The 143568-nt window shown below is 51.4% G+C and overlaps 6 protein-coding genes across 6 annotated transcripts; 5 read left to right on the top strand and 1 right to left on the bottom strand.

Annotated features, from left to right (window-relative positions):
• Positions 1–64794: 64794 nt before the first annotated feature.
• On the top strand, positions 64795–65325 carry LOC138520170 (ice-structuring glycoprotein-like). Its single transcript, XM_069632650.1, has one exon. It carries the CDS (start codon positions 64795–64797, stop codon positions 65323–65325), a length of 531 nt encoding a protein of 176 aa, XP_069488751.1.
• Positions 65326–65999: 674 nt separating this feature from the next.
• Positions 66000–67796, top strand: LOC138520169 (ice-structuring glycoprotein-like). The gene has a single exon (XM_069632649.1). The coding sequence runs from the start codon at positions 66000–66002 to the stop codon at positions 67794–67796; it is 1797 nt and encodes a 598-aa protein (XP_069488750.1).
• A 92-nt stretch (positions 67797–67888) lies between these two features.
• On the top strand, positions 67889–68515 carry LOC138520167 (ice-structuring glycoprotein-like). The gene has a single exon (XM_069632648.1). It carries the CDS (start codon positions 67889–67891, stop codon positions 68513–68515), a length of 627 nt encoding a protein of 208 aa, XP_069488749.1.
• Positions 68516–69055: 540 nt separating this feature from the next.
• On the top strand, positions 69056–71044 carry LOC138520166 (ice-structuring glycoprotein-like). The gene has a single exon (XM_069632647.1). The coding sequence runs from the start codon at positions 69056–69058 to the stop codon at positions 71042–71044; it is 1989 nt and encodes a 662-aa protein (XP_069488748.1).
• A 1177-nt stretch (positions 71045–72221) lies between these two features.
• LOC138520165 (ice-structuring glycoprotein-like) lies at positions 72222–74787 on the top strand. Its single transcript, XM_069632646.1, has 2 exons — positions 72222–73218; positions 73370–74787. The coding sequence occupies exons 1-2, from the start codon at positions 72222–72224 to the stop codon at positions 74785–74787; spliced, it is 2415 nt and encodes an 804-aa protein (XP_069488747.1).
• Positions 74788–75290: 503 nt separating this feature from the next.
• LOC138520164 (pneumococcal serine-rich repeat protein-like) lies at positions 75291–117934 on the bottom strand. Its single transcript, XM_069632645.1, has 9 exons — positions 117761–117934; positions 117407–117483; positions 79546–80620; positions 78263–79501; positions 77502–77992; positions 76965–77334; positions 76396–76886; positions 76002–76228; positions 75291–75952 (listed from the first exon to the last, which is right to left on the bottom strand). Exons 1-9 carry the CDS (start codon positions 117932–117934, stop codon positions 75291–75293), a joined length of 4806 nt encoding a protein of 1601 aa, XP_069488746.1.
• Positions 117935–143568: the final 25634 nt, after the last annotated feature.

Raw genomic sequence — 143568 nt, 5'->3', positions numbered from 1 at the left:
TCATGGACCGAGTCACCTACATCCAGATTCATGAGTACCTGGAATCTAACCAATTGCTTGGTATACATCAATCTGGCTTCAGACCTCAACATGGAACTGAAACAGCTCTAGTTGACCTCAAAAGCCAGATTGATGAAATCAAAGACAAAGGCAATGCAGCAATCCTACTTCTCTTAGACCTCTCAGCGGCCTTCGATTTAGTCGACCACGAAATCCTATGCAACCACCTATCTATCGCAGCCCACTTCACCTTCTCTGCCTCCGCATGGATACAATCCTTCCTGGCGAATAGAACCATGCGAGTCTTCTCCACTACAGCTGAGGCTGACCCGATCCCCATCACCTGCGGAGTCCCACAAGGCTCCTGTGTCTCCCCCACCTTGTATATTATATTTACGAAGCCTCTCTTTGACAAACTGGACCGTCTGGGTGTCATCTACACCAAATATGCAGATGACACCCAGATTCTCCTCACCATCTCAGGCAACTACAATGCGGACGTCACCCGGATCAACGAAATCTTCTCCATCATTCAGGCATGGATGGCCACCCACGGCCTCTGCCTGAATGATGAGAAGGCAGAGCTTCTGCTGGTCGGCTCCCCTAATAACTTATCTAAACTCAGTCCCAGCTACAAGAACATTATCATAGACGGTAACACCATCCCCATCGCTAAAAGTGTGAAAACCTTAGGTTTCCACCTTGATGCCAACACCAACCTCGCCAAACAAATCAACTCAACCGCCTCGTCCACTGCCTATACGGGTAAGCTAATCAGGGTTAGCAGACCCTTCCTATCCCCCGACAGCTGCCTCACTCTGGCCAGAGCACTCATTCTATCCAAACTAGATTACTGCAACAGCCTGTACGTAGGAGACAACCAATCTGTAACTAACAAACTCCAGGTTCTCCAGAACAATGCTCTACGCGCAGCACTCAACATCCCAAGGCGTGAGCACATCTCTACAACCAGGAAAGCGTGTAAATGGCTCTCCATACAGCAAAAAATTGACCTCAAAACTATCTGCCTCACCTACAAGGCCTTAAATAACCTAGCCCCACCATACCTCTCCAACAAATTCACTTTAAAATCTACACACAGAACTACTAGATAATCTAACTCCTTATGCCTGTTAGTGCCCAGATTCGCCCTTAAAAGAGCAGGAGGCGCTAGCTTCACTGTGCTAGCCTCCCAACTTTGGAACACCTTACCACTCAAAATTAAAACCACAGAATCCTTCCAGCTCTTTAGAAAACTTGTTATTGGCTGGTTACTGAACAAAGAGTAGCATCTACCCTCATCTCTAATATCTAACAGCCGTAATTATACCTGTATTATATGTAAATTGTTGTACTATGTAAAATGCTTGTAAACTGATATACCTTGTAATATAAATGCATATCTTATGCCTGTAACCGCTTCCTTAAGCGCCCTTCTACCTACGGGTGCGGAGCGCTCTACAAATAAATTAAACAAACAAACAAACAAACAAACCGTTGACCATAAACACGTCCGTCGGTGCACCTCCCTTGTGTGAAACCTCTGATACCTCCAGCACGTGTTTTGCCTGGCTGCTTTGCAATGTTGCTGAATTCTCCTCCTGTTCAGGTACTCTTCCACCAGACTCAATGTTCTGACCAGTCCAGATTCCCGACAGACTCTCGCAAAGTGTCCCTTCTTTTTGCACTTCAAACATGAATTGTTTCTCGCAGGACAGAACAGACTTGTAGATATATGGTGATTGCTCCCGCATTTGTAGAATTTGATTTCCCTGCTCGGGACTCCGCTGCAAAATCCTCTCACAGCAGCCACCTCACCTTCTTGTTTGTCCCCTTTCATAGATGACATGTACTTGTGGGTCTGTTCCATACTTCTTGCTGTTTCCACAGCTGACTCCAGTGACGCATCTTTTGACAACAGTCTCTCCTGAATTTTCATGTTATTGGTGCATCGGACCAATTGGTCCTTGATAAGTGAGTCTGTTAGCGGCCCAAACTCACACGTGTGGCTGAGAGACCTCAATGCAGCAATAAAGTTCTCCACTGGTTCCTGTGGATCTTGTACCCTCTGGAAAAGTGTGTGTCTCTCAAACGTAATGTTTTTTCTAGCTTCAAAATGGATTTCCAAGTTCCTCTCCGCCACAGAATACTGATCTAAATCCCCTTGTCCTTCCTGTGGGGGATCAGGCAGCCCATCATAAACACTTCGACCTTCAGTACCCACATTGTGGAGCAATATGGCCTCCTTTCTTGCTGGAGCAAACCCCCCCCCCCCCATGGCAATCAGGTAAGTGTCAAACAGTCTTTTCCACCTATCCCACCTTATTGCCAGAGTGCCCGGTTCAGATAGAAAAGGCGGCGGTGGGGCCATGCTTGCTGCTGCAATGTTACTGAGGTTACTACTCTGTTATTTTCTGTGGTGAATAACAAATCCTCCAGCCCTTTGATTTGAGTACCTTGCTGTATTAAGTGTTCATTTTCTTTCTTCTTATTCAGTACATATGTTTGTGCCAATTCTGTTTGTAAACAGGCCAAGTGTGCCCACAGAATCTGTTAACTTTTGAATCCTTTACTTTTTTTTTCTTACAGTGAAATTTGCAGGTGCTCCCTTGCCTGACCTACTACTGCTGAGGTTGTTTTCTCTGGCAATTGGGCTTGTTTCCTTAAAACCTGGACCTCCCCCTCTGGGCGTGCCCCCTCTGTCTGCTCCTCACCTCAGTATTCAATGGTAGCTGGTGGGACGGGTCCCAAAACAGATCGCTTCCATCTCTGCCTCAGCACAGCCTTGGGGCCTGAAGCAGCGCCAGGGAGACTGTCTCCCTGCAGCGCTGCAGCGCCGCCTTGCACTCCCGGCAGCGTGACCCCAATTCGTTGCAGTACGATCAGGCTATACTGCAGGGGCCGCCTTCAGCTGCTCCGCCCTTCGCCTCTGCTTCGCTCCGTTACTGGAAAGCAGCGGCCCCTGCTGCCTGTGCTCTGCGGGGGCTCTCTGCCATCCTCATCGCTAGTGAAAAGATGAGGACACACTGGTTCAGGTGAGCTCATGTGTATTTATTGAAGAGCCCCCACAGAGCCAACACCTGCCTCTCACTCTGTCTCCAACTGCCTCACTGCGGTCCCGTGGCAGCCACCATCTCGAACTTAAAAAAAAAGGTTTGTGTGACCGCAGCAAGGCACAGAGCGTGAGCAAACACGCAATTCTCTACATCTTCCTTGTTTTCGTCCATGCCTTCTGAGCAGGAGTTTCATTCTTTCACATGATTGTAACTAATGTCTGCTCATCCCAGTCCGACAAGACCTTGGCTTCTTGGGGCTGATCCAGCTTTGCCTTTCTGAGATTCACTTCTGTAATTCAATTGTTTTTTCAACTGCGACACACTGGAAAAGGCCTTTCTTTTCTGGTCCAGCTCTGCTATAACACATAGTGGAAACATCTATTCTTTACTTACTCCTATATATGTATATGTTGGCACTTGCTGCAATCTATTCACTACATAGCTAGCCTAAAGAATACTTTGTCTGCTTACGTTTCTTTGCATCTGTACACGTGTAAAATAACTTGATATGTTCATCGTTTCTGTAGCATAAGGTTCTTCATCTCGAGCCTGAGATGTTGCTTATCTTTGATACTTTCTTGATGCCTTCCAGGTGCGTCAGTTTTACTTTACATGACGTCACCAATCTGCTCGTTTGCTCCTTTTTCATGCTTCTTCCGGGATTTCATTCCAATGGCCATTATACTGTCTTGAATGGCTTTCTTAATGGGTACCTTGCTTTCGGGATTCTCCTTGGTATCAGTATTTTTTCACTGGTACTGCATGTGTTTCACACTCTGGTTCCCAACTTACAGGCAATATGGGCAAGATGCTTGAGGTGGGGGTACTTGGCTCCTTCTCTACACAGGACTGTCAAGTCTAGGTGTAGCCTCCATCTTTGTCTATTGCATGGTCAAGCCTACTGTAATGTGAGGCCTGGCCCTCTCTCCCACTGTACAGGACTCTGAGAAGCTGGGTGTGGCCTCCAACCTGCTGTATTGTGAGGCCTGGGCCTCTCTCCCACTATACAGGAGTCCTGAATTTGGGTTTATCCTCCATTTCTGCCTATTATATTGTGATACCTACTGTATTGTGAGACCTGGGCCTCTCTCCCACTATATAGGATTCTCAAATTTAGGCATTGAGCCAAATTGCAAGTATTAGTTGCGAGACATATAACCCACTAACCAAAAAGCTCACATTTCTGTATACTTAACTCACACAAAACCCACACAACCACCTCTTGCACAGCAAACCACACGCACTTTACCACACTCAACAACAAACAACACACAAGCCGCACCAACAGCACACAAGGACTGTCATTGATCCGATACTCACACCCAAGCTCAGCGCATGGTGAAAACTGAACTGAAGCTGCCAACAGGACACCACCTCTCTCACTATCCTACTCCCTCTTGACCCTACTAACCCACCCCGCCTTCTCGTTTACAGATCCGCCTGAGCGGCTGCGGACCAATTCCGTTGTTGACGATGCATGGTAGAAATACCCTTAACATTAACAACAACATTAACCTGCAACTGGAGCTGCATATTCACAAACACTGGATGCTCAGGTATTTCTGGTACTGGCAAATAAGCAGCCTGTTTCTCTGCAGTATCTGGCACATCATTCCTGCGGGAGATGAAGTTGTGCCGCTTGTGTGGGCGGCGCACTTGACAATTGCGGTAAGCGTATGTTGCGCAAGTGCAGCCATTAGTCTGTCTAACAACATGCATTACGGGATATTCATCTGCTCTACGAAACTCTCTCCTCAACCATCTTAACAATACTGAATGAACAGCTGTAAGATACGCCGAGTACGAATATATCGTTACTCAGCACTATGCTGCCTCAAGTGCTTCAATGAGAGTAATCAGTTCTGCTGCATGCGCTGAATGATGGCCTGGCACCCTCTGCTGCAGGACAACCTCAAACTCTCCTACAACCAAACACACCACTGCCGCTGTAATATGTCTCTGACCTGTCTCCTGGTCAATAGTTGAAGAACAATCAACAAAATATACTTCTATTTCATCAAGGGCATAATCACAGGCCTTAGGATTACCATCTTTTGGGGCTTCATAAGTGGCACAGTCATGTACGTTGTCATCATCAGTAATGGTCTCAGTCAGAAAAGTAGCTGGATTCACTGTTTTACAACAAACAATATGAATAGACGGGTTTGATATTATTACTTCATATTCGGAGGCCCCTTGCGTGGTCAAAGTGGATTTCGCACTCTCTAGTATCGCAAAAAGCATGTTCTACGTACAATGTTAGAGAACAACCCATCACAGTAGTTGCAGAATTCTTAATAGTGAAGGCTGCAGCAGTCAACTCTGGTTCGCACGTGAACTGTCCTTGCATTACAGAATCTAACAATGCCACTGTAATAGGCCAAAGGTTTATGCCCATTGTGCATTGTTGGGCCAGTACCGCAGTCATCATTTTACCGTCAGAATGTGAAAAAAAGATAAAACTCTTGCGTGTAATCAGGAGTAGCCAACACTGGAGTGGTGGAAATAACATCTTTAAGCTCCTGACACTTAGTAACCATCTCATCAGTAAAGATAATCATATTCTTTGTACGCTGTGTTTCCTGAAGCAATGGTTTGGTGTATGATGGATAATCAAAAATCCATGCTCTGCAATAATTACAAAGGCTCAGAAATGTCTGCATGTCCTTCATGGTCACTGGCTGAGATGTAGCACGCACTGCTGCTGCTCGCTCTGGTCTTACTCTCTTTCCATTCACAGAATACAACTGTCCCATGTACAACACTTTCTGGTGACAATGTTGCAACTTTGCTCAGTCCACCTTGTACACTTTGTCAACTAGCAATTGTAACAATGCTATAGAGTCTTCACTGCATTGGTGTTCTGTGCTGCTGCACACCAACAAGTCATTTACATGCTGGATTATCGTGCTAGGAACAGAGATATTGCCTAAATCTTCATGTGACTCCCTATTAAAGATACTCAGGGACTCACATGACCCTTGAGGAAGCCTAGTATGTGGGAATCGGCTCCCAGCAAACATAAAGGCGATAAGATACTGTAAATCAGGATGCAAAGGCACTGAGGAAAATGCATTCTTCAAAACCATTACAGTGAAATGAGTGGCCTCCAGAGGTATATTGCACACTATTGCAGAAGGATTTGGGGCCACTGGGAACTCTGCCTGTACAATGTCATTAAGAGGATGCAAATCCCGAATCATCCTCCAACTAGCACCTTTTGATTTCTTCACCAGATAAATAGCTGTGTTACAGGGTGAGTTTGAGAGTACTATAATGCCCTGGTGTAAAAGGGCCATAATAGTGTCATAAATCCCCTCTTCTGCTGCCTTCGATAATGGATACTGTTTTACTTGTGGCAACACAGCGTCAGGTTTCACAGTGATGCAAATTGGCGTAATACTTTTCAAATGTCCAACATCATGTGGATTGTTCCTCCGTAATTTATCAGGAACTTTGGGCAAATCTGCTGAGGTAAATGAAGGAGCCGAACCCACTAGCAACATGGGAAATACCACATGTCTGTACTGCATCATTATTTCCCAGGTAATGCACACTTCCAGTATTATTTATTCCTCCTTTTCTCTGTACGCAAACAACTCCTCATCTAAGACATTTTTCATTGGTCTCATAGGGTCAATACACACCACTGTATACCATTCCCTGTTGTTGCAATCAACTGCTATCGAAACAATCCGATCTTTGGCCACTAGGACCCCTTCTATATCCAGTTCAATGATGGTACCTGCTACTGCCTCTTGGGGCTGGGTGGGCCTGAACAAAAACCCAGAGGGTACTCGCCAATACTTGTTCCCCACTCGTGACACGGCACTCAGTAGTATGGTAATGTTGTACAGAAACAAGTCGGGGGCCACTGGTATCCCTCTTGCCACGGACTCAACACCTAATGCATGCAAAGTCAGTATTACCCTCAAGGCACACATACTGGGTGTGAAGCACACCACACCTCTTTCGGTGAACGAGATGGTCATGTTGAGCTTACTCAAGATGTCTCTTCCCAACAAATTGATTGGAGTCACAGTGGAAAATAGCAAGGGGGTCCATACTCATCTGCCTCGTATTTTGATAGGTAACTTTTTTGCGAAAGGTACCGATTGAACTGCCCAAGAGAAGCCCTGCGTGTCTATGACCTCACCTCATAGGGAGAATCCGCCCTCACCAATGCAGGATTTGGTCACCCCTGTATCGAACATAAAAATTAATGCTTTGTTTACTATTGCCACGCCTACCAAGGGTTCCTCTTCTGGGTCGGCAGTGGCTGATAGAACTGGCTACGCTAAGGCTCTCTGTGGGCTGTCCTAATCTGGGTACGTGTTTGGCCCCCGAAAAGACAAATGGGTTTCCTCCAACCACAGTGGCTCCTTGATAGTGAGTCACCATACCAATTGGAACAGTGTTCTTACTCAGAATAGGCGGTCCTTGTTGCTGTCCCTGATGTACAGCACATGACGGCACATTACTCGCTCCCTCCTGGGGCGACTAACTGTGGAAAAGTTGGAGGGGGAATGGCCAGGCCGCAGGCATTGGTACACCATAAGGGACCAGTGAAGGCATCAGTCTGTATGACTGCGGGCATGAACCTAGTCCTCATGCTGATAAGGGTACATCTGTTGTTGAGGATATGCATACCCCTGTCTACACCTACATTCTCTAGAAAAAGTACACATACGTCCATATCTCCAACATTGGCCTGTTCCTCCTCCGTGTGGTCCCATTCCTCCAGAGCCCCCTCGTCCTCTACGGGCACCCCAAAATTCCCCACTACCCTTTTGATACCCACCTTGATACTGAGGTTGGCACCACCTGTTTTCTTCTCCCCACCTGGGTGCTGCGTGCAAGTCCGCCTGAATCGCCCTACGATCTGCTGATCCTTCCATCTGCACTGCTGCTGCGGCTCCCCGCAAGTCAACCTTTGCTAACTTCTTTTGAACCAGTTTTGCTTCCTCGGCTTGCGCTCGCTGTGCTGTTTCCTTCTCCTTTTCTGAGTAACTAGGGGGTGTGGTAGCCACCAGTTTTGCATTAGAACATACCTTTAGTAATGTATGTTGTGGTATTTTAATCAAGCTAGATCGGTGTTCTAAACAATCACCAGTAACCCAACATGAGAGTATTCTTCAAGTGCTCACATGGAATCAAGTATAGAAACAAGTTTGGAATAAATCACAATCCTGTTCAGGGTCTCATCGGTATCAAAGAAGGATACATGACGTTAATTACATGTTATAAAGTAAAATAAAATGATGTAAAGACAGTTAAGGTGATACATGTCATTTTAACAGTACAAATAAGGGAAAGGGACAGTCGGTAAATACATAAGGACCCACATCAAGGCTGAACGTTGGTCTCTGACTTGTGTGACATCAGTTTTATACATATTGATAGATAGGTCATTACTTTGCAGTTGAAAGAACCATCCAATCAGTTCAAAAAAGCAACAAAAAAGAACCAAGAAGCAATTAGTCGTAATACAAGTGTTAAGGTACATAGGTGAAACTCAAAAAGGTCTTTAGCAGGAATTGTTCAAAAAGCAACTAAAACAAGAGAGAAACAACAGACAAACAATGTAAATATCTGCTAGTGAAGAAATCCCATTTGGTACTAATTCTAGATGGATGGATGTTCTAAGTGTGGAAAATGATTCTATGTTGGGAAAAAGAACTTCCCAGGGTTTAGCTGACGGACTGAAGGGGCTCCTGATGGACCCTCGCATGTGGAAACAAGGCACTCACCACACACAAACTGATACGCCAGACACGTGGTTGTATTCCCAAAAGCTAGGGTTTATTGCAAAGCAAATAGTCTCAGTTGGCCAACTGGGTCCCACGTCCCGCGACGTGTGTTACCAAACCTTGGGGGACGCAAGAGCCGAGAGGATCGTACAACAGTTACATATATACAAAGCAAGCATCTTACAATCAGTAGTGACACATCCAATACCGCCCTAATACATTTCCTTTGAATTGGGTACGATGATTGACAATGGTGACGAGTATGACATCTTCAAACATTCATTTAGCAACAGTTTGCAATTTCGCGAACCTACAGACATAAGTCTTTGTTTAAAAGAACATAATGCTTCTGTTTCTGCAAGCAAGCTGTGCGTAGGGGAGAGACACATCCCAGGCCTTGCTATCTCCTGGTTTCTATTTGTGTGCTGGCAGTCAACTTGCTCCCCAGAGCTCTACAGGGCTCAGGAAAGGGGGGCCGCAAAGAAGAGCAAAGAAGGGCATAATTCAAGTCATTTAATGTTCGCTTCTAGCATTTCTACTGTGTTTCCGAGACTAGCTGGCACGTGCTGTACTGATTAGAATGCCTTGCTGCTTACTTTCCAAGGATATGTGAGGGAGGAGACCGGGCATTTCTGTCTGAGTTACTGCGTTATGTTTCAACATGTCTCTCGGGGCCTTGCGTTATGCACCAGTGGAGCAGAATAATATTTCAGTGAAGCAGTTTTGACATGAAGCAAAAGGCAAACATTAGAGAAAACAAAATGGCGATTTCAGTCACCTTAAAATGGCCACACTTCAATCAAGTTTATGGCTACATATCTCTAATACTAAACAAATGAGGCGGTTAGTCTTTGGCCAATAAAGTACATTGCCTTCCGATCGAGGGGTGTCTACTTTTTCTGGACTGACAGGATGGCTGCTGGTCGGGCCTGCTACAGGAACGTCTCGGTTTACAGGTAGATTGCCTTCTTCTGGGCCGTAGGATTGTGTCACCCTTGTGTTTGTGTATCCGGGCTGTGAATAAAGAAAGAGGGGAGACATGTATCAATTGCGTCTTTCAGGAACTCTGAAGGGGAGCATTTGGTGTACTTGTTGCACAGAGCTTGTGGTGATCTTACAGAGGAGCCTTTCTGGGTGTTAAGCCTCGATTTGAGCTCATCCGTGGTCCACATGATCATATGTGGAATGAGGTGCTAAGCTGCCAAGAAGCTTAACAAGTAGGGATCACTGTTATGGCTGCTGGCGGATCTGTACATGTGATTTCGTCCCAGATTGGCGTGGAGAGCTTACAAAATGTGGCCCAGCATTAGAGGAGGGTTGATCATCTCATGGGCATTGAGGACTCCCTGTAGCCACAAGAGCATTGATCCTTCTCCTTTTCTTTCAACTGTTTACAATAATGAATAATAATAGACTGAATTTCTGCCCAAGCTTTTTGCCTCGGTCCTCAGCATCTTGTCAAGTGCCTTCTGCATCTCTTTTGGGAGCCCTCTTTTAATCACAAAATAGAAAAAAGGAATTGCTGGATCCCATGAATCCCCGGTCTGCACTCGCCACATTTCTTGTATTTGTAATATGTACTGTTACATCGTTACACATTGTTCGTTGCATAATCTACTGAAGATCCAGTGTGTCTGGCTACGCACACCGCAACATCACCCATACTTGGGGCCAGATGTTATCAAAGTGTGCCCCATCGTGGCTGTCGTCACCCAATTTTACATTTGTATACCCTGCTTTAATCCATACGTTATCAGCCTGGTCTCCCAGGATCGACACAAACTCTTTAAGTCCCCCACACCTAAAGTAGTCCTGTCTGTCTGCTTTTCAAATGAGTATATCCACTTGACCACCCCGAATGTAGGGGACGGGAGCGTCCTTATGGGATTAATTTTGTCCATGTGTGCCCAAGGGATATACTGCGCTCTTCCTGGGCCTTTATGCAGCAATGGAAACTGTGCCCCTCTGACTTTCCAACTATTTTTTTCCCAACCACCATTCTCTTAGCCACTGCCATTCGCCCATATCTGTTACATAACCTGGGTCCCCACAAACATTCTACTCATGGGGATATTACAGGTCTGCTTCGTCCAATTCATCTACCATGTCCCACTCCTCTTCCCCTTCATGGGTGTAGTTGTACTCCTCCTCAGACCTTGCTGTGGCAAAATCTACCCCCTTCTCTCCTCCTTCTGGCTTCACGTTTGTTTTCTATATGCATATCTTTAATAGCTGTACCATCCATTTAAAACAAAATGTCCCCTGCTCTCCATTCATCCACCCAGACAGGAGCCCGTTGTCACTCTTGTCGCACTAATTTATATTGCGCCAATTCACTTTCCGACTTCCTTAATGCATCTACGAACTCTTTCTAGGGTGTTGCATCATCTCCTTCCGGCCCTTTACTCCTCCCCATGGTTAACGCTGTGGGGTTGGGAAGATTCTGATTGTGCGCCGATCTAGGAGCTGGGGTGTCATAGTAGGAAATGGGGCATACATAGGATTTGTACATCCTGACGCAGCACGTGTGGGGTAGCATTGTAGTGGTGGAAATGTGTCGGTTTCCATTGGGGCCTTGAGGGTGCGCGGGATAGTAACTGCGGTGGTAACAGTACTGCGCGTAGTAGTCACCTCACAAACAGTTTTAGAGTAACCGGGGTGAAATCCTCTAAATCTTCCGCCATTTTTCTCAACTCCAATACTGCCTTTCTGTTTTTTAATTTCTTTCCCTTATATTTGGCTGTTAAAAATGTATGTTATACATATAACTAACAGCTTCTCTATTATTTGTGGCCTGGTCTGACCAGGGCTTAAACATCCCTCCTTTTGTTTCCGCACACCATTCCCTATGATATTTGAGAATCTTATCTCAATACAACAGAAGGGCACTACACATATAATCCAAATGAGTTGTTGATTCCATAATAACTACCTTTTCGAATGGATTGTGTCCACCCACATATTCCTCATCTTTGATATATTCAAGTCTGCTTGCAGCTTGCTTCAGAATTTAATTTTCATAGGGTCACGCGTTGTCGAGTCTTGGTCCTCGATGGCCGCTGTAGCATCCCTCCTGATGTCGATGCTGGTATATGAAGCACGCACACTGACCATTACTCAGGTCTGTTTTTTCCACATTGCTGCGTGCTTGGGAGCAACTCACCTCAGCGAATTTAGATTACATTTGTTTCATATTCCTCGAATATGTCCTCGACACCGAAGACAGGCTTCAGGCAGTGTTCAGACTGTGGACCCAAGATGTCTATCACAGACCCTCACCGCGTCTGTACGTTGTGCTTGGGGTCGGGCCAGAAAGTCGATGACTGTGGCTCATGTCAATCCATGACTGTAAAGGCCATGCGGGAAAGGAAGGGGAAACTCAATGCAGATAAGACCTCCCCCAAATCCCCAGCAGTTACTCCATCTAAAAGAAGAGCAACCTCCGAATCAAGACATGTTTCTCCTGTTAAATAGCGTCCTAAACACTGAAGACGTTCGGGTCCAGTTCACGACACACATCGTCCTCTTCTCAAAAGAAGAGTAAAAAAACAACATTATAGCTCCTTGTGGTCATTGTCATTTTCCTCTCCTGAAAAAGTTTTGTTTCCAAAAAAGAACTTGACTCTGGGGGAATTAGAAAAGTTCTGTTTGAAAGTGCTTGAAGTTTTCCAGAGGTAAGCTCCTCTGAGTGCCCCTCTGAAGGAGTCTGAGAAAAGAAGCCAGCCCTCAGCGTCTGACAAGACCAGTATGGAGTCTCGTTTGTCTCTTTCTCTTTAGACAGTGGTTCAGTTAGGGAGGCTGTGTTACCATTTCATGCATCCTTAAGAGTAAGGGTTATGGAAAACTGGCTAAAACCAGATTCTGTGGACCCTCCTTTTTTAAACAGGCACCCCACACCAGAAAGCCTGGTTGTTCAGGCAGCAATAGTTTCCTCAAAAGCTGCAGCTTACGCTTCTGCTCCAGCAGATAAGGAGGGTAGAAGAATGTACTCTTTGGCAAAGAGAGTATTTAGTGTAGGTAGCATGGCATTAAAATCAGCTAATGCTACCAGTGCCTTAGCAAAGTACACTCACACGCTTTGGGGTGTAGCTGCTCTTGCAGCAGAACACATTCCGGAGAGAGAAGAAAGAGAAGGTTTCTTAAGCCTAATACAAGATAGAAAAGGTGCCCTGAGGCAGTCTTTACAGTCCAGCCTGGATACGGTGGATTAAGTAAGAAAGTCCATGGCTGCCAGTACAGTGCTTAGGCGCATGTCTTGGCTAACAAAATCAGGATTTTCTGAAGACGCATGTTTACTTGACATGCCATTTGACGGGACTTCCATGTTTGGTGAGAAGGCTGATAGTAGCCTGGAAAAACTGCAAGCGTCTCGAGCTGCAGCAAACTCATCAGGGGCAGCAATCAGACAATCTTAATCTTCAAATCAACGATGGAGAGGACATCCTTTCCATTTTTATTCCTCTGTCTCTAGAGGAAGAGGTCAATTCTCATAAAGGGGCCAAAGAGGAGTCCCTCATGGAGGAAGAGGTAGAGGCGGAAGAACTCCCCTTTCAACACCCGCAGAGTTACCCTCAGCTGCAGGTGGTACAGCAAAATGACTCCCTCACCCATAAGTCTGTGGTAGGAGGCAGACTGTCATATATAAACTCCGGAGTTGGCAAAGCATAACTGCGGACAGATGGGTGCTACAAACGGTAGCAGGCGGTTACTGTCTTCCATTTCTAAAGAGACCTCCCGCTTGCCCACACAAAATCCAAATCAACCTTGATTCCAGATCTGCTCCTCCCACAGGAGATTCTCATCCTGTTGGAGAAAGGTGCAATAGAATGGTACCTTTAGCGGAGATAAACCAGGGTTGGTACTCACCCAACTTCCTGATATCCAAGAAGGACAGAGGAGTGCGACACATCTTGGACTTGAGATGCTTGAACAAGTTTCTCAGGAAGGACAAGCTCAAGATGGTAACTCTTTTGCAGATCCTTCAGACCCTTCGACTCCAGGATTGGTTGGTGTCATTGGACCTTCAGGATGCTTACTTTCATGTGCCAATACATCAGAAGCACGGAGAATACCTGAGGATCGCAGTTGGCGGTTCTCATTATCAGTTTCAGGTTCTGCCATTCAGGCTCATCTCAGCCCTGAGGGTCTTCACCGTGCTTATGGCAGTGGTGGCAGCAAGTCGAAGGAGGGAAGGAATTCACATCTACCCCTACCTAGATGACTGATTGATCAGGGTTGTTTCTCCAGAACAGTCTCAGAATCATCTCAGTCACACCTGCCACTTTCTGCACAAGCTGAGCTTCTCCCTGAACTTCAAGAAGTCCCACTTCTGAGGACTTTCATGATGGTATAAAGGTGGAAGAGGTGATCCTCCCAAGTCTTACTCTAAATGACGATATCCTCAATATATATCCTCAAGAGGACCAGTACTTTCTGTCCTATGGAGAATGATCTTAAGTCTACTTTTTTTTATCATAAGCAGCCTTTCGTTGACTCTGAGCTTTCCTCATATGAGTACAAACCAAGTCTCTGACCATTTTCATGTGTTCTCGCATTCGAGTGGCGGTTTGTGAGATTGGAATGTGGGCCTCCTCTCGTTCTTCCCAAGTTTCTCAGAGCATGTCTGAGTTATTCTTGGGTTCTCTTCCGTAGAGCAATTCAAAAAGAGATAAACCTGTGGAAGATTGGGGGTTTTACCTTACGGCGAATAATGCCCATGGTTTCATCCGGTCCCAATCCTTACCATCCTTGGCTACTAATTTTCGTAAAAATTAGTTTTAAGGTCTTATTTAATCTTTCGACCAGGCCATCGGTTTGTGGATGGTACACAGAAGTTTGCATGGTATTGATGTGGAGTAGCTCTTTGACTTCAGCCATAAGCTTACTCATATAATTTGAACCTTGGTCTGTAAGTGTTTCTTTGGGAAAGGCAACCCTGGAGAAATACGGTAGAAGATGCTTAAGGATCTGCTGGGTGGTGTTATTTTGCATTGGGAATGCCTCGGGGATATCGGGTTGCATAGTCTAAGATCACTAGGACATATTTATTGCCCAATTTAGATGTCCCTAGAGGTCCTATTATGTGCATGCCAATTCTAGAAAAGGGGACTTCTATGATCATTAACGGGTCCAGAAAGGCAGGTTATGGGATGTGTGTGCTAGTCTTTTGGCATATTTCCCATGTCTGGATGAAAGTTTTATATCGGCATGGATCCCCGGCCAATAAAATGTCCCACTAATATGCGCCTGTGTTTTAAATTGTCCTAAATGTCCTTAAGTAAAATGCGAATGCGCGATCTCTAGCACAAATTTTGGATGACTCTTGGGCAGGGACATCATTTCACCAAAATGCCAGGGGTAGCCGAAGTGACATCACCATACCACACCCCAAGAGTGACATCATAGGAAGTGATGTTATTTGACCACGCCCCTGTATGACATCACCAGAAGTGGTGTCATTTGACCACGCCCCCACGCGACATCAGAGGACGTGGCATCATAACGCATTATCCCTCAGTACACTAAGAAAATATGGTTACAATATCACTGTATTGTGACATTTCATACAAGAATGGATCATCATATGTAGCAGTGTTTCAAGGCCCATGTTGCCATGGGAAGTGTATGAACTGATACCAAGTTCCCAAAAGAACTTCAACAAGAGACTAAACATTCTGGCAGAGACCAGGGCACTCTGACATTCCATGAACACTAGAAACACAAACATCCTAATGAAATATGTAGGGCTTGATAACAAATTTGGTGCCAGAGTTCAGAAGTGAAACTGTGAAAACCCACCTGCTATTGTGTGGAGGAGGTAATTACCGCCCATACATCATCGTAATTCATCAGGGCCATACATCATCTGGCTAGTCAGATGGCATTTTTGGAAATCTCTACACTCTCCATCTATTGTCAGCAGGAAGCAAGGGGTTTGCCATTCCTCGACCCCCTTTTCCCAGAATGTCTGTTTAATGGAAAAGATCAGAGCTCCAGCCTTCATAGACTACCGCATGCGAATGCCGCCCTTGATTTTAGCCGCTTCACAATTAAACGCTGCCTGTATCCATTTCTTATGCACTTTTTACCAGTGAACCCAATCCGCTTTCTTGTTTCACCAGTTCCTGTAAATCATCTTTCTTTATAGGGGCCGCAGGAAATAGGTTTTCTATGAATTGTTGCTTTGAGGCTCTCCCAAAAGATGTTCAAGTCATCAACTTAGCCCGAAGTGCAGCCTCCCTCCTTCCTAATGGTTACCCTTTGCTCACATTTAGGACTTCTCTAAATGATGGCGCAGGGCTTCCAGAGTCCAGACCCTCCCTCGCTCTGAGGCCATCACGCTTGGAAAAGGACATAGCTATGTAGGGGCATGATTCCCTTTTGGGCAAATGGAACAAACCCAATTTGGGATGAAGGGAAATCTTTCTATTGTTGCCTTGCCGCCCCCCCGCCCCCCCAGTGTCTACACACCGGCAGCATTAGAGCCCCCCGCTGGTGAAGGCCTTCTCTGCCAAGGGTCGCCTATCCTGCAGGACCTGCGTGTAAAGCGGAGATAATTACCCAGTGCCAGGCTCCTGCCTCCAGGCGCTTTGCAGAATTTGGGTGGTAGCAGATACAGCTTCATACCTCTATCAAAGTGAAACCCTCACAGTTTGCTCCCCGGTTAAACCTCAATGGAATTATGAAGGAGAGTGATATGGGGGCAGGTGGGCTGATTTTTGTTGATGGCCCGTTCTAGCAAATATTATAATCCTATTGTGATTAAAGATCTCTTCTTCCTACTGCAATAATGTTTTAACGTAGAGCGTCATAGTCATGCTGGTGTATCCCTGCTGATGGGCGTTGTTTCCCAATTAAATGGTACTCAATTTAATGGCCTCTGAAGAATGAAGGGCAGAGTCGGCCCTTCTGGGATCTGAACTTGCCTACTGTACGGGGGCCGCAGGTGGAGGAGGCGATAGATTAATTTGAAAACTAGCTCAGAGAACGTTGTTTCTCGCCCACTTCTCTGTTCGGAAAACTGGAAAATACACTCCCATGTTTAACGTGAGATTTAAAAACCTGTAAAGTCGTTTTCCATTAAGTTGTTTATGTAGTGGAGTGTAAAATACTGTTTTTCTGTGAGTCGCATCACAATTGCGAAGTTGTGCACCACAGATGCACTTTCTTGTGCTCTGGCCAGGTCATGTGCACCATGTGTTGTGCGCAGTCGTGGAACGGCAGTCTCGCCTCGCAGTCCATGCTGACGGTCCCGAATTGTCGTGCCTGTGCCCCGGTCCTGTGCACAGTACATCGCAGGCGTGAATGGGCACAGACCAGGAATGCAGACATGGTGCAGAGCCACTGAACCCGAGAAAATATACTGCCTTGTTCCAACTGGAACTGCTTTTCCATAAACCGCCACAGCCCTTTAAACATACTCCTCTACAAAGACAGTATGAAATTCATTATTCGTAGTAGTATTTTCGGTTCCACATACAATGTCTCTTCCAGTTTCATTTATGTCAAGCCCTGGAATTTCAATGAAAAACATGAACTTCTCAACACGTCTGGCTGCTTATGGATTTATGGTGGCAGTGAGCCCCTCCAGGCAGTAATATACCATGGGGTTATTTTGTTTACACCTGCCGTGCTTCCTAAGGACACGCTGAAGATGCAAACACAAAAACTGACTAACGTTCTTTGTTCTTCGTTTTAATGCGCTCTATTAGCAATAGCATTTGTGCTTTAGAAAATAGAGGTTTTGCTTCTCACTGGGCGAGTTTAGGACTAAGCCATCTGCATCATTTCTTTTAGCCACTATCATCAGATACAAACAACCAGGAGCCACTCATGCCGCCGACGCCCGTCAACCCGGGCGCGGCAGTGCAGCCCACACACCGCGGCCTGGGCAAGGTATACGCCACTGTGTCTCTGTCAGAGGGAGGCCTTCAGGCCCAGTTTCTCTTCTCAGAAAATGGCTTGCCAGGCCATAAAGCACACCACATGGACCTGCCCTGACCCACCGCCACAAGCATTACCCAGCACCCAATCCAGCAGCACAGAGCACCCAGCAGCACAGAGCACACACCCCCTCCCCCGCCCCACTTACCATGTTTTCCCGTTTCACCACGCTGAGGACAGGAGGCAGCAGCTCCCAGAAACAAAACACACACACACGTGCTACTTCCTGCTGCTGCTCGTAGCTGTGGCCACGGCCCCTCCTCTGATTGGAGGAAATCAGAGGTCGCAAGAGAGAGACAGAGGTCGCTGCCCAATCAGCAGAGGTCGCTCGAGCGACCTCTGGCGACCCCTAAATGACGTCCCTGCTCTTGGGTATTACTAGTTGGGTTTTTACCAAACCTTCTGTGGAGGTTTCTCTCCTGTAAAGGAACCCTTGTTTTAAGAAGAAAACGGGACTGCCCTTTTCTTTGCCTTCCTCTTTCAAAATTGCTTGTAAAAAGCTTCAGGAGTGCTAGATCATTTTGCTGGGAAAAGGCCAGGTCGGGATAGATGGTAGGTTTGCCTCCCTTCCTTTCTTCGATGTCAAGAGATTTATCAGCTTCCCCAAATCCTAAATTACCTCTCTCTGTTTTATCTGGTTCACTTTCCTTAAATTGAGGGAATAGAGCTCTTTCCAAAATTCCAAGAGCAATGTGATCCATCTCCTCGACGTACTTCAAAAGGTACTTCTCCATGACTCTGTAAGACAAACTTCACCTCTCCCCTGAAGTCGGGATCAATAACGCCTGCTAAGACATCTATCCCGAACTTCCATGCTAAGCCAGATTTTGGGGCTAGTCGGATGTAGCACCCCAGAAGACTTCTATGCTAAGCCAGTTTTTGGGGCTAGTCGGATGTAGCACCCTAGAGGGGGTATGAAGACTGAATCCGTAGCTGTCACGCACTCACAGCTCCGTTCAAGTACGCCAGTCATACACCCCTCATCCTCACACAGCTCTCACACACGCTCTCATGTCCGGGGGGTGTCACGTGAGCAGGCTCATCTCTGGGGTCGGAAGCACCAAACAACCAGGTACAATAGGAGCTTTCCATACCTCCACTGGTGGCTTCCATGGCGCTTACGGGACAGCAACTACAGACAAATGCCTCGGCATTCGTCAACACAGTTCCAGCGTGCACTTCCTGGTCCCGGGTCACGTGACACGCTCACCGGTCCCGCTCGCGGATCAGCTGACACAGGGACACACAGGATTTAAACGCTGGACTCCCGCGAAACAGCGCTTCACAGCTGTTCGCACCGGAGGACTCTGTTCAGCTATTCTGCTTCTTGGATTCACGGCTTTTGACACGGATTTCGACTCTGGACCTTGCTCTGCTCTTCTGCCCCTCCTGACTACTTGTTTGCTTTGGAACGTTATCCGGAATTGCCTTTGGATTGCCCCTTACGGATTTTGTGTCTCGGATCTGGCTTCTCGCCATTCCAGCTTGCGCATATATCTCTGCAGGTTGGTTGGGTGGACCCTCGCACGACATTGGTCTTGATACTACTGGGAGGCCAGCTCACTTGATCACCCCCCCTCTCCACGAAGTACCCCAGCATAGGTATACGGCATACCAACTCTCCACATAGGTAAGACTCTGCCTTCTGTTTTCATCAGTGTGTTTTATTGTGCTCGCTTGGTAACTAATCAGACCTTTTTCTACAGCTGTCTGGGGTCAGCAGTTTCGTGGTACCAGACCGGCGAGGGAAACCCACCTGTGGCCCCAATAACCGCAGAGGGAGTGCTTTTACTCTTCCTCTGTGGTGCTTGGGGACGGAGGTTCCATACTCTGCACGACAATCAAGAACAGAACAGACTGTGAAGCCTCTTGTCGTGCGGAGTATGGAGGGTTCCGCGAATGACCCCATGGCGGCCTTAGTGCAAGCGATCACAATACTCAGAGCTGACATGGCCGCAGCAACCACAGCCCTTCATCAGCGGCTAGACACCCTCCAAAGCACACGCCACCCTCTGCCCGTTGATACGGAGTTCGGAGAGACGGTACCACCATTATCCACGCCCCGAGGCTCGACCTCGACTTCGCCCTCTCCCCTGGTTCTCCCTACTCCTTTCCCCCTGGCTGCACCCGAAAGGTTTCAAGGGGATCCTGACAAGTACCGCACGTTTATCAATCAGTGCAAGCTACACTTCCTTTGTCGTCCCACTTCCTTCCCCGATGCCACCTCAAAAGCTGCCTTTTTGTTATCACATCTGACTGGTACTGCGGCAGCCTGGGCTAACCCCCTACTCGAAAGCAATAGCCCTATGTTATACGACTTTGATCTTCTTGTAGTCGAAATGTCACGCATCTTTGATACTCGCCACAAGGTACAATCCCGGGATTTGGAACTCTTGGATCTCCACCAGGGCAAGGGAACACTCATTGAGTATCTTATGCGGTTTAACCAGTTGTCCGCAGAGACTTCCTGGCCAGAGGGTAAGAAAGCCGTCGTCTTTTATAAGGGCTTGAACAATTCCATGAAAGACGCGCTTACCGCAGTGCCTTCCCTGCCCACTTTGTTCCCTGATCTAGTGGACCTGGATCTTCAGATCGATGCCAGACGTCTTGAACGCCGATCCGAAGCCCGGTTCTCTGGTCACGCCTCCACCACTGTCTCTCCTTCCTCCGAGACTACTGCGGAGCCCATGCAAATCGGAGGGCTCCGTAGTCCGTTAACTTCCTCCGAAAGGGAGCGCAGGAGACAGGACAACGCCTGTTATTACTGTGGGTTACTGGGACATTTCGTAAAAAACTGTCCTCGTCGTCCAAAGCCCAGGACGCAGGGTTTTCGGGAGGCTCGACCCTAGAATCGGGGGCAGGATCTAGCACTGTTTGTCCTTCCCCGAACCCCTCGCCTGCCTTTGGTACCATCCGACCCCTTGCGGTGCAGGCTTTGTTACAACCTAGTACAAACAACCAACACCAAGTCACCATCATCATAGACTCAGGTGCCACTGGCAACTATATGGACATTTCTTTGGCCCTCTCTTACAACTTGCCGCTTATCAACAAAACCCGACCAGAGCAGGTACACTCCATTGATGGCAGCACGTTGGTCTCTGGGCCTGTTAAACACCAGACAGCCCCCCTTATGTTGATCGTACAAAACATACACAAGGAAACCATTAGTTTTGATTTGATTACCATGCCACAATACGGGGTCATCTTGGGTATGCCATGGCTACGGCTACACAATCCACTGATTGATTGGAAAGCGGGTACGGTACACTTTGAGTCGGATATTTGTCAAGAGTTTTGCCTATCGACTCCCCCTGGTGAGGATTCCCCTGCCCAGGTCCTTAGCTCCATCACGCATCTCTCCATGGAGGTACCCTCCACCTCTGGGCTCGATGCACACACAGTGGGTCTGGTTTCTGATGTAATTCCCGAGGCTTACCGTGACTATGGCGATATTTTTGATAAAAGGTCCTCGGAACTACTCCCTCCTCATCGGGAGTACGATTGTCCCATCGATTTGCTACCTGGTTCTGTAGTCCCTACGGGTCGTATCTATTCCCTGTCCCCGGGGGAGGAGCGGACTCTCAAGACATACATTCAGGAGTCCTTACGTAAGGGTCACATACGTCCCTCCTCGTCTCCTGCTGCCAGCCCCATTTTCTTTGTGCCCAAAAAGGAGGGTGACCTCCGTCCGTGTGTTGACTATTGGCGCTTGAACGCCATTACCAGGAAGGATCGGTACCCTATACCACTGATCACACCCCTATTGGACCGCCTCACACACGCATCCATATACACCAAGCTCGATCTTAGGGGCGCGTACAATTTCGTACGTGTGAGGATGGGGGACGAGTGGAAAACGGCTTTCTGCACTCGTTATGGGCTTTATGAATATCTGGTTATGCCCTTTGGCCTCTGTAATGCCCCCGCCACTTTCCAGCGCTTCATGAATGAGGTGTTCAGTGACATTTTGGACGTTTTCATGGTCGTCTATTTGGACGACCTACTGGTATGTTCACGGTCACTGGAGGAACATGTGGTACATGTGCGGGAGGTATTGAAGCGCTTGCGCACCTTCTCCCTGTTTGCCAAAGCCGAGAAATGCCACTTCCACACTGACAACATCGAGTTCCTGGGTTTCCACATCTCCCCTCAAGGCCTCGCTATGAACCATGCAAAAGTCAAGGCGGTTCTGGATTGGCCGGACCCTACTTCACGGAAAGCTCTGCAATCGTTCCTTGGTTTCGCAAATTACTATAGAAGATTCATCTCTGGGTTTTCTTCCATAACAGCTCCACTTACACTTCTCACCAGTCCCCTCGTCCCATTCAAATGGTCCTCTGAGCAACATTTTTCGTTCGACACTCTCAAATCCGCTTTTACCACGGCCCCTGTCCTTCAGCACCCCGATCCTGAATTGCCTTTCGTAGTGGAGGCAGATGCATCCTCTTTCGCCCTAGGGGCAATATTGTCCCAGGAGTGTCCCACTACTAAACGACTGCACCCAGTCGCGTTTCACTCACGCAAGTTTACGCCGTCGGAATGTCACTACACCTTGACAGAAAAAGAGCTTCTGGCGGTCAAGGAGGCTTTCCAGGTCTGGCGTCATCACTTGTTGGGTGCAAAGCACCGGGTCACGGTATTCTCGGACCATCAAAACCTACGTGACTTGGCGTCCATGAAGTGTCTGAACGGCAGGCAAGTCAGGTGGCACTTATTCTTCGCCGCCTATGATTTCACTATCACACACCGTCCTGGTTCATCCAATGGCAAGGCAGATGCATTGTCCCGTTCTCCTGGTGGTGTCTCGTTGCCTGCCTATCCCGAAACCTTGCTTGACAAAAAAAACGTCATATGCCTCTGTACCCCTTCTTTGCCTCTATTAGACGGCATCCGTTCCTGGACTACCGCCCATCCTTCCCTGCTTCCTGACTGGGATTTGACGGTGCGGGACGGCCTGCCCTTTTTCCATGACAAGCTGTTTCTGCCCACTTCTGATGCCCGGAACCTGGCCCTCGAATGGTCACATGACCTTCCTGTTCACGCACATCCTGGTCAGCATCGGACTCTCTCCTTGTTACAGCGGTGGTGCTGGTGGCCCTCTATGAGGAGAGACGTGGAGTGTTACGTCAGCACCTGCTCTGTCTGTGCCCAATGCAAGCACCGGAGAAGCCGTCCGTTAGGCTTGCTTCAACCCCTGCCCGTCCCTCCTCGGCCTTGGCACACTTTGTCGATGGATTTCGTAACAGACCTCCCCAGGATCCAGGGTTACGATACTATCTAGGTAGTGGTTGACTCCTTCACCAAGATGGCACGGTTCATCCCGTGCACTGGTATCCCCTCGGCCCCGGCGTTGGCAGGGTTGTTTTTTCATTCCGTCGTCTGTCTCTTCGGTTTGCCGTCTGTCTTGGTATCCGACAGGGGTTCCCAGTTCACCTCACGCTTTTGGCGAGCCTTGACCACGTTAGTTGGGATCCACTCCCGCTACTCTTCGGCATATCATCCCGAGACGGACGGCCAGACCGAAAGGGTCAACCAGACTATGGAACAATACTTACGCTGTCTGATCCTCCAACACCAACGGTCCTGGTTGCGCATCCTGCATTTAGCCGAATTTGCCTATAACAACGCAACTCATTCATCCACAGGGTTCACCCCATTCTACGCCTTGTATGGCCAGCACCCTAAGATCCTGCCCATTCCCGACTATTCGCTATCTGGCAATCCGGCCGCCTCTTCGTGCATCCGTGATCTCTCTGCTGTCCACTCGCAGACCCTGGTGCATCTCAGAGAGGCTCAGGCCTCGATGAAAGCCTCTGCGGATCTGAAGCGCTCTGACGCTCCTTCCTTTTCTGTTGGGGATCGAGTGTGGCTCTCGTCCCGTCACTTGCATTTGCGGGGTTGTCGCAAGTTGTTACCCCGTTTTGTGGGCCCTTATCTGGTCTCTCGGGTCATCAATCCGGTGGCTTATCACCTTCGGGTCCCTTCCTCTTGGCGGCTGCATCCTGTCTTTCACGTTTCTCTCCTCAGGCCATGTCCTAGCCCTACTCGTCTTCGCTTCCCCGCTGCCCCGGTTTCTCCGTCCTCTCCGGACGTTTTTGAGGTGTCTGCCATTCTAGGTTCCCGTCTTTTTCGGGGGGGTCTTCAGTACTTAGTGGACTGGGTCGGTTATGGTCCCGAGGAGCGGTCTTGGATCCCTGCTGGGGATGTCTCTGCCCCTCGTTTAGTCTCCCGTTTCCATAGGGATAATCCGTTGTGCCCACGGGGTCGTGGGCCTTTGGGGGGGGGATCTGTCACGCACTCACGGCTCCGTTCAAGTACGCCAGTCATACACCCCTCATCCTCACACAGCTCTCACACACGCTCTCATGTCCGGGGGGTGTCACGTGAGCAGGCTCATCTCTGGGGTCGGAAGCACCAAACAACCAGGTACAATAGGAGCTTTCCATACCTCCACTGGCGGCTTCCATAGCGCTTACGGGACAGCAACTATAGACAAACGCCTCGGCATTCATCAACACAGTTCCAGCTTGCACTTCCTGGTCCCGGGTCACGTGACACGCTCACCGGTCCCGCTCGCGGATCAGCTGACACAGGGACACACAGGATTTAAACGCTGGACTCCCGCGAAACAGCGCTTCACAGCTGTTCGCACCAGAGGACTCTGTTCAGCTATTCTGCTTCTTGGATTCATGGCTTTTGACACGGATTTCGACTCTGGACCTTGCTCTGCTCTTCTGCCCCTCCTGACTACTTGTTTGCTTTGGAACGTTATCCGGAATTGCCTTTGGATTGCCCCTTACGGATTTTGTGTCTCGGATCTGGCTTCTCGCCATTCCAGCTTGCGCATATATCTCTGCAGGTTGGTTGGGTGGACCCTCGCACGACATTGGTCTTGATACTACTGGGAGGCCAGCTCACTTGATCACCCCCCCTCTCCACGAAGTACCCCAGCATAGGTATACGGCATACCAACTCTCCACATAGGTAAGACTCTGCCTTCTGTTTTCATCAGTGTGTTTTATTGTGCTCGCTTGGTAACTAATCAGACCTTTTTCTACAGCTGTCTGGGGTCAGCAGTTTCGTGGTACCAGACCGGCGAGGGAAACCCACCTGTGGCCCCAATAACCGCAGAGGGAGTGCTTTTACTCTTCCTCTGTGGTGCTTGGGGACGGAGGTTCCATACTCTGCACGACAATCAAGAACAGAACAGTAGCAATCATTACTCTTTTCCCAGGGGGAACAATAGCTTCCCTACTGCTACAGATATCAAACCCTATTGATTCCTTTGTGGCGATGGAAGGGTTAGAGGCTCTCTGACTACCTTTTTGAAATTGTAGGTTTCCTCAATTTGTATCAATTGGCCACATCCCCTCCCTGACACCATATGTAAGGACCTCATGGTGGCAACAGTAAAGACAGACACAAGTGATCACAGTTCAAGAGTGTTTATTAAACTGTAAATGTAGGGTGGAAAAACGTCTAACCTAAACCTAAATCTAAGATGGGAGCAAGCGTCGACCATCAAATGAAAAATAAGGCTGTCCTTGTGGCGGCTTGTCAAAGTAAAAAGGCCTATACTAAAAAATCCTTTTGACAAATCCTTACAACTAATAATAGAAAGAGTGTGGGATAGGGTTTTCAATTAAGAAAGAAGTGTTCACAAATAATAAGTCAGGATGTGATTGCCAGGGGCCTCCCTTTCCCACATTTATAGCACAGGACAAGGTGGGTCTCCTGAGCACAGCACACACTTGAGCTTTCCCAGCACGTGCCGACAGTTCTGCATCAGCTATCAGTTTCTTCGATGGCCAAGTCTCCTCTAACAAAAGTCTCTTGCCTTCGAGGTCTGATGTTCTCAACAAACATACACAAAGTTTTATTCCACAAATACGTTGGGTGATGGCTTCACCTCTGGGTCCCCCTCTTGTGGGCGCAGTCCTCTCGCAAGTCATATTAACAATTTATTCAAACAGTTCCTTTCTCAGTGAACTTTAGGTGATGACTTTTCACCGCTGGCTCTCCATCAGCTGGGCTCGGAACCTATATGACAAGGGGGACACTTCACTTCCCCTTATCTTGCAATGCTTCTTGCTTTCTTGAATCTGAATATCTTTTTAAACAGTAGCACAGGTTTCACCAAGCGGGATTCATTTCCCTCAGTTTCTCAATCATATGTGGGTCAAAGACTTTTGACGGTACAGAGGATTTTACAAGACCCCTGTATGACCACTTTGACCTCTTCCGCCTTTTACCAAGGGCTTCTGGTTACGATAGTCTCTACCATAGGGTAATCGCCCAGAGTTCCTGCGTGAGCACCCACGTGGTGCCGGACCCCTCTGTTGCTGGTTTTCCCCCTCTTTCCTCAATAATATATTTATGCTTTTCAAAGTTCAAATTAGCCGCTGGCTACTTTTCTTTGTTTCACACAGTTCGGCTTCTTATTGATATTCCCTTCGACTCACCAGCTGTGATGAACCTCTGTGCTTTCTTTCTTTTTGGAATCGAGGTTGGTACCAAATAGACAAGCATTTCTCCCTGGCTTGGTAATCAGTGGAAGAGGGTCTCCTGTACCATTGACATCTGTTGCAACACACGCTGGCTATTGTTCGCAGACTTTTGATTCCTCCTGCAGAGGTTTCACGGGCCTTAGTCGGAAAGGGCAAGGTTGTTTCTCTCCTTGTCATCCTCTCAGTCTGCACCATCTTTCTTCTTCTCTTGAACTGCAGTGTTGAGTTAGCTTTTACGTTGTGCGGTCAGCCTTGCTCATAGTGTGCTCTCCTGCTCTACCTTTTATCCCTGTGGGGAAGGGAAAGGGCCATCAGGTGTGTGTGATTCCGATCAAGTTCCCTGACTTTGCCTGACCCGTGTATTGGGACATGTCAGATAAAACGGCTCTGGTGTTAGTCTGTTGTCTTTCGTGTTGTGTGAAAGTGTTTGTGTAAGAAAAGGGGGGTGGGCAGTGTTTTGGAATATCCTACGAGGTAGGATGTGGGAAAGGTGTTTATGGTGTTTAAAGAAGGGGGATACCCGTCTGTGACCCACTCCCCAAGGTGATCCTCCCGCACTGGTCCATGTCGGGAATTGGATCCAAAAGCGATAGCTGTGACTTGGCTACCTCGATGGCAGATCCCCGGTGACTAGACAGGGAGACACCTTCAGGTTTCTCACAGATGTAACAGATGTCAACGGTGCACAGGACCCTCCCACAGTTATAACCGAGCCAGGGTGAAACGCTTACTACTGTGGTACAATCCTTGACTCCAGAGACAGGAAACTACAAGGAGTTCAGCACAGCCAGTGAGTCGGAAGGAGAACCGATAGTAAACCAGACGATGTTGAGCGAAGGCTGCAAACAGCAACATGATATGAACTAAGAACTTGTGTACTAATGAACTTTAAATCCCAGGTAAAAGCTAGCTGCAGAGTGGTCCGGTGCCACGTGGGCGCCCATATGAAAGACTCTGGCTGGTCCCCCTTTTCTTGTGAACGTTATAGTACCAAGACACCATATGAAAGGCCAGCATAGAGAGTTAAGGTGGTCATCCAAGGGTCGGGCCGAAATCCCTTGTACAATCGAAAGTCCTTAACCCATTACCAAAGTTTTGACATTGTGAAACGGGTGTTTGGCCCGGTTGGGGAAAACGTTGTTCGAACGGTAAATGTGGGATCCCTGACTGGGGGCTTAAGAGAAAGCCTGACTGGGGGCTTGAAACTGTGTTAAACTGCCAAATGTGAACCCGACTGAGGGAGGCCAAAGTTGCTAAAAGGATCGGAGCCCAGATGAGGGGGATCCACGGGTGAAAGGAAATCACCCGAGGGGAAGATTACTGAAAGGAACTTTTGTTTTTGTTGTTTATAGCACATCAGGTCCTCTGAGGCAAGAGATTTGATGTAAAAGAGACTTGGCCCAAGAAGGCCCTGATATTTTGGAAACAAACTGTAAACTTGTGCTGAATAAGCCCAGGATTGTGCTGTGCTTGAGAGTCCCGCCATGTTCTGTGCTAAAAACGTGGGGAAGGGAGGCTCCAATTATACCATCCTGGCTTTTAATTTTGTGAACACTTCTTTCTTTCTTCTGAACCGTATCCCACACTCTTTCTTTGTATTTAGGTTAAGGATTGGCAATAGGTTTTCTTAGTATAGGCCCTTTTATTTGACAAGACGACAGTAGGACTGCCTTATTATTATTTGATGGTCGTAGCTTGCTGCCATCTTAGATTTAGGTTTAGATTAGGCGTTTTTCTCACCCATTTATGCAGTTTAATAAACACCCTTGAACTGTGATCACTTGTGTCTGTCTTTACTGTTGCCACCATGAGTTCCTTATATATCCTGAGGGCTATGTGGAGTCCATACCAACTATCCTAGTCTAACTGGGCTCCCTTATTCAAGTGTGCCTCGGCCATGACATGCTCGGGTGCAGCAAGGAAGGCAAAGAGACATACTCCCATCCTAAATTAACCCCCTGTTTCTACAGAAGGAACTGTGAGATAGGCATAGTATCAGAGTAGCTGGTCCGATAGCACAGCGAGTAGAGCGCTCCCTTTGACATCTGTGCAGAGCCTGCTGAGGCGGGTTCGAATTCCGGCAGGGCCAAACCCAGCCTTTCATCCTTCCGAGGTCGATAAAAGAGCACCGCACACCGTGGGTAATAAGCAGCGCTCAGATACCTGAGGGTTCGTAGCGCTATATAAATGCTAAATTATTAAATTATTATAAGAGAGACACAGACTCAAAAGTAACAGTTTGAAAACCTTTATTGTCACACTTTGTGGGGTTGGTGTAATTCCTATCTGGCCCCAACTCTAAAGTGGTTGTTCCCTCAACTCATGTTTCTAACGGTTGTTGATGTCTGTAAATCCAAAACCAAAGTTTGTCTGTGTCCAAACCTACGCTTGCCCTCACTCTTTATGTGATAGGGGGTGTTCTTAAAGGAAAAATGTTGATTCAAAAGAAAATGTAAACCACGGCTGGTTTCAGGTAGTCTTACAAATAGGTGTAGTTCTGCCCGTTCAAAATAGCTCAACTCAAAAGGGCTGCCCTTGCAACCTTCCACGTAGGGCTCTTGCAGCAAATCAATAAAGTTCACAAGGCCTCTGGGTCTCTTGGGGTCCCTTCCCCAAGATTCGATTCTTCTAGTTCCAAACAAAAAGACACAGTTCCTGTTAGGCCTTTCGGGGTTTCCTTCCCAAAGTCTAGGCCTCTCTTCACAAAGTTCAACAATGTCTTTAGTGGGCCTCTTAGAGTTCTCTTCCCCAAGCTTAGGCCGCTCTGGTTTCACACAAACAAAATGTTCCTCCTGTCAGGATGGACTTACACTGTGCAGTTCATTCCACAGGGTCATGTCAGAGACTTTTGAAAACGCTGGGTTCTTTGCTCCTCCCAGGTACGACCACCCTGACCTCTAACCCCTCTCCTTATTGTCTGGAACATTTTCCTCTTCTCTGCCTCTTTCACTTTGTCCTTTCTTTACTTTGTTGTGCACCCTGCACACCTTCTTTTCCTGTTGTGCACACTACTTCTCTTTACTTTTCACTGTGCTCTCTTGCACCCTCTTTCTTCTCACCATGCTCTCTTGCACCTTCGGTGTTTCCTGTGGGTCACTTGCATCCTTTACTAATGTTCGGGTTACTTTCACCCTCTTCATTGTCCCTTTTCACTGTTTCTTTACTGTCTTTCTCTGTTTTGGGTCGCTTGTGCCCCTCTGCTTATTTTCGGCTCACCCCCACGCCCGCTGATCTGCTTTTCGCACCGCTAGCCCACTTGCTCTGTCTTTCTTTACTTCTATGCCTCTAGCGCACCTTTCACTGACATTCCACTTTCCTTCTCTTGCTGCTTTCCAGCTTTCTCGTGCTTCCTTCGCATTTACATTTTTTTGCTTTGCTTTGCTTTCTTCTTGCTTTTACTCACTGGGCTCTTCCTTTCACGGTGCTCCTGCCACCCTCACGTTACTGAGTTCCTCTCTGCTTTGACGAAACTCAGCATCAGTAGCGCGGCGACGGCAAGCAGGTCAAATCAGTTCAAATGGGTTCGGGTCGGGGTCAGGGTCTCACCACCTGCCCCTCAGGCACCCCTGGGACTCACACACATCCCAGGGGAACCAGCACTGCCCTAAACAAGGCTGATAGACAGCCTTCCGTCCCACTCCGGCTCCCTGGAGACACGGCTCCCTCGCCACACTGCAGCCCTTCACACACACTGAGCCAGCGTCTAGGCATCCCGCGCAACAACTGGCCTTCTGGCAGCCTTCTGCTCCTTGGGCTCCTGGTTCCATCCAGCAACCCCAGCCCGCTCCATGACCCTGGCAGAATCACCCTTTATATACTGCAGGTGAGAGCCAATTGGAGTCAGGTGTGCGCAGTTGGGGAAAAGTGCCTGGCTCTATTAGTGGAACAAGTCAAAGGTGTTAGATGGTAGGCCTCACTTTGTATCCCTATGTTGTTGTTATGGGTAATCTTAATTATTCGCAGTCGCCTCTTCCTCGTTCCACTGCTTGTTGGAAATAGGGAGGGGGAGATGGGGTGTGATTGAAAATACCCCATTAGGGCTGAGGGAGAGTGGGTTGGTGTATAATTGGGAAAGGGGATACCATGTCTCGCCCTTGGTTATTCTCCTCCCAATCTCTCATGACCCTCCACTCAGGTGATCTTCCCTCGCTTGTTCACACCCAGGGTCGAGATCCAAAAGCGATGGCCATTCCCTGGCCACCTGAATGGAAGATCCTGGGGGAGTAGGTGGGAGAACACTGTCAGGTTTCTCACAGAACCCTTAAATTGATTTATTTTCCAAACCCCCAATCTGAAGGCATTGCTTCGCTAACGACAGCTGAGAAAAACACAAATGGCTTCCACAGAAGTATGTCATCATGGCAGGGCACCGCTAAGGAAGCTCACTTTGCTGGGGGTCTGATAGCACTGACCGTGCCATGCAGCAGATGCTCACACTCCTGGGGGTCTGATAGCACTGATGTGCCATGCAGAGGAAGCTCACAGTGCTGGGGGTCTGACAGCAGTGACTGTGTCATTCTGAGGAAGCTCACACTGCTGGGGTTCTGATAGCACTGACCATGCTATGCAGAGGAATTGCACGCTGCTGGGGGGGGGGTCTGATAGCACAGACCGTGCCATGCAGAGGAAGCTCACACTGCTGGGGGTCTGACAGCACTCACGTGCCATGCTTGTTGAGGAAGCTCATACTGTAGGGGATCAGGGGACCTGATAGCACTGACCGTGTCATGCAGAGGAAGCTCACACTGGTGGGGGGGAGGGTCTGATAGCACTGACCGTGCCACCCAGAGGAGGCACACACTGCTGGGGTTCTGGTAGCACTGATCATGCCATGCAGAGGAGGCTCACACTGCTGGGTGTCTGATAGCACTAACCGTGCCAAGCAGAGGAAGCTCACGCTGCTGGGGGTCTGATAGCACTGACCGTGCCATGCAGAGGAGGCTCAAATTGCTGGGGCAGTGGAGTTCTGATAGCACTGACGTGCCATGTTGAGGAAGCTCACACTGCCATCCTCCAAAATGAACCTACTGCATGGTCTGACCATCATTTCATCTCCTTTACTATTCAGGGGAACAAGACTAAAACACCCAGCCCACTCATTACCCCTCAAGTCCCGGCCAGAAACAATCGAAACCTCACATTCCAAAATCTTTTACCTCTGCTCCAGAACATCCTAGAGCCATCTAGCTACAAGGACCTGGACGCAAACAAGCTAGTTGACCTTTACACCAATTCAATTGAGACTGCTGTAAACAGCATCACCCCCATCAAACTCTCCAAAGCAAAACCAATAATAGCCCACCTCAACAAATGGTTTACTCTCGAAATTAAAATCCTTTGTAACACCAAAAGGGCAACATAATCAATCTGGAGGAGGCACCCAACCCCACCAACAAGGCGCTATTCCCCTCAGCTGCCTCCACTTACAAAACCGCTATCATCAAAGCAAAAAAGAAAATGTATGATAACCGTATTCTCAACGCCAACTACAAAACCAAAGAGCTCTTCAATATCCTCAGGGAACTTGAGACCCCAGCGCCACCATCGGACACTTGCATGAAAGATGCTGCATGGTGCGCTAATATTCAGAAACTCCATGCAGACAAGATTGCTTACTCCAACTCAAAATTGAGCAGAAAAGAACCAGCTTAGCCAAAAACACCAAACCTACCCCCACGCCGCCCCTGAGCATCCCAGACTGCCCACCCTTTTCTTTCTCACCTGTCTCGGTTAACTAAGTGGAAAGGATTATAAAAAGCCTTAAACCTTCCAGGTGTCAAGGTGATCTTTGCCCAGCGCAGTCATCCAGGAAGGCGCCAAGGACCTGGCTCCAGTCATCTCAGCCCTAATTAATACATCCTTTGAATCCAATACAGTACCTAACAACCTTAAGGAGGCACGGGCCATGCCCCCTACCTAGACCACAACACCCCCACAAATTATAGGACCATCACCACCGTTCCCTGCATCCTTAAGATCCTAGACCGAGTAGCCTACCTTCAAATCCAGAAACATTTGGAGGACTACAACCTTCTAGGCCTTAGACAATTGGGTTTTAGACCCAGACATGGAACAGAAACAGCCCTTCTGGACCTTAAAACCAAATGGATGAGGCCAAGGACAACGGTAAGCTTGCCCTGCTCCTGCTGTTAGACCTGTCGGCGGCCTTCAAACTTGTTGACCATCAAATCCTGACCGATCACCTCTCATCAGCAGCTGCCTTCTCGAGGAACGCTTCCTTCTGGATACAATCCTTCCTGTCCAACCGCACCACTAGGGTCTTTTCTCCTTCCGCCGCAGCAGACCCTATTCCCATCCTTTGTGGCATACCACAAGGCTCATGTGTCTCGCCAACGCTATACAACATCTTTACTAAGCTCCTCTTCGACCGTGTTGACAACCTGGCTGTCACATACACGAATTACGCCGATGACTGTTCCGATCTTGATGGTCGTGCCGATTATTGAATACCTCCGTCCCCAAGTACCACACAGACAGAATGACCAAATACTGTATGTGCAATCTTTGAGGCCACAGGTGTAGTGAGCCGTCAACTGGAACCAGGAAACGCCAGAAGAACCCCTTTGACCGCTGTAAGGCAATAGACGGTTATCAAACTAATGCAATATGGACACAGCAATAAGGAATTGATTGAAGCAAGGCTTACCTAGATGAACTGTGGACCAGGTTTTAATGCAGTAGGGGCAATCAGCAGAGACAGTGGATCGGGTTTCAGAGAGGCTAGGCTGGTAATTCCACACCTGGGCAGGTAGACAACAAGAGTCCAAAAAGAGGAGTCCAAAAACACGTAATGGGGTCAAAACCAGTTCAAAGCACAAGGTCCAAGCAAGGGATAGTTCGTTTGAGCAATCCGTGAAGAAGGTGCAGGGTCGAATATCTTTAGAAGCAAGCAAGAAAAGTTCCAGGGCAAAGGTAACAGATGAAGCCAGGAAGAAGTAGAGTATTCCAAAAAACAGTCCGTGGTCGTAGAGCCAATGAATCCTTGATGAAAACAATAACGCCAAACAGTCCTTACGAGAAGCAGCTGAGAAGCGCTGCCAACATGGTTTCCGGCGCTTTTGAATGTTAGTTGTAGTCACATGATGCAAAAACGCGGCAGCGTGGAAAATCACGTGATGGCAGAGGATGAAAGTGATTGACAGCAGTTCACCTCACTTGACGTGTGAATCACCGTGTTCCTCGGCGGTGCTGTAAGGCATACGAGAGTTTCCACGGGAGTTGCCAGGACAATGAAGGTCGGAAAACACCTGGAAAACCAGTCATCCTTCTCCAGTGTTGAACAGAAGGTCGTTTTCTTGTGCCCCGATGTGCAGTGAGAAATGTGCCAGGTAAATGTGGGCTGATCGTGGGTTGCCTAGTGGGTTGCCTAGTAATGGGCACACTGGGAGACGTGACAATGACACACAGGTTCTCATTATGCTCACAGGGTTCTATGAAGAGGATGCTAGACGGATTAACTAAATATACTTGGAAATCCAGGCCTGGATGGCAGAGCACGGCCTTTGTCTTAACGACGAAAAAACCGAGCTCCTGATTGTCGGCTCCCAAACATGCATCAACAAACTTGATGCCCGCTACGCATCGATCAACATCGATGGCAACCAGATTAAAGTGGCCAATGAAATCAAAACATTGGGAGTATACTTAGACTCTACCCAATCCCTCAAAAACCAAGTGAATGCCACGGCGTCCGCCACGGCATACACCAACAAGCTTATTAATGCCTGTAAAGCATTCTCATCACCTAGCAGCTGCATCACTCTAGCCAGGGCTCTAGTGCTCTCTAAAAGTGATTACTGGAACATCCTATGCCTAGGTACCTCGGAAAGGAACCTCAACAAACTCCAGGTCCTACAAGATAACGCCTTAAGATCAGCACTAAGCATCCCCAGAACCACACATATCCCCAGCTACAGACAAGACGTCCATTGGCTCCCTTATCGGGAAAGAATTGCCCTCCGCACGCTCTTTATGACTCACCTCACAAGTGCCTCTCAAACTCTGCTGCCAAGTATCTGGTGGACAAAGTCAACAAGCGAGCTGCATCTAGACCAACTAGAGCCTTGCACACACACTGCCTGTCTGTGCCCAGATTCCTCCTAAAAAAGCAGGGGGAGCAAGCTTCCCATTACTAGCTGCCAAACAGTGGAATGCCCTACCCCTCAGCATTAGATCAGAACCAGCTTCCTGGACCTTTAGAGCTAAAGTAAAGGGCTTGCTCTATGATAAAACGTCAGCATGATCGCCTCTTTTCATATTGGTACTGCATCCCTGATTCGACCTAATGTAACCTCGGTCCACCTGCACTTAACTTCCTCCTCTTCTTAATGTCTGAATTGTATGTATTTCTCTCTTCCTCCCACAAATCCTGTTAAGGCCCCGATTTCGTCTTACCCCCTAAACAGTATTTAAACTGTATATAAGCAACTATGTATGTAAGCAACTATGTATGTAAGCAACTATGTAAAACCTTGGGCGCCCAGTTACCTCAGGGTTTGGTGCGCGGTACAAATATAGAAACTAAACCAAACTAAACACTGCTGGGGTTAGGGGGTCTGATAGCACTGACTGTGCCATGCAGAGGAGGCTCACACTGCTGGGATTCTAATAGTACTGACCATGTCATGCAGAGGAAGCTCACACTGCTGGGGGTCTGACAGCACTGACTGTGCCATGCAGAGGAAGCTCGTACTGCTGGGGGTCTGACATCACTGACTGTGTCATGCAGAGGAGGCTCACACTGCTGGGGTTCTAATAGTACTGACCATGTCATGCAGAGGAAGCTCACACTGCTGGGGGTCTGACAGCACTGACTGTGCCATGCAGAGGAGGCTCACACTGCTGGGGGTCTGACAGCCTGACTGTGCCATGCAAAGGAGGCTCGCACTGCTGGGGTTCTAATAGTACTGACAGTGTCATGCAGAGGAAGCTCACACTGCTGGGGGTCTGACAGCACTGACTGTACCATGCAGAGGAGGCTCACACTGCTGGGGGTCTGACAGCACTGACTGTGCCATGCAGAGGAAGCTCACATTGCTGGGGGTCTGACATCACTGACTGTGTCATGCAGAGGAGGCTCACACTGCTGGGATTCTAATAGTACTGACCGTGTCATGCAGAGGAAACTCACACTGCTGGGGGTCTGACAGCACTGACTGTGCCATGCAGAGGAAGCTCATACTGCTGGGGGTCTGACATCACTGACTGTGTCATGCAGAGGAGGCTCACACTGCTGGGGTTCTAATAGTACTGACCGTGTCATGCAGAGGAAGCTCACACTGCTGGGGGTCTGACAGCACTGACTGTGCCATGCAGAGGAGGCTCACACTGCTGGGGGTCTGACAGCCCTGACTGTGCCATGCAGAGGAGGCTCACACTGCTGGGGTTCTATTAGTACTGACAGTGTCATGCAGAGGAAGCTCACACTGCTGGGGGTCTGACAGCACTGACTGTACCATGCAGAGGAGGCTCACACTGCTGGGGGTCTGACAGCACTGACTGTGCCATGCAGAGGAGGCTCACACTGCTGGGGGTCTGATAGCACTGACTGTGCCATGCAGAGGAGGCTCACACTGCTGGGGCAGTGGGGTCCGAAAGCACTGATGTGCCATGCTGAGGAGGCTCACACTGCTGGGGTTCTGACATCACTGACCGTGCCATGCAGAGGAAGCTCACACTGCTGGGGGTCTGACATCAATAACCGTGCCCTGCAGAGGAAGCTCACACAGCTGGGGGTCTGACATCACTGACTGTGTCATGCAGAGGAGGCTCACACTGCTGGGGCAGTGGGATCTGATAGCACTGATGTGCCATGCTGAGGAGGCTCACACTCCTGGAGTCCTAATAGCACTGACCGTGTCGTGCAGACGAAGCTCACACTGCTGAGGGTCTGATATCACTGACTGTGTCATGCTGAGGAAGCTCACAGTGCGGGGGGTCTGATAGCACTGACTGTGCCATGCTGAGAAAGCTCACACAACTGGGGGTCTGATAGCACAGACCGTGCCATGCAAAGGAAGCTCACACTGCTGGGGTTCTAATAGTACTGACCGTGTCATGCAGAGGAAGCTCACACTGCTGGGGGTTTGACATCACTGACCATCCCATGCAGAGGAAGCTCACACTGCTGGGGCAGTGGGGTCTGATAGCACTGATGTGCCATGCTGAGGAAGCTCACACTGCTGGCGGGGTCTGATAGCACTGACGTGCCATGTTGAGAAAGCTCACACTGCAGGGGGTCTGATTGCACTGACTGTGCCACCCAGAGGAGGCTCACACTGCTGGGGGTCTGATAGCAATGATCATGCCATGCAGAGGAAGCTCACACTGCTGGGGGTCTGATAGCGCTGACCGTGCCATGCAGAGGAAGCTCACACTGCTGGGGTCTGATAGCACTGACCATGCCAAGCTGAGGAAGCTCACGCTGCTGGGGTCTGATAGCAGTGACAATGCCAGGATGATTAAGCTCGCACTGCTGAGCGTTTGATAGCACTGACCATGCCATGCAGAGGAAGCTCACACTGCTGGTGGTCTGATAGCACTGACCATGCCAGGATGTTTAAGCACAAACTGCTGGGGGTCTGATAGCACTGACCGTGCCATGCAGAGTAAGCTCACACTGCTGGGGGTCTGATAGCACTGACTGTGCCATCCCGAGGAAGCTCACACTGCTGGGGTCTGATAGCACTGACCTTGCCAATGCTGAGGAAGCTCACGCTGCTGAGGGGGAGGGGTGTGTGATAGCACTGACCATGCCATGCTGAGGATACTCACACTGCTGGGGTCTGATAGCACTGACCATGCCATGCTGAGGATACTCACACTGCTGGGGTCTGATAGCACTGACCATGCCATGCCGAGGATACTCACACTGCTGGGGTCTGATAGCACTGACCATGCCATGCTGAGGATACTCACACTGCTGGGGTCTGATAGCACTGACCATGCCCTGCTGAGGATGCTCACACTGCTGGGGTCTGATAGCACTGACCATGCCATGCTGAGGATACTCACACTGCTGGGGTCTGATAGCACTGACCATGCCATGCAGAGGAAGCTCACACTGCTGCGGTCTGATAGCACTGACCATGCCCTGCTGAGGATGCTCACACTGCTGGGGTCTGATAGCACTGACCATGCCCTGCTGAGGATGCTCACACTGCTGAGGTCTGATAGCACTGACCATGCCCTGCTGAGGATGCTCACACTGCTGGGGTCTGATAGCACTGACCATGCCATGCTGAGGATGCTCACACTGCTGGGGTCTGATAGCACTGACCATGCCATGCTGAGGATGCTCACACTGCTGGGGTCTGATAGCACTGACCATGCCATGCAGAGGAAGCTCACACTGCTGGGGTCTGATAGCACTGACCATGCCATGCTGAGGATACTCACACTGCTGGGGTCTGATAGCACTGACCATGCCCTGCTGAGGATACTCACACTGCTGGGGTCTGATAGCACTTACCATGCCATGCTGAGGATACTCACACTGCTGGGGTCTGATAGCACTGACCATGCCATGCTGAGGATACTCACACTGCTGGGGTCTGAAAGCACGGACCATGCCATGCTGAGGATACTCACACTGCTGGGGTCTGATAGCACTGACCATGCCATGCTGAGGATACTCACACTGCTGGGGTCTGATAGCACTGACTATGCCAGGATGTTTAAGCACACACTGCTGGGGTTTGATAGCACTGACCATGCCATGCAGAGGAAGCTCACACTGCTGGGGTCTGATAGCACTGACCATGCTATGCTGAGGATACTCACACTGCTGGGGTCTGATAGCACTGACTATGCCATGCTGAGGATACTCACACTGCTAGGGGTCTGATAGCACTGACCATGCCATGCTGAGGATACTCACACTGCTGGGGTCTGATAGCACTGACTATGCCAGGATGTTTAAGCACACACTGCTGGGGTTTGATAGCACTGACCATGCCATGCAGAGGAAGCTCACACTGCTGGGGTCTGATAGCACTGACCATGCCATGCTGAGGATACTCACACTGCTGAGGTCTGATAGCGCTGACCATGCCATGCAGAGGAAGCTCACACTGCTGGGGTCTGATAGCACTGACCATGGCATGCTGAGGATACTCACACTGCTGGGGTCTAATAGCACTGACCATGCCCTGCTGGGGATACTCACACTGCTGGGGTCTGATAGCACTGACCATGCCATGCAGAGGAAGCTCACACTGCTGGGGTCTGATAGCACTCACCATGCCACGCTGAGGATACTCACACTGCTGGGGTCTGATAGCACTGACCATGCCATGCTGAGGATACTCACACTGCTGGGGGGGAGGGGTGTGTGATAGCACTGACCATGCCATCCTGAGCATACTCACGCTGCTGGGGTCTGATAGCACTGACCATGCCATGCAGAGGAAGCTCACACTGCTGGGGTCTGATAGCACTGACCATGCCATGCTGAGGATACTCACACTGCTGGGGTCTGATAGCACTGACCATGCCATGCTGAGGATACTCACACTGCTGGGGTCTGATAGCACTGACCATGCCATGCTGAGGATACTCACACTGCTGGGGTCTGATAGCACTGACCATGCCATCCTGAGGATACTCACACTGCTGGGGTCTGATAGCACTGACCATGCCCTGCTGAGGATACTCACACTGCTGAGGTCTGATAGCACCGACCATGCCATGCTGAGGATGCTCACACTGCTGGGGTCTGATAGCACTGACCATGCCATGCAGAGGAAGCTCACACTGCTGGGGTCTGATATCACAAACCATGCCCTGCTGAGGATACTCACACTGCTGGGGTCTGATAGCACTGACCATGCCATGCTGAGGATACTCACACTGCTGGGGTCTGATAGCACTGACCATGCCCTGATGAGGATGCTCACACTGCTGGGGTCTGATAGCACTGACCATGCCATGCAGAGGAAGCTCACACTGCTGGGGTCTGATAGCACTGACCATGCCCTGCTGAGGATACTCACACTGCTGGGGTCTGATAGCACTGACCATGCCATGCTGAGGATACTCACACTGCTGGGGTCTGATAGCACTGACCATGCCAAGCTGAGGATACTCACACTGCTGGGGTCTGATAGCACTGACCATGCCATGCAGAGGAAGCTCACACTGCTGGGGTCTGATAGCACTGACCATGTCCTGCTGAGGATACTCACACTGCTGGGGTCTGATAGCACTGACCATGCCATGCTGAGGATACTCACACTGCTGGGGTCTGATAGCACTGACCATGCCCTGCTGAGGATGCTCACACTGCTGGGGTCTGATAGCACTGACCATGCCATGCAGAGGAAGCTCACACTGCTGGGGTCTGATAGCACTGACCATGCCATGCAGAGGAAGCTCACACTGCTGGGGTCTGATAGCACTGACCATGCCCTGCTGAGGATACTCACACTGCTGGGGTCTGATAGCACTGACCATGCCATGCAGAGGAAGCTCACACTGCTGGGGTCTGATAGCTCTGACCATGCCCTACTGAGGATACTCACACTGCTGGGGTCTGATAGCACTGACCATGCCATGCAGAGGAAGCTCACACTGCTGGGGGGAGGGGTGTGTGATAGCACTGACCATGCCATGCTGAGGATACTCACACTGCTGGGGCGAGGGGTGTGTGATAGCACTGACCATGCCCTGCTGAGGATACTCACACTGCTGGGGTCTGATAGCACTGACCATGCCCTGCTGAGGATACTCACACTGCTGGGGTCTGATAGCACTGACCATGCCCTGCTGAGGATACTCATACTGCTGGGGTCTGATAGCACTGACCATGCCCTGCTGAGGATACTCACACTGCTGGGGTCTGATAGCACTGACCATGCCATGCAGAGGAAGCTCACACTGCTGGGGTCTGATAGCACTGACCATGCCCTGCTGAGGATACTCACACTGCTGGGGTCTGATAGCACTGACCACGCCATGCAGAGGAAGCTCACACTCCTGGGGGGGAGGGGCGTGTGATAGCACTGACCATGCCATGCTGAGGATACTCACACTGCTGGGGGGAGGGGTGTGTGATAGCACTGACCATGCCATGCTGAGGATACTCACACTGCTGGGGTCTGATAGCACTGACCATGCCATGCTGAGGATACTCACACTGCTGGGGTCTGATAGCACTGACCATGCCATGCCAAGGATACTCACACTGCTGGGGTCTGATAGCACTGACCATGCCATGCTGAGGAAGCTCACGCTGCTGAAGGGGAGGGGTGTGTGATAGCACTGACAATGCCATGCTGAGGATACTCAGACTGTTGGGGTCTGATAGCACTGACCATGCCATGCTGAGGATGCTCACACTGCTGGGGTCTGATAGCACTGACCATGCCCTGCTGAGGATACTCACACTGCTGGGGTCTGATAGCACTGACCATGCCATGCAGAGGAAGCACACACTGCTGGGGTCTGATAGCACTGACCATGCCCTGCTGAGGAAGCTCACACTGCTGGGGTCTGATAGCACTGACCATGCCCTGCTGAGGTTACTCACACTGCTGGGGTCTGATAGCACTGACCATGCCATGCAGAGGAAGCTCACACTGCTGGGGTCTGATAGCACTGACCATGCCCTGCTGAGGATACTCACACTGCTGGGGTCTGATAGCACTGACCATGCCATGCAGAGGAAGCTCACACTGCTGGGGTCTGATAGCACTGACCATGCCCTGCTGAGGATATTCACACTGCTGGGGTCTGATAGCACTGACCATGCCATGCTGAGGATACTCACACTGCTGGGGTCTGATAGCACTGACTATGCCCTGCTGAGGATACTCACACTGCTGGGGTCTGATAGCACTGACCATGCCATCCAGAGGAAGCTCACACTGCTGGGGTCTGATAGCACTGACCATGCCCTGATGAGGATACTCACACTGCTGGGGTCTGATAGCAATGACCATGCCATGCTGAGGATGCTCACACTGCTGGGGTCTGATAGCACTGACCATGCCATGCAGAGGAAGCTCACACTGCTGGGGTCTGATAGCACTGACCATGCCCTGCTGAGGTTTCTCACACTGCTGGGGTCTGATAGCACTGACCATGCCATGCAGAGGAAGCTCACACTGCTGGGGTCTGATAGCACTGACCATGCCCTGCTGAGGATACTCACACTGCTGGGGTCTGATAGCACTGACCATGCCATGCTGATGATGCTCACACTGCTGCGGTCTGATAGCACTGACCATGCCATGCAGAGGAAACTCACACTGCTGGGGTCTGATAGCACTGACCATGCCCTGCTGAGGATACTCACACTGCTGGGGTCTGATAGCACTGACCATGCCATGCTGATGATGCTCACACTGCTGCGGTCTGATAGCACTGACCATGCCCTGCAGAGGAAACTCACACTGCTGGGGTCTGATAGCACTGACCATGCCCTGCTGAGGATACTCACACTGCTGGGGTCTGATAGCACTGACCATGCCATGCAGAGGAAGCTCACACTGCTGGGGTCTGATAGCACTGACTGTGCCATCCCGAGGAAGCTCACACGGCTGGGGTCTGATAACACTGACCATGCCTTGCTGAGGATACTCACATTGCTGGGGTCTGATAGTACTCACCATGCCCTGCTGAGGATACTCACACTGCTGGGGTCTGATAGCACTGACCATGCCATGCTGAGGATACTCACACTACTGGGGTCTGATAGCACTGACCATGCCCTGCTGAGGATACTCACACTGCTGTGGTCTGATAGCCCTGACCATGCCATGCAGAGGAAGCTCACACTGCTGGGGTCTGATAGCACTGACCATGCCCTGATGAGGATACTCACACTGCTGGGGTCTGATAGCACTGACCATGCCATGCTGAGGATGCTCACACTGCTGGGGTCTGATAGCACTGACCATGCCATGCAGAGGAAGCTCACACTGCTGGGGTCTGATAGCACTGACCATGCCCTGCTGAGGATACTTACACTGCTGGGGTCTGATAGCACTGACCATGCCATGCAGAGGAAGCTCACACTGCTGGGGTCTGATAGCACTGACCATGCCCTGCTGAGGATACTCACACTGTTGGGGTCTGATAGCACTGACCATGCCATGCTGAGGATGCTCACACTGCTGGGGTCTGATAGCACTGACCATGCCATGCAGAGGAAGCTCACACTGCTGGGGTCTGATAGCACTGACCATGCCCTGCTGAGGATACTCACACTGCTGGGGTCTGATTGCACTGACCATGCCATGCTGAGGATACTCACACTGCTGGGGTCTGATAGCACTGACCATGCCATGCTGAGGAAGCTCACGCTGCTGAGGGGGAGGGGTGTGTGATAGAACTGACCATGCCAAGCTGAGGATACTCACACTGCTGGGGTATGATAGCACTGACCATGCCATGCTGAGGATGCTCACACTGCTGGGGTCTGATAGCACTGACCATGCCCTGCTGAGGATACTCACACTGCTGGGGTCTGATAGCACCGACCATGCCATGCAGAGGAAGCTCACACTGCTGGGGTCTGATAGCACTGACCATGCCCTGCTGAGGATACTCACACTGCTGGGGTCTGATAGCACTGACCATGCCATGCTGAGGATACTCACACTGCTGGGGTCTGATAGCACTGACCATGCCATGCTGAGGAAGCTCACGCTGCTGAGGGGGAGGGGTGTGTGATAGCACTGACCATGCCATGCTGAGGATACTCACACTGCTGGGGTCTGATAGCACTGACCATGCCATGCTGAGGATGCTCACACTGCTGGGGTCTGATAGCACTGACCATGCCCTGCTGAGGATACTCACACTGCTGGGGTCTGATAGCACTGACCATGCAATGCAGAGGAAGCTCACACTGCTGGGGTCTGATAGCACTGACCATGCCCTGCTGAGGAAGCTCACACTGCTGGGGTCTGATAGCACTGACCATGCCCTGCTGAGGTTACTCACACTGCTGGGGTCTGATAGCACTGACCATGCCATGCAGAGGAAGCTCACACTGCTGGGGTCTGATAGCACTGACCATGCCCTGCTGAGGATACTCACACTGCTGGGGTCTGATAGCACTGACCATGCCATGCAGAGGAAGCTCACACTGCTGGGGTCTGATAGCACTGACCATGCCCTGCTGAGGATACTCACACTGCTGGGGTCTGATAGCACTGACCATGCCATGCTGAGGATACTCACACTGCTGGGGTCTGATAGCACTGACCATGCCCTGCTGAGGATACTCACACTGCTGGGGTCTGATTGCACTGACCATGCCATGCTGAGGATACTCACACTGCTGGGGTCTGATAGCACTGACCATGCCATGCTGAGGAAGCTCACGCTGCTGAGGGGGAGGGGTGTGTGATAGAACTGACCATGCCAAGCTGAGGATACTCACACTGCTGGGGTATGATAGCACTGACCATGCCATGCTGAGGATGCTCACACTGCTGGGGTCTGATAGCACTGACCATGCCCTGCTGAGGATACTCACACTGCTGGGGTCTGATAGCACTGACCATGCCATGCAGAGGAAGCTCACACTGCTGGGGTCTGATAGCACTGACCATGCCCTGCTGAGGATACTCACACTGCTGGGGTCTGATAGCACTGACCATGCCATGCTGAGGATACTCACACTGCTGGGGTCTGATAGCACTGACCATGCCATGCTGAGGAAGCTCACGCTGCTGAGGGGGAGGGGTGTGTGATAGCACTGACCATGCCATGCTGAGGATACTCACACTGCTGGGGTCTGATAGCACTGACCATGCCATGCTGAGGATGCTCACACTGCTGGGGTCTGATAGCACTGACCATGCCCTGCTGAGGATACTCACACTGCTGGGGTCTGATAGCACTGACCATGCAATGCAGAGGAAGCTCACACTGCTGGGGTCTGATAGCACTGACCATGCCCTGCTGAGGAAGCTCACACTGCTGGGGTCTGATAGCACTGACCATGCCCTGCTGAGGTTACTCACACTGCTGGGGTCTGATAGCACTGACCATGCCATGCAGAGGAAGCTCACACTGCTGGGGTCTGATAGCACTGACCATGCCCTGCTGAGGATACTCACACTGCTGGGGTCTGATAGCACTGACCATGCCATGCAGAGGAAGCTCACACTGCTGGGGTCTGATAGCACTGACCATGCCCTGCTGAGGATACTCACACTGCTGGGGTCTGATAGCACTGACCATGCCATGCTGAGGATACTCACACTGCTGGGGTCTGATAGCACTGACCATGCCCTGCTGAGGATACTCACACTGCTGGGGTCTGATAGCACTGACCATGCCATGCAGAGGAAGCTCACACTGCTGGGGTCTGATAGCACTGACCATGCCCTGATGAGGATACTCACACTGCTGGGGTCTGATAGCACTGACCATGCCATGCTGAGGATGCTCACACTGCTGGGGTCTGATAGCACTGACCATGCCCTGCTGAGGATACTCACACTGCTGGGGTCTGATAGCACTGACCATGCCATGCAGAGGAAGCTCACACTGCTGGGGTCTGATAGCACTGACCGTGCCATGCTGAGGATACTCACACTGCTGGGGTCTGATAGCACTGACCATGCCTTGCTGAGGATACTCACACTGCTGGGGTCTGATAGTACTGACCATGCCATGCTGAGGATACTCACACTGCTGGGGTCTGATAGCACTGACCATGCCATGCAGAGGAAGCTCACACTGCTGGGGTCTGATAGCACTAACCATGCCATGCTGAGGATACTCACACTGCTGGGGTCTGATAGCACTGACCATGCCATGCAGAGGAAGCTCACACTGCTGGGGTCTGATAGCACTGACCATGCCATGCTGAGGATGCTCACACTGCTGGGGTCTGATAGCACTGACCATGCCATGCAGAGGAAGCTCACACTGCTGGGGTCTGATAGCACTGACCATGCCATGCTGAGGATACTCACACTGCTGGGGTCTGATAGCACTGACCATGCCATGCTGAGGATACTCACAATGCTGGGGTCTGATAGCACTGACCATGCCATCCTGAGGATACTCACACTGCTGGGGTCTGATAGCACTGACCATGCCATGCTGAGGATACTCACACTGCTGTGGTCTGATAGCACTGACCATGCCATGCTGAGGATACTCACACTGCTGGCGGGAGGGGTGTGTGATAGCACTGACCATGCCATGCTGAGGATACTCACACTGCTGGGGTCTGATAGCACTGACCATGCCATGCTGAGGATACTCACACTGCTGGGGTCTGATAGCACTGACCTTGCCCTGCTGAGGATACTCACACTGCTGGGGTCTGATAGCACTGACCATGCTGAGGATACTCACACTGCTGGGGTCTGATAGCACTGACCATGCCATGCTGAGGATACTCACACTGCTGGGGTCTGATAGCACTGACCATGGCATGCAGAGGAAGCTCACACTGCTGGGGTCTGATAGCACTGACCATGCCCTGCTGAGGATACTCACACTGCTGGGGTCTGATAGCACTGGCCATGCCCTGCTGAGGATACTCACACTGCTGGGGTCTGATAACACTGACCATGCCCTGCTGAGAATACTCACACTGCTGGGGTCTGATAGCACTGACCATGCCATGCTGAGGATACTCACATTGCTGGGGTCTGATAGCACTGACCATGCCATGTAGAGGAAGCTCACACTGCTGGGGGAGGGGTGTGTGATAGCACTGACCATGCCATGCTGAGGATACTCACACTGCTGGGGTCTGATAGCACTGACCGTGCCATGCTGAGGATACTCACACTGCTGGGGTCTGATAGCACTGACCATGCCATGCTGAGGATACTCACACTGCTGGGGTCTGATAGCACTGACCATGCCATGCAGAGGGAGCTCACACTGATGGGGGGAGGGGTGTGTGATAGCACTGACCATGCCATGCTGAGGAAACTCACACTGCTGGGGTCTGATAGCACTGACCATGTCATGCTGAGGATACTCGCACTGCTGGGGTCTGATAGCACTGACCATGCCATGCAGAGAAGCTCACACTGCTGGGGTCTGATAGCACTGACCATGCCATGCAGAGGAAGCTCACACTGCTGGGGTCTGATAGCACTGACCATGCCATGCAGAGGGAGCTCACACTGCTGGGGTCTGATAGCACTGACCATGCCATGCTGAGGATACTCACACTGTTGGGGTCTGATAGCACTGACCATGCCATGCTGAGGATACTCACACTGCTGGGGTCTGATAGCACTGACCTTGCCAATGCTGAGGAAGCTCACACTGCTGGGGGGAGGGGTGTGTGATAGCACTGACCATTCCATGCTGAGGATACTCACACTGCTGGGGTCTGATAGCACTGACCATGCCATGCTGAGGATACTCACACTGCTGGGGTATGATAGCACTGACCATGCCATGCTGAGGATACTCACACTGCTGGGGTCTGATAGCACTGACCATGCCATGCTGAGGATACTCACACTGCTGGGGTCTGATAGCACTGACCACGCCATGTAGAGGAAGCTCACACTGCTGGGGGAAGGGGTGTGTGATAGCCCTGACCATGCCATGCTGAGGATACTCACACTGCTGGGGTCTGATAGCACTGACCATGCCATGCTGAGGATACTCACACTGATGGGGTCTGATAGCACTGACCATGCCATGCAGGGGGAGCTCACACTGCTGGGGGAGGGGTGTGTGATAGCACTGACCATGCCATGCTGAGGATACTCGCACTGCTGGGGTCTGATAGCACTGACCATGCCATGCAGAGGAAGCTCACACTGCTGGGGTCTGATAGCACTGACCATGCCCTGCTGAGGATGCTCACACTGCTGGGGTCTGATAGCACTGACCATGCCATGAAGAGGAAGCTCACACTGCTGGGGTCTGATAGCACTGACCATGCCCTGCTGAGGATACTCACACTGCTGGGGTCTGATAGCACTGACCATGGCCTGCTGAGGATACTCACACTGCTGGGGTCTGATAGCACTGACCATGCCATGCTGAGGATACTCACACTGCTGGGGTCTGATAGCACTGACCTTGCCAATGCTGAGGAAGCTCACACTGCTGGGGTCTGATAGCACTGACCATGCCATGCTGAGGATACTCACACTGCTGGGGTCTGATAGCACTGACCATGCCCTGCTGAGGATACTCACACTGCTGGGGTCTGATAGCACTGACAATGCCATGCTTAGGATGCTCACACTGCTGGGGTCTGATAGCACTGACCATGCCATGCTGAGGATGCTCACACTGCTGGGGTCTGATAGCACTGACCATGCCCTGCTGAGGATGCTCACACTGCTGGGGTCTGATTGCATTGACCATGCCCTGCTGAGGATGCTCACACTGCTGGGGTCTGATAGCACTGACCATGCCATGCTGAGGATGCTCACACTGATGGGGTCTGATAGCACTGACCATGCCATGCAGAGGAAGCTCACACTGCTGGGGTCTGATAGCACTGACCATGCCATGCAGAGGAAGCTCACACTGCTGGGGTCTGATAGCACTGACCATGCCATGCTGAGGATACTCACACTGCTGGGGTCTGATAGCACTGACCATGCCATGCTGAGGATACTCACACTGCTGGAGTCTGATACCACTGACCTTGCCAATGCTGAGGAAGCTCACACTGCTGGGGTTTGATAGCACTGACCATGCCATGCTGAGGATACTCACACTGCTGGGGTCTGATAGCACTGACCATGCCATGCTGAGGATACTCACACTGCTGGGGTCTGATAGCACTGACCTTGCCAATGCTGAGGATACTCACACTGCTGGGGTCTGATAGCACTGACCATGACCTGCTGAGGATACTCACACTGCTGGGGTCTGATAGCACTGACCATGCCATGCAGAGGAAGCTCACACTGCTGGGGTCTGATAGCACTGACCATGCCCTGCTGAGGATACTCACACTGATGGGGTCTGATAGCACTGACCATGACCTGCTGAGGATACTCACACTGCTGGGGTCTGATAGCACTGACCATGCCATGCTGAGGATGCTCACACTGCTGGGGTCTGATAGCACTGACCTTGCCAATGCTGAGGAAGCTCACACTGCTGGGGTCTGATAGCACTGACCATGCCATGCTGAGGATACTCACACCGCTGGGGTCTGATAGCACTGACCATGCCCTGCTGAGGATACTCACACTGCTGGGGTCTGATAGCACTGACAATGCCATGCTTAGGATGCTCACACTGCTGGGGTCTGATAGCACTGACCATGCCATGCTGAGGATGCTCACACTGCTGGGGTCTGATAGCACTGACCATGCCCTGCTGAGGATGCTCACACTGCTGGGGTCTGATTGCACTGACCATGCCCTGCTGAGAATGCTCACACTGCTGGGGTCTGATAGCACTGACCATGCCATGCTGAGGATGCTCACACTGATGGGGTCTGATAGCACTGACCATGCCATGCAGAGGAAGCTCACACTGCTGGGGTCTGATAGCACTGACCATGCCATGCAGAGGAAGCTCACACTGCTGGGGTCTGATAGCACTGACCATGCCATGCTGAGGATACTCACACTGCTGGGGTCTGATAGCACTGACCATGCCATGCTGAGGATACTCACACTGCTGGGGTCTGATAGCACTGACCTTGCCAATGCTGAGGATACTCACACTGCTGGGGGGAGGAGTGTCTGATAGCACTGACCATGCCATGCTGAGGATACTCACACTGCTGGGGTCTGATAGCACTGACCATGCCATGCTGAGGATACTCACACTGCTGGGGTCTGATAGCACTGACCATGCCATGCTGCGGATACTCACACTGCTGGGGTCTGATAGCACTGACCATGCCATGCTGAGGATACTCCCACTGCGGGTGTCTGATAGCACTGACCATGCCCTGCTGAGGATACTCACACTGCTGGGGTCTGATAGCACTGACCTTGCCAATGCTGAGGAAGCTCACGCTGCTGAGGGGGAGGGGTGTGTGATAGCACTGACCATGCCATGCTGAGGATACTCACACTGCTGGGGTATGATAGCACTGACCATGCCCTGCTGAGGATACTCACACTGCTGGGGTCTGATAGCACTGACCTTGCCAATGCTGAGGAAGCTCATGCTGCTGAGGGGGAGGGGTGTGTGATAGCACTGACCATGCCATGCTGAGGATACTCACACTGCTGGGGTCTGATAGCACTGACCATGCCATGCTGCGGATACTCACACTGCTGGGGTCTGATAGCACTGACCATGCCATGCTGAGGATACTCACAGTGCTGGGGTCTGATAGCACTGACCATGCCATGCTGAGGATACTCACACTGCTGGGGTCTGATAGCACTGACCATGCCATGCTGAGGATACTCCCACTGCTGGGGTCTGATAGCACTGACCATGCCCTGCTGAGGATACTCACACTGCTGGGGTCTGATAGCACTGACCTTGCCAATGCTGAGGAAGCTCACGCTGCTGAGGGGGAGGGGTGTGTGATAGCACTGACCATGCCATGCTGAGGATACTCACACTGCTGGGGTATGATAGCACTGACCATGCCCTGCTGAGGATACTCACACTGCTGGGGTCTGATAGCACTGACCTTGCCAATGCTGAGGAAGCTCACGCTGCTGAGGGGGAGGGGTGTGTGATAGCACTGACCATGCCATGCTGAGGATACTCACACTGCTGGGGTCTGATAGCACTGACCATGCCCTGCTGAGGATACTCACACTGCTGGGGTCTGATAGCACTGACCATGCAATGCTGAAGGAAGTTTGTACTTATCTTATCTTAATGATACTTGTAGAGCGCAGCATAAGCCCAGGGGCATCTCGGCGCTAGGCTTAGAGGAGACTGTCCGAACCGCAGGAAAACTAAAACAAGAAGGTCTTAAGTGTTCGGCGACACAGTGAATGGGGTGCAATATTGAGCAGGGAGCAATGCAGCTGGTTCCAGGCCGTTGCAGGCGCCACGGAGCATGCACGCCCCCCATGCGGGCCGGCCTAAACCTAGGAGGCTGTACTGTCTTCAGATCTTGGGAACGAAGAGGCCGAGATAGTATATACAAACCGCATTTACTCTGGAGGAATTGGGTCCCTAGTCAATGAAAGGCCTTGTGCACTATGCATAGGGCTTTGAACCTAATACGTTGCTCCACAGGGAGCCAGTGGAGATGCCGCAGTAGCGGGGTCATATGAGCCCCCCATGGGGGCGAAGAAGAGCTCTAGCAGCTGCACTTTGCAGCAGCTGGAGACGCCGCAGAAGATGTTTAGGGGGGGGCAAGGAGAGGGCACTACAGGAGGAGACGACAGGGGCCTGGAGCTTAGCAGGAGTGCAAGGAAGCACTTTCCAGAGAGTCCGTTGCTTAAAGTGGACCCTTTGGCAGACAAGAGAGAACTGGTCAGCCATAGAACGCCTAGATCTTTTACTGAGGGGACCGGCTGGGGCTCTCCGGCCAAAACTCTGCGGTCTAAAACAGAGAAGGGGTAGCTGCACCCACCACCAACACCTCTGTTTTTTCAGCATTAAGCTTAAGCCAATTTCTCGCCATCCACTCACCAATGGCTCCCAACCCCTTTTTTAATTGACTTGCCGACTCAGATTTAGTCAAATCCAACGTCACAATGATTTGGGTGTCATCGGTGTAGGAATAGCATAGCAGGCCAAAAGCATGGATAATGGCCAGAAGAGGTCGAATGTATAGATTGAATAATGTGGGGGACAAGGAAGATCCCTGAGGAACACCACATAGGAGAGAAATCCTCTGAGAGTGGAATGGAGAAAGTGAGACAGACTGAGAATGTCCTGTGAGAAAAGAGGAGAAGCAGGCCAATACTTGACCCGAGAGGTCAGGGGAGGAAAGCCGGGAGATCAGGGTGGGGTGGTCGATGGTGTCCAACGCTGCAGACAGGTCGAGCAGAATCAGAGCACCTGCCCCACCCTGGTCAACCAGACATGTGAGGTCATCCATAACGGCGACCAGGACCGACTCCGTGCCCCTACCAGGACGGAACCCAGACTAAAAAGAATCAAAATGATTAGAATATTCCAGAAAGGTGCTGAGCAGAGGAGACACCAGGGATTCCAGCAGCTTCATCAAGCACTGGACTAAAGAAATGGGGAGGAAATGGGACAGCACCCCGAATCTAGGCCAGGCTTTAAAGAGCCTGCTTCAGGTTGTCTGGATTAATCTCAGGGGCAAAGGAGTCATTAACAGCCTGGTGAGTCGAACCGCAATGTCTCCAGAATTTTCTTTTTGCACGGATAGTGGAACGAACAGAGCCCTGAGGGGAGGCTGATTTGAGGCCATTGAGTGCGGCTAGCACTTGCTCCTCAGAAAGCACTGGGAATAAGGAACACTGGGAGACCAGGTGGGCGGTAGTGGTGGGGCGAGGGGACAAAACAGGTTGAAAAAACAGAAGGACGAGAGGAAACGATGTCTCCTCGAATCTTAGCTATCTTCTCATCAAAGAAGAGAAAAAGAGAGTCAGACAATTCCCGGGAAGTAGAAACACCAGGCAGGGGCTCAGCCCGCACGGCAAGAGGTGAGCACTGCTGGGGAGCTGTTACACTGACACACACTGCTGGAAGCCATTTTAGATGGCCAGACTGGTCCCTCACACTGCTGCGGTCCCATGGCACTGACAGGGTTGCCGGAGGCAGCTCATGCGCTTGGAAACATGGAAAGGAACGAGACCCGGAATGAGTGGGGGAGGGGAAACACACACATGCACACTGTGAAAGCCCCCTGCGGTTCCAGGTGGCAGGGCAGAGCAGGTGAATGAGTGTGTGGCCCGGGGGCAGTGTGGGAAGACACAGAACACCATCGCAGGACATGGGGAAATCCCCCATGGCCTCTCAGGTCTCAGATATGCAGGCGCTTGAGAGAGGCAGGGGGTGCCGTATAATCATGACAGACACTGCCAGCTGCAGACTGAGGACACACTGCTCCAGAGTGCTCTGCCCGCTTGCATAGGCACTGCCCAGAAGTCAGATGAGGGTTCAGACCCTTTCCACAAAGTCGCCTCAAGGACCAGAGATGTAGCAAATCTAACATAAGGAATTCACGTATTATAAACCCTCCCAGGGCACACAATCAGGGGTAATAAGGGCCTTAAAGAGGGATCAAGGACCCACTAAAATCCAGGAGGAGGGTAAGAGAAGTGAGGGAGCAGGAAGACGGAGCAGGATAGAGGCAGCGGCGTGCTGGGGACTCAGAGAGGAGCTGGAAGGGCACAAGGCCGGAGCTGGGAAAGAGTCTAAAAGAGGAGGGAGAGGCAGAGGCAGTGAGGAGACTGGAGGGAAGGAAGAAAGTGAGGAAGGCGGAGAGGAGTCCACACTGGTAATGGGGAAGGAGGTGCAATGCGGGTGGATGGGGGAGGGGTGGTCGAGGGTGGAGGAAGGTGGACGCTGAAAGAAGGGGGGCTGGACTGAAAGGAAAGCAGAGCCTTGGAGGAAAGAAAGAGGTCAAGTGAGGACTAGACGGGAGGCCGGAGAAAGGGTCCACACTCGGATGAGCAGAAAGGGAACAGTGAGACAGAGGAACGTCAGTAGAGGGAGCATAGTAGGGGCTAAAGAGGTGACAGTGACAGCCATCCCGAGAGTCACTGAAGAGGAGGCAATCATGGAGAAAGACAAAGCCATAAGGGACAAGAAGAAGGGAGCAGGGAGTAAGGAGGAGGAGGAGAGAAGGAGGCCGATAAGGAGACATGTGTCTATCTGCTGTGCGCTTGTTAAGCGCTTATACAGTAAGTAATTCTGTTTCAAAGCGCCCACAGGGCAACAGGGCGGGAACGTCGGATTGAAACATCATTAAATACAGTGGAGGAAAAAGAACACACCTACTATGCCTTGTGAGTATTCAGAACGTGCAAGTGCAGCAAGGAAGAGGGGATTGGAGGTAGGTGCTCATGGGTGAGCAGCAGATGAACTGCATAGTGTGGTAAGTGCCAAACGGCCTGGAGCCACCTTGGGTGGACAAGTGCGAGCCTACAGGACGAAGGCCAGAGGGTGCCGAGGCAAGTGCTGAAAGATAGACAGAATCTGGCGTGATTGGGTGTGGAAGGCCAGGGCCCCAAGGACACATAACGGCCCTGGTCACCAATCACAGCAACTGTGAGATATAGCAGAGGAGGGAAGAAGAGAAGGAGCTGAAGAGGAAAGTCTTGAGGAGCTTCTGGAATTTCAGGAAGTCCTGCTGAAGATGCAGAGGAAGTGGGCGGCTTTTCCATGGGAGGGAGGCAGCCGAGGAAAGAGATCGGCCTCCGGCTCTCTGTTAAGCAGAGAGCGGTCTAGAGGGCGAGTATTTAGTAAGAGAGAGTTGCAGATCGCGTGGTCCCCGGCCCCAGAGAGCCTCATGGATGATGCACAGGGATTTGAATTTAATCTGTGCAGCAACCGGGAGTCAGTGAAGGCTCTTTAGGGCAGGAGAGATGTGGTCCCTGGGCGTAAGGCCAAGGATAGGTCTCCCTGCCCTATTCTCGATAAGCTGGAGGAGCAGCAGAGTGAAGAAAGGTAGATTCAAGAGGTGGCTATTGCAATAGTCAAGCCCAGAAAGAACCAGGGATCGGTAACACTCAGCCTCTGGGGAAAGTGAGAAAAGGGAGAATTCCTTTGAGAAGGAAGAGTTGAAAGTGGGACTTCTTGGGAATGTCCTGAGTGTGGGGGAGGAAGGAGGGAGAGGATTCGAAGATGGCCCCAAGGGAAGGGAAGAAGGTGGGAGCAGGGGTCCCGATGGCTTTGAGGCCGAGATTGTTGGAGGTGCACCAGGACTGGATGGCAGATAGGCAGTCAGGGATGATGGAGGGTGTAAGAGGGTCAGCAGGAAGTTTGAAGAAGAGTTTGGTGTCGTCTGCGTGTCCTGCATGCCTGGGTCTGAGGTACGAGCACCTGGCAGAGCTTCGAGGAGGGAAATGACTAGGTCCGAGAAGAAGTCCTAGAGCAGGAGGCACTATAGAGGCCTTAGGTCCACGCTTGTGGTGAAGCGTCGAGCTGGCAGAAAAGGAAGGGTTGGGGGGATAGTGTTGGGACCCTTGATTCCGGAGGGAGATTAGATCCAGCAGATCAGCCTCCAGCCCGAGCTCGGCATCTCGGGGAGACATCAAACCGTGCCCTTGGTGGCTGCCTTGGCTTGCTGAGAAAGACACTTGAGGGGCCCCAAGATAAGAAGGGGTGGTCGCCTGCGAACCACCGAGAAGAGTAGAGGGATTGATGCTGCAAAACGACACCCCAGGACTGCGAGTAACCCTTTCCTGCTAAGTATTCTGGAGGACTATACCACTGCGGTAATGTGGCGGTCCCTTCCGAATGTGTCATGTGACTATACCACTGTGGTAATGTGGCGGTTCCTTCCGAATGTGTCATGTGACTATACCACTGCGGTAATGTGGCGGTCCCTTCCGAATGTGTCATGTGACTATACCACTGTGGTAATGTGGCGGTTCCTTCCGAATGTGTCATGTGACTATACCACTGCGGTAATGTGGCGGTCCCTTCCGAATGTGTCATGTGACTACCACTGCGGTAATGTGGCGGTCCCTTCTGAATGTGTCATGTGACTATACCACTGCGGTAATGTGGCGGTCCCTTCCGAACGTGTCATGTGACTATACCACTGCGGTAATGTGGCGGTCCCTTCCGAACGTGTCCTGTATCTATACCACTGCGGTAATGTGGCGGTCCCTTCCGAATGTGTCATGTGACTACCACTGCGGTAATGTGGTGGTCCCTTCCGAATGTGTCATGTGACTATACCACTGCGGTAATGTGGCGGTCCCTTCCGAACGTGTCATGTGACTATACCACTGTGGGAATGTGTCGGTCCCTTCCGAACGTGTCATGTGACTATACCACTGCGGTAATGTGGCGGTCCCTTCCGAATGTGTCATGTGACTACCACTGCGGTAATGTGGCAGTCCCTTCCGAATGTGTCCTGTGACTATACCACTGTGGTAATGTGGCAGTCCCTTCCGAATGTGTCATGTGACTATGCTACTGCGGTGATGTGGCGGTCCCTTCCGAACGTGTCATGTGACTATACCACTGCCGTAATGTGGCGGTCCCTTCCGAACGTGTCCTGTGACTATACCACTGCGGTAATGTGGCGGTCCCTTCCGAATGTGTCATGTGACTATACCACTGCAGTAATGTGGCTGTGACTATACCACTGCGGTAATGTGGCGGTCCCTTCCGGAATGTGACATGTGACTATACCACTGCGGTAATGTGGCGGTCCCTTCCAAATGTCTCATGTGACTATACCACTGCGGTAATGTGGCGGTCCCTTCCGAATGTCTCATGTGACTATACCACTGCGGTAATGTGGCGGTCCCTTCCGAATGTCTCATGTGACTATACCACTGGGGTAATGTGGCGGTCCCTTCCGAATGTGTCATGTGACTATACCACTGCGGTGATGTGGCGGTCCCTTCCGAATGTGTCCTGTGACTATACCACTGCGGTAATGTGGCGGTCCCTTCCGAACGTGTCATGTGACTATGCCACTGCGGTAATGTGGCGGTCCCTTCCGAATGTGTCCTGACTATACCACTGCGGTAATGTGGCGGTCCCTTCCGAACGTGTCATGTGACTACCACTGCGGTGATGTGGCGGTCCCTTCCGAATGTGTCATGTGACTATACCACTGCGGTGATGTGGCGGTCCCTTCCGAATGTGTCATGTGACTATACCACTGCGGTGATGTGGCGGTCTCTTCCGAATGTGTCCTGTGACGGTCCCTTTCGAATGTGTCCTGTGACTATACCACTGCGGTGATGTGGCGGTCCCTTCCGAATGTGTCCTGTGACTATACCACTGCGGTAATGTGGCGGTCCCTTCCGAATGTGTCATGTGACTATACCACTGCGGTGATGTGGCGGTCCCTTCCGAATGTGTCCTGTGACTATACCACTGCGGTGATGTGGCGGTCCCTTTCGAATGTGTCCTGTGACTATACCACTGCGGTGATGTGGCGGTCCCTTCCGAATGTGTCATGTGACTATACCACTGCGGTAATGTGGCGGTCCCTTCCGAATGTGTCCTGTGACTATACCACTGCGGTAATGTGGCGGTCCCTTCCGAATGTGTCATGTGACTATACCACTGCGGTAATGTGGCGGTCCCTTCCGAATGTGTCATGTGACTATACCACTGCGGTAATGTGGCGGTCCCTTCCGGAATGTGCCATGTGACTATACCACTGCGGTAATCTGGCGGTCCCTGTGACTTTACCACTGGCCCTTTATGTGGATCTATATATGTTCAGCTAAAACATCGCCTTACTGTGCTTAGATGTATATTGCTCTTTAAAAACAGGGGCACTAGTTATGTTCTCAGAATCACAATCTGGAGCTCGCTTAGTCCTTTTCTAGAGCAAAGTACCTAGAAGAGAATCCGGTTGCTTCTGGATCTAAAATACAAGCGATTTGTACCAGTAAAGGCTTTGCTCCTTTCCTGATTACTTACTGGCCTGTGATTTATTTGGAGTTTTGCAGAAAGCGCTGAGGTGATCACACGCTACAGGCTGCGCTACTTAGGCAGTCGTGCCGATGCGGGGCAGTCCTGTGAATTCCAGAACTTTCTTACGGGCAAGATACATAGGCCAGTGAAATGCATGGCAACGTCAAGGGCCGGGGCTAATGGTAGGTGCCATAGCCCGGGGGTGGCCACTGCCAGCCGCCCCTTCCTCAAGCTATTCCGGTTAAAGGCACAGGAGAGCAGCTTCTCGCAGTCCTGCACCTCAAGGCTAGCCTCATATTATATCCGTGACTTTTACCTTTTAAGTCTTGGGAGGATAGCTCAGGGGCAACGCGCTCGTCTTGCGCAGCACAGGTTCGATCCCCGGGTCCGCACTTAGAAACCTCTGGGTATTATGCGCGTTATAATTAACCCATCATATCATATCCTCGCTCGCGGTATATTCGGTGAACCGGTGTCTAGGGGTGCTTAGTGCAGGTTATGCAAACGGCTTGCCTGGTGACGCAGAGCGCACGTAAGAGTCAGGGAAAGCTAGACAACTTACAACACAAATGCCTTCGCCACCATGTAACACACAAGCAATGCATGGAGAACACAACACATGGATATCATTTAGTGTGAAAATGAACCAAGCTGCAAAACAACTACCACTGAACCTAAAGAGAAGCACACCCTGGCCCTGTCAGGGGGTGCTATCCCCAGGACTGGAGGTCTAGCCTTGTCAGGAGGGGGTGCTATCCCCAGGACTGCAGGTCTACCCCTGTCAGGGGGTGCTATCCCCAGGTCTGCGGGGGTGTAAAGAGAAGCACACCCTGGCCCTGTCAGGGGGTGCTATCCCCAGGACTGGAGGTCTAGCCTTGTCAGGAGGGGGTGCTATCCCCAGGACTGCAGGTCTACCCCTGTCAGGGGGTGCTATCCCCAGGTCTGCGGGGGTGTAAAGAGAAGCACACCCTACCCCTGTCAGGGGTTGCTATCCCCAGGACTGCAGGTCTACCCCTGTCAGGGGGTGCTATCCCCAGGTCTGCGGGGGTGTAAAGAGAAGCACACCCTACCCCTGTCAGGGGTTGCTATCCCCAGGTCTGCGGGGGTGTAAAGAGATGCACACCCTACCCCTGTCAGGGGGTGCTATCCCCAGGAATGGAGGTCTACCCCTGTCAGGGGGCGCTATTCCCAGGTCTGGAGGTCTACCCCTGTCAGGGGTTGCTATCCCCAGGTCTGCGGGGGTGTAAAGAGAAGCACACCCTACCCCTGTCAGGGGGTGCTATCCCCAGGACTGGAGGTCTACCCCTGTCAGGGGGTGCTATTCCCAGGTCTGGAGGTCTACCCCTGTCAGGGGGTGCTATCCCCAGGACTGTAGGTCTACCCCTGTCAGGGAGTGCTATTCCCAGGTCTGCAGGTCTACCCCTGTCAGGGGGTGCTATCCCCAGGACTGGAGGTCTAGCCTTGTCAGGGGGTGCTATCACCAGGTCTGTAGGTCTAGCCCTGTCAGGGGGTGCAATCCCCAGGTCTGGAGGTCTAGCCTTGTCAGGAGGGGGTGCTATCACTAGGTCTCCAGGTCTACCCCTGTCAGGGGGTGCTATCCCCAGGTCTGCAGGTCTAGCCCTGTCAGGGGGTGCTATCACCAGGTCTGCGGGGTGTAAAGAGAAGCACACCCTGGCCCTGTCAGGGGGTGCTATCCCCAGGACTGGAGGTCTAGCCTTGTCAGGAGGGGGTGCTATCCCCAGGACTGCAGGTCTACCCCTGTCAGGGGGTGTTATCCCCAGGTCTGCAGATCTACCCCTGTCAGGGGGTGCTATACCCAGGACTGCAGGTCTACCCCTGTCAGGGGGTGCTATCCCCAGGTCTGCAGGTCTAGCCCTGTCAGGGGGTGCTATTCCCAGGACTGCAGGTCTACCCCTGTCAGGGGTTGCTATCCCCAGGTCTGCAGGTCTAGCCTTGTCAGGGGATGCTATCACCAGGTCTGTAGGTCTAGCCCTGTCAGGGGGTGCTATCCCCAGGTCTGGAGGTCTACCCTTGTCAGGAGGGGGTGCTATCACTAGGTCTCCAGGTCTACCCCTGTCAGGGAGTGCTATCCCCAGGTATGCAGGTAGAGCCCTGTCAGGGGGTGCTATCCCCAGGTCTGCAGGTCTAGCCCTGTCAGGGGGTGCTATCACCAGGTCTGCGGGGTGTAAAGAGAAGCACACCCTACCCCTGTCAGGGGGTGCTATCCCCAGGTCTGCGGGGTGTAAAGGGAAGCACACCCTGGCCCTGTCAGGGAGTGCTATCCCCAGGTATGGAGATCGATCCCTGTCAGGGGGTGCTATCCCCAGGTATGTAGGTCGAGCCCTGTCAGGGGGTGCTATCCCCAGGTCTGCGGAGGTGTAAAGAGAAGCACACCCTATCCCTGTCAGGGGGTGCTATCCCCAGGTCTGCAGGGTGTAAAGAGAAGCACGCCCTACCCCTGTCAGGGGGTGCTATCCCCAGGTCTGCGGGGTGTAAAGAGAAGCACGCCCTACCCCTGTCAGGGGGTGCTATCCCCAGGTCTGCGGGGTGTAAAGAGAAGCACACCCTACCCCTGTCAGGGGGTGCTATCCCCAGGTATGCAGGTCGAGCCCTTTCAGGGGGTGCTATCCTCAGGTCTGCGGAGGTGTAAAGAGAAGCAGACCCTGGCCCTGTCAGGGAGTGCTATCCCCAGGTATGCAGGTCGAGCCCTGTCAGGGGGTGCTATCCCCAGGTCTGCGGGGGTGTAAAGAGAAGCACACCCTAACCCTGTCAGGGGGTGCTATCCCCAGGTCTGCGGGGTGTAAAGAGAAGCACACCCTACCCCTGTCAGGGGGTGCTATCCCCAGGTCTGGGGGGTGTAAAGAGACGCACGCCCTACCCCTGTCAGGGGGTGCTATTCCCAGGTCTGCAGGATTAGCTAGCCCTGTCAGGGAGTGCTATCCCCAGGTATGGAGGTCGAGCCCTGTCAGGGGGTGCTATCCCCAGGTATGCAGGTTGAGCCCTGTCAGGGGGTGCTATCCTCAGGTCTGTGGGGATGTAAAGAGAAGCACACCCTACCCCGGTCAGGGGGTGCTATCCCCAGGTCTGTGGAGGATAAAGAGAAGCACACCCTAGCCCTGTCAGGGGGTGCTATGCCCAGGTATGCAGGTTGAGCCCTGTCAGGGGGTGCTATCCCCAGGTCTGCGGGGGATAAAGAGAATCACACCCTGGCCCTGTCAGGGGGTGCTACCCCAGATCTGCGGGGTGTAAAGAGAAGCACACCCTACCCCTGTCAGGGGGTGCTATCCCCAGGTCTGCGGGGTGTAAAGAGAAGGACACCCTGGCCCTGTCAGGGGGTTCTATCCCCAGGTAAGCAGGTCGAGTCCTGTCAGGGGGTGCTATCTCCAGGTACGCAGGTCGAGCCCTGTCAGGGGGTGCTATCCCCAGGTATGCAGGTAGAGCCCTGTCAGGGGGTGCTATCCCCAGGTCTGCAGGTCTAGCCCTGTCAGGGGGTGCTATCACCAGGTCTGCGGGGTGTAAAGAGAAGCACACCCTACCCCTGTCAGGGGGTGCTATCCCCAGGTCTGCGGGGTGTAAAGGGAAGCACACCCTGGCCCTGTCAGGGAGTGCTATCCCCAGGTATGGAGATCGATCCCTGTCAGGGGGTGCTATCCCCAGGTATGTAGGTCGAGCCCTGTCAGGGGGTGCTATCCCCAGGTCTGCGGAGGTGTAAAGAGAAGCACACCCTATCCCTGTCAGGGGGTGCTATCCCCAGGTCTGCAGGGTGTAAAGAGAAGCACGCCCTACCCCTGTCAGGGGGTGCTATCCCCAGGTCTGCGGGGTGTAAAGAGAAGCACGCCCTACCCCTGTCAGGGGGTGCTATCCCCAGGTCTGCGGGGTGTAAAGAGAAGCACACCCTACCCCTGTCAGGGGGTGCTATCCCCAGGTATGCAGGTCGAGCCCTTTCAGGGGGTGCTATCCTCAGGTCTGCGGAGGTGTAAAGAGAAGCAGACCCTGGCCCTGTCAGGGAGTGCTATCCCCAGGTATGCAGGTCGAGCCCTGTCAGGGGGTGCTATCCCCAGGTCTGCGGGGGTGTAAAGAGAAGCACACCCTAACCCTGTCAGGGGGTGCTATCCCCAGGTCTGCGGGGTGTAAAGAGACGCACGCCCTACCCCTGTCAGGGGGTGCTATTCCCAGGTCTGCAGGATTAGCTAGCCCTGTCAGGGAGTGCTATCCCCAGGTATGGAGGTCGAGCCCTGTCAGGGGGTGCTATCCCCAGGTATGCAGGTTGAGCCCTGTCAGGGGGTGCTATCCTCAGGTCTGTGGGGATGTAAAGAGAAGCACACCCTACCCCGGTCAGGGGGTGCTATCCCCAGGTCTGTGGAGGATAAAGAGAAGCACACCCTAGCCCTGTCAGGGGGTGCTATGCCCAGGTATGCAGGTTGAGCCCTGTCAGGGGGTGCTATACCCAGGTCTGCGGGGGATAAAGAGAATCACACCCTGGCCCTGTCAGGGGGTGCTACCCCAGATCTGCGGGGTGTAAAGAGAAGCACACCCTACCCCTGTCAGGGGGTGCTATCCCCAGGTCTGCAGGGTAAAGAGAAGCACACCCTACCCCTGTCAGGGGGTGCTATCCCCAGGTCTGCGGGGTGTAAAGAGAAGGACACCCTGGCCCTGTCAGGGGGTGCTATCCCCAGGTAAGCAGGTCGAGTCCTGTCAGGGGGTGCTATCTCCAGGTACGCAGGTCGAGCCCTGTCAGGGGGTGCTATCCCCAGGTCTGCGGGGGTGTAAAGAGAAGCACACCCTACCCCTGTCAGGGGGTGCTATCCCCAGGTCTGCGGGGTGTAAAGAGAAGCACACCCTACCCCTGTCAGGGGGTGTTATCCCCAGGTCTGCGGGGTGTAAAGAGACGCACGCCCTACCCCTGTCAGGGGGTGCTATCCCCAGGTCTGCGGAGGATAAAGAGAAGCACACCCTAGCCCTGTCAGGGGGTGCTATGCCCAGGTATGCAGGTCGATCCCTGTCAGGGGGTGCTATCCCCAGGTCTGCAGGTCTAGCTAGCCCTGTCAGGGGGTGCTATCCCCAGGTCTGCGGGGTGTAAAGAGAAGCACGCTGTACCCCTGTCAGGGGGTGCTATCCCCAGGTCTGCAGGTCTAGCTAGCCCTGTCAGGGGGTGCTATCCCCAGGTATGCAGGTCGAGCCCTGTCAGGGGGTGCTATCCCCAGGTCTGCGGGGGATAAAGAGAAGCACACCCTAGCCCTGTCAGGGGGTGCTATCCCCAGGTCTGCAGGTCTAGCTAGCCCTGTCAGGGGGTGCTATCCTCAGGTATGCAGGTCGAGCCCTGTCAGGGGGTGCTATCCCCAGGTCTGCGGGGGATAAAGAGAAGCACACCCTAGCCCTGTCAGGGGGTGCTATCCCCAGGAATGCAGGTCGAGCCCTGTGTCAGGGATGGCACTCTATTATGAGTGGCACAGGACACCCAGAAAGGGTTTGGGTGGTTGTGCCAAAATAAAGTGGACAGATAAGTACACACACAGCAGAAATGAAAGAGAACGAAGAGTAGGCAAGAGTAGCAATGACAAAGGTACAGAATGAATTCCGTCTTGGGGTGTATGCAGATATAGGAAAAGAGTATTCCACGAACCTTAGGAAATACTCTAGCCTTCTGCACAGTTTGCTATAACAGAGGCCCACGCTGTTTGCTCATGGCTTGGAACAGCAGCTATGGGTGTCTGTAATGTAGAAACGAGACAAGGGAAGGGGCAGAGGTTGACTGATGGGAACCAACAGACAAGCTCTGTACAAAAGGGTCTACAAACAGTACAAGAGAAGATACTTACAGACAAATCCAGGAAAAGGTGGTTGATAGCAAACTAGCAGAAGGAAATGAAGGGAAAGTCGTGTAACAGGATTGGATAGCAGAGGACAGTAAGGAACAAGGTTGAGAGCTCAGAGGAGCAGGAAAGCAATGAGCAAGCCCACAGGAGCAGGGCTGTAAGATAGAGAGCCCAGAGGGAAAGGGCTTAGGGCAGCAGAGTAAAGCAAGCTGCACGGCAAGGAACCCAGAAGGGCCGGGCAGCAAGGAGTGAGCCCTGAGGGGCAGGGCCGCTGACCGTAGAAGGTTGCAAAGGACTGTAGAGGGCTGCTAGGCCGAGAACCCAGCGGAAAAAGGTAGGTAGTAGGCAGCGGAGCGTGATAAGCTGCAAAGTAGGAAGCCCAGAGGACAAGAGCTGTAGGCAGCCGGAGTGAGGCAGGCTGCAGAGCAGGGAGCCCAGAGGACAAGGGCTGTAGGCAGCCGGAGTGAGGCAGGCTGCAGAGCAGGGAGCCCAGAGGACAAGGGCTGAGGCTGGAAAGCAGCAGAGCGTGATCAGCTGCAATGTAGAGAGCCCGGCAGGGCAAGGGCGGAGGCTGGAAGGCAGCAGAGCGTGATCGGCTGCAATGTGGAGAGCCCGGCAGGGCAAGGGCGGAGGCTGGAAGGCAGCAGAGCGTGATCGGCTGCAATGTGGAGAGCCCGGTAGGGCAAGGGCGGAGGCTGGAAGGCAGCAGAGCGTGATCGGCTGCAATGTAGAGAGCCCGGCAGGGCAAGGGCGGAGGCTGGAAGGCAGCAGAGCGTGATCGGCTGCAATGTGTAGAGCCCGGCAGGGCAAGGGCGGAGGCTGGAAGGCGGCAGGGTGTAGCAGGCTGCAAGGCAGGAGCCTGTCAGGATACTGGAACAAAAAACAGGTGGAAGCAGCATACAAAGTTTGTAGCTCGAAGCAAAAAGGTGCCGGAAGGACTCTCAATGCAAGAGAGTGAGCTCTCGCAGGCAGCAGCCTTTATACTGCCCAGCCCAGCACAGAGGCAGGCTAATTGGTTGCACCTGGCTCAGCACACCTGCAGACAATCGGCCACCTCCCTCTCTGTTCCTGAGCTGGTGGAAGCAGAGCAAATCCCTAGGGCTTCTGGGAATTGTAGTTCTGATGAAGAAAAATAGGAATAGCCAGGAATAGATGGTTATAGCCAAGTGCATACGGTAAGTGTAGTTTTCTGGGAAAAATAAAAAAGAACCAAAGTCTTGCAAATGGGAAATAAAGTCCAAATAGTGAATAGCGGTTGATCCAAGAGTTTTCTGTAGATAAATGAATAACAATTTGTCCATATTGATCGCCAATGTATGCGCCCATGGCGCAGGCATGACACCCTGTCAGGGGGTGCTATCCCCAGGTCTGCGGGGGATAAAGAGAAGCACACCCTGGCCCTGTCAGGGGGTGCTATCCCCAGGTATGCAGGTCTAGCCCTGTCAGGGGGTGCAATCCCCAGGTCTGCGGGGTGTATAGAGAAGTACGCCTTCTCCCTTTAGCGCGCTCTCAACGTTCCAGAGGGGAATTTCTTGTGGTATTTAATCCCTGTATTCACCTGCGGAGCAAAATATGTACAAAAGAGAGAGGGGCCGTGTCTGTGAGGCCCAATGTACCAACCAAGAAACGGGGTGCTAGCTTCCAAAAGTCTCCCTCCTGCTGAAAGCATATCAGGGCAGGGCAGGATGGGGCTGACCGCTTCCCAGGACTTTGGTTGTGTATGTTGTCATCTTCAGGGCCAGTGGGGTCAAAGGAGGATTCACCCCTGCGATGCATAGTTCAGTGTGCGAGGGATCGGTCCCCATCCCGTCCCCTCAAAGGGTGCGGGGCAACCACTAGAGGCGCACTTGCCACACAAGCAAGTGCCATAACTGTAGGCACAGCATAGCCTACATATGCCGGGGTCGCAGATCACCCGTAATCCCACCCTACAATGATGCGCTGGTGAGTGCCGCTGGCACTGGTGAGTGCTCCTGCCACTGCGCTGGTGAGTGCCACTGCCACTGCGCTGGTGAGTGCTCCTCCCACTGCGCTGGTGAGTGCTCCTGCCGCTGCGCTGGTGAGTGCTCCTTCCGCTGCGCTGGTGAGTGCCGCTGCCACTGCGCTGGTGAGTGCCGCTGCCAATGGGCTGGTGAATGCCGCTGCCACTGTGCTGGTGAATGCCGCTGCCACTGCACTGGTGAGTGCTCCTGCCACTGCGCTGGTGAGTGCTCCTGCCACTGCGCTGGTGAGTGCCGCTGCCACTGCGCTGGTGAATGCCGCTGGCACTGCGCTGATGAATGCTCCTGCCACTGCACTGGTGAGTGCCACTGCCACTACACTGGTGAGTGCTCCTGGCACTGTGCTGGTGAGTGCTCCTGCCACTGCACTGGTGAGTGCCACTGCCACTGCACTGGTGAGTGCTCCTGCCACTGTGCTGGTGAGTGCTCCTGCCACTGCGCTGGTGAGTGCTCCTTCCACTGCGCTGGTGAGTGCTGCTGCCACTGCGCTGGTGAGTGCTCCTGCCACTGCGCTGGTGAGTACTCCTGCCACTGCGCTGGTGAGTGCCGCTGCCACTGCGCTGGTGAATTCCACTGGCACTGCGCTGGTGAGTGCCGCTGCCACTGCGCTGATGAATGCCGCTGCCACTGCGCTGGTGAATGCCGCTGGCACTGCACTGTTGAGTGCTCCTGCCACTGCGCTGTTGAATGTCGCTGCCACTGCGCTGGTGAATGCCGTTGGCACTGCGCTGGTGAATGCCGCTGCCACTGGTGAATGCTGCTGCCACTGCGCTGGTGAATGCTGCTGCCACTGCGCTGGTGAATGACGCTTCCACTGCGCTGGTGAATGCCGCTGGCACTGCGCTGGTGAATGCCACTGCCACTGGTGAGTGCCGCTGCCACTGCGCTGGTGAATGCCGCTGGCACTGCGCTGGTGAATGCCACTGCCACTGGTGAGTGCTGCTGGCACTGCGCTGGTGAATGCCACTGCCACTGCGTTGGTGAATGCCGCTGCCACTGGTGAGTGCTGCTGCCACTGCACTGGTGAATGCCGCTGACACTGCACTGGTGAATGCTGCTGCCACTGCGCTGGTGAATGCCGCTGTCACTGCACTGGTGAATGCCGCTGGCACTGCGCTGGTGAATGCCACTGGGCTGGTGAATGCCGCTGCCACTGCACTGGTGAATGCCGCTGCCACTGCGCTGGTGAATGCAGCTGCCACTGTGCTGGTGAATGCTGCTATTACTGCGCTGGTGAATGCTGTTGCCACTGCGCTGGTGAATGCCGCTGCCACTGCGCTGGTGAATGCTGCTGCCACTGCGTTGGTGAGGCGGCACTGGTGAATGCCGCTGCCACTGCGCTGATGAAATCTGCTGCCACTGCACTGGTGAATGCTGCTGCCAGTGTGCTGGTGAATGCCGCTGCCACTGGTGAATGCTGCTGCCACTGCACTGAAATGCCGCTTCCACTGCGCTGGTGAATGCCGCTGCCACTGCGCTGATGAATGCCGCTGCCACTGCACTGGTGAATGCCGCTGCCACTGCACTGGTAAATGCCGCAGCCACTGTGCTGGTGAATGCCGCTTCCACTGCGCTGGTGAATGCTGCTGCCAATGCGCTGGCGAATGCCGCTGCCACTGCACTGGTGAATGCTGCTGCCACTGCGCTGGTGAATGCCGCTGCTACTGCGCTGGTGAATGCTGCTGCCACTGCGTTGGAGAATGCAGCTGCTACTGCACTGGTGAATGCTGCTGCCACTGCGCTGGTGCATGCTGCTGACACTGCGCTGGTGAATGCTGCTGCCACTGTGCTGGTGAAAGCCGCTGCCACTGCGCTGGTGAATGCCACTGCCACTGCACTGTTGAATGCTGCTGCCACTGTGCTGGTGAATGCCGCTGCCACTGCGCTGGTGAATGCTGCTGCCACTGCACTGGTGAATGTCGCTGCCACTGCACTGGTGAATGTCGCTGCCACTGCACTGGTGAATGCTGCTTCCACTGCGCTGGTGAATGCTGCTTCCACTGCGCTGGTGAATGCCGCTGCCACTGCATTGGTGAATGCCGTTTCCACTGCGATGGTGAATGCTATTGCCACTGCGTTGGTGAATGCAGCTGCTACTGTACTGGTGAATGCTGCTGTCACTGCGCTGGTGCATGCTGCTTCCACTGCGTTGGTGAATGCCGCTGCCACTGCATTAGTGAATGCTGCTGCCACTGCGCTGGTGAATGCCGCTGCCACTGCGCTGGTGAATGCCGCTGCCACTGCACTGGTGAATGCTGCTTCCACTGCGCTGGTGAATGCTGCTTCCACTGCACTGGTGAATGCTGCTGTCACTGCATTGGTGAATGCCGCTGTCACTGCATTGGTGAATGCCGTTTCCACTGCGATGGTGAATGCTATTGCCACTGCGTTGGTGAATGCAGCTGCTACTGTACTGGTGAATGCTGCTGTCACTGCGCTGGTGCATGCTGCTTCCACTGCGCTGGTGAATGCTGCTGCTACTGCGCTGGTGAATGCTGCTGTCACTGCATTGGTGAATGCCGCTGCCACTGCATTAGTGAATGCTGCTGCCACTGCGCTGGTGAATGCCGCTGCCACTGCACTGTTGAATGCTGCTGCCACTGCGCTGGTGAATGCTGCTTCTACTGCGCTGGTGAATGCTCTTGCCACTGCTCTGGTGAATGCCGCTGCCACTGCACTGTTGAATGCCGCTGCCACTGTGCTGGTGAATGCTGCTGCCACTGCTTTGGTGAATGCCGCTGCCACTGCACTGGTGAATGCCGCTGCCACTGCGCTGGTGAATGCTGCTTCCACTGCGCTAATTAATGCTGCTGTTACTGCGTTGGTGAATGCTGCTGCCACTGCACTGGTGCATGCCGCTTCCACTGCCTATGTGAATGCTCCTGCCACTGCGCTGATGAATTCTGCTGCCACTGTGTTGGTGAATGCTGCTGCAACTGCGCTGGTGAATGCCGCTGCCACTGCACTGGTGAATGCTGTTTCCACTGTGCTGATGAATTCTCCTGCCACTGCACTGGTGAATGCTGCTGCCACTGTGCTGGTGAATGCTGCTGACACTGCGCTAATGAATGCCGCTGCCACTGTGCTGGTGAATGCTGCTGCCACTGCGCTGGTAAATTCCACTGCGCTGGTGAATGCTGCTGCCACTGGGCTCGTGAATGCTGCTGCCACTGCGCTGGTGAATGCTGCTGCCACTGCACTGGTGAATGCCGCTGCCACTGCGCTGATGAATTCTGCTGCTACTGTACTGCTAAATCCGCTGCAGCTGCGCTGGTGAATGCCGCTGCCACTGCGCTGGTAAATGCCGCTGCCACTGCGCTGGAGAATACCGCTGCCACTGCGCTGGTGAATGTCGCTGCCACTACGCTGATGAATGCTGCTTCCACTGCGCTGGTGAGTGCTCCTGCCACTGCACTGGTGAGTGCCGCTGCCACTGCGCTGGTGAATGCCGCTGGCACTGCGCTGATGAATGCTCCTGCCACTGCACTGGTGAGTGCCACTGCCACTACACTGGTGAGTGCTCCTGGCACTGTGCTGGTGAGTGCTCCTGCCACTGCACTGGTGAGTGCCACTGGCACTGCACTGGTGAGTGCTCCTGCCACTGTGCTGGTGAGTGCTCCTGCCACTGCGCTGGTGAGTGCTCCTTCCACTGCGCTGGTGAGTGCTGCTTCCACTGCGCTGGTGAGTGCTCCTGCCACTGCGCTGGTGAGTACTCCTGCCACTGCACTGGTGAGTGCCGCTGCCACTGCGCTGGTGAATGCCACTGGCACTGCGCTGGTGAGTGCCGCTGCCACTGCGCTGATGAATGCCGCTGCCACTGCGCTGGTGAATGCCGCTGGCACTGCACTGTTGAGTGCTCCTGCCACTGCGCTGTTGAATGTCGCTGCCACTGCGCTGGTGAATGCCGCTGGCACTGCGCTGGTGAATGCCGCTGCCACTGGTGAATGCTGCTGCCACTGCGCTGGTGAATGCTGCTGCCACTGCGCTGGTGAATGACGCTTCCACTGCGCTGGTGAATGCCGCTGGCACTGCGCTGGTGAATGCCGCTGCCACTGGTGAGTGCTGCTGCCACTGCACTGGTGAATGCCGCTGACACTGCACTGGTGAATGCTGCTGCCACTGCGCTGGTGAATGCCGCTGTCACTGCACTGGTGAATGCCGCTGGCACTGCGCTGGTGAATGCCACTAGGCTGGTGAATGCCGCTGCCACTGCACTGGTGAATGCCGCTGCCACTGCGCTGGTGAATGCAGCTGCCACTGTGCTGGTGAATGCTGCTATTACTGCGCTGGTGAATGCTGTTGCCACTGCGCTGGTGAATGCCGCTGCCACTGCGCTGGTGAATGCTGCTGCCACTGCGTTGGTGAGGCGGCACTGGTGAATGCCGCTGCCACTGCGCTGATGAAATCTGCTGCCACTGCACTGGTGAATGCTGCTGCCAGTGTGCTGGTGAATGCCGCTGCCACTGGTGAATGCTGCTGCCACTGCACTGAAATGCCGCTTCCACTGCGCTGGTGAATGCCGCTGCCACTGCGCTGATGAATGCCGCTGCCACTGCACTGGTGAATGCCGCTGCCACTGCACTGGTAAATGCCGCAGCCACTGTGCTGGTGAATGCCGCTTCCACTGCGCTGGTGAATGCTGCTGCCAATGCGCTGGCGAATGCCGCTGCCACTGCACTGGTGAATGCTGCTGCCACTGCGCTGGTGAATGCCGCTGCTACTGCGCTGGTGAATGCTGCTGCCACTGCGTTGGAGAATGCAGCTGCTACTGCACTGGTGAATGCTGCTGCCACTGCGCTGGTGCATGCTGCTGACACTGCGCTGGTGAATGCTGCTGCCACTGTGCTGGTGAAAGCCGCTGCCACTGCGCTGGTGAATGCCACTGCCACTGCACTGGTGAATGCTGCTTCCACTGTGCTGGTGAATGCTGCTTCCACTGCGCTGGTGAATGCCGTTTCCACTGCGATGGTGAATGCTATTGCCACTGCGTTGGTGAATGCAGCTGCTACTGTACTGGTGAATGCTGCTGTCACTGCGCTGGTGCATGCTGCTTCCACTGCGCTGGTGAATGCTGCTGCTACTGCGCTGGTGAATGCTGCTGTCACTGCGTTGGTGAATGCCGCTGCCACTGCATTAGTGAATGCTGCTGCCACTGCGCTGGTGAATGCCGCTGCCACTGCGCTGGTGAATGCCGCTGCCACTGCACTGGTGAATGCTGCTTCCACTGCGCTGGTGAATGCTGCTTCCACTGCACTGGTGAATGCTGCTGTCACTGCATTGGTGAATGCCGCTGTCACTGCATTGGTGAATGCCGTTTCCACTGCGATGGTGAATGCTATTGCCACTGCATTGGTGAATGCAGCTGCTACTGTACTGGTGAATGCTGCTGTCACTGCGTTGGTGAATGCCGCTGCCACTGCATTAGTGAATGCTGCTGCCACTGCGCTGGTGAATGCCGCTGCCACTGCGCTGGTGAATGCCGCTGCCACTGCACTGGTGAATGCTGCTTCCACTGCGCTGGTGAATGCTGCTTCCACTGCACTGGTGAATGCTGCTGTCACTGCATTGGTGAATGCCGCTGTCACTGCATTGGTGAATGCCGTTTCCACTGCGATGGTGAATGCTATTGCCACTGCATTGGTGAATGCAGCTGCTACTGTACTGGTGAATGCTGCTGTCACTGCGCTGGTGCATGCTGCTTCCACTGCGCTGGTGAATGCTGCTGCTACTGCGCTGGCGAATGCTGCTGTCACTGCATTGGTGAATGCCGCTGCCACTGCATTAGTGAATGCTGCTGCCACTGCGCTGGTGAATGCCGCTGCCACTGCACTGTTGAATGCTGCTGCCACTGCGCTGGTGAATGCTGCTTCTACTGCGCTGGTGAATGCTCTTGCCACTGCTCTGGTGAATGCCGCTGCCACTGCACTGTTGAATGCCGCTGCCACTGTGCTGGTGAATGCTGCTGCCACTGCTTTGGTGAATGCCGCTGCCACTGCACTGGTGAATGCCGCTGCCACTGCGCTGGTGAATGCTGCTTCCACTGCGCTAATTAATGCTGCTGTTACTGCGTTGGTGAATGCTGCTGCCACTGCACTGGTGCATGCCGCTTCCACTGCCTATGTGAATGCTCCTGCCACTGCGCTGATGAATTCTGCTGCCACTGTGTTGGTGAATGCTGCTGCAACTGCGCTGGTGAATGCCGCTGCCACTGCACTGGTGAATGCTGTTTCCACTGTGCTGATGAATTCTCCTGCCACTGCACTGGTGAATGCTGCTGCCACTGTGCTGGTGAATGCTGCTGACACTGCGCTAATGAATGCCGCTGCCACTGTGCTGGTGAATGCTGCTGCCACTGCGCTGGTAAATTCCACTGCGCTGGTGAATGCTGCTGCCACTGGGCTCGTGAATGCTGCTGCCACTGCGCTGGTGAATGCTGCTGCCACTGCACTGGTGAATGCCGCTGCCACTGCGCTGATGAATTCTGCTGCTACTGTACTGCTAAATCCGCTGCCGCTGCGCTGGTGAATGCCGCTGCCACTGCGCTGGTGAGTGCTGCTGCCACTGCGCTGGTGAGTGCTCCTGCCACTGTGCTGGTGAGTACTCCTGCCACTGCACTGGTGAGTGCCGCTGCCACTGCGCTGGTGAATGCCACTGGCACTGCGCTGGTGAGTGCTCCTGCCACTGCGCTGGTGAGTGCTGCTGCCACTGCGCTGGTGAGTGCTCCTGCCACTGTGCTGGTGAGTACTCCTGCCACTGCACTGGTGAGTGCCGCTGCCACTGCGCTGGTGAATGCCACTGGCACTGCGCTGGTGAGTGCCGCTGCCACTGCGCTGATGAATGCCGCTGCCACTGCGCTGGTGAATGCCGCTGGCACTGCACTGTTGAGTGCTCCTGCCACTGCGCTGTTGAATGTCGCTGCCACTGCGCTGGTGAATGCCGCTGGCACTGCGCTGGTGAATGCCGCTGCTACTGGTGAATGCTGCTGCCACTGCGCTGGTGAATGCTGCTGCCACTGCGCTGGTGAATGACGCTTCCACTGCGCTGGTGAATGCCGCTGGCACTGCGCTGGTGAATGCCGCTGCCACTGGTGAGTGCCGCTGCCACTGCGCTGGTGAATGCCGCTGGCACTGCGCTGGTGAATGCCACTGCCACTGGTGAGTGCTGCTGGCACTGCGCTGGTGAATGCCACTGCCACTGCGTTGGTGAATGCCGCTTCCACTGGTGAGTGCTGCTGCCACTGCACTGGTGAATGCCGCTGACACTGCACTGGTGAATGCTGCTGCCACTGCGCTGGTGAATGCCGCTGTCACTGCACTGGTGAATGCCGCTGGCACTGCGCTGGTGAATGCCACTGGGCTGGTGAATGCCGCTGCCACTGCACTGGTGAATGCCGCTGCCACTGCGCTGGTGAATGCAGCTGCCACTGTGCTGGTGAATGCTGCTATTACTGCGCTGGTGAATGCTGTTGCCACTGCGCTGGTGAATGCCGCTGCCACTGCGCTGGTGAATGCTGCTGCCACTGCGTTGGTGAGGCGGCACTGGTGAATGCCGCTGCCACTGTGCTGATGAAATCTGCTGCCACTGCACCGGTGAATGCTGCTGCCAGTGTGCTGGTGAATGCCGCTGCCACTGGTGAATGCTGCTGCCACTGCACTGAAATGCCGCTTCCACTGCGCTGGTGAATGCCGCTGCCACTGCGCTGATGAATGCTGCTGCCACTGCACTGGTGAATGCCGCTGCCACTGCACTGGTAAATGCCGCTGCCACTGCGCTGGTGAATGCTGCTGACAATGCGCTGGCGAATGCCGCTGCCACTGCACTGGTGAATGCTGCTGCCACTGCACTGGTGAATGCCGCTGCTACTGCGCTGGTGAATGCTGCTGCCACTGCGTTGGAGAATGCAGCTGCTACTGCACTGGTGAATGCTGCTGCCACTGCGCTGGTGCATGCTGCTGACACTGCGCTGGTGAATGCTGCTGCCACTGTGCTGGTGAAAGCCGCTGCCACTGCGCTGGTGAATGCCACTGCCACTGCACTGTTGAATGCCGCTGCCACTGTGCTGGTGAATGCCGCTGCGCTGGTGAATGCTGCTTCCACTGCACTGGTGAATGTCGCTGCCACTGCACTGGTGAATGCTGCTTCCACTGCGCTGGTGAATGCTGCTTCCACTGCGCTGGTGAATGCTGCTGTCACTGCATTGGTGAATGCCGCTGCCACTGCATTGGTGAATGCCGTTTCCACTGCGATGGTGAATGCTATTGCCACTGCGTTGGTGAATGCAGCTGCTACTGTACTGATGAATGCTGCTGTCACTGCGCTGGTGCATGCTGCTTCCACTGCGCTGGTGAATGCTGCTGCTACTGCGCTGGTGAATGCTGCTGCCACTGCGCTGGTGAATGCCGCTGGCACTGCGCTGATGAATGCTCCTGCCACTGCACTGGTGAGTGCCACTGCCACTACACTGGTGAGTGCTCCTGGCACTGTGCTGGTGAGTGCTCCTGCCACTGCACTGGTGAGTGCTCCTGCCACTGTGCTGGTGAGTGCTCCTGCCACTGCGCTGGTGAGTGCTCCTTCCACTGCGCTGGTGAGTGCTGCTGCCACTGCGCTGGTGAGTGCTCCTGCCACTGTGCTGGTGAGTACTCCTGCCACTGCACTGGTGAGTGCCGCTGCCACTGCGCTGGTGAATGCCGCTTCCACTGGTGAGTGCTGCTGCCACTGCACTGGTGAATGCCGCTGACACTGCACTGGTGAATGCTGCTGCCACTGCGCTGGTGAATGCTGCTTCCACTGCGCTGGTGAATGCTGCTGTCACTGCATTGGTGAATGCTGCTGCCACTGTGCTGGTGAAAGCCGCTGCCACTGCGCTGGTGAATGCCACTGCCACTGCACTGTTGAATGCCGCTGCCACTGCACTGGTGAATGCCGCTGCTACTGCGCTGGTGAATGCTGCTGCCACTGCGTTGGAGAATGCAGCTGCTACTGCACTGGTGAATGCTGCTGCCACTGCGCTGGTGCATGCTGCTGACACTGCGCTGGTGAATGCTGCTGCCACTGTGCTGGTGAAAGCCGCTGCCACTGCGCTGGTGAATGCCACTGCCACTGCACTGTTGAATGCCGCTGCCACTGTGCTGGTGAATGCCGCTGCGCTGGTGAATGCTGCTTCCACTGCACTGGTGAATGTCGCTGCCACTGCACTGGTGAATGCTGCTTCCACTGCGCTGGTGAATGCTGCTTCCACTGCGCTGGTGAATGCTGCTGTCACTGCATTGGTGAATGCCGCTGCCACTGCATTGGTGAATGCCGTTTCCACTGCGATGGTGAATGCTATTGCCACTGCGTTGGTGAATGCAGCTGCTACTGTACTGATGAATGCTGCTGTCACTGCGCTGGTGCATGCTGCTTCCACTGCGCTGGTGAATGCTGCTGCTACTGCGCTGGTGAATGCTGCTGTCACTGCGTTGGTGAATGCCGCTGCCACTGCATTAGTGAATGCTGCTGCCACTGCGCTGGTGAATGCCGCTGCCACTGCGCTGGTGAATGCCACTGCCACTGCACTGGTGAATGCTGCTTCCACTGCGCTGGTGAATGCTGCTGTCACTGCATTGGTGAATGCCGCTGCCACTGCATTGGTGAATGCCGTTTCCACTGCGATGGTGAATGCTATTGCCACTGCGTTGGTGAATGCAGCTGCTACTGTACTGATGAATGCTGCTGTCACTGCGCTGGTGCATGCTGCTTCCACTGCGCTGGTGAATGCTGCTGCTACTGCGCTGGTGAATGCTGCTGTCACTGCGTTGGTGAATGCCGCTGCCACTGCATTAGTGAATGCTGCTGCCACTGCGCTGGTGAATGCCGCTGCCACTGCGCTGGTGAATGCCACTGCCACTGCACTGGTGAATGCTGCTTCCACTGCACTGGTGAATGCTGCTTCCACTGCACTGGTGAATGCTGCTGTCACTGCATTGGTGAATGCCGTTTCCACTGCGATGGTGAATGCTGCTGCTACTGCGCTGGTGAATGCTGCTGTCACTGCATTGGTGAATGCTGCTGCCACTGCGCTGGTAAATTCCACTGCGCTGGTGAATGCTGCTGCCACTGGGCTCGTGAATGCTGCTGCCACTGCGCTGGTGAATGCCACTGCGCTGGTGAATGCCGCTGCCACTGCGCTGGTGAATACCGCTGCCACTGCGCTGGTGAATACCGCTGCCACTGCGCTGATGAATTCTGCTGCTACTGTACTGCTAAATCCGCTGCCGCTGCGCTGGTGAATGCCGCTGCCACTGCGCTGGTGAATGCCACTGCGCTGGTGAATGCCGCTGCCACTGCGCTGGTGAATACCGCTGCCACTGCGCTGGTGAATGTCGCTGCCACTACGCTGATGAATGCTGCTTCCACTGCGCTGGTGAATGCTCCTGCCACTGCTCTGGTGAATTCCACTTCCACTGCACTGGTGAATGTTGCTGCCACTGCGCTGGTGAATGCTGCTGCCACTGCACTGGTAAATGCTGCTGCCACTGTGCTGGTGAATGCTGCTGTCACTGCGCTGGTGAATGCCGCTGCGACTGCGCTGGTGAATGCCGCTGCCACTGCGCTGGTGAATGCCGCTGCCACTGTGCTGATGAATTCTGCTGCTACTGTACTGCTAAATCTGGTGCCACTGCGCTGGTGAATGCTGCTTCCACTGCGCTGGTGAATGCCACTGCACTGGTGAATGCCGCTGCCACTGCGCTGGTGAATACCGCTGCCACTGCACTGGTGAATGTCGCTGCCACTACGCTGATGAATGCTGCTTCCACTGCGCTGGTGAATCTGCTGCCACTGCGCTGGTGAATGCTGCTGCCACTGCACTGGTAAATGCTGCTGCCACTGTGCTGGTGAATTCTCCTGCCACTGCACTGGTGAATGCTGCTGCCACTGTGCTGGTGAATGCTGCTGACACTGCGCTAATGAATGCCGCTGTCACTGTGCTGGTGAATGCTGCTGCCACTGCGCTGGTAAATTCCACTGCGCTGGTGAATGCTGCTGCCACTGGGCTCGTGAATGCTGCTGCCACTGCGCTGGTGAATGCCGCTGCCACTGCACTGGTGAATGCCGCTGCCACTGCGCTGATGAATTCTGCTGCTACTGTACTGCTAAATCCGCTGCCGCTGCGCTGGTGAATGCCGCTGCCACTGCGCTGGTGAATTCCACTGCGCTGGTGTATGCCGCTGCCACTGCGCTGGTGAATACCGCTGCCACTGCGCTGGTGAATGTCGCTGCCACTACGCTGATGAATGCTGCTTCCACTGCGCTGGTGAATGCTCCTGCCACTGCTCTGGTGAATTCCACTTCCACTGCACTGGTGAATGTTGCTGCCACTGCGCTGGTGAATGCTGCTGCCACTGCGCTGGTGAATCTGCTGCCACTGCGCTGGTGAATGCTGCTGCCACTGCACTGGTAAATGCCGCTGCCACTGCGCTGATGAATTCTGCTGCTACTGTACTGCTAAATCCGCTGCCACTGCGCTGGTGAATGCCGCTGCCACTGCGCTGGTGAATGCCACTGCGCTGGTGAATGCTGCTGTCACTGCGCTGGTGAATGCCGCTGCCACTGCGCTGGTGAATGCCGCTGCCACTGCGCTGGTGAATGTCGCTGTGACTGCGCTGGTGAATGCCGCTGCCACTGCGCTGGTGAATGCCGCTGCCACTGCGCTGGTGAATGCCGCTGCCACTGTGCTGATGAATTCTGCTGCTACTGTACTGCTAAATCTGCTGCCACTGCGCTGGTGAATGCCGGCCCGCCACTGCGCTGGTGAATGTCACTGCACTGGTGAATGCCGCTGCCACTGCGCTGGTGAATACCGCTGCCACTGCACTGGTGAATGTCGCTGCCACTACGCTGATGAATGCTGCTTCCACTGCGCTGGTGAATCTGCTGCCACTGCGCTGGTGAATGCTGCTGCCACTGCATTGGTAAATGCTGCTGCCACTGTGCTGGTGAATGCTGCTGTCACTGCGCTGGTGAATGCCGCTGCCACTGCGCTGGTGAATGCCACTGCCACTGCGCTGGTGAATGCCGCTGCGACTGCGCTGGTGAATGCCGCTGCCACTGCGCTGGTGAATGCCGCTGCCACTGTGCTGATGAATTCTGCTGCTACTGTACTGCTAAATCTGCTGCCACTGCGCTGGTGAATGCCGCTGCCACTGCGCTGGTGAATGCCACTGCACTGGTGAATGCCGCTGCCACTGCGCTGGTGAATACCGCTGCCACTGCACTCGTGAATGTCGCTGCCACTACGCTGATGAATGCTGCTTCCACTGCGCTGGTGAATCTGCTGCCACTGCTCTGGTGAATGCTGCTGCCACTGCACTGGTAAATGCTGCTGCCACTGTGCTGGTGAATGCTGCTGTCACTGCGCTGGTGAATGCCGCTGCCACTGCGCTGGTGAATTCCACTTCCACTGCACTGGTGAATGTTGCTGCCACTGCGCTGGTGAATGCTGCTGCCACTGCGCTGGTGAATCTGCTGCCACTGCGCTGGTGAATGCTGCTGCCACTGCACTGGTAAATGCCGCTGCCACTGCGCTGATGAATTCTGCTGCTACTGTACTGCTAAATCCGCTGCCACTGCGCTGGTGAATGCCGCTGCCACTGCGCTGGTGAATGCCACTGCGCTGGTGAATGCTGCTGTCACTGCGCTGGTGAATGCCGCTGCCACTGCGCTGGTGAATGCCGCTGCCACTGCGCTGGTGAATGTCGCTGTGACTGCGCTGGTGAATGCCGCTGCCACTGCGCTGGTGAATGCCGCTGCCACTGCGCTGGTGAATGCCGCTGCCACTGTGCTGATGAATTCTGCTGCTACTGTACTGCTAAATCTGCTGCCACTGCGCTGGTGAATGCCGGCCCGCCACTGCGCTGGTGAATGTCACTGCACTGGTGAATGCCGCTGCCACTGCGCTGGTGAATACCGCTGCCACTGCACTGGTGAATGTCGCTGCCACTACGCTGATGAATGCTGCTTCCACTGCGCTGGTGAATCTGCTGCCACTGCGCTGGTGAATGCTGCTGCCACTGCATTGGTAAATGCTGCTGCCACTGTGCTGGTGAATGCTGCTGTCACTGCGCTGGTGAATGCCGCTGCCACTGCGCTGGTGAATGCCACTGCCACTGCGCTGGTGAATGCCGCTGCGACTGCGCTGGTGAATGCCGCTGCCACTGCGCTGGTGAATGCCGCTGCCACTGTGCTGATGAATTCTGCTGCTACTGTACTGCTAAATCTGCTGCCACTGCGCTGGTGAATGCCGCTGCCACTGCGCTGGTGAATGCCACTGCACTGGTGAATGCCGCTGCCACTGCGCTGGTGAATACCGCTGCCACTGCACTCGTGAATGTCGCTGCCACTACGCTGATGAATGCTGCTTCCACTGCGCTGGTGAATCTGCTGCCACTGCTCTGGTGAATGCTGCTGCCACTGCACTGGTAAATGCTGCTGCCACTGTGCTGGTGAATGCTGCTGTCACTGCGCTGGTGAATGCCGCTGCCACTGCGCTGGTGAATGCTACTGCCACTGTGCTGGTGAATGCCGCTGCCACTGCGCTGGTGAATACCGCTGCCACTGTGCTGATGAATGCCGCTGCCACTGCGCTCGTGAATGCTGCTGCCACTGCGCTGGTGAATGCCGCTGCCACTGCACTGGTGAATGCCGCTGTCACTGCACTGGTGAATGCCGCTGCCACTGCGCTGATGAATTCTGCTGCTACTGTACTGCTAAATCCGCTGCCACTGCGCTGGTGAATGCCGCTGCCACTGCGCTGGTGAATGCCACTGCGCTGGTGAATGCCGCTGCCACTGCGCTGGTTAATACCGCTGCCACTGCGCTGGTGAATGTCGCTGCCACTACGCTGATGAATGCTGCTTCCACTGCGCTGGTGAATGCTCCTGCCACTGCTCTGGTGAATGCCGCTGCCACTGCGCTGTTGAATGTTGCTGCCACTGCGCCGGTGAATGCTGCTGCCACTGCGCTGTTGAATCCGCTGCCACTGCGCTGGTGAATGCTGCTGTCACTGCGCTGGTGAATGCCGCTGCCACTGCGCTGGTGAATGCCGCTGCCACTGCGCTGGTGAATGTCGCTGCGACTGCGCTGGTGAATGCCGCTGCCACTGCGCTGGTGAATGCCGCTGCCACTGCACTGGTGAATGCTGCTGCCACTGCGCTGGAGAATGCCGTTGCCACTGCGCTGGTGAATGCCGCTGTCACTGCACTGGTGAATGCCGCTGCCACTGCGCTGGTGAATGCCGCTGCCACTGCGCTGGTGAATGCCGCTGCCACTGCACTGGTGAATGCTGCTGCCACTGCGCTGGAGAATGCCGTTGCCACTGCGCTGGTGAATGCCGCTGTCACTGCACTGGTGAATGCCGCTGCCACTGCGCTGGTGAATGTCGCTGCCACTGCGCTGGTGAATGCCACTGCCACTGCGCTGGTGAGTGCCACTGCCACTGCGCTGATGACTGCTGCTTCCACTGCACTGGTGAATGCTGCTGCCCCTGCGCTGGTGAATGCCGCTGCCACTGCATTGGTGAATGCCACTGCCACTGCATTGGTGAATGCCGCTGCCACTGCGCTGGTGAATGCCGCTGCCACTGCATTGGTGAATGCCGCTTCCACTGCATTGGTGAATGCTGCTGCCACTGCGCTGGTGAATGCCACTGCCACTGCGCTGGTGAATGCCGCTGTCACTGCATTGGTGAATGCCGCTGCCACTGCACTGGTGAATGCTGCTGCCACTGCGCTGGAGAATGCCGCTGCCACTGCGCTGGTGAATGCCGCTGCCACTGCATTGGTGAATGCCGCTGCCACTGCATTGGTGAATGCTGCTGCCACTGCACTGGTGAATGCCGCTGCCACTGCACTGGTGAATGTCGCTGCAACTGCGCTGGTGAGTGCTGCTTCCACTGCGCTGGTGAATGCTGCTGCCACTGCGCTGGTGAATGCCGCTGCCACTGCACTGGTGAATGCCACTGCCACTGCATTGGTGAATGCCGCTGCCACTGCGCTGGTGAATGCTGCTGCCACTGCGCTGGTGAATGTTGCTGCCACTGCGCCGGTGAATGCTGCTGCCACTGCGCTAGTGAATCCGCTGCCACTGCGCTGGTGAATGCTGCTGCCACTGCACTGGTAAATGCTGCTGCCACTGTGCTGGTGAATGCTGCTGTCACTGCGCTGGTGAATGCCGCTGCCGCTGCACTGGTGAATGCTGCTGCCACTGTGCTGGAGAATGCCGCTGCCACTGCGCTGGTGAAAGCCGCTGTCACTGCACTGGTGAATGCCACTGCCACTGCGCTGGTGAATGCCGCTGCCACTGCATTGGTGAATGCCGCTGCCACGGCATTGGTGAATGCTGCTGCCACTGCACTGGTGAATGCCGCTGCCACTGCACTGGTGAATGTCGCTGCCACTACGCTGATGAATGCTGCTGCCACTGCACTGGTGAATGCTGCTGCCACTGCGCTGGTGAATGCTGCTGCCACTGCATTGGTGAGTGCCGCTGCCACTGCACTGGTGAATGTCGCTGCGACTGCGCTGGTGAATGCCGCTTCCACTGGGCTGGTGAATGCCGCTGCCACTGCGCTGGTGAATGTCGCTGCCACTGCATTGGTGAATGCTGCTGCCACTGCATTGGTGAATGCCGCTGCCACTGCACTGGTGAATGCTGCTGCCACTGCACTGGTAAATGCTGCTGCCACTGCACTGGTAAATGCTGCTGCCACTGTGCTGGTGAATGCTGCTGTCACTGCGCTGGTGAATGCTGCTGCCACTGCACTGGTAAATGCTGCTGCCACTGTGCTGGTGAATGCTGCTGTCACTGCGCTGGTGAATGCCGCTGCCACTGCGCTGGTGAATGTTGCTGCGACTGCACTGGTGAATGCTGCTGCCACTGCGCTGGTGAATGCCGCTGACACTGCACTGGTGAATGCCGCTGCCACTGCGCTGGTGAATGTCGCTGCCACTGCGCTGGTGAATGCTGCTGCAGGCTGGAGGAAGGAGTTGCAGGCTGACCCCATAGAGACGGCGTGGTCTGTGTGCTTCCTGCTTCCAAAGCTTGGATCTTTGGCAGTTCTGAGTCCTGTCCAGAGCAGGGAGTGCTTTTCATGGCAGCTGTTCTTTCTGGATGGGATGTGCTTGGGGAATACAAGGCACTGGTGATGGTTTGCTGCTTGCAAAATGCAAAAGTGTCCTCAATTAATGCTCCCAGGCTTCACCCACCACTTGACAGTGGGGGGGTTCGGAGGGGGGTTTTAGAGACAAAGGTTTGATCGCAGACCAGGGTCTCAGTTTTACCCGGGTCGAAGGTTTGATCGCAGAGCAAGGCCTCCGTTCGAAGGTTTGATCGCAGAGCAAGGTCTCAGTTTTACCGTGGTTTGTCTGACTTTTCATGCGCACACTTCCCCATCCCTCTTTATGCACTTTCCTTCTCAGGTCTCCGCCCCTGAGAGCGGCCCCTCGTGTTGCCACCGGGAGGGAGGAGGACTGCTACTCGGCCTGGGGTGCAGTGTTGCGCTGAGAAAGGCTGCCATGTCTTGGCTGATGTGGGAAAGGGGCACGTGGCGGTGGACTTGATCATACTGTGCTTAGAGTATGCTGGGCTGGGCACAGACAGGAAATGACGAGCACACACTTCCGGGGCCCTGATTCGCGGTGCTTTCTGCGTGCTGTTGAACTGCTTCTCCACTAGGTGGCAGCGTCTTCCAAGCTATAGCAGAGTCGACATGACGTTTAGGCGCGACCCATTTGGCGCCGGACGTTCTGGCGCAGGTCACCTTTCAATGAGGCCAACAGAGCGCGGGGACCCTTAGGCGCCAGTATGTTTTGGCGCAGACCCCCAAACAGTCCCTTTCTCCTGCTCTCTATTGGAAGAAAACGCTTGATTGCGAGATCGTTGACACTTCTGTTTTATGGCAATCTGAGGAAGTGTTTTAACACCTTTTTAACTTTGATAGCGGGATTATTTTAAATGATTTCATTACTTGTAAAATGTGATTATGCAATATGTCTGCTTTCAAAGGTTAAAGAGCAGGTCTTACAGGTTTCCTTTCCGCTAGAGAGGTAGGCGGGCCGGCTGCGACTTCCAGACCATCCCTCATTCAGGCGCAATGGGAGCAGGCGCAGTGCCACGGCCACAGCAGCCCACCCCACAGCCCGGGGCAGCAGCCCACCCCACAGCCCGGGGCAGCAGCCCACCCCACAGCCCGGGGCAGCAGTGCCACGGCCGCAGCAGCCCACCCCACAGCCCGGGGCAGCAGCCCACCCCACAGCCCGGGGCAGCAGCCCACGCCACAGCCCGGGGCAGCAGTGCCACGGCCGCAGCAGCCCACCCCACAGCCCGGGGCAGCAGCCCACCCCACAGCCCGGGCCAGCAGCCCACCCCACATCCCGGGGCAGCAGTGCCACGGCCGCAGCAGCCCACCCCACAGCCCGGGGCAGCAGTGCCACGGCCACAGCAGCCCACCCCACAGCCCGGGGCAACAGCCCACGCCACAGCCCGGGGCAGCAGTGCCACGGCCGCAGCAGCCCACCCCACAGCCCGGGGCAGCAGTGCCACGGCCACAGCAGCCCACCCCACAGCCCGGGGCAACAGCCCACGCCACAGCCCGGGGCAGCAGTGCCACGGCCGCAGCAGCCCACCCCACAGCCCGGGGCAGCAGCCCACGCCACAGCCCGGGGCAGCAGTGCCACGGCCGCAGCAGCCCACCCCACAGCCCGGGGCAGCAGTGCCGCGGCCACAGCAGCCGTGCAAGGGTGGACGTACTTTCTGTGTCACCCCCACTCTGTAGCAGGGGGGCGCCACTCGCCACATCTCCTTCTCACGGGCAGGGAGAATAAACGCACCGTGAACCACTGGCACCTGGCGGAAGCAGGGTGGGTGTGGGGGCCCCAATTCATGAGCATGGCCCCTCCCCTCTCAGCACCTATGTGACTATCACACCGAGCCCATGTGCACTGCATGAGCAGGGGTTACGGGTACAGCCCCTTTCACGCTACCCACCGATTCAGGTGCACTGTGGGCAGCATAAAGACCCCCCCACCACCCCCACACACCCTCTTCCGCTCATGACCAACAGAAACCGGAGGTGTGCATCCCCTGCGCCGCTCTTCACTTGCATATGATATGATGTGATCCTTTATTTATATAGCGCCTATACACAATGTGTTTCAAAGCGCTTCAAGGCAAGGGAGGGAACAAGGTAAGGCCATGAGCAGTAAGGCCTTTCCTATCAGCATCATAGGCCGCCTTTGCATTATAGCTTGACTCTATATTTTGCACAGCCTGTGTAACCTGTACACATTCGCCTGTGCATCATGTATACTTTGTATATTTTAATGTAAATATTGTGTCTTATGTAACCTGCCTGTAACTAAATAATGCGCCCGGTTGCCCTTGGGCCTTGTGCGCTATACAAATAAACAAAATACAAAAAAAAATACAAATTAACTATTGTACTCAGCCTAATGACATTTCAGATAATGCAAGAGCTAAGACATAGATAAGGAAGGGAGGGGGGAGTGGGAAGGAAATGGAAACAGACAGAGGACTACAGTACTAGGCCTGACGACATTTCTGGTAGAGTCAGAGAAAAACAAAAGGTGAGGGAGAGGGGTGCAGAAAGGGACGGGAGGAACAAAACAAGCGACTATCATACTAGGCCTGACGACATTTCAGATAGTGCTGGAGGGAGGGGCAAATAAGGGGAGGGTGGAGAAGACAGACAAGGTTGGTATCATACTAGGCCACTCCCACATGATTCTGCGCACATACCCACTGAAGAGCACCGGAGGCACCGCCCTGTGTGACTATTCCCCCAAACAGGTGTAGTTTGAATGCCGTGCCTCAGGCCCCCCACAGGGCCTTGGCCCTCAGACACAGCTATTACCAGAGTCCCCTTGTATCCATTTTCCCTCAGACACAGCTATAGTCGCAGTTTCCCTGTATCCCCTTTGCCTTCAGACACAGCTATTGTCGGAGTTCCCCTGTATCCCCTTGGCCCTCAGACACAGCTATTGTCGCAGTTCCCCTGTACTCCCTTTGCCCTCAGACACAGCTATCCCCAGAGTTCCTCTGTATCCCCTTGGCCTCAGACACAGCTATACCCGGAGTTCCTCTGTATCCCCTTGTCCCTCAGACACAGCTATTGCCGGAGTTCACCTGTATCCCCTTTGCCCTCAGACACAGCTATCGTCGGAGTTCCCCTGTATCCCCTTTGCCCTCAGACACAGCTATCCCTGGAGTTCCCCTGTATCCCCTTTGCCCTCAGACACAGCTATTGACGGAGTTCCCCTGTATCCCCTTGGCCCTCAGACACAGCTATACCCGGAGTTCCCCTGTATCCCCTTTGCCCTCAGACACAGCTATCCCCAGAGTTCCTTTGTATCCCCTATTCCCTCAGGCACAGCTATCGTCTGAGTTCCTCTGTATCCCCTTTGCCCTCAGACACAGCTATCCCCGGTGTTCCCTTGTATCCCCTTTGCCCTCAGACACAGCTATCCCTGGAGTTCCTCTGTATCCCCTTTGCCCTCAGACAGAGCTATCCCCGCAGTTCCCCTTTATCCCCTTGGCCCTCCGACACAGCTGTCCCCGGAGTTCCCCTGTATCCCCTTGGCCCTCAGACACAACTATACCCGGAGTTACTCTGTATCCCCTTTGCCCTCAGACACAGCTATACCCGGAGTTCCTCTGTATCCCCTTTGCCCTCAGACACAGCTGTTAGGAAAGATTTCATATTGTATGTAATTTTCCCTCCATGTGGCAACCCCCAAACTTTTTGCTGCTGTTTAACACCCGATCTAGACTTTGCCAGGGAAGCGCAGCCTTCCGCCGCACTCCTCTGGGCTTTCGCTCAATTCTTATAGGGAAACTGACATGCCCTTAAGACAGTCAGTACAGGGAGACTTTGTTTCCCTTAGTCCTTTCTTCATGTTGCAACTTTTGTGCAACATGAAACAAGAGTGCACTGTAACTTACTTTACCGCGCTCTTGGGTCTCTAGTCATTCCAAAGGCCCTAGCAACCTCTCGCTGGACTCATTATGAACTGTGCAAGTGTGTCACGGACAGGACTGGTGGCAGCTATCGTTTCTCTTGTGTTTGGAACCCTTTTTTGCCATGTTATCCGCGCTTCCCGCGTTTGGCACGAATAGATGGCCTGGCTCCCAAAATGGCCATGCCACGAGGTTCTTTGTCCTGTTCTCTGACCGTCTTGCCCCTTCACCTTCCCCAGGTCGAGCCGACCCGGGTCAGTCCTTATTTGGTCATGCACTTTCCCGTGAAACCCCAAAGCTTTTGCTGGCTTCTGCTTGCCTTGTGTGTGCCTCCAGGATGTGGGCTGGGATGTCTGTTCCCAATGCACATCCTGGGTGGCAGAGAGTCTGGAGTGTCCGGAATGCCTGGGACCACCCTGGTCCATGATAGGTCCACGTATGGAGTGAGTGTTTGTGAGCAGATCTCCCATTGGGTCCTCTCTGTTTTGGCGCAAAGGGAACTTTGGATAAGAAGAGGCTGAAAACACCACTACCATGTCGATCTCCTGAGTTCACACCGAACAAGGGATAAGGTGCCAAGTATCCTGCAACAAGAAGCTGAGTCGAGGAACCGCTGTTGACCCGCTGAAGGTTTGGCACCCTGAACTGCTGTTGTCCTGCGAGACCCCTCTGCATCTGATCGTCCTAGAAGGTCTGCAAAGGCGCTTCGACCCATTGGAATAGTGGGATCAACTATTCCCGGCACCTTCATCAAACCCTGCAAGTAAGCCTCTTCGGAAGTATCCCTGGGCCAACCAGTGGGCTGACCAGCTCACGCAGGACGCTTTGCTCTGTCATTGCCGCCGTTTCGGCGAAGCCCTCGAAACGTGGTCTACTGCTTGCTCTGCGTCCACGGCACCGTCACACCGAATTTCATACACTTGGCATTCCCAGGTGGAGTGAGACGAGTGCGCCCGGACCAGAGTAAACGCGGTTGCCGTGTTGCCCTGCTGTGGTAACAACCTGTGCACGTTCGCTGCATCTGGGCCACCCTCTCTCCCTGCGTCCTGCTACCGCGGAATCTACACAGTGTCGAGACATCCTGATCATCGCAGCTGAACCTGCCAGCAACGTGAACTGAACTGGAGAAGTCTGGGTCTGCCTGCGTCGGGGACTGGTGAGTAGTCCATACCCCAACCGGTGGCCCCTAGCACAGGAGCCCTTTCCTTTCTACCGCTGTTGCGAAATAGCGGATTCTTCCTGCACTCTCTCTCTGCCTCTGCCCACAAGTGGAAGCCTTGCTCGAGTAGTGGGGGACTCGTTCTTCATCGCTTCATCTACCTTCCTGAACTGTCAGAGACCCTTGAAGAGACCCTAATTTGTCCATCGGCACCAGCATGTGCAGGTACTTTTGAGCTTAAGGCTCCTCTCTTTGTAGGGCTCGGACTTCCTCCTAGTTAGGTGTATTTTTGATGTCGAACTGGGTCTAATGATTACTTGCACTGCCTGTTTTCCTCCCCATCTAGGTGGTCTACATATTACGTGCTCATAACGCCTTAGACCCCTCGGTTTTGTATATACAGTGTATTGATTGTGATGTGTTGGTTTACTTCAGTATTATTGTGATTCTTTGCTATGGTCAATGTTACAAAGGCCTTGTAATAAATGTGTCTATATTTTTAATATAACGCCTGTCTGGAGTAATTTTTAAGTGTCCTTGCTTTGTGTGCTCCTTGAGGTCTTTCAGTCACCCTCACCCCTCTTGAGACTTAGTCTTGACCGCCGCCATCGCTACCCTGATTGGTCTGGCTTGTCCAGAGGTTACCTTGTTCCAAGAAACTAGGCTGGCCTTCTGAACCTCTGCCCCTCCAGGTCAGAGTTCAGAAATCCATCTTAACAAATTGGTGTACAGCGGTGGAGTACGACTGAAGGTATCCAGTGTTGCGCACAAGCAAAGGCATTTCAAGTTATTCCTACCAGGACACATAGTGAATTGTCATAGTATAACTTTTTAAAGGCCATAGTCCTATCTAACAGTATGGAAACAAGTACTGTGTTAACTTTAAATGCTTCTAAATCTGAAACATTGAAAAAGATGTGTGCTGAGAGAGGTGTCTCCTCTCAAGGCACCAAAATGGAAATTATCCAAAGAATCATGGCGTGGCAAGAAGCTCAGCTTAGCGCTATAGCTTCAGAGGACAGTGCAAAAGGAGGTGGGGCTGCTCTCACTGGTAGAACTGACAGTTCTGCCGCTGCACTGGTCCACAGCGACCATGAGGACAGGGAGGATGAAATGTCCAATGTTTCCTCTGCCAGTGCTGATGGGGAGGCCATACTTGAATTCAAGAAGCAAGAACTGCTGTTTAGGCAGAAGGAGCTTGATTTCAATATGGCCAAACTAAAAATCGAACAGACAGAAAAACAGAAAGACAGGGATCACCAGTTGGAACTGGCCAAGCTTCAAGTTGCCAATGGATCCAAGGGTCCTGGACATGGGCCTGGGGCCTCCTCTCATCCAAGGTTTCCAAAAGATCTGCTCAGTGGGTATGAGGAAACGAATGACATTATGGACTAGCTGAATACGTTTGAGTATGCATGCGAAGTTCAACAAGTTGACAATGCTGATAAGATTGCCTGGTTACTCAGCAGACTGCCCCATTCTGGCTGTAGTGCCATCATGGAAATGTCGAAGGCTGAGCGAGCGGATTTTGCAATGTTAAAGCAAACTCTCATTTTAAAGTTTGGGAAGACTCCTGCCCAATATTTAAAACGATTCCGAGAGTATAAGAAAAAAGAAGGTGGTACTTGGGTATCTTATGTAACCGAATCCTTAAAAAACTTGACTGGCTGGGTCGAAAGTTCTAAGGTTTCTGCCTTTGAAGGCATGATAAATCTTGTCATGCTGGAACATATTTTTGCATCTTCTTCCCCGGAGCTTAAGCAGCATTTGGCAGATTCGAAGGAGATAGATCCTAAGAAGCTTGCCATTGCAGCAGATTTATGGGTGTCACATCGAGTGTCCCATAAGGACAAAACTCATCCTGGTAAGCAGGAGGAAGGGAAAAAGTCCAAAGATAAGGAGGGTGGGGAAACTGATAAATCATCTTCCCAAAAGGGCCACAAAAAGAAAAATAAGGGTAAGACACAAGAGAACTCGCAGGGTAGTGGAGGTCAGCCTCCGAAACCGAACTCTGGTTATAATAAGGCTCCCTATGTAAACAGACCCAATGGATCTTGTTTTGCTTGTGGAGCAACTGACCATGTGAAGGGGGAACCCAGATATAAGGTCAAAACCTTGGGGGTCCACTCTGCTAATCTGGCCTTCTCTTCCTATGAGGAAGAAGAGATTACAGGGGCATCCTTCTCCTCAGACTCCTTTCCCAATGGGATAGAAGCTGAGGTAATTTTAGTTTCCCTGGGTTCCTGGGAGCCTAAAGTCGCAGAGGCTTATGCTAGGATTCCAGATAAGACCAAGCACTACTTTAAAGACAGTGTGCTGATCAATGGAGTAGATACTCCAGCTCTTAGGGATAATGGGTGCAGTCGAACTGTAGTGGATTCTACCTTGGTAGACTCAGAGGAAGTTGCCAGAGCTACTCTGATGCCCACTAAGTTGGCTGACGGCCCACCTCGCATGTTTCCAGTAATACCTGTAAATCTTACTTTAAATGGTACAGCAGTCAGGATTCCAGTGAGCATTCAGAGGAGTGTCCCAGGAAAGGTCTTGTTGGGCAATGATCTCAGAGCTTTAGGGCTTGTGAGAGATACTACTGACAGACCCTGCACAAGGTCACAAACGAGGGCAGCATTGGCCAAGACCAATGCCCTGCCCCAGCCAAAGGGGAAACCCAAGGCTAAAGGAGTCAAGAAACCCAAAAGGGGGAAAGAAAATATTCCCCCTAACTTGCCTACCACTGCGGTGGAGGTAGTTGGTCAATCACCCGGACCTGACGAGGAGGTGGTGATGCCTGAAGTATTTGACCCCAATGACTATCCTGAACTAAACGATTTGTTAGTAGAAGGTGGTCCTGACCGGTAAGAATTCAGTAAAGTCCAACGTGAGTACCCATCTCTGGAAGGCCTAAGGAGACAGGCCTGCTCCCAGCTTGAGGGTGAACCTCCTGGGAAGCATCAAATTTATTGGGACGGTGGACTCCTGTATAGTGAGCCCACAAAGTCTACAGAAGGAGACCATAGGAGGTTGGTGGTTCCCCTTGCTGTAAGACCTTTCCTCCTGCAGCTGGCGCATGAAGTGCCCCTTGCTGGTGACCTTGGTATTAAGAGGACCAAGCAAAGGTTATCCATGCACTTCTAATGGCCCAAGATGGGGGTGCAAGTAGAAAGTCACTGCAGGAGTTGTGCCGCCTGCCAGTTATCTGGTAAGAGTGGTTCAACAATCCAAGCTCCATTGGTACCACTCCCAGTTGTGGGAGTACCATTAGAGAGGGTAGGGATCGACATAGTTGGTCCCCTTGACCCCCAAACATCCTCAGGCAATAGGTTTATCCTGGTATTGGTCGACCATGCCACCAGATATCCTGAGGCCATCCCATTGAAAACTGTGACTGCCAAGTCAGTCGCAAAAGCTTTACTCGGCATCTTCACTAGGGTTGGCTTCCCTAAAGAAGTTGTGTCTGACAGAGGCAGCAACTTTATGTCAAAGTATATGCAGGCTATGTGGAAAGAATGTGGGGTCTCCAACAAGTTTTCTTCCGCATACCACCCCCAGACCAATGGTCTGGTGGAACAGTTTAACAGGACCTTAAAAAGTATGATTGGGGCTCTGGAAGAGCCTCAGAGAAGAAAATGGGATCTTCTTTTACCATGCTTACTGGTTGCCTACAGAGAGGTACCACAAGAGGGTGTTGGCTTCAGCCCCTTTGAACTTCTGTTTGGTCACCCTGTGCGGGGACCCTTAGCCATACTCAAGGAGGGATGGGAGATGCCCTCTCCCCTATCACTACCAACTTGCTAGGAGCCCTCATCAACGCAAGATCCCTCGTAGCACACAACACGGAAATTGCGGACATACTTGCCTCAGACAATCTAGATCTTCTTGCGATCACTGAGACCTGGCTCCATGATGCCGCAGGTCCCGCACTCATGATTGCCATACCTGACAATTACAACATACTAAGAGCCGATCGACCCAACTCTAGGGGAGGTGGCCTGGCCATTATTGCCAAAACTAAATTAGCTACCAGACTCTCCCCACACCCTGAAATCACCTCCTGCGAACTCCTCTCAGCTAAAATTCCTATTTTAAATAACAGCACTCTAACAGTCCTGCTGATATACAGACCACCAGGTCCACTAGGCAGCTTCGAAGAAGACCTTTCCAGCCTCCTAAGCAATATCATCAAAGACTCCACCCAGCTCCTCCTACTAGGTGACTTTAATCTGGGCTTCAATGATGATGAGGATAAACAGGCCTACTCCATCCAATCTATCCTAACCGATCATGGCCTCACCCAAAAAGTCTTAGCCCCCACACACATGAAAGGTCACACAATAGACTGGATAGCTAACAGAAACTGCACCACTACCATCACTAATATACTACCACAAACCTGGACAGACCACCACCTCATCTGCTTCTCATCCACTATAGAGCCACCTAAACCAGCCAATTTGGAAACAGTACCACCCATGCCTACTAGAAATAAAACAGATATTACGAGGGAAAAATTGCTTCCGCTTCTCCTACCTGATCTCATAGCAAGCGCGACTAACCCTGACCCAAATACGTTAGTATCGACATTTAAAAATACCATGTCCAAAGCCTTGGATGCTATTGCTCCTATCAAAGAACGCAAAAGTAAACGAAAAGCCCACCTTAACTCATGGTTTACCCCCACCTCAAAGAATTACGAACCCAAAAACGCAAACTGCAAGCTATTTGGAGGCACACACCTTCAGTTGAGAATAAAACTCTTCTCAACAACTTTGCTAAACAATACAAGAAGGAAATAATCCAAACCAAAAAAGACACATTCAACGAGAGAATCAGCAAAGCGAATTCTAATTCGAAAGAACTCTTTTCCATCCTTCGGGAAATGGAAAATCCGATCGATCCCATAGATAATGTTCCCAAGGACAAACAATGGTGCACTAGCATCCAAAATGCCCTAGCGAACAAAATTATAACTCTCCAATCCAAAATTGCTAAGAAAAAGGCATCCTTGAGCGCTACTGCAACCCAGACCACCCAACTGTCTGATACACCTAGAATAGCTACCCAAATCAATCGCGAACCATTCAGATTTACCAACATATCCATATTGGAAACTGAAAAGGTGATATCCTCCCTGAAACCCACCAATTGCCAAGGAGACAGCTGCCCTGCCCAAGTCATCAAGGATGCAGCCAGAGACTTAGCACCCTTCATAGCTAAGCTAATTAACGCATCCTTTAGAACTAACACGATACCCACCAACCTTAAAGAATCCTGGGTACTACCCCTCCTAAAAAAACAGTCCCTTGACCCAGCCATCCCCACCAATTACAGGCCCATCACCACGGTAGCATTCCTCCTCAAAATTATTGACAGAGTAGCCTACCTCCAGATACAAAACTATCTAGAGACGAACCAACTACTAGGATCACGCCAATCTGGATTCAGACCACTACACGGCACTGAAACGGCCCTAATTGACCTCAAGACTCAAATTGACGAGTTGAAGGATAAAGGCAACACAGCTATGCTCCTCCTCCTTGACTTATCGGCGGCCTTTGACTTGGTGGACCATGCAGTGGTATGCAACCACCTAGCGTCTGCCGCCTACTTCTCAAGTGAAGCTATAGCCTGGGTACAATCCTTCCTTGCCAACCGGACGATGAGAGTGTTCTCCCCTTCAGCCTCCGCGGACCCAATACATATCACCTGTGGCGTCCCACAAGGTTCTTGTGTCTCCCCCACAATGTACAATATCTTCACTAAGCCCCTCTTCGACAAACTTGACAGACTGGGGATAACATGCACTAACTATGCGGACGATACGCAGATCCTCATACCACTTTCTGGCAACTTTGCCGAAGACACAGCTCTGGTAAACAAGATTTATCTCTTCATTCAGGCATGGATGGCCTCCCACGGCCTCTGCCTGAATGACAACAAAACTGAGATACTGATCCTGGGTTCCGATGCCAACCTTAAAAAACTCTGCCCTAATTACCGTGCCTTCAACATAGATGGCAATATAATCAAAGTGGCAACCGAGGTAAAAACTCTAGGTTTCTACCTGGATGCCACACTATCTCTCAAAAAACAAACCAATGCCCTTGCATCCTCCACGGCTTACCCTTGCAAATTAATCAGGGCCTGCAGACCTTACCTCTCCAAAACCAACTGCATCACGCTAGCCAACACCCTAGTAATGTCTAAATTAGACTACTGTAACGCCCTCTACTCGGGCGCCAGCAAAACTACTGTAAACAAACTGCAAACACTACAAAACAATGCCCTTGGAGCAGCTCTGGACACACCCCGCAGAGCACACATTTCCAACACTAGGAAAGATCACCACTGGCTAAAAATCAGCGATAGAGTTCTTCTCAAAACATTATCCCTTACTCATAAAGGACTGAACAACGCTGCACCACCATACATTTTAGCTAGACTAACCAGAAAACCTTTTACTTACCACACTAGAGCATCTAACCACCTCTTACTCAAAAATTCCCAAATTTGAACTAAAAAAAACAGGTGGCGCAAGTTTCCCTGTGAAAGCTGCCTGCGCATGGAACGCCCTTCCCTCTGCATTGAGAGCTAATCTACCATATGCGAGCTTTAGACGCCACGTGAAAAACTGGCTCTGGTCGAATGATAACTAACCACTAATTCTCCTTCCCTGGACCTACCACTGCCTAACCACTGTGAATAACTGATATGATATTCCTGATCCCTGATCCGACTCCTTCGCTGCATAAGAGTGCCTCTCAGCCTGTACCTTCTTACCTGCTTGCTAATCGTTAACAACACTTGTACCATACTTTCTTTATGTATTATTGTATTATTGTATGTAACCAAGCTCAAGTATACTTGTAACGGCTGCGCCCGGCTACCCCTGGGTTTGGAGCGCATTATCAAATAATAAACTAAACTAACGTAGTAGACTATGTGTTAGGGCTCAGAAAAAGGATGGTACTCCTGATGGGTCTGGCTAATGATAAGGTGAAGGCAGGATAAGCACTGGTGAAACATGGTATGACCAGAAAGCTTCCCTCATCAACTTCACACCTGGTCAGCAAGCCCTGATCATGAATCCCATAAGGCCTAGAGCTTTACAGGACAAATGGTCAGGCCCTTACACAGTGGTGGGGCCCCCTGGGTGAGGTCAACTATTTAGTGGACCTTGGAAGGCCTGGACAGGCTCCAAAAGTGTTCCATGTAAACAGGCTGAAGGCTTTCATCCCAAGAGTTTAAATCACAGCACTGCTACTGGCTTCAGATGTTGAGGAAGAGGAGTCTGAACCTCTCCCCGACCTGTTTCAAAGCAGTCCTTCAGGTAGCTCCTTTGAGGGTGTCCGAGTGGCCCCTCGCCTGACTTCTGATCAGCAGGCTGAGGTGAAAAGTTTGCTTAGGCAATTTTCCCCCCTGTTTTCACAGTGCCCTGGTTTGACACCTTGGTGCAAACATAACATAGACACAGGAGGCAGTGTACCTACCAAAAGTAGGGGATACAGGATGTCAGACAAAGTACGGTCTTACATTAAGATGGAGGTCAACAAAATGTTAGATCTTGGGGGGATTGAACCCTCCAGTAGTCCTTGGTCCAGCCCTGTGGTTTTGGTTCCAAAAGCAGGCACTTCTGAATTGAGGTTCTGCGTGGATTGCCGGGCTCTGAATGCTGTCACCAAGACAGATGCACACACCTTGCCTCAAACAGATAAGCTGGTGGATACCTTGGGTGCCTCCAAATACCTCAGCATGTTTGACCTCACTGCAGGCTATTGGCAAATAGCCCTGGCAGAACATGCCAAGGAGAAGACAGCCATTTTCAACTCCGGAAGGTCTTTACCAGTTCAGGGTAATGCCTTTTAGGTTGAAGAATGCACCTGCCACTTTCCAGAGGCTTGTGAATCATGTGTTGAATGGGTTGGATGAATTCTGTCCTGCATATCTGTATGATATAGCTGTTTTCAGTGCCACCGGGGAAGGCCATGTGAAACACCTTGGGATTGTGTTACAGGCTCTTCAGAAAGCCCACTTGACCATAAAGGCCAGTAAATGCCAGATTGGACAAGGCTCAGTGGTTTACCTTGGACATGAAGTAGGCAGAGGGAGGATACAGCCTCTACCCAGTAAAGTACAAGTAGTACAAGACTGGCCTACCCCCACTACACAGACCCAAGTGAGAGCCTTCTTAGGACTCACGGGGTATTACAGAAATTTCATGACAGACTATGGCACCATAGCTGCCCCTCTGACTGCTCACACCACTCCGAAGAAACCCAAGAAGGTAACTTGGACTGAAGAGTGTGAGAAGGCCTTCAATGGCTTGTAAGATTCCTTGTGCCAGGCCCCTGTCCTCAGGGCCCCTGATTACCAAAGACCTTTTATTGTGCAGACAGATGCCTCTGACACTGGGATAGGAGCTGTACTATCACAAGTAGATGAGAAGGGCAAGGAACACCCTATTGGTTTTATTAGTCGCCAGCTTAAGGACAGAGAGCTCAGATGGTCCACAGTAGAGAAAGAATGTTTCTCTGTTGTGTGGGCCCTACGGAAGCTGAGGCCCTACGTCTATGGGACCCACTTCACTGTGCAAACTGATCATAAGCCCTTAAAGTGGCTAATGAACATGAAGGGAGAGAATCCAAAGTTGCTTAGGTGGTCCATAAGTCTACAAGGCTTCGACTTCACTATTGAGCATAGGCCAGGTGTCCAACATAGCAATGCTGATGGGTTGTCCAGAATGTTTAACCAACCTGAACAAGAAACTCATCCAGGGGTGGATTAGTTCCCCCTGTCCTTATTCTGGGAGGGGCGAGTGTTAGGAAAGATTTCATATTGTATGTAATTTTCCCTCCATGTGGCAACCCCCAAACTTGTTGCTGCTGTTTTACACCCTGATCTAGACTTTGCCAGGGAAGCGCAGCCTTCTGCTGCACTCCTCTGGGCTTTCGCTCACTTTTTAATGGGGAAACTGACATGCCCTTAAGACAGTCAGTACTGGGAGACTTTGTTTCCCTTAGTCCTTTCCTCATGTTGCAACATTTGTGCAACATGAAACAAGAGTGCAATGTAACTTACTTTACCGCGCTCTTGGGTCTCTAGTCATTCCAAAGGCCCTAGCAACCTCTCGCTGGACTCATTATGAACTGTGCAAATGTGTCTCTTGTGTTTGGAACCCTTTTTTGCCATGTTATCCGCGCTTCCCGCGTTTGGCACGAATAGATGGCCTGGCTCCCAAAATGGCCATGCCACGAGGTTCTTTGTCCTGTTCTCTGACCGTCTTGCCCCTTCACCTTCCTCAGGTCGAGCCGACCCAGGTCAGTCCTTATTTGGTCATGCACTTTCCCGTGAAACCCCAAAGCTTTCGCTGGCTTCTGCTTGCCTTGTGTGTGCCTCCAGGATGTGGGCTGGGATCTTAGTTCCCAACACACATCCTGGGTGCCAGAGAATCTGGAGTGTCCAGAATGCCCGGGACCACCGTGGTCCGTGATAGGTCCACGTATGGTGTGAGTGTTTGTTAGCAGATCTCCCATTGGGTCCTCTCAGTTTTGGCGCGAAGGGAACTTTGGATAAGAGGAGGCTGAAAACCCCACTACCATGTCGATCTCCTGAGTTCACACCAAGCAAGGGCTAAGGAGCCAAGTATCCTGCAACAAGAAGCTAAGTCGAGGAACCGCTGGTGACCCGCTGAAGGTTTGGCACCCTGAACTGCTGTCGTCCTGCGAGACCCCTCTGCATCTGATCGTCCTAGAAGGTCTGCGAAGGCGCGTTGACCCATTGGAATAGTGGGATCAACTATTCCCGGCACCTTCATCAAACCCTGCAAGTAAGCCTCTTCGGAAGTGTCCCTGGGCCAACCAGTGGGCTGACCAGATTACTATTTGTATTTATTTTATTTGTATAGCGCAAACCAGGCCCGGAGGCTACCGGGCGCATATCTTGAAAGCAAAGGTTACATAAGTTGCATACAGTGATTATATATCAATCAATAAATATAGCATAGGAATAGGCATAGGTAAGTACCACGATACAAGGTTTGTCGAATAGTACATCCAAGCAAAGGTTATCGCATCATGTTTTCAGAGTGTAGTTTGGGCATTGGAGGTGACTAACCAGCCTTTGGCTTTGTGTTTGAATAGGTTGAGGGAAGGGAGGTTTCTGATAGTCAAAGGGACAGCGTTCCACAATTTGGCTGCCGGGACTGGGAAGCTGGATCCGCCAGCTGTTTGGAGCTTGTATCTAGGTATCCGTAAGCTCTGGTTCAGGGTAGATCTAAGTGAGCGAGCTGGGGTGTACAGCGTGAATCGTGAGGAGAGATAAATGGGGGCCTGTTTGTTCATGCATTTGTAGGTTAGTGCAAGCGATTTTAGTGAGATCCTTTGGGTGACTGACAACCAATGGAGGTTCTTCCTGGTATCCGCAATGTTTGCAGATCTAGGGATGTTGAGGGCTGCCCTAATGGCGTTATTTTGTATGATTTGGAGCTTGTCTAGGTTACCCTGATTAGTGCCCTGGTACAATGCATTGCAGTAGTCCAGTTTGGACATGACCAGGGTCCTGGCGAGGGTAGTGCAGTTGTGCGTGGAAAGAAAAGGTCGACATGCTGTGATCAGCTTGCAGGTATAGGCGGCGGCGGCCGCAACTGCATTTGTTTGTCTGTGAAGGGAGATGGTGGAATCGAGGTAGATTCCAAGCGTTTTGATATCTTTGGAGACTTTTATAAGATTTCCATTGATGTTAAAGGAACTAAACAAAGGGTTCAACTTGTTTAGTCTTTGCTGGGTACCTAGGATGAGGAGCTCTGTTTTATCATCATTGAGACAAAGCTCACGTTGGGCCATCCATGTTTGAATGACATAGTAAACCTCATTTAGGGCTTTTGAATCTACTGTGTAATCACCCGTGATGGGGATGAGTATCTGGGTGTCATCAGCATAATTCATGTAAGTGACACCCAGATAGTCAAGCACATCAAATAAGGGTTTAGTAAATACATTATAGAGGGTAGGGGATACACACGAACCTTGGGGGACTCTGCAGGGGACTGGTGCAGGGTCAGCAGAGGAGGTGGGCGAAAATACCCTCATCTGTCTGTTATCCAGGAAGGATTGAATCCAGTTTGTGGCCATGTCGGAGAAATGAGCTGTGGATTTCAGGTGGTGACAGAGGATTTGGTGATTAACCAGATCAAAGGCCGCAGACAGATCTAATAGTAGTAACAGGGCTAGTTTACCTTTGTCTTTGAGATCCTCAATTTGGGTTTTGAGATCGAGGAGGGCTGTCTCCGTACCGTGCTTAGGTCTGAAGCCAGATTGTCTCTTGCCTAATAGGTTGTTTGATTCCAGGTAGTTCTGTATCTGGAGATAAGCTGCTCTATCTAGGATTTTTAGCAGAAATGGGACCGTTGTGATGGGCCTGTAATTGGTTGGAACATCTGGGTCTAAGGTGGGTTCTTTTAGGAGAGGGATAACCCAGGCATCCTTCAAGTTATTGGGGACCACTCCCGATTGAAAGGAGGCGTTAATAAAAGTGGTGATAAAAGGAGCGAGGTCATGAGCCGAATCCTTAATGATCTGGGCTGGACAAGCGTCCCCTTGGCAGTTCTAAGGTTTTAGATTACAGATAATTTTTTCAACCTCAGGAACGGTGAGCGGTGAGAAGCTGAACGGCACCGGTGAGTCTGGGGTAATTATTTTAGGTGACCTGGTGACGCTAAATATAAGGGTGTGGAGGGTGTTTTGTTTGGCATTGATTTTAGATTGCAAGGTGGATATTCTGGTAAGAAGGGCATTTTGTATATTGTTACACCAGGTGCTGTCCTTTGTGCATGTATCCAGGGCAGGTGAGGGAGATTCTAGCTCTTTGAGGATTTTGAATAATTCTCTAGTGTTAGATTCTGCCAGGAATATGCGTGTATTGTAGGTCTCCTTTTTGGCTTGTAATATGGCCTCCTTATAATTAAGAGAGGTGATCAGAAGAGAGGCTTTATTAGCTGCGCTGGGGTGACTTTTCCACAGGGCTTCGGCCTTACGTTTTTCTTTGAGCAGAGCGTGGAGCTGCGGGGTGAACCAAGAGTTCAGGTGGGACTGTTGTTTAGCTTTGCGGATCTTTAGTGGGGCTATACTCTCAATGGTATTGGACATTAGGCTGTTAAAGGTGTCTACTAGGATAGTGGGGTCCTTATCCTTGTGCTGTGATGCGAGAGTGTTCAAGCAAGGGAGTATAAGAGGAAGCAGTTTCTCCCTGGTGATATCTTTTTTGTTTCTGGTAGGTATAGCGGGGGCTATGATAGGTGAGGACTGGGGGTTGGTGGCTGGCAGGAGGAAGGTAATGACATGATGGTCGGACCATGTGCAGGCCTCGTTAGAGATGACATTGGTGTTACAATTAAGGTCAGCTAGCCAGTCGAGCGTTCTGCCTTTGATGTGTGTAGGGTCACAAATACGCTGTTGGAAGCCTAGGTTGGAGAGGGTGGTGTCTACTTCCGCGGCCATGTGGTCCTTAGGATCTGAGAGGCCTAGGTTGAGGTCACCTAGTAATAGTATCTGAGAGTTGGGCTTAGTGTTAGTTGACAAGGTGGAGGCAACATCATCAATGAATGAGCCCAATGGGCCTGGCGGTCTGTATATAAGGAGGAGTGTTGCTGTGTTGGTGGGAGAGAGCGATAGTTTCACTGAAAGAGATTCTGCAGAACTAAGTTGTGTGTGGGGAGCAGCTCTCACAACAATTTTGTCGCTATGTATAAAAGCGACTCCTCCTCCTTTCGCCAAGTTGGATTGGCGGTCATTTCTTGTAATGGTGTAACCCTTGGGCAGGGATAGAGCGAGGAGTGGGCCAGATGCATCATGTAATCAGGTCTCGGTGATGGCCATGAAGTCAAGGTTCTGGACAGTGATGAGGTCTGCGATGTCAAGGGCATGAGCCGTGAGGGATCTTGCATTGATAAGGGCTCCCTTTAGTGCTCAGACGGGTGAGGTGGAGAGTGGAGGACTAGGCGTTGCGGTTGAGTTGGGCAGTGGGAGGGCAGAACGATTGTGCAAAGTACAAGGTGGTCTGGGCAGTCTAGTTCTAAGTCTGCTATTCCTTTGTTGTAGAGTACATGGAATGTTTGGAGTGGGTTTGGTAGCAAAGTGCTTGAGCCAAAGGGCTGGGTCATTGAGGTAGGGATTCGATGGAGGGTCAGGATGGAAGCGCATGGGTGAAGGGAGAATGGGTTGACTATTATGGGCGGTCTTAGTGGTGCTTGCAAGGTAGCTGGCAGCAGTGCAGGCTGACAGTCCTAGCAGGACTAAGAGTATAAGGTCAATGCCGGGCAAAGGTACTTCGCTGCATGTCTCGACTTGTATTTCTCAGGGGCATAGGATGTAATTATATAGGCTAAGGACAAATGGTATGGGGTCAGTCAGGTAAATATGCACAGTGTGGGGACATCTAGATTCGAAATGGCACAGTAGGCAACCACGTGGACGCTTTGCTCTGTCACCGCTGCCGTTTCGGGGAAGCCCTCGAAATGTGGTCTACTGCTTGCTCTGCGTCCACGGCACCCTCACACCGAATTTCGTACACTTGGCATTCCCAGGTCTGAAGTGAGACAAGTGCGCCCGGACCAGAGTAAACACAGTTTCCGTGTTGCCCTGCTGTGGTAACAACCTGTGCACGTTCGCTGCATCTGGGCCACCCTCGCCCCTCCATCTTGCTACCGCGGAATCTACACGGTGTCGAGACGTCCTGATCATCACAGCTGAACCTGCCAGCAATGTGAACTGAACAGAAGAAGTCTGGGTCTGCCTGCGTCGGGGACCGGTGAGTAGTCCATACCCCAACCGGTGGCCCCTAGCGCAGGAGCCCTTTCCTTTCTACCGCTGTTGCGAAATAGCGGATACTTCCCGCACTCTCACTCTGCCTCTGCCCGCAAGTGGAGGCCTTGCTCGAGTAGTGGGGGACTCGTTCTTCATCACTTCATCCACCTTCCTGAACTGTCAGAGACCCTTGAAGAGACCCTAATTTGTCCATCGGCACCAGCGCGTGCAGGTACTTTTGAGCATAAGGTTCCTCTCTTCGTAGGGCTCGGACTTCCTCCTAGTTAGGTGTATTTTTGATGTCGAACTGGGTCTAGTGATTACTTGCACTGCCTGTTTTCCTCCCCATCTAGGTGGTCTACATATTACGTGCTCATAACTCCTTAGACCCCTCGGTTTTGTATATATATTGTATTGATTGTGATGTGTTGGTTTACTTTAGTATTATTGTGATTCTTTGCTATGGTCGATGTTACAAAGGCCTTGTAATAAATGTGTCTATATTTTTAATATAACACCTGTCTGGAGTAATTTGTAAGTGTTGTGAAAACATAAAAATTGATATGAGGCTGGGAAGCCCAAAAGAAACATATCAACACAGGTTACAAAGGACATACAAGTGCTTTATTTAAAAGCTACAACAGTTACCAAAGTCAATTGAAAAACGGATAGCTATTCGGCTCTCAGAGTAACGTAACGAACTTCAACGAGGGTTCGATGCATTAGTAGAGAGACCGTACGTTTGGAATACTTGGGCTTTTATATCCTTTATCCAGCCCTTGGCCAACCCCCTCGCGGGTTAACCATTCTTGGGATCATGCCTAGGGTTCCTTGCCAGGTCAATCCTATAATGTATGCATTTTGATCAGTTTGGCTGATACAGTTGTTCATTTACACATAGGTCAGTAATAGGACAAGGTCTCAGTTTGCGACCCCGACAAGTGGCCTGCGGGCATATTAATTATTCGTGTGTGCAGAGGTCACAACGGCTAGAATCTCACTCAGAATGTCATTCAGCCTTCATTTTGATGTTCACGGTGACTTCCACATTACAAGAGAACCTAAAATGGCGGCTAAATCCAAGATGGCGACTTACATTACTTTTCGTTAAGGTCAAGACCTTACCGCGGAGTCTATTTACATGATTTTTAGACAACTTGGCGTAGCCAATACACATTCAATTACTGCGATAGGAGTCATAATATTATTTCAATTCCAACAGACCCTCCTTTTGGCCTATGCCAAGTGCTAAATATCATTTCTAATACTTTTGCAAATAACTCCATGTATTGTCATCCATACATCCTCAATCATTGTCTGTAATATCTATAGCCATTAGGTCGTTCATCAGGACCTCTTGTAACACAAACTCTTTGGATGCTGTATCTGGGGCATACATTCTATGCCCTATTGTGCTCACTGCTTGGGCACAACATCCCCCTAGCATTCCACATATACTCGGAAGACATTGAAAACAGCAACAAAGGAATAGCAGGATCCCCAAAATAACCAGAATAACAGAAAGCACCTTCCAACCCCAAGATCGTAAAGAATCCCAGAACCAGGTGCTAAGATTCCAATCTCCTACAGGGATATGTACTTCAGAACTAAGGATATGCAAGTTCTGTATTGCTTTAAAAATTGTCGGCGAGGAATCTGGTACGAAAACACAGCAAGCGGACCCTACCAATTTGCATACTCCACCTCGTTCTGCCAAAATGACATCTAATGCCATCCGATTTTGGAGTGCTACCAATCTTATTGCTTTTTGTTCTAGTGTCATATTGTAGAGTATGTCCGTGGTCCGGTTGATCGTTCTCTCCAGTACCCTTGCTAATCCCCTAATGTTCTTAGAGTTTGTTATTTGTCCCCAAAAGGGCACAACTGATTTTGCTATATCTCCCAATACTTGCCCAGGGGTATCTCCGTTCTTGTCCCGCCGTGGGCGAGCCTTAGAAACCTCCAATATACTAGCTACAAATACCCCGGGTAACAGGATTCCTAAGTAACAGGTTCCCTGCCAATCCTTGGGCAACCAGGGAAATGCTAAACTACCACAAACAAAATAAACAGGCCCCGCTACATATAGAGGCCTGTTTTCTCCAGTCAAATTTACAATGTTCATACAACCTTCAAAATCTCCCATTGGCCGAGTGCCATTTCTTTGTACACAAAAGGGGACCGAATCAGGGCTATGATTTATAGAGTAAGAAGGAGGCACTGCGTCCTTATTGCCTATCGGAGCCATTTTAAAGGAAATTAAAGTTTGAAAAGGAAGAGACAGTTTATCAGACGGCCTAATAGAAGCGACATTAGGTTTACTTCTATTTGCAAAAAGCGAGCATCCCAGGGGAGTTAATTCACGTTTCTCGAACTCATTCAAATTAGTTCCATCAAAGTTCCCTGAGATGCTATCATTCCAACGGCCAAAGAATAGTGCTCTAAGAGAGGCATAGCAAGCAGTCGTTAAAGGTAAAGGGTGAATATACCATCCTAGTCCCTTGTTCCCATGTTGCGGTAAATGAGTGCAAATCCAACAATTACTCTTATTAGAAATGGCATGCGTTGCATTCATTACTATCATTAGAGTGTTATTATGATACTTTTGTCTATGTTGGGAGTCTCTAGGGGACAGAGTGTGAAGGTGTACAGAGGGAGTCAAAGCAGTTGGTACAATCTCGGTCGGTAGTAGAGGTTTTAGAGGATAGATTTCTTTAAAGTAAAAGTACCAAAGTCCTACAGCAGTAATTGCAAAAATAACAATTATCATTATCAAAACACAGCAATACATTTTCGGGGCCCTGGCACATTGTTCATTGTCCAAGTTGGTCACCCCCTTATTCACAAGTCCAGTGCGGGGAGCAGCAGTGGAGGTGGCAGGCATTGTAGTTCCTCAATCGACGACCCCAATGTTCGTTGCTGGCGACGCTACGGTCACGCGATTTCTTAGTCCTTCCCAACCTTAGCCAGCAGAATCCCTTTTTCTTCCTGTTCAACGGAAACTTTCTTATACAAAAGAAAACTTTCAATCACTTCTCTTTCCCAAATGCACGGAAAAGCCCGTGCCGTAGTTCTATTTTCTTCGTCGAAGGTTGTACCTGGTGGTACCCAAGATTGTCTGATCCGAAAATAAAGTGTCGTCACTTCCTGAGGCAAGCGACGTATCGGAGGCGACGGAAGTCGCAGAACTTGAAACAATGTTTTCCGGAAGTGATTTTTCAAGAGAGTGCGGAGACGAAATGGACTGTTCCCCAAGCTCCACGGGCTAAGAGAAATTCTCAGACGCACTCACAGCGCTGTTTGCTACTCCAAGATCAGGAACTGTAGCATCAGCGAGGGGATCTGCTTCTTCTGTAACGTGTGGCGTCGAGTGAGGAAGTTTCTTGACATGCGTCGCGTGGATCCAGTGTTTCTTCCCAGCCACCCGCACTGCTGTCCGGGTGACCAACAGCACCTGCTAGGGTCCCTTCCAACGAGGAGCGAGACAGGAAGACCTTTCGTAGGCCTTCACTAGGACCTAACTTCCAGGCTGTATATCGTGTCCTGGGCCCGTGAACCGTACAGGTAAAGTTGAATATACCTGGTGATAAATGAAATACAGGTTTTTAGTTAACTGGTTACAGTAGTCTACGAGCAATACATTTTCCACCTCTCTCAGGGCTTTAGGTTTTGGGAGACCCCAAATGTTAGCAGGTCTCCCCATAACTGCCTCAAATGGAGAAAGCCCAATCTTAGTTTGAGGTGTGGTACGCATAGCCAATAATACAATAGGTAAGGCATCTGGCCATTTCAGTTTGGTATCGGCACATGTTTTTGCAAGCTTATTCTTTAAGATACCATTATGTCTTTCCACCAACCCAGCACTTTGAGGATGTCTAGCTGAGTGAAATCGTTTCTCAATATGTAATACTGTGCATATCTGCAAAATTACTGTTGCAACAAAATGAGGACCATTGTCCGACCAAATTACTCTTGGGAGCCCAAATCGAGGAAAGAATTCTTTTACCATAATCTTTGCAGTGGTCATGGCGGTAGCATCTTTAACGGGGAAAGCCTCGACCCATTTACTAAAGGCACAAATAATTACAAGAACATATTTCAGATTGTTACACCGTTCCATCTCAATAAAATCAAAGTGAATGACCTCGAAGGGAACAGAAGGGGGCCCAAAGCTTCCCCTTGGAGTTACTGTCCCCTTACCCACATTAGGCTGTAAGCAGATCATGCAGTTCTGAACATGACGTCTTGCAGTCTCCGGAATCTTGTTATTCACCCAAACTTGTTCTAACATTTTCGTGATCTGATGAGCACACACATGTGTAGGACCGTGTGCCATTGTAACCATTGCCAGTACATATGAATCAGGGAGCAACCATTTTCCTTCAGATGTATCCACCCAACACCCATCATCATCTAGTTTCCCCATTCCTTCAGCCCACCTTTTAGATTCTTCTACTGTAGCATCAGTTTGAATATCCTGCACAGACCCAATACCTTCATCCATTACATAGGCATCTTTTGTTTCTCTTAGCGCATACATGTCTGTGCTAAGGTCTGTGGCCGTTTGCCTGGCTATCAGGTCCGCAAAGGCGTTCCCTTTTCCCACATCATCTATGACCTTACGATGTGCTGCACATTTCATGATCGCTAACTGCCTAGGGAGCGAGAGTGCCGAGAGCAATTGCACTATCAAGGGGCCATGCTGAATCTTGTTCCCATGTGAGGTCAGGAACCCTCTTTCCGACCAGAGCCTCCCAAAGTTGTGAGCCACCCCAAAGGCGTACTGGCTATCAGTATATATATTTACTATACGCCCTTCAGAGTTCACAAGCTCGGGTCAATGCTATAATCTCTGCAGCCTGCGCGGAGTTATGCAAAATTCTCTTAGTTTCAACAACTTTACTCAATGTAGTAACTGCGTAAGCAGCTGTAGATGTACCATCTGAAAGTTTGAAGCAGGAGCCATCACAAAACAGCTCCCCTTCTGCATTGTCCAAAGGAGTATCTATAAGATCTATCCTTCCCTTTGTTTCTTGTTCAGTGGTATACAGACAGTCATGTAATTCTTCGTCAACGCAAACAGTGTTTTGCGGGAAAGGTAAGAGTTCAGCCGGATTAAGAACACAACACCTCTTAATTTGAATGTGAGGGGCAAACAGAATTAATTCATACCTTGTTAACCGTGCAGAGGTGAGGTGTTGCGTTTGGGTTTTGTTCAATAGGATATCTACAGAGTGAGGTACCATCAAAATCAAATCATGGCCTAGGACCATTCCCTCACTCTGCTTTACAGACGCGGCAGCAGCAGCGACAGCTCGCAAACATCTTGGCAAAGCGCATGCGACAGGATCAAGGGCGGAGGAGTAGTAGCCGCACAGCCTATTCTTCCCTCCGTGTTCCTGTGTTAACACAGCCAAAGCACATCCATCACATTCATGCACAAACAACACAAAAGCCTTGTCATAATTTGGAGTACCCAGAACCGGTGCAGAGCATAACGCGGTTTTGAGAAGCTGAAATGATCGTTGATGTTCCGATTTCCATGGCTGTGGCAGAGAAATGCCCTTCTTCGTCAAAGCCAACATCAGTTTTATCACTAGCGAAAAGTTCGGGATCCAAAACCTACAGTAAGAAGCCATACCTATTAAGGCTCTGACTTCCTTCTGTGTATTTGGAACAGACATGCCAGAAATGTGTTTTATTCTTTCAGGTGTCAATCTTCTCCCCTCCTTTGACAGGAGGTACCCTAAATAGGCGATATCCTGACAACAATATTGAAATTTTTTGAGCGAAGCTTTATGACCATTTTTTGATAGATGAACAAGCAACAGTCTAGTGCCTTCTTTACAAGCACTTTCAGAGTCTGCAGCCAAAAGCAAATCATCAACATATTGAAGCAGTGTACAAGTAGGTGGCAATTCAAGGGTGTCGAGCTGCTCTTTTAAAGCTCTACTATAAATGCTTGGACTTTCAGTATACCCTTGAGGTGCCCTAGTGAATGTAAATGAGCGTCCCCCCAAGGTAAACGCAAACAGATATCTACTTTCCTTATGTATAGGAATGCTAAAGAAAGCATTTTTTAAATCCACAACGCTGAAATGCGTAGCTGTAGCAGGGATCATTGTCAATATCGTTGTTACATCAGGCACGATTGGGAATTGTGGGGCGACAACTCTGTTAATAGCACGAAGATCAATTATGAACCGGTATGGGATTGCATTGTCGCCTTTCTTATATACAGGCAAGATCGGACTGTTACACAAACTACCTGTAATCTCCTCGATCACCCCACGATACACAAAATCGGAGACAATGCATTTCAAAGCACGCTCACCCTCAACTGATATTTTATACTGCGGAATGCGTGGTAGTTTAACTCCATGTTTCAAAACTATTTTAACGGGCTCAATCTGTAGTACCCCGACATCATTGTCGTCAACCGCCCATAAACATTCCGGGACAATGCTAAACTCAGGAGGTAAAGGTCGAATCAGAAACTGAGAATTAGGAAGTTGCTGTGGTGAAACCGTCAGCCGTACTCCATCAGAGGAACAATGAATTACTGCATTCAATTTCTTTAACAAATTCAACCCCAGCAAATTCTCTCCACAGTTCGAAGTCAGAAGAAAAGGGCAATGGTCCGTAAAGGGACCCAAAGAAACAGACACCGGTGAAGAAACCGGACAGACAATTGGTATACCAGAAAACCCTACGGAAACATTTGTTTGCCCTGACAGTGGAATGTTTGGAACCCGAGAATGATCAATGGAGCACTTCTGTGCTCCAGTGTTTATCAAAAACTGGTGTTTCCTATTCCCTACTAATAATTCAACGTAGGAGCCTTTCTGATTAACGGGAATAGGTGAAGGTTCCAAACCCTGCTTCGGGCAGTCCTAATGACATAGAGTATCGTCGGAAAGGAAGCTCTTCAGAAAGGTAGGCAGCAGAAGGGTGATCAAATATGTTCCTCGAGTCCACACTCGAGGTCTGATTTTCCCGTGGAAAAAGGTTGCTGAGGATCTTGCAAAAACTGACCTCTATCAGGGCCCCCTGCTCCAGGGCGGCCCCTAGGTCGTCTACCCATACTCCCAAACGCACTGTTTGACCTTTGTCGAAGGACGGGGCACTGTGCTCGCCAATGACCTTCCTGGCGGCAATAAGCACATTGATTAATATTCACAGAACCCAAAGGAGCATTTCCTTTTGGCAGATACTGTCCTCTAGTCTGTGTCGTGCCTTCTCTGGGGTTTCTAACAATTTGTTGTAATAATACTTTGGTTTTGAAATCTCCTTTCCTCTTTTCTATTTTCTCCTTCTCATTATTAACATGGTTCTCATAATACTGAGCCATGTGCAAAACCTCAGATTGAGATTTTGCCTCCCAAGCGCTCTCAGAGGACATAATCTGTGGCTGGATGTCGGGCAACAATCCACATACAAATTTGTCCACAAACAACCTTCTCCCAGACTCTGTACCCAAATCCTGCCCACTGAAGTCAGAAAATACCTGTTCGAATCTGTTAAAGAATTCAGTGGCGCCTTCAGTTTTCCCTTGAACACATGCCGTAAGCTTGTCCCAAATAATTCTTTTCTCTGGAATTATAGTTTTTAATTTTGCGACAATTCTATCAGGCAAAGTAAGTATTACCTGTGGTGGTTTCTCACCTGCTAGTCTTTCCCCATCAATCCTAATCATATTAGCCCACGTATCTCCTAACCCTGGCACATCGTCTATTGTCCGAACCTGCTTCCATACATCTACGGGTAGGAGTACAGGGAATAGCAAGTCAATATCACTTAAGGTGAACACAGAGGACTGCAAGACGGACTCTATCCCTTTGTAAAACCCCGTCGGGTTTTTCCTGATATCGGGAACTGATTGTCTAATAGTGTTCACTTCCTGTCGTGAAAACGGGACGTGAACGAATTGCGATACATAATGTGCAGGGATATCCACAGCGGGTGCACCAGTCCCAGCGTTGGCGGGAATCTCAACCTTTGGGACAAAGGTCGGAGGAACCTCTCTCATAGGCAACTGAGATATAGGTACCTCCGGCCGCTTACTAAGCAACAGAGCCAGGTCGAGCGCTAAGGCAGCCGAAGAAGTGTCGGGCGAAAAAGCCCTTTTACAAATCCCCAACAATTCTATGGGGCAACTAACCTTCTTTCTTACACATTCTTCTTGCAGGTACTGTACCATTACCTGAATTACCTTTCTTTGCATTTCTACTGTATACTCACTATATGTGTCATATACTTCATCTGGCGGAATCGATGAATCCGAGATCCATCGAATCGCATCTTTGGTACAAATTCGTACTTCCTCAGGTGCCGAGCTACGACACGGAAGGAACCGTTTCTGTACATACATACTATCGTCTTCGTCATCCTCATCTCGTGACTATTCAAAGTCCTTCCTATACTCAAACAATTTTTCAACATGACCATATACTTTCTGCTCTGTGTCCCTCGAAAGTGCCAAAGCATTTAGATCTCTCACCCCTTGTGGAAGATCCAAATTTTGTAATTTACCCCACATCACACATAAATGAGCCCCCAAACCTTCGATAAAAACATTTTTCTCGGGAAAACTGTTCAAATTAGATAATGTGGAAAAAACATTAACTTGATCATCTTTCTCCATACAGTGCTTAGCCCATGCAAACAATTCCTGTTTCTTATCTGCAGAAACAGTATTACGAGTGACGATCTTTGATCCTGCACCTTGATCAACTTCAGTCAATACGGGACCACTCGGGAGCGGAGGTGCAGGTAAATTTAATAAAGGTGCAACTATCGGCGCAGGAGGAAGGGGTGGTGCAATAGGTGGAGGAACAACAACTAGAGGAATAGGAACAACAGGTTGTACAGGGGGAACAGGAATAACAGCAGGAACAACAGCAGGAATGGGCAGAGCGCCCAAGAAAGGATCATACGGAGGTGGCGCAGAGGCACCAGGCCTGCGTTCGTTTAACAATTTTTCAATAAATTCTTCGGAAACATGAAAATCTTTAGAGGGGTACATTTTCTGGATTCCAAGTGAAAAAGCCCTATCCATATTTTTAACTGATTCTGAATGTTTTTCTTTATCATATAACAACGCTTTTTCGGCATTTGTTTTATGACGGCGTGCATGTTTATCCCTACTTTTAAGCTGCTGTAACGCTTCTTTTTTCCAATTCTGTAAAACATCAAAGGCTGCAGGTCTAGCCTTCTTTTTTAGCAAGACCGATTCTAGGTATTCAATACGGGAGATCTCAAAACTGCCTTTGATTGGCCACTGAAATTCGGAGGCATGTCTGGTCTGTCTGTGCCAAATATCATTAAATACTATACTACCAATGCCATACTTACAGTACATAGCACATGCCGGCGACCCCTCCTGTGGTGCCGGGCGGCTAAATTCCAAAGATTGTCGATCGCTGCGGAACAGAGCCCTAAAGCAGCCAGACAATTTCCCAGGCATTTCACAAAAAATTGGTGTTACCGGGTCAATAATTGTGTCTGCAGATACAATACGCCAAATTCAAATTGTCAGGGTTAAATTAAAACCGGGTCACGACTGCACCTGACCAAACCTAAGGAGGACTGTACGGTTTATCAAAGAACTTACCTAACGAATTTTACCTTGTGTTTGGTGGTTTCGACAAATCTGCCCGCCTCAAAAATGGACCCTCGTCAAGATGCCGTGTCAGACCACACGACTATCGTCCAAGGATCGGATGGTGCAGCGCTGCCGAGGTATAGCGTCTCATTCGGTCGGGCCCGCAAAATCACACCGTCCGATCCCGGTTCGATAGTCTGCGTCAACCTTCAATGATCCGGCATCAATCTTGAGGGTCCCTATTCGGGCGCCAACTGTGAAAACATAAAAATTGATATGAGGCTGGGAAGCCCAAAATAAACACACCAACACAGGTTACAAAGGACATACAAGTGCTTTATTTAAAAGCTACAACAGTTACCAAAGTCAATTGACAAACGGATAGCTATTCGGCTCTCAGAGTAACGTAACGAACTTCAACGAGGGTTCGATGCATTAGTAGAGAGACCGTACATTTGGAATACTTGGGCTTTTATATCCTTTATCCAGCCCTTGGCCAACCCCCTTGCGGGTTAACCATTCTTGGGATCAGGCCTAGGGTTCCTTGCCAGGTCAATCCTATAATGTATGCATTTTGATCAGTTCCGCTGATACAGTTGTTCATTTACACATAGGTCAGTAATAGGACAAGGTCTCAGTTCGCGACCCCGACAAGTGGCCTGCAGGCATATTAATTATTTGTGTGTGCGGAGGTCACAACGGCCAGAATCTCACTCAGAATGTGTTCCAAGAAACTAGGCTGGCCTTCTGAACCTCTGCCCCTACAGGTCAGAGTTCAGAAATCCATCTTAACAACAGCTATCCCCGGAGTTCCTCTGTATCCCCTTGTCCCTCAGGCACAGCTATTGTCGGGTCCCCCTGTATCCCCTTGGCCCTCAGACAGAGCTATCCCCAGAGTTCCTCTGTATCCCCTTGGCACTCAGACACAGCTATTGCTGGAGTTCCCCTATATCCCCTGTGCCCTCAGACACAGCTATCCCTGGAGTTCCCATGTGTCCCCTTAGCTCTCAGACACAGCTATTGCCAGAGTTCCCCTGTATCCCCTTGGCCCTCAGACACAGCTGTTGCTGGAGTTCCCCTGTATCCCCTTTGCCCTCAGAGAGAGCTATCCCCGGAGTTCCTGTGTCCCCTTGGCCCTCAGACACAGCTATTGCCGGAGTTTCCCTGTATCCCCTGTGCCCTCAGACACAGATATTGCCAGAGTTCCCCTGTATCCCCTTTGCCCTCAGACACAGCTACCCCCAGAGCTCCCCTGTGTCCCCTTGGCTCTCAGACACAGCTATTGCCGGAGTTCCCCTGTATCCCCTTGGCCCTCAGACACAGCTATCCCTGGAGTTCACCCTTTATCCCGTTTGCCCTCAGACACAGTTATCCCTGGAGTTCCCCTGTATCCCCTTGGCCCTCATACACAGCTATCTCCAGAGTTCCCCTGTATCCACTCTGCCCGCAGACAAAGCTATCCCCAGAGTTCCCCTTTATCCCCTTGGCCCTCAGACACAGCTATCCCCAGAGTTCCCCTTTATCCCCTTGGCCCTCAGACACAGCTGTCCCCGGAGTTCCCCCGTATCACCTTAGCCCTCAGACACAGCTATTGCCAGAGTTCTCCTGTATCCTCTTGGTCCTCAGACACAGCTATCCCTGGAGTTCCCCTGTATCCCCTTGGCCCTCAGACACAGCTATCCCCAGAGTTCCCCTGTATCCCCTTATCCCTCAGGCACAGCTATCCCCAGAGTTCCCCTTTATCCCCTTGGCCCTCAGACACAGCTGTCCCAGGAGTTCCCCTGCGTCGCCTTGGCTCTCAGACACAGCTATTTCCGGAGTTCCCCTATATCCGCTTTGCCCTCAGACACAGCTACCCACGGAGTTCCCCTGTGTCCCCTTGGCCTCAGACACAGCTATACCCGGAGTTCCCCCTTGGCCCTCAGACACGGCTATTGTCGGAGTTCCAGCTAATAGGGCCGGAAGTGCGAGTTATCCGTCCTCCTGACACTTTCTATTAATTAAAGGGTGCTCCACGGGTTCCATGGTCTGTGGAGAGTGACCGGGCAGGGAGAGTGGTCACGGGTCGCCTGTCACCCACGTTCCCTGAGCCGGGGCCTGCCAGTGGTCTCTTAGCTCGCCCAGATGAACCCCGGAGCAGAATCCGGAGCGGGTGTTCCTGGGTGAGAACGTGTGCAGGGCTGGCAGTGGCTAGGATGCCTGGAAGTGGTTCGCCGTCTGTGATGCCCTCTGCCCGAAGCATGTGTGATGTGGGCTAGCAGCAGGGCTGGCAACTGTGTGTGGTCCTCAACACTGGAGTGGTTCAGACTGGCCAATAGGGCCGTGCACATGGGTCTGGCTAAGCTGCAAATGTTCCTGTGCCATGGACAAGCCTCGGTGCAGTTGGGACTTTAAGAAGAACATATAACCCTGACACGTGTCCAAAACGCAACCAATTACCGAGCAACATGTCCCGCAGCAAAAGCACTGGAGAGGGGCCTGTCCTGGGTACAAGCTTCAAGGCACGGGGTGCACTCGTCTCCTGCTCTAGGGCCGTGAGACCCCTTGCCCGTGCCATGGCGGACCCAATCAGATACCTATCCATCAATATTGGATACCCAGGAGTGAGGAAAGGAGAGGCCCCCTAGGGCCCATAAGCTAAGACATTGCATGAGGGTCACAGGGTCACGACAGTGGAGGCTTTCCACAAGGCCCCATTTGGCACTTGGGCTGTTTACACATAGGCTGCAATGTCACCAGCATCTAGCCGACCCTTGCACCCAATGGCCGCAGCCACAGTAGTGCACCAAACGGCCGGCACCAAAAGGCTAGCGCCAAAAGTGGCGTACTGATATGTGAGCTGGCCGGCTGTGTCACTCCGCAGAGTAATAGTTCAGGACACAGGATAGACCCCTGAGGGGGCCCGGAAGGGGTCAATGCAGACGAAGGCTGAGGAAGGACAGGTATAACTAAGGAAAGCCAGGACCAGCTGAAAGCTGCTGCAAAGGTTAAGGCATAGAGTTTGCATACTTGCACAAATGACCATTCCAATCTGTAGGTGCTTATCCAGTCCTGGTTTTTCTTTGCATTTCCTGTCTTGTAGTTCGAGTTTTATCATGGGAAACGGGGAATCCCAAATCCCAGAACGCAAATAAAAAACCAGGACTGGATAAGCACCCACGGATTGGAATGGGTCATGTTGGCAAGTATGAGTTTGGGAGAGCATTGACTTGAGAGGCTAGAGTAGCAGGTGTAGATTTGATGGGAAGGACCGGTTCAGGGGAGGTGGCTAGGGGCATCCAGTCCTTACTCATGGCCATGGGCATTAGGGTCAGCATTGCGACCCGGGCCTTGGTGGCTACCTGTCAGCGTGGCTTGCCAAGCTCCCCATGGCATTCCTGGTCAGGTGGGCCTCGGGCAGTAACGGGGGATCCCCTGCTCCCCTCAGAACATTGCATTCAAGGTGTAGAGGCTGGTCACCTGGTGCTGCAAGACGTCTCTCGCCCTGTACATTTTGAGTGTAGAACTAGTGACCCCGGGGACCAATGGAATCGGAAACTGCAGGTTTTGCATGGTTCGTGGGCGTTCACTGGGAATCGTGTGAGGACAGAAGAAACAAGTAGAGCCATCAACGGTAAAGAGTGCAGTGATCGAACCCTTTAGTGACCTCTGAAAACTTTCCTGGTTGGGAGGGCAGAAGAAAGCACTCATCTTCCCCCTTAAATGCTGGACTGGGTGCTTCAGCGACTGCAAGGCCTAGAAAGCAGCCCAACGCTACAGACTCAGTTGGAGCCACGACAGGACCTGTGGTGCAGCCTTTGTCACTCCAAGGACGTCGAAGGACGTCGAATGCCGTTGCCTGTCTCTTGACCCGTCTTCTGCACTGTCGCAACCCATTAAGGCACACCATCCCATCTTGACTCAAATACCGGCTGAAGTCTGTGGAAGCGACCCACTCACTGCATCTCCACCGCTGCTGACTCGATTCAACAAAAGCCTCATCTTGACCTGACCATCGCTAAAAACAAAGGTTTTACAGTGGACCAACTCCAACAGGTTCTGGAGGACACCAACCAAAAGCTGTTGAGATACAGACAAGAGCTGGAAACAAAGAAGATCAGGAAATTCAGGCGTGATACGCTTGATTATAAACTTGACATCGTGTATATGTGGCACGAATATTACGGCCACCGCCCGAACAAACCCTATCAAGAACGTACACCTAAACCAGGACCATCAAATCCCGAAACTATCTTGTCTGATGCCTCGAGTACGGAACTTGAGGCCACATTAAACACTAATATCGAGAAGGCTACCAGCTCTCGAGAAGGCGTACCGTCCGCTGATAGGGCACGTTTTTTCGACAAAGACCCACCAGACGAGAACAAAAGAAGAAATCCACAGAGAAAGAAGGCACAGAAGAAGACCCAGTGGTAAACATTTCTTCATGTCCACTCTCCCGTTTGGAATCACAGGTCCTGAGGAAAGGCCTCTCCTTTGTCCCTCAGAACAATAGCACACTTCTCACGGAGAAGATTGACTTTTTCAGACTGATGAGAAAATTAAAACTCAAGGTGTTCTTTGATTCCCTCGAAGAAAACTCGCATTTGGAGGAACCATCTTAGAACCGCACCCCAAGAATACTTTCAACCCGCCGGTGCAAAATCATATCCTTTCAGTTTTTGAGAAATCTGTGCTCCAAGACTTCAAAAAAATACACTTTAAAACCAAAGGATATGGCAATTGCACTGTGAGGGAGCGACAGACAGTAAAACATCTATTGGATAATGAGAACATCAGCTTTAAACCTGCCTACAAAAGGGGGGGCCCTGGTCCTAATGGACTAACAAGAATACCTTGACGAAATTGAACGTCACCTTTCTGACTCGGAAACATATAAGGAAATATTGTTTAACCCCACCATATAGGTCAGGGCTCTGATTCAGGAAGTACTTGATGAGGCAGAAGACAGGGGCGTGCTATCAGAGAAAACTTGCAGGTTCCTTGAGAATAAACATCCTGTTGTACCAGTCCTGTACATACTTCCGAAGATAAGACTAATCAAACCACCTGGACGTCCCATTATCGCAGCCACAGAGAGCCTGCTGGAACTAGTGGCACAATAGCTCGACAAGATCCTGCAGCCGCTTATCCAAAACACGGCTACGTACCTTAAGGATACGATGCACTTCCTACAAAAGCTGAAAGACGTTCAATTCGTGAAGGGAAGAGACTTACTATTTACGATGGGTGTCACCTCCCTTTATACAAGGCCTGCCTGGAAGCCGTGGAATGGCTCCTCCTAAGATCAGAAAATTGTCAGGGTGACTGGTTACTGGTTCTTACCCTACTTAAACTAGTTCTCATGAACAATTTCTTTAAGTTTGGGGACAGATTTGTTCTACAGATATCAGGAACCAGCATGAGTGCAGCTATGGCACCATGCTATGCAAATACCGATATGTATTTTCTAGAACATGAGCATGTACTCTCTTGACCCAGATGGCTACGTCACCTGTCCCTCTACGCCCGATATATTGATGACACTTTCGGCATCTGGACCGGACCAGCAGACGAATTTCAAAACATTTTTACTATGATGAATGAAATGCACCCCAGAATCCAATTTACCACTGAAACAAGGGATTCATTGATACATTTTCTCGACATTGAAGTCTACACCAAAGAACAGAAGTTGGAAACCCGTATTTATACAAAAACCACGGACAGAAACAGCTTGCTCCTCGCCACCAGCTTTCACCCCAAAAAGAACCATCGACAGTGTGGCATTGAGCCAGTTCCGTCGATATAGAAGAAACATTTCCGAGCCGTCTGAATATACACAACATTCTTCATTACTAGAATCTAAATTCAAAGCAAGCGGTTACAAGACTACCTATCACAGGATTTGCAGAGAAAGTAAGGGCTATCAAGAGAGAAACATCTAAGTCACCTAAAGGCAGTGAATCCCTGGTCTATGCGACCATGCACTCAACTAAGAGTGGGAGAATCAAGAGGATTACCCAAAAGACCTGGCCGATGCTACAAATGGACCGTTATTGCAACAGTTGGACTCATAGACACCAAACGTTCACCTACAGAAACAACAAAGTGCTACGCAACAGTTTGGTCAAAGCTGAAATACAGACACCAACAACAAGAAAGAATGTGTTCAAGGAAACCATACCATGCCAGAACTTTCAGCACTGGGACAATATAATAAGGGGTAACACGATTTCACATCCTCATTCGGGTAAACCCATCTGGCTGAAGCATTCCTGCACCTGTCATGCTATGAATGTCATTTATGGTCTTAAATGCCCATGCGGCTACTATTATGTAGGAATGAGTACGAGGACGCTTGAAACACGCTGGTCGGAACACAAATCCAACATACGTACCAAAAACCAGAAATCGCCTGTAGCCAGGCATTTCTCTGAGGCCAGGCACACTGTGACACAATTAAAATGTGTCATCCTCGAACAAATAAAGCTTGGAAGCTGAGGGGTGGGGGGTGAATACAGGAAATGATTGCAAAGAGAGATCTTGGGGATTGATCTGTTAGACTCGCTTAGTCCGAGTGGAATGAATTGTGATTTCGATCTGATGTGTTTTGCCTGACATGTGGTGCAGAATGTGGTCCATTTTTAACTATCTTATTGGGATCTCTGTAGAGCCTAATTTTGAGATCATAACTACCCATGCCTGCTATGCATTACACAGTGTAATTCAGATGTATATACAAATCCTACATGATTTATGGATCCTCCTTTGAACTCTGTAACCAGGTGTCCTATCAGATTGTGCGCGGGGTTGGCCCCGAGAGCTAGGTGCCATCGAGACTGTACAATTTACAGGTATCGACACATTTTAGGCTTCTAGTGCTACACAGCAGCCTCTGAATTGTGGTATGGCCCCCATTCTGTCTGCCTGGGTACAGGGACCTGAGCAGATCATTTCTCTGCATTTCCCTGTGCCCGCCGCTGTGGACAGTAGATTTTCACTCATCCTGGCCTCACACTCATTTCTGGCCACGGGCTTTATGTTTGAAAACCTGGCCGGTTCAATGGCGGTAGCGGACTCGAATCTGTCTCCCCATGGGCCCACCGCTGTCTCTTGCAACATGTAGTTGAGGATCCATTCTGGATCCTCCAACAAACCAGCACCAAGTCATGATTTTCCACCATCTTAAGTTTTGGTGATGGCTATTCATTACTATGAAGACAGATCACGTGTGGTGTGACCTACCCATTACCTCTTTCACTTTGTTACCTGAAAGCCACATGACCACACATTCCTCAGAGAGTCATTATTCGCTTCATTCTTTCGTCTCTGAGCCACGAGACCTGCTGTGGACTTGTCTCGGAAGGTTGGGACCCGAGGGGTCTCTATGGTAGCGCTCTGGACCTGAGCTGGCACCAGTAGGCATAGGCACGGTTGGCACAATAATGCACTTATCAGCAGACCCTAAGCCGCGTGTCGTCTAGACGGCCGGCTGTTGGTCCTCTCAATACTTGTTTAGGTAAGAATACACCTTTGTCTTGCTATGGACCCTGGTGGGTCTCCATAGTAACGTCCTAACTCCTACATTCCCACACCATGATGGTGGAAACGCCACACGGCACCAGTGCACATGCTCACAGTTGCCACAGTAATGGTTTTATTAACAGTCCCTAAGCCGCGCGTCCTCGCGACAGACAGCTGTTGGTCCTCTCAATAACACCCTCATTGATAACAGTTTTTTCTGTAACTCTCTAGGTATCCACTCAAGGAACACTCCGAATAATAGGAACAGATAGCTTTCCTAGCCCTGATGATGGATTTTTAGGAATCCGAAACGCGTTGGCAACACACCAATCCCAAAAGAGCTATTTTGGACTTGTGTACAACTCACAGTGTGCTATTATCCAATTTGTGTGAAGAGTGTTAACACAAATGGGTCTAAATTGTATTTAGCATCAATCTTCTGCTGAGTACTTCTGTTTTGATTTGAGTTGTGAAATACCCGCTTAACCCTTCTATATATGTGTTCTTTTAGGGTCCTAATATGATGTATATGGTCTTCCCCTTGTTTTGATGAGATAAAGTTCTGATCCTTTATCCCCCGCCATGGTCTCTGACATTACTGGCATGCATTGGCCTGGCCTCTTTTGCTTTACTGGCTGATTACTTTCACAATTTGCTTGATCTAATATGGGTAAATGTACCTATTAACATGTCTGGTTTATTGAATTTCGGAGTCTACAGTCTGAGATACCTCTCTATGGGGTCCCCCGGCCTATAGACCTCCTTACTATACCTGGGACAGGTGGTCCCCCAGGAGTACATCATAAGGTTACCGTGTGGCAATATACTGGTGTGTTTCACTTCGTCTTCCTTCCTCCCGAGTGGCCTCGTGACCTTCGCCCTCTTGCACCTGAAATATTTAGAAATATTACAACAGACACCATTTACACCGGACACTACTTTCTATTGAAAAGTTGTATTAGCTAGTGCCCCCCCCCTCCTTTCTTAGAACATGTGTGCACTAGGGTTACTTCTAGGGGGGGTATAGGGGAATGACCAGAAGGTGCAGTGACTACTGTCCCCGAGGGGGGAACTGGACACCACAGTAAAGCCCCTTCTTGCCAAGGCGCTCTACAACACATGTCCCTTCTCATTCTGCTGCCAGACACTCCTCTCTGTCCCGATACCCCTTCTCGCCTTTTCTTTCCACTCTCCTTCCTTTCTCTTCCCTTCTCCCCGTTCTCTTCCACTTTCTCCTCCATTCTCCTCCTTTTCTCTTCCACTCTTTTCCTTGTCTTCTCCACTCTCCTTTTATTTCCACTTTTCTTCCCTTCTCTTTCAAGCTTCCCTTTCTCTCCCATTCTTTCTTTCTCTTCCGCCCTCTTCCGTTTCTCCTACACTCTTACCTTTCTCCTCTACCCTCCCTCCTTTCTCTCACGCACTCCTCTCTGTGCCTTTAATCCTTCTCTCCTTTTCTAATGTGCACTCCTCTCACCCACTTTTTTTGCTGTTTCTGACTTTGTCCTCTCTTTCTCCTCCACTCTCCTCATTTTCTTTCCTCCTCCTTCCTTTCTCTTGCACTCTCTTCCCTTTCTCTTGCACTCTCTTTCGTTTCTGTCCCATTCTCCTCCACCCTCTTCCCTTTTTCTAAACTCCCCTTTCCTCCTCCACTCTCCTCCCCTTCTCCTCCTTTTCTCTACCACTATCTTCCTTTACTTCTCTACACCCTTCCCTGTCTCTTCAACTATACTTTCTCTCTTCCATTGTCCTTCATTCCTCTTCTACCCTTTCTCCTCCACTCTCTTCCCTTTCCCCTACACTCCCCCGTTCTCCTCCTCTCTCCTCCCTTTCTCTACCACTATCTTCATTTTCTCCTCTACACCTTACCCTGGATCTTCAACTCTCTTCCATTCTCCTTTATTTCCTCCCTTTATCCTTCTCTCTCCTCCTTTTCTCCCCACTCTCCTCCTCCCCCCCACTCTTTCAGCATCTCCCCTTCTCTGTCTCCTCCACTCGCCTCCCTTTCTCTCCCCATCACCTCCTCTCGTCGCCTGCCCCGTCTCCCTATTTCCCCCTGCTCCCCCCTTTCCGAGCCCGCCAGCGCCTGCACTCGTGCCCGTCCTTTTCTGAGGCCAGAGGAATCTATGCACTACTTAGCCGCACGGAGGAGGCCGCAGAGCTCTCATTAATGAGAGCCGGGCCGGCTGGGAATGGGCTGGAACCTGCGCACAATTAGAGGGCGATTTTTCTAAAGGTCAATGAATTCAGATAATATCCACAGGGGGGAGAAGAAATTTAATACCTTTTTAGTGAATTAATTAATTATAATATTATATCGGCTTGGGGTTCTTTTCCTGTGTGATTAAAGGAACAATCTGTCTTAGAAAAGGGGGTGCCGAGGGTCAGCCAGTGAGGCAGGGTGGGGGGGACAAAAGCAAGGGGAGGGGAAAAAGAGCCAGGGAGGGGAGGAGAGGCGAGGGAAAAGAATAGAACCAGGAGAGGAGAGGGAAAGGAAGAGAAACAGGGGATGAGAGGAGAGGGAAAGGAGGAGAACCAGGAGAGGGAAAGGAAGAGAAACAGGGGAGGAGAGTAGAGGGAAAGGAAGAGAAAAAGGGGAGGGGAGGAGAGGGAAAGGAAGAGAAAAAGGGGAGGGGAGGAGAGGGAAAGGAAGAGAAAAAGGGGAGGGGAGGAGAGGGAAAGGAGGAGAAACAGGGGAGGAGAGCGAAAGGAAGAGAAACAGGGGAGGGGAGGAGAGGGAAAGGAGGAGAACCAGGAGCGGGAAGGGAAGAGAAAAAGGAGAGGGGAGGAGATGGAAAGGAAGAGAAACAGGGGAGGAGAGGAGAGCGAAAGGAGGAGAACCAGGAGAGGGAAAGGAAGAGAAACAGAGGAGGAGAGGGAAAGGAAGAGACTCAGGAGAGGGAAAGGAAGAGAACCAGGAGAGGGGAGGAGAGGGAAAGGAGGAGAACCAGGAGAGGGGAGAGAGGGAAAGGAAGATAAACAGGAGAGGAGAGGAGAGGGAAAGGAAGAGAACCGAGAGAGGGCAGGAGAGGGAACGGAGGAGAACTAGGGGAGGGAAAGGAAGAGAAACAGGAGAGGGGAGGAGAGGGAAAGGAAGAGAAACAGGGGAGGAGAGGAGAGGGAAAGGAAGAGAACTAGGAGAGGAGAGGGAAAGGAAGAGAAACAGGGGAGGAGAGGAGAGGGAAAGCAGGAGAAACCGAGGAGGAGAGGAGAGGGAAAGGAGGAGAACCAGGAGAGGGAAAGGAAGAGAAACAGGAGAGGGGAGGAGAGTGAAAGGAAGAGAAACAGGGAAGGAGAGGGAAAGGAAGAGAACCGGGAGAGGAGAAGCGAGGGAAAGGAAGAGAAACAGGGGGGGAGAGGAGAGGGAAAGGAGGAGAACCAGGAGAGAGAAAGGAAGAGAAACAGGAGAGGGGGGATAGGGAAAGCAAGAGAACCAGGAGACGGGAGGGAAAGGAAGAGAACCCGGAAAGGGGAGGAGAGGGGAAGGAAGAGAAACAGGAGAGGGCAGGAGAGGGAAGGGAGGAGAACCAGGAGAGGGAAAGGAAGAGAAACTGGGGAGGAGAGCCAGGAGAGGTAAAGGAAGAGAACCAGGAGAGGGAAAGGAAGATAACGAGGAGAGGGGAGGAGAGGGAAAGGAAGAGAACCGGGAGAGGGAAGTCCAGGGAAAGGAAGAGAAACAGGGGAGGAGAGGAGAGGAAAAGGAAGAGAAACGGGAGGAGAGGAGAGAGAAAGGAATAGTGCCGGGAGAGGGGAGGAGGGGGTAAGAAAGAGAACCGGGAGAGGGGAGATGAGGGAAAGGAAGAGAAACAAGGGAGGAGAGGAGAGTGAAAGGAAGAGAACCAGGAGAGGGAAAGGAAGAGAAAAAGGAGAGGGGAGGAGAGGGAAAGGAAGAGAAACAGAGGAGGAGAGGGAAAGGAAGAGACTCAGGAGAGGGAAAGGAAGAGAACCAGGAGAGGGGAGGAGAGGGAAAGGAGGAGAACCAGGAGAGGGGAGAGAGGGAAAGGAAGATAAACAGGAGAGGAGAGGAGAGGGAAAGGAAGAGAACCGAGAGAGGGCAGGAGAGGGAACGGAGGAGAACTAGGGGAGGGAAAGGAAGAGAAACAGGAGAGGGGAGGAGAGGGAAAGGAAGAGAAACAGGGGAGGAGAGGAGAGGGAAAGGAAGAGAACTAGGAGAGGAGAGGGAAAGGAAGAGAAACAGGGGAGGAGAGGAGAGGGAAAGCAGGAGAAACCGAGGAGGAGAGGAGAGGGAAAGGAGGAGAACCAGGAGAGGGAAAGGAAGAGAAACAGGAGAGGGGAGGAGAGTGAAAGGAAGAGAAACAGGGAAGGAGAGGGAAAGGAAGAGAACCGGGAGAGGAGAAGCGAGGGAAAGGAAGAGAAACAGGGGGGGAGAGGAGAGGGAAAGGAGGAGAACCAGGAGAGAGAAAGGAAGAGAAACAGGAGAGGGGGGATAGGGAAAGCAAGAGAACCAGGAGACGGGAGGGAAAGGAAGAGAACCCGGAAAGGGGAGGAGAGGGGAAGGAAGAGAAACAGGAGAGGGCAGGAGAGGGAAGGGAGGAGAACCAGGAGAGGGAAAGGAAGAGAAACTGGGGAGGAGAGCCAGGAGAGGTAAAGGAAGAGAACCAGGAGAGGGAAAGGAAGATAACGAGGAGAGGGGAGGAGAGGGAAAGGAAGAGAACCGGGAGAGGGAAGTCCAGGGAAAGGAAGAGAAACAGGGGAGGAGAGGAGAGGAAAAGGAAGAGAAACGGGAGGAGAGGAGAGAGAAAGGAATAGTGCCGGGAGAGGGGAGGAGGGGGTAAGAAAGAGAACCGGGAGAGGGGAGATGAGGGAAAGGAAGAGAAACAAGGGAGGAGAGGAGAGTGAAAGGAAGAGAACCAGGAGAGGGAAAGGAAGAGAAAAAGGAGAGGGGAGGAGAGGGAAAGGAAGAGAAACAGGGGAGGAGAGGAGAGGAAAAGGAAGAGAAACAGGGGAGGAGAGGAGAGAGAAAGGAATAGTGCCGGGAGAGGGGAGGAGGGGGTAAGAAAGAGAACCGGGAGAGGGGAGATGAGGGAAAGGAAGAGAAACAAGGGAGGAGAGGAGAGTGAAAGGAAGAGAACCAGGAGAGGGAAAGGAAGAGAAAAAGGAGAGGGGAGGAGAGGGAAAGGAAGAGAAACAGGGGAGGAGAGGAGAGGAAAAGGAAGAGAAACAGGGGAGGAGAGGAGAGAGAAAGGAATAGTGCCGGGGGAGGGGAGGAGGGGGTAAGAAAGAGAACCGGGAGAGGGGAGATGAGGGAAAGGAAGAGAAACAAGGGAGGAGAGGAGAGTGAAAGGAAGAGAACCAGGAGAGGGAAAGGAAGAGAAAAAGGAGAGGGGAGGAGAGGGAAAGGAAGAGAAACAGGGGAGGAGAGGAGAGCGAAAGGAGGAGAACCAGGAGAGGGAAAGGAAGAGACCCAGGAGAGGGAAAGGAAGAGAACCAGGGGAGGGGAAGAGAGGGAAAAGAGGAGAACCAGGAGAGGGGTCGAGAGGGAAAGGAAGAGAACCAGAAGAGGGAAAGGAAGAGAACCAGGAGAGGGGAGGAGAGGGAAAGGAAGAGATACAGGGGAGGACAAGAGAGGGAAAGGAAGAGAAACAGGGGAGGAGAGGAGAGGGAAAGGAGGATAACCAGGAGAGGGAAAGGAAGAGAAACAGGAAAGGGGAGGAGAGGAGAGGCAAAGGAAGAGAAACAGGGGAGGAGAGGAGAGCGAAAGGGAGAAAAACAGGGGAGGAGAGGGAAAGGAGGAGAACCAGGAGAGGGAAAGGAAGAGAAAAAGGAGAGGGGAGGAGAGGGAAAGGAAGAGAAACAGGGGAGGAGAGGAGAGCGAAAGGAGGAGAACCAGGAGAGGGAAAGGAAGAGAAACAGGGGAGCAGAGGGAAAGGAAGAGACCCAGGAGAGGGAAAGGAAGAGAACCAGGAGAGGGGAAGAGAGGGAAAAGAGGAGAACCAGGAGAGGGGTCGAGAGGGAAAGGAAGAGAACCAGAAGAGGGAAAGGAAGAGAACCAGGAGAGGGGAGGAGAGGGAAAGGAAGAGAACTGGGAGAGGGCAGGAGAGGGAAAGGAAGAGAAACAGGGGAGGAGAAGAGAGGGAAAGGAGGAGAACCAGGGGAGGAGAGGAGAGGGAAAGGAAGAGAAACAGGGGAGGAGAGGAGAGCGAAAGGAGGAGAACCGGGAGAGAGCAGGAGAGGGAAAGGAGGAGAACCAGGTGAGCGAAAGGAAGAGAAACAGGAGAGGGGAGGAGAGGGAAAGGAAGAGAAACAGGGGAGGAGAGGGAAAGGAAGAGAACCGGGAGAGCGCAGGAGAGGGAAAGGAAGAGAAACAGGAGAGGAGAGGGAAAGGAAGAGAACTAGGAGAGGAGAGGGAAAGAAGAGAAACATGGGAGGAGAGGAGAGGGAAAGGAGGAGAAACAGGGGAGGAGAGGAGAGGGAAAGGAAGAGAACCAGGAGAGTGGAGGAGAGGGAAAGGGAGAAAACCAGTAGAGGGAAAGGAAAGAACCAGGAGAGGGGAGGAGAGGGAAAGGAGGAGATACAGGGGAGGACAAGAGAGGGAAAGGAAGAGAAACAGGGGAGAAGAGGAGAGGAAAAGGAAGAGAAACATGGGAGGAGAGGAGAGAGAAAGGAATAGAGCCGGGAGAGGGGAGGAGGGGGTAAGAAAGAGAACCGGGAGAGGGGAGATGAGGGAAAGGAAGAGAAACAGGGGAGGAGAGGAGAGTGAAAGGAAGAGAAACAGGGGAGGAGAGGAGAGGGAAAGGAGAACCAGGAGAGGGAAAGGAAGAGAAACAGGAGAGGGGAGGAGAGGCAAAGGAAGAGAAACAGGGGAGGAGAGGAGAGCGAAAGGAGGAGAACCAGGAGAGGGAAAGGAAGAGAAACAGGGGAGGAGAGGGAAAGGAAGAGACCCAGGAGAAGAAAAGGAAGAGAACCAGGAGAGGAGAAGAGAGGGAAAAGAGGAGAACCAGGAGAGGGGAGAGAGGGAAAGGAAGAGAACCAGAAGAGGGAAAGGAAGAGAACCAGGAGAGGGGAGGAGAGGGAAAGGAAGAGAACCGGGAGAGGGCAGGAGAGGGAAAGGAAGAGAAACAGGGGAGGAGAAGAGAGGGAAAGGAGGAGAACCAGGGGAGGAGAGGAGAGGGAAAGGAAGAGAAACAGGGGAGGAGAGGAGAGCGAAAGGAGGAGAACCGGGAGAGGGCAGGAGAGGGAAAGGAGGAGAACCAGTGAGGGAAAGGAAGAGAAACAGGAGAGGAGAGGAGAGGGAAAGGAAGAGAACTAGGAGAGGAGAGGGAAAGGAAGAGAAACAGGGGAGGAGAGGAGAGGGAAAGGAGGAAAAACAGGGGAGGAGAGGAGAGGGAAAGGAGGAGAACCAGGAGAGGGAAAGGAAGAGAAACATGAGAGGGGGGAGAGTGAAAGGAAGAGAAACAGGGAAGGAGAGGGAAAGGAAGAGAACCGGGAGAGGAGAAGCGAGGGAAAGGAAGAGAAACAGGGGGGGAGAGGAGAGGGAAAGGACGAGAACCAGGAGAGGGAAAGGGAGAGAAACAGGAGAGGGGGGAGAGGGAAAGCAAGAGAACCAGGAGAAGGGAGGGAAAGGAAGAGAACCAGAAGAGAGGAGAAGAGCGAAAGGAAGAGAAACAGAAGAGGGCAGGAGAGGGAAAGGAGGAGAACCAGGAGAGGGAAAGGAAGAGAAACAGGGCAGGAGAACCAGGAGAGGGAAAGGAAGAGAACCAGGAGAGCCAAAGGAAGATAACGAGGAAAGGGGAGGAAAGGGAAAGGAAGAGAACAAGGAGAGGGAAGTCGAGGGAAAGGAAGAAAACCAGGAGAGGGAATGAGAGGGAAAGGAAGAAAACCAGTAGAGGGAAAGGAAAGAACCAGGAGAGGGGAGGAGAGGGAAAGGAGGAAATACAGGGGAGGAGAAGAGAGGGAAAGGAAGAGAAATAGGGGAGGAGAGGAGAGGAAAAGGAAGATAAACAGGGGAGGAGAGAGAAAGGAATAGAAACGTGAGAGGGGAGGAGGGGGTAAGAAAGAGAACCGGGAGAGGGGAGATGAGGGAAAGGAAGAGAAACAGGGGAGGAAAGGAGAGGGAAAGGAAGAGAAAAAGGAGAGGGAAAGGAAGAGAAACAGGAGAGGGGAGAAGAGGGAAAGGAAGAGAAACTGGAGAGGAGAGGAGAGGGAAAGGAGGAGAACCAGGAGAGGGAAAGGAAGAGAAACAGGAGAGGGAAAGGAAGAGAACTGGGAGAGAGGGGGCAGGAGAGGGAAAGGAAGAGAACCAGGAGAGGGGAGGAGAGGTAAAGGAAGAGACCCAGGAGAGGGAAAGGAAGAGAACCAGGAGAGGGGAGGAGAGGGAGAGGAGGAGAACCAGGAGAGGGAAAGGAAGAGAAACAGGGGAGGAGAACCAGGAGAGGGAAAGGAAGAGAACCAGGAGAGGGAAAGGAAGATAACCAGAAGAGGGGAGGAGAGGGAAAGGAAGACAACAAGGTGAGGGGGGGAAAGGAAGAGAACCAGGAGAGGGGAGTAAAGGGAAAGGAACAGAACCAAGAAAAGGAAAGGAACAGAACCAGGAGAGGGAAAGGAAAAGAACCAGGAGAGGGGAGGAGAGGGAAAGGAGGAGAACCGTGAGAGGACAGGAGAGGGAAAGGAAGAGAAACAGGGGAGGAGAAGAGAGGGAAAGGAAGAGAAACAGGGGATGAGAGGAGAGGAAAAGGAAGAGAAACAGGGGAGGAGAGGAGAGAGAAAGGAATAGAACCAAGAGAGGGGAGGAGTGGGTAAGAAAGTGAACCGGGAGAGGGGAGATGAGGGAAAGGAAGAGAAAAAGGAGAGGGAAAGGAAGAGAACTGGGAGAGAGGGGGCAGGAGAGGGAAAGGTAGAGAACCAGGAGAGGGGAGGAGAGGTAAAGGAAGAGACCCAGAAGAGGGAAAGGAAGAGAACCAGGAGAGGGGAGGAGAGGGAGAGGAGGAGAACCAGGAGAGGGAAAGGAAGAGAAACAGGGGAGGAGAACCAGGAGAGGGAAAGGAAGAGAACCAGGAGAGGGAAAGGAAGATAACCAGAAGAGGGGAGGAGAGGGAAAGGAAGACAACCAGGGGAGGGGGGGAAAGGAAGAGAACCAGGAGAGGGGAGTAAAGGGAAAGGAACAGAACCAAGAAAAGGAAAGGAACAGAACCAGGAGAGGGAAAGGAAAAGAACCAGGAGAGGGGAGGAGAGGGAAAGGAGGAGAACCGTGAGAGGACAGGAGAGGGAAAGGAAGAGAAACAGGGGAGGAGAAGAGAGGGAAAGGAAGAGAAACAGGGGATGAGAGGAGAGGAAAAGGAAGAGAAACAGGGGAGGAGAGGAGAGAGAAAGGAATAGAACCAAGAGAGGGGAGGAGTGGGTAAGAAAGTGAACCGGGAGAGGGGAGATGAGGGAAAGGAAGAGAAACAGAGGAGGAGAGGAGAGGGAAAGGAAGAGAAAAAGGGGAGGAGAGGAGAGGGAAAGGCAGAGAACCAGGAGAGGGAAAGGGAGAGAAACAGGAGACGGGAGGAAAGGGAAAGGAAGAGAAACAATTGAGGAGAGGAAGGGAAAGGAGGAGAACCAGGAGAGGGAAAGGAAGAGAAACAGGAGAGGGAAAGGAAGAGAACCGGGAGAGAGGGGGCAGGAGAGGGAAAGGAAGAGAACCAGGAGAAGGGAGGAGAGGGAAAGGAAGAGACCCAGGAGAGGGAAAGGAAGAGAACCAGGAGAGGGGAGTAGAGTGAAAGGAGGAGAACCAGGAGAGGGAAAGGAAGAGAAACAGCGGAGGAGAGTAGAGGGAAAGGATGAGAAACAGGGGAGGAGAACCAGGAGAGGGAAAGGAAGAGAACCAGAAGAGGGAAAGGAAGAGAACCAGAAGAGGGGAGGAGAGGGAAAGGAAGACAACCAGGGGAGGGGAGGGAAAGGAAGAGAACCAGGAGAGGGGAGGAAAGGGAAAGGAAGAGAACCAGGAGAGGGAAAGGAAGATAACCAGAAGAGGGGAGGAGAGGGAAAGGAAGACAACCAGGGGAGGGGGGGAAAGGAAGAGAACCAGGAGAGGGGAGTAAAGGGAAAGGAACAGAACCAAGAAAAGGAAAGGAACAGAACCAGGAGAGGGAAAGGAAAAGAACCAGGAGAGGGGAGGAGAGGGAAAGGAGGAGAACCGTGAGAGGACAGGAGAGGGAAAGGAAGAGAAACAGGGGAGGAGAAGAGAGGGAAAGGAAGAGAAACAGGGGATGAGAGGAGAGGAAAAGGAAGAGAAACAGGGGAGGAGAGGAGAGAGAAAGGAAAAGAACCAGGAGAGGGGAGGAGAGGGAAAGGAGGAGAACCGTGAGAGGACAGGAGAGGGAAAGGAAGAGAACCAGGAGAGGGGAGGAAAGGGAAAGGAAGAGAACCAGGAGAGGGGAGGAAAGGGAAAGGAAGAGAACCAGGAGAGGGGAGGAGAGGGAAAGGAGGGGAACCAGGAGAGGGGAGGAGAGAGGAAGGAAGAGAACCAAGAGAGGGGAGGAGAGGGAAAGGAAGAGAACCAGGAGAGGGGAGGAGAAGTGAAGGAGGAGAACCAGGAGAGGGAAGGCGAGGGAAAGGAAGAAAATCAGGAGAGGGAATGAGAGTGAAAGGAAGAGAACCGGGAGAGGGAAAGGAAGAGAACCAGGAGAGGGGAGGAGAGGGAAAGGAGAAGAACCAGGAGAGGGGAGGAGAGGGGAAGGAAGAGAACCAGGAGAGGAAAAGGAAGGGAACCAGGAGAGGGGAGGAGAGGGAAAGGAAGAGAAGCAGGAGAGGGAAGGTGAAGGAAAGGAAGACAACCAGGAGAGGGAATGAGAGGGAAAGGAAGAGAACCAGGAGAGGGGAGTAGAGGGAAAGGAAGAGAACCAGGAGAGGGAAAGGAAGAGAACCAGGAGAGTTGAGGAGAGTGAAAGGAGGGGAACCAGGAGAGGGGAGGGGAGGGAAAGGAAGAGAACCAGGAGAGGGAAAGGAAGAGAACCAGGAGATGGGAGGAGAGGGAAAGGAAGAGAACCAGGAGATGGGAATGAAGAGAACCAGGAGAGGGAAAGGAAGAGAACCAGGAGAGAGGAGGAGAGGGAAAAGAAGAGGATCGGGAGAGGGGAGTAAGAGGAAAGGGAGAGAACCACGGCAGAGAAGGAGAGAGAAAGGAAGAGAACCAGGAGATGGAAGGCGAGGGAATGAAGAGAGATTACTGAAAAAGGAACATGCAAGAGAGAGGGAGATACAGGCAGTGGTAAGGAGAGAGAGAGAGAGAGAGAGAGAGAGCGAGAGAGAGAGAGAGAGAGAGAGAGAGAGAGAGAGAGAGAGATGGGCCAGGAGAGGGAAGGCAAGTGCATGTGTTTGGGGGTGTGATGATGGGGTTTGTGGGGAGCGGGGCAGGCCAGAAGGGAACAAAGTTCCACTACTTCTTTTCGTACACTTTGACAACTGATACAGCAGAGGGAATGGAGGAGAACCAGGAGAGGGGAGGAGAGGGAAAGGAAAAGAACCAGGAGAGGGAAAGGAAGAGAACCAGGAGAGGGGAGGAGAGGAAAAGGAGGAGAAGCAGCAGAGGGGAGGAGAGGGAAAGGAAGAGAACCAGGAGAGGGGAAGGAAGAGAACCAGGAGAGGGGATGAGAAGGAAAGAAGGAGAACCAGGAGAGGGGAGGAGAGGGAAGGGAAGAGAACCAGGAGAGGGAAGGCGAGGGAAAGGAAGAAAACCAGGAGAGGGAATGAGAAGAAAAGGAAGAGAACCAGGAAAGGGGAGGAGAGGGAAAGGAAGAGAACCAGTGTCATTCTGGAAAAATGAATACCCTTCATTTGAATGATAGACGTAACTTGATGGCCGTGGGCCAACCGTCTTATGCACCGAATCATAGAAATATAGACTGTTATGCTTGACCAACAAGCGGCCATTTTAAACGTAGCAGAATCGCCATTTTGCTTGTTAACCATTGCTCATTGCTTTCTGTCTAAAAACTGCTTTGCAGCTTGCAATTCTTGTGAATTCTGCTTACTCTGCTCAACTGTTAACATTGTTGTCTAAATATGAAAGGACAAGGTCGGGGGACTGAAGAGTTTTCTGAACTCCTCATGAGTAGCCCAGAAAGGAATGCCCACGCTCCCTCTCTGTAGCCTTGGGAGGAAGCTGCAGGGCATTTAATCACTTCACAGCTGCCAGCCAGTCTCGTACGATGGTAGAATATGTTAGAATAATACAGTTAAAGGCTTGAATTATGCTTTTCTTACGGCCCCCCTTCGCAAAACCCTTTAGAACGTGTCGGCTCCCAGGACACAAATAGTACCTCATAGATAGCAAAGCTTGGAATGTGGCTCTTCCCTCGTGTACAGCTTGCTTCCAAGAACAGAAGCACCGTGTTCTAAAAGATGCCTGCGCACTTTCTAATTGCACATTGTTACTAGAATAGACATCGAAAGCATTAAATCGTCATACTCGTCGGATATGTCCATCGTCATCCCAAGTTCAAAGGAACTTAGTAAAGAGGGGTGTTGAACATGACTTTGCTGATTGTATGATATGCATTTTGTATATATGTAACTGATGTACGTAATTCGCTCTCTTGCATCCCTCGAGGTCTAGGAAACTCACGTCGAGGGGCGTGAGATCAGAATTGGCCAATTGATACTATCTTTTGCTTGCAATAAACCCTAGCATTGGGAATTTGAAACCTCGTGTCTGGCGCATCTTTTCGTGTATGGTCATTGCCTTGTTTCCATAGCACGAGGGACCCCTAGGGGCCCCTTTCAAGATGGTGCCCGAATAGGGACCCTCCCCCACTTGCCCCATCGTATACGTTGTAACGGAGTAAAGGCGGAAGAACGGCGAGGACGGTACGGTCGAGCCGCGATCAAGAAGTGCACGGGGCGCCCTGTAGAAGAGAGGAGAGATTCCTTCCGCAGATCTGCACACATCTGATCCCTGATCGACGTACCGGGCCAGAGGGCAAAGGAGGCGAGGGTCCCGAGACGAGGCAGAAGCCGGAGAAGCGCAGACACGACATGGGGAGAGGGTGCGTTAGAACAGGCGACTTGTTTTATCAGGTGAGTCATTCCCCGATTCAAAGAGAACCCTGATTTTTGGTAGAGTGTTGATTTTACAAACTCAAACGTCCAGGTAAAGTTGGCTAACCAAAGGGGAAGGTTAAAGAAACATGCCTGGAGTACTGTCCACTTTAGCGGGGCTTTTCAGCTGCGGTAGACAGTCCTTGGAATATGGCCAAAGTGCACCGCCTGGGGAACGCCGGCTTATGATATGTATGCGAAATATGGTGTGGGTGTGATAATATTTTGTGAAATTTGGCATAGGCAAACTAGAAAGCAACCCGACCAACAGTGGCCGATTAATGGTAGTTTTGAGATGGGGAGGATATATAACCTAGAGAGGGTGCTGATTAGAAAGAAAGCGCGACCTGCAGCTTTTGAGACCGTCAAAGATTGGAAGAGGGAAGCGATGCTCCGATTAAGGAGTAGAGAGAAGCATGCGCGTAGGCATAAAACGAAACTTGAGATAGCAGAAGAGAAGGAAGAGGAGGAGAGGACTGAGAGTCTAAGATGGGAAGGGAGACGGGACCAGATGAACATAGACAGAATATACCCGCAGCGGGAACTACACATAGCAGATGAATTAATGGAACATTTGTTAACTAACACGTGTTGAGGCCCAAAACCAGAATCGAAACCAAACACGCCAGCAGTGACTGCGCAGGCCCAACCAATAGCTCTCATACCCCCTCCCGCAGCCCAAGCACTTCCCCTCACGCAAGCGTTAACCCAAGCCCCGCCCACATCACGAGCACTCCCACAAGCGCAGACCGCGGACACACAATTTCCCAGCACCCAGCAAGGCCCTTCATAGTTGCCACCTGTGTCACTTGTCCCATCCGCACCTCCCGCTCTAGAGACAGATTCAGCACCATCCGCCCCTCCCGAAGTCGAGATTGAGACTGGGGAGGTGAGAGGCGGGGCTGAAGGAACAGGATTTGGACGGGTAACTCGGAGCGCGATCAGCAACGAGAGAAAGATTGAATTACGGCAAGAGTCAGAAATGTACATAGAAGGAAATGATGAGACGGCAGCATTGGCCTCATTGTATGGGTACCGAAGAAGAGACGAGAGACAGGTAGTGTTGGAATGCATGGGGGGAAATTCTGGTGGGAGAGTGGAAAAAGATACTTGGGAATTTACCGCCACAGCGGTTGTTAGATTTGAATAAGTTGGCACGCAGTGAGCAAAGAGATGAGGATGTGAGAGAACATGTTCACAAACTGATTGAAGTAAAGAATGAAATGGAAGACAGATATGCTGAAATGTTTGCTATACCTGAGTAGAGTAGAGAGTTTATTAAGAAAGCTAGGAAGGAGGCGTCAAGGTTGAGGATGAAAAAATCATGGCCGAGAGTTTTTCCAGGTAGTACAAAGCATTTGCCGATACCGGGACAGATAGGCGATAAACAAAGATTGCAGGTATGGGTAGGGGAAATAATGCGATGGATGTCGAACAAAAGAACATCAGTAAAAGAAGTAAGTGAGATGTGTAATGGGTACCCATTGGAGATGAGGAAGGAAGCGATGCAAACGATAGCAGGGGTGTTGCTGCAGCAGGTCATTGGATACAATAGAGGTACAGGTAATGCACAAGGCCGGGGAAATTTGAATAATATGCATGGGGTGTCATTGGGATTAAATCAATTTGCGTACTGTAAGGAGGAAGGACACTGGCGAGCGCAATGCCCACACCTACAGAATAGAGGTGGGTTTGGTCAGAGAAGGCCTCATAGAGGACATCAGGGGTCGAATGGCCCAAGCAGAAGTAACATGCAGCAGGGATATACCAATGGAGGTACTCAAACCCAATCATATGGCCAAAACCAAGCACAACAGAACCAGACATTGAACCAAAGTGTTTCGAACCAAAATCAGGGCGGGCAGGGCCAACAGAGAAATGATCAGAGTGGAGGACATCGAGGGGGAAATGGGAATATTTTTGATACACAACCAAACACGTATTATAGCAGTAGCGGTGACTACACATCGGACGATGTGTTATTTTCGCGATAGGACAGCCCACGACAGGGGTCGGAACTAGTGTCTATTCCCGTGAATCAGAGAGGACCCTACGTAGAAATGAAAGTCGGGAATAAGGAGCACCGTTTCCTTGTAGATACAGGGGCACAGAAGTGTTCGATAGACCACCACTTGGTTCCGGAGATACCACTGTCGGGACAGAAAATGTTTCTGTAGGGTTCGCAGGTACACCAGTAATTAACCCCATGTCCGAAGCTGCCCCGATTACAATAGGACCATTTACGGAACAGTGTCCATTTCTTTTGACAGAGAATTGTGGAGAGAACTTGCTAGGATTATTTTTGTTGAGAAAATTGGGGGCAGTCATACATTGTACGGCAGACGGGGTGTTCCTCACGATGTGGCCTCACGATGCACCAGTGACGGAATTTATGTCAAAAGAGTTGCCAGAAGAGCTAAGTAGAGTACCAACCTGTCTGTGGGCAATGCATGATAATGATGTAGGATGCTTGAAAATAGAGCTAGCAAAAATAACTTTGAAAGAAGGTGTAACACTACCACGAATTCCCCAGTATAAGATTTCTGTTGAAGGTGAGAAGGGATTGAAAAGCATTGTTACTGACCTGGTGAGATTGGGGGTGGTTGAGGAAATTGCAGGAAGCACGTGCAACAGCCCAATTCTTCCAGTTTACAAGAAAGGAGGCAATGAAGTACCCTATTGTTTCATAATTGATCTGCACGCATTAAACAAAGTGGTAGACCCACAATTCCCTTTGGTCCCAGATGTCACAACAATACTGACAATGATACCGGCCACTGCAGAATACTTTAGTGTAGTTGATCTGAAGAACGCGTTCTTTAGCATTCCAGTGGATAAAAGCAGTAGATATCTGTTCGCGTTCACTCTAGGAGGTTGATCATTCACATTCACACGCATTCCACAAGGATATACAGAAAGCCCGAGCATTTACAGCAGAGCGCTAAAGGAACAGCTAGACATGCTAGAACTACCAACAGGTTGCGCACTCGTGCAGTACATAGATGACTTGTTATTAGCTGCTGACACGAAAGAGATCTGTAAAGAAAGTACTGTATTACTATTGACACACTTAGCGACCCATGGTCATAAGGCAAGTTTGAAGAAATTCCAGTATAATCAATAGGAGGTGTCTTATTTGGGTTACCTACTTTCGAAAGAAGGGAGAAGATTAACACCAGAATGCATATAAAGTATTTCTAGTATGCCTATTCCGAAAACTCAAAAAGGAGTGAGAGCTGTAATAGGCATGGCCTCTTATTGTCGGCAGTGGATCAGTAATTTTGCGTTGATTGTGAAGCCGATGATAAAGTTGACTAAGAAGGATGCAGAGATGCCTTTACAGTGGGATGAGGAATGTCAGAAAGCGCTTGAAGAATTGAAAGTTGCATTATGTTCCGCGCCAGTTTTAGGCACGCCAGATTATGCTAAAATATTTAGACTCTTTATAAGCGAGAGTGAAGGATGTGCATTGGCGGTTTTGACACAGGAACAAGGTGGAAGAAATAGGCCGTGCGGCTATTATTCTTCCTCGCTGGACCCTTTAGCGCGCGCACTACCACGATGTTTGCGATCCGTTGCAGCGGCTGCTGCGTCAGTGAAACAAACGGAAGGAATGGTATTGGGGCACACTTTAATTCTGATGGTGCCACATGCTATAGACGTTCTAATAAACAACACAGACGCAACACCTCACCTCTGCTAGACTAAAAAGATATGAGCTCATCTTGTTTGCACCCCACATCCAAATTATGAGGTGTAGCGCATTGAATCCTGCAGAATGAATGCCACTGCCCATAGCAGAAATTGGTGACAACGAATCACCACCCCATGATTGTTTAATAGTCACTGAAGAAGAGACAAAGGGAAGAGTTGATTTGAGCGACACCCCACAGAAAGAGCCAGATGGGGAGTTATTTTGCGATGGCTCTTGTTTTAAATTACCTGATGGCACATCAACGGCTGCATATGCAATTACTACCCTAAAGAGAGTTGTAGAGAGCAGAAGGATCCCCTACAATTCGGCACAAGCCGCAGAAATAATAGGACTGACCCGAGCCTGTGAACTCTCTGAGAATCTGAACGTAAATATTTATACTGACAGCCAGTACGCCTTTGGCGTGGTTCACAATTTTGGCCGACTTTGGGCTGAGAGGGGTTTCTTGACATCACATGGAGCAGGGATTCAACATGGCCCTTTGATTGTGCGATTGTTGTCTGCGCTCACGTTTCCAAAACGCCTAGCTATAGTAAAGTGCGAGGCGCATAAGAAAGTAACATGCAGAGTGGGAGAGGGAAACGCGTTTGCAGACAGGATTGCGAAGCAAAGAGCCACAGATTTGAGGAATAAAATGATGACAGTACAGAGTGAGGAAGTACATTGTATGATAGAGAATGGAGTTGCCACAGTCAAAGAAATGCAGGCTGAGGCCACGACCGAAGAGATTCAGGGGTGGGCCAAGGGCTCTGCTGAGTTAGATTTGGAAGGATGTTGGGTGGACAAGGAAACAAAGAACTGGATGTTGCCAAATTGTTACATAACCGCAATGGTTATAATGGCGCATAGCCCTACCCACATTTGCGCAAAGAAAATGGTACAGCATTTATCCACAGTATGGAAGAATGAGCACATAAAAAAGAATGCAGAAAGGCTAGTGCAGAATTGTATCACCTGCCTGCAACACAATGTAGGAAAGGGAACCGTGACTCCAGCAGGTAGTTTCGGCCCACCCTCTATGTCGTTTGAGGTGGTCCATTTTGATTTCATAGAAATGGAAAGGTGCCAGAACTACAAGTACGTGTTAGTGGTAATATGTGCATTCAGCAAGTGGGTGGAGGCATATCCTTTAAAAGACTGTACTGCCATGTCCACAGCAAAAGTAATGCTGAAGGAGTATTTCTCCCGGTTTGGGTTGCCTCGTGTCCTGTGGTCAGACAACGGCCCCCACTTTGTGGGCGCAGTAGTGCTACAGATCTGTGCAGGTCTGCAAATAGAGAAGCGATTCCACAGTTCCAGGCATCCCAGTTCTGCCTGGCTTGTGGAGAGACACAACGGAATCCTGAAGTCAAACATAGCGAAAATTTGCGCTGGAAGGAAGTTGAGTTGGGTGGATGCATTACCCCTAGCGCTGCTGTGTATGCGCTAAGACTGGACTCTCCCCTTATGAGATTATAATGGGGAAACCAGCAAATGTATGGTGCGCACCGCAGCCTAGAAAAATATGTGAGGTCGAGCATCCTATGTTAAGCACTTACTGTGGACTTTTAATACAAAAGTTGCGTTTGATTCATCAGCAGGTGCAGGAGACGTTGCCGATGCGATATACAGGACCAGGCAGGGCTTTAAGTGGGGTAAGAAATCGAGGGGGGGCCCTCATTTGGGGGCGTGGCTTGTGGGGGGCGTGGCCTAAAACGTACGCAAATCGTAAGGTATGCACACACATATATATGCATGTTATATATCTGTGTGCGTACCTTACTATGGTTTGTGTACTTTGCAAGCCATCTTTTCTAAACATAGAAATAAATATTTCTATGTTTAGAAAAGATGGCTTGCAAAGTACACAAACCATAGTAAGGTACGCACACAGATATATAACATGCATATATATGTGTGTGTGCATACCTTACGGTTTGCCTACTTTTCAGGCCATTTTTTTTTTAAACATTTCGGTTTTATAAAAGATGGCTTGAATTGTGTACTTTTCAAGCCATCTTTCATAAACCTCGAAAAATGACGAGGAATCCCCAGGTTCGCCGAGGGTTAAAGACGCCTCGGCGACCTGGGGAAACAAAGGGACAGTAACTGCCTCTGGTGACCCCTCGCGCGAGAGGTCACCAGAGGCAGTTACTATGACTTACACAAGTGGCAGGCAGGCACAGCATCGCTGTGGTTGGCTGCCACTTCTGTCAGATGCCTGACTTCATGGCAGGGGCATCTCCCGTCGCGGCTGCCGCCGCGACGGGATAATGCATCCCGACAATGTTGGGGTCCCCGGCAGGGCCCCGGCTCAGTCCCACTTTTTGGAGACTGCCGGGGCCCGGCCCCGGCAGGCCCCGGCCCACTTAAAGCCCTGGGACCAGGACACTCACTGGAGCCTGGGAGCTGGGTGCTAATCAATAACTTTGAACGGAAGACAGCACTAGCAACCAGGTGGCGTGGCCCCTATCAAGTACTTTTGGCAACACAGACGGCCATCCGAGTGGACGGACGTAAGGCATGGATCCATGCTACCCATGCCAAAAGGTTCCCAGCACCACTGAAAACTTTGCCTGATCCAGACGACGAGAAAAAGACAACGGTCTCGGAAACGAAAGAAACTATTGCCAGTCCAGTGCCACAGCATCAGCCTGAGCGAGAAGTGAAAGTTGAAACAAAGCGCAAACGAGAAGTGAAACTCGAAACAGAGTTTGAGGAGGCTGCCAGTAAGGGGGAAGGGCAAAAAGTGCCCCAACGTTGCTCAGCGGAAACAACATCACTGCCGAGCGACACAAATCCTGCATTGCAAACACGAGCAGAAACAACGCGTGTACCCCTTTGGCGCCCACCAGTTTTCGCTAATGCACCAAAGCCAGAGAAAGAAACTACATCATTGCCACGACGCCCATCGCTGCCCATCATTGTGCCACAGGCTGACACTGAGCCTGACACTGGAAATGCAAGGGCACTATTCACGGATCATACAATAGCAGGAGTGAATCGATATAATCTGCGGCTTCGACAGGCAAAGTGATCCACAGATCTTTGGTGCTTTTCTTTTTGGCCTTTGGTTCTACTCACGGATGGAGTAGGAACCAGGGGCGTTGAGGAGAGAAGTGTGAGAATTGTGCAAGTCCGACAATTCAAAACTCACGGCTCCTCGGTGCGCTTATAAAGTACATGTGTGAGGAGCCAGAGCGGGACAAGCTGGACGCACATAAGTACTAAGGCTGATAGAGTACATGTGTCCTAAGCCAGAGCGGGACAAGCTGGACGCACATAAGTACTAAGGCTGATAGAGTACATGTGTCCTAAGCCAGAGCGGGACAAGCTGGACGCACATAAGTACTAAGGCTGATAGAGTACATGTGTCCTAAGCCAGAGCGGGACAAGCTGGACGCACATAAGTACTAAGGCTGATAGAGTACATGTGTCCTAAGCCAGAGCGGGACAAGCTGGACGCACATAAGTACTAAGGCTGATAGAGTACATGTGTCCTAGGCCAGAGCGGGACAAACTGGATGCATATAAGTACTAAGGCTGATAGAGTACATGTGTCCTAAGCCAGAGCGGGACAAGCTGGATGCACATAAGTACTAAGGCTGATAGAGTACATGTGTCCTAAGCCAGAGCGGGACAAGCTGGACGCACATAAGTACTAAGGCTGATAGAGTACATGTGTCCTAAGCCAGAGCGGGACAAGCTGGACGCACATAAGTACTAAGGCTGATAGAGTACATGGGTCCTAAGCCAGAGCGGGACAAGCTGGATGCACATAGTACTAAGGCTGATACAGTACATGTGTCCTAAGCCAGAGCGGGACAAGCTGGATGCACATAGTACTAAGGCTGACAGAGTACATGTGTCCTAAGCCAGAGTGGGACAAGCTGGATGCACATAAGTACTAAGGCTGACAGAGTACATGTGTCCTAAGCCAGAGCGGGACAAGCTGGATGCACATAAGTACTAAGGCTGATAGAGTACATGTGTCAGGAGCCAGAGCGGGACAAGCTGGACGCACATAAGTACTAAGGCTGATAGAGTACATGTGTCCTAAGCCAGAGCGGGACAAGCTGGATGCACATAAGTACTAAGGCTGATAGAGTACATGTGTCCTAAGCCAGAGCGGGACAAGCTGGATGCACATAGTACTAAGGCTGACAGAGTACATATGTCCTAAGCCAGAGCGGGACAAGCTGGACGCACATAAGTACTAAGGCTGATAGAGTACATGTGTCCTAAGCCAGAGCGGGACAAGCTGGACGCACATAAGTACTAAGGCTGACAGAGTACATGTGTCCTAAGCCAGAGCGGGACAAGCTGGATGCACATAAGTACTAAGGCTGATAGAGTACATGTGTCAGGAGCCAGAGCGGGACAAGCTGGACGCACATAAGTACTAAGGCTGATAGAGTACATGTGTCCTAAGCCAGAGCGGGACAAGCTGGATGCACATAAGTACTAAGGCTGATAGAGTACATGTGTCCTAAGCCAGAGCGGGACAAGCTGGATGCACATAGTACTAAGGCTGACAGAGTACATGTGTCCTAAGCCAGAGCGGGACAAGCTGGACGCACATAAGTACTAAGGCTGATAGAGTACATGTGTCCTAAGCCAGAGCGGGACAAGCTGGACGCACATAAGCACTAAGGCTGATAGAGTACATGTGTCCTAAGCCAGAGCGGGACAAGCTGGACGCACATAAGTACTAAGGCTGATAGAGTACATGTGTCAGGAGCCAGAGCAGGACAAGCTGGACGCACATAAGTACTAAGGCTGATAGAGTACATGTGTCCTAAGCCAGAGCGGGACAAGCTGGATGCACATAAGTACTAAGGCTGATAGAGTACATGTGTCCTAAGCCAGAGCGGGACAAGCTGGACGCACATAAGTACTAAGGCTGATAGAGTACATGTGTCCTAAGCCAGAGCGGGACAAGCTGGATGCACATAAGTACTAAGGCTGATAGAGTACATGTGTCCTAAGCCAGAGCGGGACAAGCTGGATGCACATAAGTACTAAGGCTGATAGAGTACATGTGTCCTAAGCCAGAGCGGGACAAGCTGGACGCACATAAGTACTAAGGCTGATAGAGTACATGTGTCCTAAGCCAGAGCGGGACAAGCTGGACGCACATAAGTACTAAGGCTGATAGAGTACATGTGTCCTAAGCCAGAGCGGGACAAGCTGGACGCACATAAGTACTAAGGCTGATAGAGTACATGTGTCCTAAGCCAGAGCGGGACAAGCCAGATGCACATAAGTACTAAGGCGGATAGAGTACATGTGTCCTAAGCCAGAGCGGGACAAGCTGGACGCACATAAGTACTAAGGCTGATAGAGTACATGTGTCCTAAGCCAGAGCGGGACAAGCTGGACGCACATAAGTACTAAGGCTGATAGAGTACATGTGTCCTAAGCCAGAGCGGGACAAGCAGGACGCACATAAGTACTAAGGCTGATAGAGTACATGTGTCCTAAGCCAGACCGGGACAAGCTGGACGCACATAAGTACTAAGGCTGATAGAGTACATGTGTCCTAAGCCAGAGCGGGACAAGCTGGTCGCACATAAGTACTAAGGCTGATAGAGTGCATGTGTCCTAAGCCAGAGCGGGACAAGCTGGATGCACATAAGTACTAAGGCTGATAGAGTACATGTGTCCTAAGCCAGAGCGGGACAGGCTGGACGCACATAAGTACTAAGGCTGATAGAGTACATGTGTCCTAAGCCAGAGCGGGACAGGCTGGACGCACATAAGTACTAAGGCTGATAGAGTACATGTGTCCTAAGCCAGAGCGGGACAAGCTGGATGCACATAAGTACTAAGGCTGATAGAGTACATGTGTCCTAAGCCAGAGCGGGACAAGCTGGATGCACATAAGTACTAAGGCTGATAGAGTACATGTGTCCTAAGCCAGAGCGGGACAAGCTGGATGCACATAAGTACTAAGGCTGACAGAGTACATGTGTCCTAAGCCAGAGCGGGACAAGCTGGATGCACATAAGTACTAAGGCTGATAGAGTACATGTGTCCTAAGCCAGAGCGGGACAAGCTGGACGCACATAAGTACTAAGGCTGACAGAGTACATGTGTCCTAAGCCAGAGCGGGACAAGCTGGACGCACATAAGTACTAAGGCTGATAGAGTACATGTGTCCTAAGCCAGAGCGGGACAAGCTGGACGCACATAAGTACTAAGGCTGATAGAGTACATGTGTCCTAAGCCAGAGCGGGACAAGCTGGACGCACATAGGTACGAAGGCTGATAGAGTACATGTGTCCTAAGCCAGAGCGGGACAAGCTGGATGCACATAGGTACTAAGGCTGATAGAGTACATGTGTCCTAAGCCAGAGCGGGACAAGCTGGACGCACATAGGTACTAAGGCTGATAGAGTACATGTGTCCTAAGCCAGAGCGGGACAAGCTGGATGCACATAAGTACTAAGGCTGACAGAGTACGTGTCCTAAGCCAGAGCGGGACAAGCTGGATGCACATAAGTACTAAGGCTGATAGAGTACATGTGTCCTAAGCCAGAGCGGGACAAGCTGGATGCACATAGGTACTAAGGCTGATAGAGTACATGTGTCCTAAGCCAGAGCGGGACAAGCTGGACGCACATAAGTACTAAGGCTGATAGAGTACATGTGTCCTAAGCCAGAGCGGGACAAGCTGGATGCACATAGTACTAAGGCTGACAGAGTACATGTGTCCTAAGCCAGAGCGGGACAAGCTGGATGCACATAAGTACTAAGGCTGATAGAGTACATGTGTCCTAAGCCAGAGCGGGACAAGCTGGACGCACATAAGTACTAAGGCTGATAGAGTACATGTGTCCTAAGCCAGAGCGGGACAAGCTGGACGCACATAAGTACTAAGGCTGATAGAGTACATGTGTCCTAAGCCAGAGCGGGACAAGCTGGACGCACATAAGTACTAAGGCGGATAGAGTACATGTGTCCTAAGCCAGAGCGGGACAAGCTGGACGCACATAAGTACTAAGGCTGATAGAGTACATGTGTCCTAAGCCAGAGCGGGACAAGCTGGATGCACATAGTACTAAGGCTGACAGAGTACATGTGTCCTAAGCCAGAGCGGGACAAGCTGGACGCACATAAGTACTAAGGCTGATAGAGTACATGTGTCCTAAGCCAGAGCGGGACAAGCTGGACGCACATAAGTACTAAGGCTGATAGAGTACATGTGTCCTAAGCCAGAGCGGGACAAGCTGGACGCACATAAGTACTAAGGCTGATAGAGTACATGTGTCCTAAGCCAGAGCGGGACAAGCTGGACGCACATAAGTACTAAGGCTGATAGAGTACATGTGTCCTAAGCCAGAGCGGGACAAGCCGGATGCACATAAGTACTAAGGCGGATAGAGTACATGTGTCCTAAGCCAGAGCGGGACAAGCTGGACGCACATAAGTACTAAGGCTGATAGAGTACATGTGTCCTAAGCCAGAGCGGGACAAGCTGGACGCACATAAGTACTAAGGCTGATAGAGTACATGTGTCCTAAGCCAGAGCGGGACAAGCTGGACACACATAAGCACTAAGGCTGATAGAGTACATGTGTCCTAAGCCAGAGCGGGACAAGCTGGACGCACATAAGTACTAAGGCTGATAGAGTACATGTGTCCTAAGCCAGAGCGGGACAAGCTGGACGCACATAGTACTAAGGCTGACAGAGTACATGTGTCCTAAGCCAGAGCGGGACAAGCTGGATGCACATAAGTACTAAGGCTGACAGAGTACATGTGTCCTAAACCAGAGCGGGACAAGCTGGATGGATGCACATAGGTACTAAGGCTGATAGAGTACATGTGTCCTAAGCCAGAGCGGGACAAGCTGGACGCACATAAGTACTAAGGCTGATAGAGTACATGTGTCCTAAGCCAGAGCGGGACAAGCTGGACGCACATAGTACTAAGGCTGACAGAGTACATGTGTCCTAAGCCAGAGCGGGACAAGCTGGATGCACATAAGTACTAAGGCTGATAGAGTACATGTGTCCTAAGCCAGAGCGGGACAAGCTGGACGCACATAAGTACTAAGGCTGATAGAGTACATGTGTCCTAAGCCAGAGCGGGACAAGCTGGACGCACATAAGTACTAAGGCGGATAGAGTACATGTGTCCTAAGCCAGAGCGGGACAAGCTGGACGCACATAAGTACTAAGGCTGATAGAGTACATGTGTCCTAAACCAGAGCGGGACAAGCTGGATGCACATAGTACTAAGGCTGACAGAGTACATGTGTCCTAAGCCAGAGCGGGACAAGCTGGACGCACATAAGTACTAAGGCTGATAGAGTACATGTGTCCTAAGCCAGAGCGGGACAAGCTGGACGCACATAGGTACTAAGGCTGATAGAGTACATGTGTCAGGAGCCAGAGCGGGACAAGCTGGACGCACATAAGTACTAAGGCTGATAGAGTACATGTGTCCTAAGCCAGAGCGGGACAAGCTGGATGCACATAGTACTAAGGCTGACAGAGTACATGTGTCCTAAGCCAGAGCGGGACAAGCTGGATGCACATAAGTACTAAGGCTGATAGAGTACATGTGTCCTAAGCCAGAGCGGGACAAGCTGGATGCACATAGGTACTAAGGCTGATAGAGTACATGTGTCAGGAGCCAGAGCGGGACAAGCTGGACGCACATAAGTACTAAGGCTGATAGAGTACATGTGTCCTAAGCCAGAGCGGGACAAGCTGGATGCACATAGTACTAAGGCTGACAGAGTACATGCGTCCTAAGCCAGAGCGGGACAAGCTGGATGCACATAGTACTAAGGCTGACAGAGTACATGTGTCCTAAGCCAGAGCGGGACAAGCTGGATGCACATAAGTACTAAGGCTGATAGAGTACATGTGTCCTAAGCCAGAGCGGGACAAGCTGGACGCACATAAGTACTAAGGCTGATAGAGTACATGTGTCCTAAGCCAGAGCGGGACAAGCTGGACGCACATAAGTACTAAGGCTGATAGAGTACATGTGTCCTAAGCCAGAGCGGGACAAGCTGGACGCACATAAGTACTAAGGCGGATAGAGTACATGTGTCCTAAGCCAGAGCGGGACAAGCTGGACGCACATAAGTACTAAGGCTGATAGAGTACATGTGTCCTAAGCCAGAGCGGGACAAGCTGGACGCACATAAGTACTAAGGCTGATAGAGTACATGTGTCAGGAGCCAGAGCGGGACAAGCTGGACGCACATAAGTACTAAGGCTGATAGAGTACATGTGTCCTAAGCCAGAGCGGGACAAGCCGGATGCACATAAGTACTAAGGCGGATAGAGTACATGTGTCCTAAGCCAGAGCGGGACAAGCTGGACGCACATAAGTACTAAGGCTGATAGAGTACATGTGTCCTAAGCCAGAGCGGGACAAGCTGGTCGCACATAAGTACTAAGGCTGATAGAGTACATGTGTCCTAAGCCAGAGCGGGACAAGCTGGATGCACATAAGTACTAAGGCTGATAGAGTACATGTGTCCTAAGCCAGAGCGGGACAAGCTGGATGCACATAAGTACTAAGGCTGACAGAGTACATGTGTCCTAAACCAGAGCGGGACAAGCTGGATGCACATAAGTACTAAGGCTGATAGAGTACATGTGTCCTAAGCCAGAGCGGGACAAGCTGGACGCACATAAGTACTAAGGCTGACAGAGTACATGTGTCCTAAGCCAGAGCGGGACAAGCTGGACGCACATAAGTACTAAGGCTGATAGAGTACATGTGTCCTAAGCCAGAGCGGGACAAGCTGGATGCACATAGGTACTAAGGCTGATAGAGTACATGTGTCCTAAGCCAGAGCGGGACAAGCTGGACGCACATAAGTACTAAGGCTGATAGAGTACATGTGTCCTAAGCCAGAGCGGGACAAGCTGGATGCACATAAGTACTAAGGCTGACAGAGTACATGTGTCCTAAGCCAGAGCGGGACAAGCTGGATGCACATAGGTACTAAGGCTGATAGAGTACATGTGTCCTAAGCCAGAGCGGGACAAGCTGGATGCACATAGGTACTAAGGCTGATAGAGTACATGTGTCCTAAGCCAGAGCGGGACAAGCTGGACGCACATAAGTACTAAGGCTGATAGAGTACATGTGTCCTAAGCCAGAGCGGGACAAGCTGGATGCACATAGTACTAAGGCTGACAGAGTACATGTGTCCTAAGCCAGAGCGGGACAAGCTGGATGCACATAAGTACTAAGGCTGATAGAGTACATCTG

This window comes from Ambystoma mexicanum, chromosome 13, assembly GCF_040938575.1.
Source record: "Ambystoma mexicanum isolate Mex_15411 chromosome 13, UKY_AmexF1_1, whole genome shotgun sequence".
Classification (NCBI taxonomy): Eukaryota; Metazoa; Chordata; class Amphibia; order Caudata; family Ambystomatidae; genus Ambystoma; species Ambystoma mexicanum.
Note: the sequence above shows the minus strand (reverse complement) of the source record. Positions and strands in the feature narration are given on the sequence as shown.

Bases quoted from the DNA above. Each gene is read 5' to 3' on its own strand.
- LOC138520170 (XM_069632650.1), top strand. From the start codon at position 64,795: ATGAATGCTCCTGCCACTGCACTGGTGAGTGCCACTGCCACTACACTG.
- LOC138520169 (XM_069632649.1), top strand. From the start codon at position 66,000: ATGAATGCCGCTGCCACTGCACTGGTGAATGCCGCTGCCACTGCACTG.
- LOC138520167 (XM_069632648.1), top strand. From the start codon at position 67,889: ATGAATGCTGCTTCCACTGCGCTGGTGAGTGCTCCTGCCACTGCACTG.
- LOC138520166 (XM_069632647.1), top strand. From the start codon at position 69,056: ATGAATGCCGCTGCCACTGCACTGGTGAATGCCGCTGCCACTGCACTG.
- LOC138520165 (XM_069632646.1), top strand. From the start codon at position 72,222: ATGAATGCTGCTGCCACTGCACTGGTGAATGCCGCTGCCACTGCACTG. The intron at 73,219-73,369 runs GTGAGTGCTGCT...TGCTGGTGAAAG, and splicing joins GGTGAATGCCGCTTCCACTG to CCGCTGCCACTGCGCTGGTG.
- LOC138520164 (XM_069632645.1), bottom strand. From the start codon at position 117,934: ATGGGAGAGAAAGGGAAGCTTGAAAGAGAAGGGAAGAAAAGTGGAAAT. The intron at 77,993-78,262 runs GTACAGTAGCAG...TCACCAGCACAG, and splicing joins CAGTGGCAGCGGATTTAGCA to TGGCAGCAGCATTTACCAGT. The intron at 75,953-76,001 runs GTACAGTAGCAG...GGCATTTACCAG, and splicing joins CAGTGGCAGCGGATTTAGCA to TGCAGTGGCAGCAGCATTCA.